The 115029-nt window shown below is 50.6% G+C and overlaps 1 protein-coding gene and 1 pseudogene across 1 annotated transcript; both read right to left on the reverse strand.

Annotated features, from left to right (window-relative positions):
* Positions 1 to 1336: 1336 nt before the first annotated feature.
* Positions 1337 to 30638, reverse strand: LOC132567831 (bactericidal permeability-increasing protein-like; annotated as a pseudogene).
* Positions 30639 to 38625: 7987 nt separating this feature from the next.
* Positions 38626 to 88804, reverse strand: LOC132591068 (bactericidal permeability-increasing protein-like). The gene is made up of 15 exons (XM_060263957.1): positions 88626 to 88804; positions 86114 to 86228; positions 75707 to 75838; positions 71386 to 71541; positions 68706 to 68769; positions 62187 to 62250; positions 58767 to 58858; positions 56769 to 56945; positions 54991 to 55050; positions 52552 to 52719; positions 51193 to 51260; positions 50897 to 50939; positions 48285 to 48348; positions 42813 to 42889; positions 38626 to 40016 (listed from the first exon to the last, which is right to left on the reverse strand). The coding sequence occupies exons 1-15, from the start codon at positions 88738 to 88740 to the stop codon at positions 39978 to 39980; spliced, it is 1434 nt and encodes a 477-aa protein (XP_060119940.1). The 5' UTR covers positions 88741 to 88804; the 3' UTR covers positions 38626 to 39977.
* Between the last annotated feature and the right edge of the window lie 26225 nt (positions 88805 to 115029).

Genomic DNA, 115029 nt, shown 5'->3' on the forward strand with positions numbered 1-115029 from the left:
CACTCCCTAAAGAAGTCTCTTGAGAGTCCCTTGGACTGCAAGAAGATCCAGTCCATCAATCCTAAGGGAAATCAACCCAGACTGTTCCCTGGAAGGTTAAATGCTGAAGCTCAAATACTTTGGCCACCCAATGAAAAGGGAGCACTCACTGGAGAAGACTCTTGAGAGTCCCTTGGACTGCAAGAAGATCCAATCAGTCAGTCCTAAGGGAGATCAACCCAGACTGTTCCCTGGAAGGTCAGATGCTGAAGCTGAAGCTCCAATACTTTGGCCACCAAATGAGAAAGGAGCACTCCCTAAAGAAGTCTCTTGAGAGTCCCTTGGACTGCAAGAAGATCCAGTCCATCAATCCTAAGGGAAATCAACCCAGACTGTTCCCTGGAAGGTTAAATGCTGAAGCTCAAATACTTTGGCCACCCAATGAAAAAAGAGCACTCCTTGGAGAAGAATCTTGAGAGTCCCTTGGACTGCTAGAAGATCAAATCAGTCAGTCCTAAGGGAAATCAACCCAGACTGTTCTCTGGAAGGTCAGATGTTGAAGCTGAAGCTCCAATACTTTGGCCACCCAATGAGAAGGGAGCACTCGCTGGAGAAGACCCTGATGCTGGGAAAGACAGAAGGCAAAAGAAGAAGGGGATGGCAAAAGAGGAGATGGCTGGACAGCATTACTGATAAGTTACTGAACTTTGGGGGTAGAGCCAGGAGACTTTCCCATTCCCTAAATAAATAAATATTCCATATAGTCAAAGCAATGGTATTCCCAGTAGTAATGTATGGCTGTGAGAGCTGGACCACAAGGAAGGCCGAGCGCAGAAGAATAGATGCTTTTGAGCTGTGGTGCTGGAGAAGACTCTTGAGAGTCCCTTGGACTGCAAGAAGATCCAATCAGCCAGTCCTAAGGGGAATCAACCCAGACTGTTCCCTGGAAGGTCAGATGCTGAAGCTGAAGCTCCAAGACTCTGGCCACCCAATGAGAAGGGAGCCCTCCCTGGAGAAGCCCCTGATGCTGGAAAAGACAGAAGGCAAAAGAAGAAGGGGACGGCAAAAGAGGAGATCGCTGGACAGCGTTACTGATGTGACTAACACGAATTTGAGCAGACTTCGGAGGATGGTGGAAGACAGGAGGGCCTGGCGTAACTTGGTCCATGGGGTCGCAAAGAGTCGAACTCGACTGTGCGACTGAACAAAGCAACACTCTGCTAAACACAACATATTCTAACGCTTTCCCCACCCCAGGGTCCGAATGCAAACCTCCCCCATCTTAAACTGTCTGCAGAAACGGCTGGAAAATCATTTGGGGAATCTCCTGTCATCCCGTAAGAAGAGCCCAGCTGGATCAGACCAATGGTCCGCCATCTATTCTAGTGTTCTGCTTCTCACATATTTGTGGGAAGCCCACAAGTAAGGGCAACGCAATTTGCCCCACAAACACCTGGCATTCCGAGATATGGGGCCTCTGAACATGGGAGACATTGTGGCTGATAACAACTGGTGTGTTGTGGGGGAGGGGCCTAATTTGACTGTTAGCATTGTAGATTGAACTTACCACATCGAGCACGAACAGGGGAGCCAGGGAGGCGTTGGGGAGGATGGCGAAGGCGCGGACGTCCACCGTCGGTGCAAGAGAGAGGCCTCCTGGAGCAATGGCCAGAGACGGTGGAGAGGAAGGCGAGACCTTGAGTTTCATGAGCATGTTGGGGTACAGTTTTTCAAGCTGGGGGGCAGAGAAAAAGATCAGCCTGTGCAGACAGCCAGTTCACACCTGGAGAGGGGGGTTCATTGGGGAGTGAAATGCAATATTTGGTGGTGGGGGGGGACCTGCCTCAGACTTTCCTGCAGCCCTGACTTCTTGAAACATTGAATGCCTGGAGCCCCCCCTTAGGGCAGGCTATTCCCGGGTTAAAACCCAGCTTTGCCCAAAGGAGGAGTGTTTTTATACTGACAGTTTATGACTCTCTATCACGGCACTGGAAACTCACCTTTTACATTACCTAACGTTCTCACAACTGTTTTGCATCGTCGCTGCCCGAAGCCTCTAAATTTGTTTCGGTGATATGAGTTTTGATGCTCCTGCTGCAATGTTTTTCTCAAAACTACTTTCGATCCGGTCATTTCTCTACAGGCGTTTCAAACTTGTATTGTAGAAGTTTTCACGCGTTTTAAAAGACTCCTCCAAAAGCCACCACGAGGTGCAGTAATTTGCATGAGAACTGACAGCACTTGAAATTTTGACATATCATTGCTTGCCTCACCTTGTAATTTAAATGGGTATTGTTTTTGCAGCGCTGACACCGTTTTCAAACAATCGTATACATTTTAACTAAGCGCTGGTATCCCAGCAACCCTCTGATCAGAGGAAAGGAAAGGTCCCCTGTGCAAGCACCAGTCGTTTCCGACTCTGGAGTGACGTTGCTTTCACAACGCTTTCACAGCAGATTTTTTACAGGGTGGTTTGCCATTGCCTTCCCTAGTCATCTACACTTTCCCCCCAGCAAGTGGGGTACTCATTTTACCAACCTCAGAAGGATGGAAGACTGAGTCAACCTCGAAGCAGTTACCTGAAAACCCAGCTTCCGCCGGGATCGAACCCAGATTGTGAGCAGAGACCTCAGACTGCAGTACTGCAGCTTTACCGCAGAATGGTGTCATCTGCATCTCTGAGGCTGTTGATGTTTTTCCCGGCAATCTTAATTCTGGCTTGTGCTTTGTCCAGGCCAGTTCTCCACGTTAACAACAACAAAAATTTAATCTTCGGTTTCAGCTGGGATGTTTTAATTACCTGAGAGGAAAGGAAAAGGAAAGGTCTCCTGTGCAAGCACCAGTCGTTTCCGACTCTGGAGTGACGTTGCTTTCACAACGTTTTCACGGCAGACTTTTTACGGGGTGGTTTGCCTTCCCCAGTCTTTACCCCCACCCAGCAAGCTGGGTACTCATTTTACCAACCTCGGAAGGATGGAAGGCTGAGTCAACCTTGGACTGGCTACCTGAACTAGCTTTCGCTTGGATAGAACTCAGGTGGTGAGCAGAGAGTTCAGATCACAGTACTGCAGTACTGCTGCTTTACCACTCTGGCCACGGGGCCGCTGTGATTAGAACCCCCCCCCCCCCCCAAAAAAAATTGAAATGCTTCCAGCAGGAAATAAAGATGTTTGGCTATGCAAAATGAGCGCAGCAAATCCACCAATGTAAAAGGAAAAGGATTAAAGCAGAACGGTGGCAGGCGATTTGAAGACTCTAAAACTCTGCTGAGCGCTTCATTATTCCCTAGGTGATCGATTCTCATAGGGTATAATGGGGAATTGATCTGGAGGTTTCGGGGGCTCTGGGGGAGCTGTTTTTTGAGGTAGAGGCGCCAAGTTTTCAGTATAGCATCTAGTGCCTGTCTCCAAAGTACCCCCCAAGTTTCAAAACGATTGAACCAGGGGGTCCAATTCTATGAGCCCCAAAAGAAGGTGCCCCTATCCTTCATTATTTCCTATGGAAGGAAGACATTTAAAAAGGTGTGCCGTCTCTTTAAATGTGATGGCCAGAACTCCCATGGAGTTCAATTATGCTTGTCACACCCTTGCTCCTGGCTCCGCCCCCAATGTCTCCTGGCTCCACCCCCAAAGTCCCCAGATATTTCTTGAATTGGACTTGGCAACCCTTGATGGTGGATGGCACAGGTGGAAGTGGAAGGACCCGCCCATCCTTTTCCCCTGAGTCGAAAGAACCCTCCCAGTTGGAAGTCATCTGCATATCGTTCAGCTTTATTACCCGTGGGTTTTTCTGCCTAAGAGCCCCGTGGCGCAGAGTGTTAAAGCTGCAGTACTGCTCTGCTCACGAGCGGAGTTCGATCCTCGGTGGAAGCTGGATTCAGGTAGGCGGTTCCAGGTTGGCTCATCCTTCCGAGGTTGGTCAAATGAGTACCAGCTTGGTGGGGGGAAAGTGTAGATGACTGGGGAAGACAATGGCAAACCACCCTGTAAAAAGTCTGCCGTGAAAGCAACATCACCCCAGAGTTGGAAATGACTGGGGCTTGCACAGGGGACCTTTCCTTTTCCTTTCTCCTGAAGAGCCCCGTGGCGCAGAGTGGTAAAGCTGCAGTACTGCAGTCCTAAGCTCTGCTCATGACCTGAGTTCGATCCCCAGCGGAAGCTGGGCTTTCAGGTAGCCAGCTCGAGGTTGACTCAGCCTTCCATCCTTCCAAGGTCGGTCAAATGAGTCCCCAGCTTGCTGGGGGGAAAGTGTAGATGACTGGGGAAGGCAATGGCAAACCACCCCGTAAAAAGTCTGCCGTGAAAACGTTGTGAAAGCATCATCATGCCAGAGTCAGAAACGACTGGTGCTTGCACAGGGGACCTTTCCTTTCCTTTCCTTTTTTGCCCAAGTCCATTCATATGGTTTCAGGGCTCCTACGCTTTCTGGCTTTCTATACGCTATGGCACTTTTTTTTTAATAGCAGGAACTCTTTTGCATATTAGGCCACACACCCCTGATGTCGCCAGTCCTCCTGGAGCTTACAATGGACCGTGCGCCAAGAGCCCTGGAAGCTCCAGGAGGATTGGCGACATCAGGGGTGTGTGGCCTAATATGCAAAGGAGTTCCTGCTACCAAAAAAGCTCTGCACTATGCAAAACTGAACTATTCAAGAAGATTTTTTTAATGCAGGCAAGAGGGAAACCCTGAACAAAACTGGTTTCATGACCTTACTTGGATAAATGATAGGGCAGCTGTGGTCAATACTACTGTGCCTGTAAACTGGCATCTGGATTCCTGTAAACTGGAACCTATTTATGTTATTTCTCTACTGCTTAACGTGCCGTGTGAATATTTATGCTGTGCTTCAGCTCCTTCTGGAGGTTCCAGACTTTTAAAACTCATCTTTGTTGACTGTACTGACTCTGCGTGTTGGGAAAATTAGCAGCAGAATAAAGCAACAGGATTAAAAAAACCCAGCAGAATAAAGATATTGATGAAGATATTGGATTTATATCCCGCCCTCCACTCCGAAGAGTCTCAGAGCGGCTCACAATCTCCTTCCCCTTCCTCCCCCACAACAGACACCCTGTGAGGTAGATGAAGATACTGGATTTATATCCCGCCCTCCACTCCAAAGAGTCTCAGAGCGGCTCACAATCTCCTTTCCCTTCCTCCCCCACAACAGACACCCTGTGAGGTAGATGAAGAGATTGGATTTATATCCTGCCCTCCACTCCGAAGAGTCTCAGAGCGGCTCACAGTCTCCTTTACCTTCCTCCCCCACAACAGACACCCTGTGAGGTAGATGAAGATATTGGATTTATATCCCACCCTCCACTCCGAAGAGTCTCAGAGTGGCTCACAGTCTCCTTTACCTTCCTCCCCCACAACAGACACCCTGTGAGGTAGGTGAAGATATTGTATTTATATCCCACCCTCCACTCCAAAGAGTCTCAGAGCGGCTCACAATCTCCTTTCCCTTCCTCCCCCACAACAGACACCCTGTGAGGTGGGTGGGGCTGGAGAGGGCTCTCCCAGCAGCTGCCCTTTCAAGGACCACCTCTGCCAGAGCTATGGCTGACCCAAGGCCATCCCAGCAGGTGCAAGTGGAGGAGTGGGGAATCAAACCCGGTTCTCCCAGATAAGAGTCCGCACACTTAACCACTACACCAAACCGGCTCTCCAGGCAGCGCATAGACCTGTGTGTTCAGTTATAAAGAAAAACTTTACTAGAAATTAAATAATGGGAAGGGTTACATTGGAATGGAAAACAATAAACAGTCTAACTGGCTTTTCCTGGTCTGAACGCCATCTTGTCTCAAACCCTTGCGATCTCAAGAACAAAAAAAAGGAACCTATGGCCACCACACCCCAAGCCCAAGACACAGTGTAACTTCTCCCTAGAATCATAGACTTGGAAGGGACCTCCAGGGTCATCTAGTCCAACCCCCTGCACAATGCAGGAAACTCACAAATCCCTCCCCCTAAATTCACAGGATCCGCACTGCTGTCAGATGGCCATCTAGCCTCTGTTTAAAAACCTCCAAAGAAGGAGAGCCCACCACCTCCCGAGCAGGAAGCCTGTTCCACTGAGGAACTGCTCTAACCGTCAGGAAGTTCTTCCTAATGTTGAGTTGGAAACTCTTTTGATTTAATTTCAATCCCTTGGTTTTGGTCTGACCTTCTGGGGCCACAGAAAACAATTTCACACCCTCCTCTAGATGACAGCCCTTCAAGGACTTGAAGATGGTGATCATATCGCCTCTCAGCTGCCTCCTCTCCAGGCTAAACATCCCCAGCTCCTTCCACCTTTCCTCATAGGACTTGGTCTCCAGACTCCTCACCATCTTCGTTGCCCTCCTCTGGACCCGTTCCAGCTTGTCTATATCCTTCTTAAAATGTGGTGCCCAAAACTGCACACAATACTCCAGGCAAGGTCTTACCAGAACAGAGTAAAGCGATATCATCACTTCATGTGATCTGGACACTATACTTCTATCCAGGCCTCGGATTCAGTGGGAGCTCACAGGAGCACAGCTCCTGAACCTTTCTGAGAGTTCCACCTCCTTCTTCCCACCTTGTCCATTCAATAATAAGTACAGCTGCATAACAATCCCTGGATGAGCTCCACCACCTTTTTTCCCCTACAAAATGACCCCTGCTTCTATCCCTCATTATCTTGTCTCCTCGTCTCCATCGTTACCCTATGAGGCTGAGAGAAAGTGTCTGATCCCCCCCCCCCCTAGCTTTGTGGTTGAGTCAGGATCTGAGATCCAGTGGCCCTAATAGAGCCCTCTACCCACAACCTCTCCCCCTGGCCAGCACCGGTTTTTCCACAATTGCCCATGTGGCATTGTGGTTAAGAGCAGCAGAGGGTCAGGTTTGATTCTGGAGGGTCAGGTTTGATTCCCCCCCCCTTCTTCCTCCACGTGAAACTAGATGGGTGCCCTTGGGCCAGTTCTCTCAGAACTCTCTCAGTGGGGAGAGGAAGGGAAGGGGAGAGTAAGCCACTCAGAGACTCCTTTGAGCAGACAACAGAAGGGTTTAAAAATCAACTCTTCTTCTGTTCTGCTCCTCACCTCTTCTCAATTTTACTAGAATTGTGCTTGCTTGTGATATTTTACAAAGTTCTATTTAGAACTGATAAAAGGAAGTAAACATATGGAGCAGAGGTCCATCGGTGGCTATTAGCCGCAGCGTATTGATGGAACTCTCTGTCTGGGGCAGTGATGTTCTGCATTCTTGGTGTTTAAGGGGGCCAAACTGGGAGGGCTTCTAGTGTCCTGGCCCCACTGATGGACCTCCTGATGGCACTTAGTCTTTATAGCCACTGTGTGACACAGAGTGTTGGACTGGATGGGCCATTGGCCTGATCCAGCATGGCTTCTCTTATGTTCTTATGTCTGGGGCAATGATGCTCTGTATTCTTGGTGCTTGGGGCGGGGGCACAGTGGGAGGACTTTTAGTGATGGACCTCCTGATGGCACTTAGTCTTTATAGCCACTGTGTGACACAGAGTGTTGGACTGGATGGGCCACCGGCCTGATCCAACATGGCTTCTCTTATGTTCTTATGTCTGGGGCAATGATGCTCTGTATTCTTGGTGCTTGGCAGGGGGGGGGGGCACAGTGGGAAGACTTTTAGTGTCCTGGCCCCACTGATGGACCTCCTGATGGCACTTCATTTTTATAGCCACTGTGTGACACAGAGTGTTGGAATGGGTGGGCCAATGGCCTGATCCAACAGGGCTTCTCTTATGTGACACAGAGTGTTGGACTAGGTGGACCATTGGCCTGATCCAACAGGGCTTCTCTTATGTTCTTATGTGACACAGAGTGTTGGACTTAATGGGCCACTGGCCTGATCCAATAGGGCGTCTCGTATGTTCTTATGTGACACAGAGTGTTGGACTGGATGGGCCACTGGCCTGATCCAACAGGGCTTCTCTTATGTTCTTATGTGACACAGAGGGTTGGACTGGATGGGCCACTGGCCTGATCCAACAGGGCTTCTCTTATGTTGTTATGTGACACAGAGTGTTGGACTGGAGGGGCCATTGGCCTGATCCAACAGGGCTTCTCTTATGTTCTTATGTGACACAGAGTGTTGGACTGGATGGGCCACTGGCCTGATCCAACAGGGCTTCTCTTATGTTCTTATGTGACACAGAGGGTTGGACTGGAGGGGCCACTGGCCTGATCCAACAGGGCTTCTCTTATGTTCTTATGTGTGACACAGAGTGTTGGACTGGAGGGGCCATTGGCCTGATCCAACAGGGCTTCTCTTATGTTCTTATGTGACACAGAGTGTTGGACTGGATGGGCCACTGGCCTGATCCAACAGGGCTTCTCTTATGTTCTTATGTGACACAGAGTGTTGGACTGGAGGGGCCATTGGCCTGATCCAACAGGGCTTCTCTTATGTTCTTATGTGACACAGAGTGTTGGACTGGAGGGGCCATTGGCCTGATCCAACAGGGCTTCTCTTATGTTCTTATGTGACACAGAGTGTTGGACTGGATGGGCCACTGGCCTGATCCAACAGGGCTTCTCTTATGTTCTTATGTGACACAGAGGGTTGGACTGGAGGGGCCACTGGCCTGATCCAACAGGGCTTCTCTTATGTTCTTATGTGTGACACAGAGTGTTGGACTGGAGAGGCCATTGGCCTGATCCAACAGCGCTTCTCTTATGTTCTTATGTGACACAGAGTGTTGGACTGGAGGGGCCACTGGCCTGATCCAACAGGGCTTCTCTTATGTTCTTATGTGACACAGAGTGCTGGACTGGAGGGGCCACTGGCCTGATCCAACAGGGCTTCTCTTATGTTCTTATGTGACACAGAGTGTTGGACTGGAGGGGCCACTGGCCTGATCCAACATGGCTTCTCTTATGTTCTTATGTGACACAGAGTGTTGGACTGGAGGGGCCACTGGCCTGATCCAACAGGGCTTCTCTTATGTTGTTATGTGACACAGAGTGTTGGACTGGAGGGGCCACTGGCCTGAACCAACTGGGGTTCTCTTATGTTCTTATGTGACACAGAGTGTTGGAATGGAGGGGCCACTGGCCTGATCCAACAGCGCTTCTCTTATGTTCTTATGTGACACAGAGTGCTGGACTGGAGGGGCCACTGGCCTGATCCAACAGGGCTTCTCTTATGTTCTTATGTGACACAGAGTGTTGGACTGGAGGGGCCACTGGCCTGATCCAACATGGCTTCTCTTATGTTCTTATGTGACACAGAGTGTTGGACTGGAGGGGCCACTGGCCTGATCCAACAGGGCTTCTCCTATGTTCTTATGTGACACAGAGTGTTGGACTGGAGGGGCCATTGGCCTGATCCAACATGGCTTCTCTTATGTTCTTATGTGACACAGAGTGTTGGACTGGAGGGGCCACTGGCCTGATCCAACATGGCTTCTCTTATGTTCTTATGTGACACAGAGTGTTGGACTGGAGGGCCATTGGCCTGATCCAACATGGCTTCTCTTATGTTCTTATGTGACACAGAGTGTTGGACTGGAGGGGCCACTGGCCTGATCCAACATGGCTTCTCTTATGTTCTTATGTGACACAGAGTGTTGGACTGGAGGGGCCACTGGCCTGATCCAACAGGGCTTCTCTTATGTTTTTATGTGACACAGAGTGTTGGACTGGAGGGGCCACTGGCCTGATCCAACATGGCTTCTCTTATGTTCTTATTTGCAACCTGAAGTTGATGATTCCAGGAAGTGGCACAATCCCTCGAGAGACTTACCTGTGGAACCAGGAATCCAAAGGAGGCCGTGTTCAGCCGGAGTTTAGACTTCTTGGGAATCTGTAGTGAGAGAAAGAGGCGTTTGGGGGCCAGACAACCGAGACTGACGTTGGGGAGAGCTTGGAACAGACTTTGAAATTTCCTGCCAACGGTCTGAGCTGTAGCCGACCCCCGAACCACCCTGGAAAGCCAAGACTCAGCAGTGGGCGTTCAAAGTAGAAATGTGTCCTCCCATTCACCACCAGGATGTTTGGCCTTTCAGAGTGATGAATGGCCTGAATTACACGCAGTTTGTCTAAGGAAGGGGCAGCAAAGTTTTGTTCAGGCTGCAGAAAAGGACACGTACACCACAGCAGATCTGGACAACAAATACCTTTACACAACGATGCTTGTTTCTTTTGGGGGCCGCTTTTGTTCTTTTTGTAAATGAAAGCCTGGACAATTTTGAGGGAGGCATGTTTGATAGAATCCTAGAGTTGGAAGGGGTCATACAGACCTGTCAAGCATTGATATTTCTCAATAATCAATCTTTTGTTCTCTAATCAAAAGTTGCTTTATTGTAAAAACTCCATAGCTTGGTCCAGGACAGAATCCTTGGAAGTAATTATGTGCACAGCATTGAATAGTTACTTATTTGAGTCACGGGTTCAATTTGAGTCACGGGTTCAAAGGCTAATAGCTAGTATCTCTTTTATGGCTAAGGCAATTTGAGTCACGGGTTCAAAGGCTAATAGCTAGTATCTCTTTTATGGCTAAGGAATGTAACCTAATAAAAACATCTCCCTTTCTCACACATTCTCTGAGAACCGATAAGACCTGTCTGTGTGAATCTGGGGTAGAAGCACTCTACACAGTTACTGCAAGGTTAACCTAAACATCCTGGGTCTAGATGGATTTATTATGCACCCTTTTGTGGGGGGGGGGGGAATAGGCCAGGATGATGTTCTGCTTTGTATCTGGCCTGCCTACTAGGTACATAGAAATAGCATGCTTGACAAGACCATCTAGTTCACCCCCCTACTTCTTGGAGGATCAGCCTAAAGCAGGGGTGGCCAAACTTGCTTAAGATAAAAGCCGCATAGAATAAACGTCAGATGTCTGAGAGCTGCAAGACATGAACATCAGATGTCTGAGAGCTGCAAGACATGAAAGTCAGATGTCTGAGAGCTGCAAGACATGAACGTCAGATGTCTGAGAGCTGCAAGATATGAACGTCAGGTGTCTGAGAGCTGCAAGATATAAATGTCAGATGTCTGAGAGCTGCAAGATATAAACGTCAGATGTCTGAGAGCTGCAAGACATGAACGTCAGATGTCTGAGAGAGGAAGGGAGGGAGGGAGAAGAAGAAGAAGAAGAAGATGATATTGGATTTATATCCCGCCCTCCACTCCGAATCTCAGAGTGGCTCACAATCTCTTTTATCTCCTCCCCCCCCCACAACAGACACCCTGTGAGGTGGGTGGGGCTGAGAGGGCTCTCACAGCAGCTGCCATTTCAAGGACAACTCCTAGGAGAGCTATGGCTGACCCAAGGCCATTCCAGCAGCTGTAAGTGTAGGAGTGGGGAATCAAACCCGGCTCTCTCAGGTAAGAGTCCACACACTTAACCACTACACCAGACTGGCTCTCTGGAGGGAGGGAGGGAATAGATGAGGGAGGAAGAGGTGGAAAAAAGCAACTGTAACTTTAAATGCATTCTCCAAGCTGCCTGCTGGCTTGGGTTGAAAAAGAGCGGGGCAATGGAGGCATTCAAGAGCTGCACAGTATCTGTGAAAGGGCCACATGTGGCTCCCGAGCCACAGTTTGGCCACCCCTGGACTAACGCATCTCCGACAAATAATCCTCCAGCCGCGTTTTGAAGACTGTCGATGAAGGAGAGCTCACCACCTTCCCAGGCAGCTGGTTCCACCTCTGAACTACTCTGGCCATAATTCCCCCCCCCCCCCCTAATATCCAGCCGGTGCCTTTCTGCTTGTAATTTGAGCCCATTGCTTCGGGTCCTATCCTCAGCTGCCAAGTGGAACAGCTCCTTGCCCTCCTCTAAACGACAGCTTTTCCAATATTGAAAGAGAGCATAAGAGAAGCCATGCTGGATCAGGCCAACGGCCCATCAAGTCCAACCCTCTGTGTCACACAGTGGCAAAAAATGTTATATACACACATACACTGTGGCTAATAGCCACTGATGGACCTCTGCTCCATATTTTTATCTAAACCCCTCTTGAAGCTGGCTATGCTTGTAGCCGCCACCAATTCCTGTGGCAGTGAATTCCACATGTTCATTACCTTTTGGGTGAAGAATTACTTCCTTTTATCCGTTTTAACCTGACTGCTCAGCAATTTCATCGAATGCCCACGAGTTCTTGTATTGTGAGAAAGGGAGAAAAGTACTTCTTTCTCTACTTTCTCCATTCCATGCATTATCTTGTAAACCTCTATCATGTCACCCCGCAGTCGACGTTTCTCCAAGCTAAAGAGTCCCAAGCATTTCAACCTTTCTTCATAGGGAAAGTGCTCCAGCCCTTTAATCATTCTAGTTGCCCTTCTCTGCACCTTCTCTAATGCTATAATATCCTTTTTGAGGTGCGGCGACCAGAACTGCACACAGCATGTCCCCCCTCCATCTCTTCTCCAGACTGAACATTCCCAAGGCCTTCAGCCTTTCCTCAAATCTTTTCTAAAGGTTGGGAAGAAATCTCCCACTTGAAGCGAGGTGGGCCTTTAAGCTTTGGCCAGTCCTGCTCACCTGGCGGCCACTCCTTACCATGTCGTCCGTGATGTCGTAGGTCAGAGCGCCCGCTTGGTAGTAGACGTAGCCGGCTGTGTTGAAGAGGTAACTGGAGACGCCAAAGTAAAGCATGCGGTCATGATCCACGGGGAAAGACAAGGCTGGTGGTGAGAAGGGAGCAGCAGAACGATGGTCGAGGGAGAAGAATTCGCCCTGAGGAGAGAGGAAGCAGAAAGAGATTAAGGAAGGTTGGGGAAGCTGTCAGAGCAGCTGAATGGCCCCCAGATTTCTATTGCCAGGGCCAGGCCTTCCAGCTGGGCGATCTTGAAATAAGAGATAGATTTTCTAAAAATTCAACACCTTAAACATTCAAGCAGAAATTCCAAAATATTAGTCAGTTTTGCTTTAGGACACCTTTTTAAAAAACTTCCTGTTGTTTTTCAATCAGGAAGTTTGGAAAAGCGCAGTCTCTACATAAGAGAGGCCATGTTGGATCAGGCCAACGGCCCATCCAGTCGAACACTCTGTGTCACATAAGAACATAAGGGAAGCCATGTTGGATCAGGCCAATGGCCCATCCAGTCCAACACTCTGTGTCACATAAGAACATAAGAGAAGCCCTGTTGGATCAGGCCAATGGCCCCTCCAGTCCAACACTCTGTGTCACATAAGAACATAAGAGAAGCCATGTTGGATCAGGCCAATGGCCCATCCAGTCCAACACTCTGTGTCACATAAGAACATAAGGGAAGCCATGTTGGATCAGGCCAATGGCCCATCCAGTCCAACACTCTGTGTCACATAAGAACATAAGGGAAGCCATGTTGGATCAGGCCAACGGCCCATCCAGTCCAACACTCCGTGTCACATAAGAACATAAGGGAAGCCATGTTGGATCAGGCCAATGGCCCATCCAGTCCAACACTCTGTGTCACATAAGAGAAGCCCTGTTGGATCAGGCCAATGGCCCATCCAGTCCAACACTCTGTGTCACATAAGAACATAAGAGAAGCCCTGTTGGATCAGGCAAATGGCCCCTCCAGTCCAACACTCTGTGTCACATAAGAACATAAGAGTAGCCATGTTGGATCAGGCCAATGGCCCATCCAGTCCAACACTCTGTGTCACATAAGAACAGAAGAGAAGCCCTTTTGGATCAGGCCAATGGCCCATCCAGTCCAACACTCTGGGTCACACAGTGGCCAAAAAAGAAACCCCAAAGCAGGTGCCATCAAGGGGCCCACCAGCAGGGCCAGAACTCCAGAAGCCCTCCCACTGTTGCCCCTCCCAAGCACCAACAATACAGAGCATCACTTTCCTCAGACAGAGATGGACTGGATGGGCCATTGGCCTGATCCAACATGGCTCCTCTTATGTTCTCTCCCCCCTTTAGGGGCCACAGGCCAGCTTTCCCCCCAACCCTGGTTTCCCCCCCTGCTTGCAGCCCTCCCAGCCTGCACACGCAGCCAGTGACTGAGCTGTTCTTTGCCTGACTCGCCTGGTGCAGCTGCTGCTGGCGTTGTCACCAAGTTTGCCTCTCTCTCCCTCTCCCCCGCAGCTTTGTCAAAGGGGCTTTTAAGAAGGTTCCTGCAGGATGCAGTGGGGGCTGTGGGTGGCAGGTCGGGTGTTCTGACTCTGAGATAATTTCCAAGGGGGGGCCTGCAAGATTTCGGGCCTCCACGGGGTTTAATCGGGCACTGCTCTGCACAGTGGCCCTGGATTTCCTCTTCCTGGTTGCCTCCCATCCAAGGAGCCTACTCCGTTCCCAAGCTCTGATGAGACCAAGCTAGCCAGGCAACAGTCAAACAAAGGTGGTTTGTCACGGTCTGTGTAGCGACCTTGAAGTCCCTTGGTGGTCTCCCATCCAAATACCGAACAGGACCAGCCCCGCTTAGCTCCCAAGATCTAATGAGATACGAACAGCCTGGCTACCCAGGGGCAGGGCTTCTACTGGACACGGATCAGGCTGTTCCACTGGAGCCCATGAGGTGGCCGCATCCAATTCAAGAAAGATCTGAGGACTTTGGAGGTGGAGCCAGGACACTTTGGGGGTGGGGCCAGGAGACATTGGGGTGGAGCCAGGAGACTTTGGACGTGGAGCCAGGAGATGTTGGAGGTGGAACTAGGAGACTTTGGGGTGGAGCCAGGAGACTTTGGACATGGAGCCAGGAGACGTTGGAGGTGGAACTAGGAGACTTTGGGGGTGGAGCCAGGAGACTTTGGACATGGAGCCAGGAGACTTTGGACGTGGAGCCAGGAGATGTTGGAGGTGGAACTAGGAGACTTTGGGGTGGAGCCAGGAGACTTTGGACATGGAGCCAGGAGACGTTGGAGGTGGAGCCAGGAGACTTTGCGGGTGGGGCCAGGAGACTTTGGAGGTGGAGCCCAGAGACTTTGGGGGTGGGGCCAGGAGACTTTGGGGGTGGAGCCAAGAAAGTTTGGGGTGGGGCCAGGAGACTTTGGGGGTGGGGCCAGGAGACATTGGGGTGGAGCTAGGGGACTTTGGGGGCGGAGCCAGGAGACTTTGAAGGTGGGGCCAGGAGACTTTGGAGGTGGAGCCAGGTGCCAGGTCATGACAAGCAGCATTGAACTCCAAAGGGAATTCTGGCCATCACATTAAAAAGAGACCACACACCTTTTAAACACCTTCATCTGGAAATCATGAAGGATAGGGGCACCTTCTTTGGGGGCTCATAGAATTGGACCCCCCGGTCCAATCGTTTTGAAACTCAGAGGGTGTTTGGAGGAGAGCCATCGGATGGTATACTGCTAATTTGGTGCCTCTACCTCAAAAAAACAGCGACCCCAAGCCCCAGATGCCTTCAGATCAATTCTCCATTATACCCTATGGGAATTGGTCTCGATAGGGAATAACGGTGTGCCCAGCAGACATTTCCCTCCCCCCCCGCCCCACTTTCTGATGTCTCTGAAGAGGGGGGAGGGCCTCCAAACCAGCGATTCCCCTGTTCCCACCTGGGGATTGGCAACCCTAGACTTCCCGCAGGAATTGCTCATCAATACTGGCTGAACTGAGCCTCCTTCCGACTCAAGGCTCAGCTGGTCTTCCTCCTTTACTTCTTTATTGAGCCCTGAAAAGTGCCAGGGGCTGCACAAAGAAGGCGGGTTCCCCACCTCTGTAAAGACGGGGCAAACCAGAAGAGCAAGATTCGAGTCCACCAGCATCCAAAAATTTCCAGGTTATAACCCTCTGGGGGTTATCAAAGAAGGCGGGGCTGGAATTCTAGCAGCAGTTCCTTTGCATATTAGGCATTCGGTAGGAAAAATCCAATGCATGGATATAGGATGGGGGAGACTTGTCTTAGCAGTAGTCTGTGCAAAAGGGATCTCGGGGTCTTAGTGGATCATACGCTGAACAGGAGTCAACAGTGTGATGCGGTGGCTAAAAAGGCAAATGCAATTTTGGCCTGTATCAACAGAAGTATTAGCGTCCAGATCACATGATGTGAAGGTATTGCTTTAGTCTGCTCTGATAAGACCTCACCTGGGGTCTTGTTTCAGTTTTGGGCACCACATTTTTAAGAAGGATATAGACAAGCTGAAACGGGTCCAGAGGAGGGTGACAAAGATGGCGAGGGGTCTGGAGACCAAGTCCTATGAGGAAAGGTTGAAGGAGCTGGGGATGTTTAGCCTGGAGAGGAGGCAGCTGAGAGGTGATAAGACAGAACTCTTGATAAGATCAATAATACCAAGCCATCTTATATGCCATTTGACTATATTTTAATGTCTTACTGTTTTATTGAGTTTATTCTTTAAATTATTAACTGTATTATCTATTGTTTATTTGTATCATGGTTTCTACCATGTCCTGTTAGCCGCCCTGAGCCTGCCTAGGCGGGGAGGGCGGGGTATAAATAAAAGTTTTATTATTATTATTATTATTATATGATCACCATCTTCAAGTCCTTGAAGGGCTGTCCTATAGAGGATGGTGTGGAATTGTTTTCTGTGGCCCCAGAAGGTAGGACCAGAACCAATGGGTTGAAATTAAATCAAAAGAGTTTCCGGTTCAACATTAGGAAGAATTTCCTGACCGTTAGAGCGATTCCTCAGTGGAATAGGCTTCCTCGGGAGGTGGTGGGCTCTCCTTCCTTGGAGGTTTTTAAACAGAGGCTAGATGGCCCTCTGACAGCAATGTGGATCCTGTGAATTTAGGGGGAGGTGTTCGTGAGTTTCCTGCATTGTGCAGGGGTTGGACTAGATGACCCTAGAAGTCCCTTCCAACTCTATGATTCTAGGTCACACCCCCTGATGTAGCCAATTCTCCAAGAGCTTACAAAAAAGACCCTTGTAAGCTCTTGGAGGATTGGCTACATCAGGGGGGTGCAGCCTAATAGGCAAAGGAGCTCCTGCTAGGATTGCACCCCTGAAAACAAGCATCTGACGAAGGGAGTTTTGACAGCCCAAAAGTTTCTATCGTGGAAATCTGGTCAATCTTTAAGGTGGTCTTGGATTCAAATGCTGCCCACCAGAACTCACTAGAGGCGGGGTGGGGGGGAAGGGAGGGGAAGAATAGGGGGAATTGCAACTCAGCAAGAAGATCCCTGTGGAGGCTACTCCAGAGAAAAGCAGGCCACGGTAGCCCTCCTCCTCACAGCCCCCTCCTCTTTCCCTACCTTCAGATCCAGATCCAGGGAATTACTTGTTGCGACGGGAGGACCAACGAGGGAGTAGTCGATCCCAGACACCCTGTCGATCTTTGCCGTGACTGCAAGACAGAAGAGGACGTCAGGGAACTGTCCCCTGGGATGTGAGACCCTGCCTTTCTCCAAATGTCTTCAGAGTGTGAAGGAGCTGCCCTCAAGGTGGTCTTAATGGTGCTACCCAGGGCTTTTTTTGGTTGAAAAAGCCCAGCAGGGATTCATTTGCATATTAAGCCACACCCTCTGCCCCCAAGCCAGCCGGAACTGCGTTCCTGCTCAGAGAAAGCCCTGGCCATTTGCACTCTTTGGCCTTAAGGATACTTTCAAGTAAACACAGAAGAAGACAGAAACAGTGGGGAGGGCGGGATATAAATAAAATGTTGATTGATTGATTGATTGATTGATTGATTGATTGATTGATTGATTGTAACAGGATCCGGGATGACCTTGGCAGGCTGGAAAACCGGGCTAAAACCAATAAAATGAATTGTAACGGGGATCAATGTAAAGTTCTGCATTTCGGCAGGGAAAATCCAATGCATGGTTATAGGACGGGGGAGACTTGTCTTAGCGGTAGTCTGTGCGGAAAGGATCTCGGGGATCTTAGTGGACCATACGCAGAACATGGGTCAACGGTGTGATGCGGTGGCTAAAAAGGCAAATTCAATTCTGGGCTGTATCCACAGAAGTCTAGTGTCCAGATCACGTGAAGCGATGGTATCGCTTTACTCTGCTCTGGTAAGACCTCACCTGGAGTCTTGTGTTCACTTTTGGGCACCACATTTTAAGAAGGATAGAGACAAGCTGGAATGGGTCCAGAGGAGGGCGACGAAGATGGGGAGGGGTCTGGAGGCCAAGTCCTATGAGGAAAGGTTGAAGGAGCTGGGCATGTTTAGCCTGGAGAGGAGGCCAGGTTGACTCAGCCTTCCATCCTTCCAAGGTCAGTCAAATGAGTCCCCAGCTTGCGGGGGGTGGGGGGGAGTGGAGATGACTGGGGAAGGCAAGGGCAAACCACCCCGTAAAAAGTCTGCTGTGAAAATGTTGTGAAAGCAACATTACCCCAGAGTTGGAAACGACTGCTGCTTGCACAGGGGACCTTTCCTTTCCTTGCCATTGCCTTACCCAGTCATCGACACTTTCCCCCCAGCAAGCTGGAGACTCATTTGACCGACCTCGGAAGGATGGAAGGCTGAGTCAACCTCAAGCCGGCTACCTGAAAACCCAGCTTCCGCCGGGGATTGAACTCAGGTTGTGAGCAGAGCTTAGGACTGCAGTACTGCAGCTTTAACACTCTGCCACCCCGTCAAAAGTCTGCCGTGAAAACGTCGTGAAAGCAACGTCACCCCAGAGTCGGAAACGACTGGTGCTTGCACAGGGGACCTTTCCTTTACCTTTATTTTATTGTTGCAAGCACTCCTGAACCTGCTTTGGCGGGGAGGGCGGGATATAAAGCCAACAAATCGAATCACGGATGCGCCTTCCTTCTGCTGGCCTCCCTCCACCTTGATCCTGCCCCTGCCTGGGATACCCCTTACCTGGAAGAGTCTGCAGGTAGGGCTCTAGTCAGGAGCTGACGGTGCTGGACACCACTTCACAGACCTGTGAGAGAGAGCAGGGAGACCATGCTGGTGAACCTCTGTCCCCCGGCAGGAGAGCAGCACCGGGAATCAATAGGTCTCTGCCCAAAGCAAACTATTTCTTCTTTACCAGTTTGGCGTAGTGGTTAAGTGCGCGGACTCTTATCTGGGAGAACCGGGTTTGATTCCCCACTCCTCCACTTGCACCTGCTGGAATGGCCTTGGGTCAGCTATAGCTCTCTTATCTGGGAGAACCAGGTTTGATTCCCCCCTCCTCCACTTGCACCTGCTGGAATGGCCTTGGGTCAGCCATAGCTCTCTTATCTGGGAGAACCGGGTTTGATTCCCCCCTCCTCCACTTGCACCTGCTGGAATGGCTTTGGGTCAGCTATAGCTCTCTTATCTGGGAGAACCAGGTTTGATTCCCCCCTCCTCCACTTGCAGCTGCTGGAATGGCCTTGGGTCAGCCAGAGCTCTCTTATCTGGGAGAACCGGGTTTGATTCCCCACTCCTCCACTTGCAGCTGCTGGAATGGCCTTGGGTCAGCCATAGCTCTCTTATCTGGGAGAACCGGGTTTGATTCCCCACTCCTCCCCTTGCAGCTGCTGGAATGGCCTTGGGTCAGCCAGAGCTCTCTTATCTGTGAGTACCGGGTTTGATTCCCCACTCCTCCACTTGCACCTGCTGGAATGGCCTTGGGTCAGCCAGAGCTCTCCTATCTGGGAGAACCGGGTTTGATTCCCCACTCCTCCACTTGCACCTGCTGGAATGGCCTTGGGTCAGTCATAGCTCTCGTAGGAGCTGTCCTTGAAAGGGCAGCTCCTGTAAGAGCCTTTTCAGCCCCACTGACCTCACTGTTGTGGGGAAAGAAGATAAAGGAGATTGGAAGCTGCTCTGAGACTTTAATTCAGGGATAAGGGCAGGGTATAAATCTACGGACTTCTTCTTCTTCACCCAAAGGGTGACTAACACATGGAATTCACTGCCACAGGAGGTGGTGGCCGCTACAAGCATAGCCAACTTCAAGAGGGGATTGGATCAACATCTGGAGCAGAGGTCCATCAATGGCTATTAGCCACAGAGTATTGTTGGAATTCTCTGCTTGGGGCAGTGATGCTCTGTATTCTTGGTGCTTGGGGGGGCACAGTGGGAGGGCTTCTAGTGTCTTGGCCCCACTGATGGACCTCCTGATGGCACCTGAGTTTGTTTTTTCAGATCATCTCGTCCACAGATAGGTGGGGAGAAAGACCAGGCTAGAAGCCGAGGCCTTGAGTTGTGTTCATGTCCTGAGAACCCCCACTGTAGAAGCCGGCCACGGTGGCAGCGGAAGTGAAGCCATGGCTCAGAGATGGAGGGACATGCTGAAGGTCCCAGATTACACCTCCGATTAAGAGACATCAGGGTGGGGTGAGTGCTTCTGAGTCCAAGTTTCAAGCATGCTATTTCTAAATGCTGGTTTCTTCCATACCTCTCTTCTCTTCCCCCCCCCTCCCTTCCTCCCTGTGGAGGCATAATAAATCCCTCTGAATCCAGGATGTTTAGTGTAACCTTGTATTAATGGTGTAAAGTGCCTCTCCCCCAGATTCACACAGCAATGTCTTATCGGCTAGCAGAGAATGTGTGAGAAATGGAGATGTCAACATTCTTCAGTCATAAAAGAGATACTAGCGAGTAGCCTTTGAACCTCCAACTCAATTTGCATCTTTATGTTATTCTTTTGAAGTTATCTGTAACCCTGCCTTTTGAAGTAGTCTATAAGATACTATTCGATACTGTGTCAATCATTACTTCCATGGAATCTGTCCTTGGAGCGAGTTATGGCGTTCCAATAAAACAAGTCTTTGATTAAAAAACAAAAGCTTGATTATTGCGAAATATCGATGCTTGACACCAAGACCCTTGGAGCTGCTGCCCCTGAGAGGAAGCCACTGTGTCCTAAACAAAGAGTACTGTTGCCAACCTCCAGGTGGGGACTGGAGATGCCCTGAGATTACAGGTGATCTGCAGATGACAGAGGTCAGTCCCCCTGAAGAAAAGGGATCTTTTGGAAAGTACCCTGTCCAGCCCCCTCCCTGACCCCAAACCTGCCCTCCCCAGAGTCCACCCCCAATTTGCTAGGAATCCCCAAACCTACAGGTGGCAACCCTAACTGAGAGCGAGGGTCTTCCTTGCCTTCAGGCAGCTTTGTACGTTCGAGCGAAACTTCTTTTTTTGGTGGGGTGGGGTTAGAATTGCCTTTACCTGCTCCTCCATAGTCTTCCTTAAGGCGGACTCGATTTGACTGTCAAAGAGATTGTACAGCCAGCTGCAGAAAGAGAGAAGAAGATGAAGAAGATATTGGATTTATATCCTGCCCTCCACTCTGAAGAGTCTCAGAGCGGCTCCTTCCTCCCCCACAACAGACACGCTGTCCTGGGGGCGGGCTGCATGACATCCAGAGGCTCCTGCCCACTCCATTTCTGGCCGGCTTACTTCGTGGGTGGTTTGATGCCACTTTGAGCCGGCCATCTGGTTTGAGCCAATAAAACCATCTTCAACTGCCTCTTAAAGACTGACAGTGCCGGGGGGGAGGCAGGCGCACCTCCCTGGGGAGGTTGCTCCGGAATCGTGGGGCTGCCACCAAAAAGGCCCTGTCTCGAATCCCCAGATGAGCCCCTTTTGATTGCTGGTGCGGTCAGGAGGGACTCTCCCTGCAATCTTGATTCCTGGGCAGAAGGCGTTCTTTCAGATACCCCAGTCCCAAGCCATGTATGGTGCCAAGAAATATCTGGGGACTTTGGGAGTGGAGCCAGGAGACTTTGGGGGTGGAGCCAGGAGACTTTACTAAGACCAACCCTGCTAAGCTTCTGAGATCTGCTGATATCCAGCTAGCCTGGGTCATCCAGGCTGGGGCCAGGTCGACATACATACCTCCATTTGCCATGAATTTTAACTTGGACTTCGGAAACGTTGGTGCTGCAATCAGAGGTGGATGCGGTGAGCTTCCCGGCAGCATCGTTGTTCAGCTTCAAGTCCACAGAGATGGAGATTCCCTCGATCCTCAGGTCAAATGAGCCACTGTCGCTTCTGTTTGGAAACAACACCGAATGAAGGATTTTCACTAGTAAAAGAGTCTTTCATCTCAGGCTCCTTTCATCTCAAAAAAATCTTCTCGAAATCCCTGGGCCAAAAGAAACCAAATTAAAAACTACTAGAGAACAGGCGTTCTCTACAAAGGCCCCCCAATGGTGGAATCAACTGCCGGAAGAGGTGCGGGCCCTACGGGATCTTAACCAGTTCCGTAGGGCCTGCAAAACTGCCCTCTTCCAGCTAGCTTTTTAGGACGGAGCTCTTGATAAGGTCAGTAACACCGGTCCATCTTACACATAATTTGATTGTATTATAGTGTCATACTGTTTTATTGGTTTCACTGTTTAAATTATTAATTATATTATATATTGTTTTAGTTGTATCATGGTTTTACCATGTCTTGTTAGCCGCCCTGAGCCTGCCTAGGCGGGAAGGGCGGGGTATAAATAAAAAGTTTATTTATTTATTTATTATCTCAGGCTCCGAGGCAGTGGAGGTCTTTGTGGTACAGAGACCCACTGCCCACATCCAAAGTTATAAAGTGGGGGTGTCGAACATGCAGTTTGGGGGCCGAATCAGAGAGCTCCTATCGGGCCCCCGAGCAACTGGTTGTCATCTGTTTCCTTCTCCCTCTCTCTTGCTTCCTTCTGCGGAACAGCTCAATTGCACAGGAGCTATAGAGCAAAATCTCCATTTTCTCCATTGGCTGAGGCTCCTCCCTTGGGGAGGAATAGCTTGCTTTGCCAGCCTCTCAATTGCACAGCAGAGCTACTGAGCCAAGCCTCTCTTCCTTCTACTGGCTGAGGCTCCCCCCCCCACAGTCCCTGGGGAAGGAAGGAAAGAGACAGAGCTTCCTTTGCCCAGTTCCCTGGATCCCATGGGAAAAATACAAAGAAAGCATCTTTAAGACCAATGAGCGCTAATGTTTTAAGCATGTTTTACGTTGTTTAAAAAAATATAGATTTGTGTTTGTGTTCTTTATAAAATTTATATTTCTGCTACCTAATCTTAAGTAGGTGCACACATGGCCTGGCCTGACATGGTCTGGCCCAAGAAGGTCCCATTTATGTCAGATCCGGCCCTCATAACAAATGAGTTCGACACCCCTGTTATAAAGTATTTGTTAAAAAGAAAATGTTTACAAGCGTATTTTTAGCACTGCACCAGACTGAGCAAGAGATTCCAAAAGAAACGGGTAAAAACACTAGTCCTCTGTCCCGTTCTCTGTACATGCCCTATCAGTTGCTGAAATACAGGACTGGCTCCCTTGCTTATGAAGTTACAAATCTCTAAAGCGTTATCTTTACCTTGAAACTTCCATCAGCTCTCCAGGACAGCACGTGGTTAAAATGGCTGCTTCCTCCAGACCTCAATTAACAATTCTGTCTCCTCTGATGAACCCAGCACCAAGAAGTCTTCCTCCTTGATGCAAGGAGTTTTAATCATATCTGTTTTCCCCACCCACCCACAAACCAGGCCAGGTCAGGTCAGAGAAGGGTTTCCTCCAGTCTCCAATTCCTTCCTTCCTGAAGTGTCTCTGGTGTTTCATTCCTCCTAATCTCTGTTCCCTGCTTGGAGAAGGAGAGGGAACTGACCCACCCATTATCTCTACTGCTAGACTTATTAGCATTTGTATGAAGGTAAGGTGGAAAGCTGCCTTTCCCCCTTCCAGCCTGTTCTCTGTCCAGAGGAGGGGGAAAACTTTTAAAACTCAGAGTGAAGGTTTTGCTCATTCCAAACCTCAAAAGGACAAATGTGTTTCTTCACACCAAGCATAAGGGCTCTCTCAGTGCATTTTGGTTAAGTGCATTTAGGCATTCTGGTAAAATTTATTCTGGTAAAGTGCAAATTCCATGAACAGAAGCAAAATAACACCAGACATTCTGATAAAGTGCAAATCCAATTAGCAGGAGCAAAATACTAGGCATTCTGGGAAAGTGTATTTTGGCATTCCGGTAAAATTCATTCTGGTAAAGCGCAAATCCCATTAACAGAAGCAAAACAATCCCAGGCGTTCTGGTAAAGTTCATTTGGAATTCTGGTAAAGTACAAATCCCATGAACAGAAGCGTGGGGATACCAGGCAGTGCAGCTGCACTAAAACACACAGAAGTCTTCAAAGATTAACAAAGCATCGGCTTTCATGGACGAGAGCCTGCTGCGGAGCTATGCCTCTCTTACGTGGCATCCACGCATCGGTGCATGATGCACTGCTGACTTCCCGCATGAAAAGAACCATCCAGTGACAGAGAAATCTGCAGCTGTGTGCAGCCGTGGCCTGAGAGCACAAAACAGCGAGATGCCAACCTATGATCAACTATTATTGTAAGCCACTTTGAACCACAAAAAAGGTGGGGTGTAAATGTTTTAATAAACAAATAAACCTGGCAGCTATGAGCCACAATGGCCTTCCCTTCACTCCCCTTTGCCTACTGAGCCGCCCTGAGTCCGCTTGCGGAGAGGGCGGGATATAAATTGAAAGTAATAAATAAATAAATTCTGGATGCTGAAAATGAAGCCGAAGGGATCATGCGAATGGCCATTCCGGGGCTGGTCACGGCAGTTAAGCAGCGAGAGTCTGACCCCACAGGGCCAATCTCATGTGCAAGAGCAGCTTCTGCCAGCAATCCTCTTGGATCAACAACCGTGAACATGAGAAAGGACAGGAAAGGAGAATGGACTTACGCCAGCCAGTTCTTCCATTGCCACTCCCCTGAGATCTCGGCAAAGGCATCGGTGATGGAGACCTTGAGACCCGTGTGCGGGATGGGTGCAATCGCTGAGCTCGGCAGCTGGAACGACTGGATTTTTAAGCTTCAAAAAAGGAGACGGGAGAAAGCGATTAGTGCGGAAAGGCAGCTCAGAAGTGCGCAAGCAGTACGGTTGCCAAGTCCAATTCAAGAAATATCTGGGGATCTCCTTTCCCTTCCTCCCACACAACAGTCACCCTGTGAGGTAAATGAAGATATTGGATTTATATCCAGCCCTCCACTCCAAAGAGTCTCAGAGCGGCTCACAATCTCCTTTCCCTTCCTCCCCCACAACAGACACCCTGTGAGGTGGGTGGGGCTGAGAGAGCTCTGACAGAAGCTGCCCTTTCAAGGACAACCTCTGCCAGAGCTATGGCTGACCCAAGGCCATGCTAGCAGGTGCAAGTGGAGGAGTGGGGAATCCAACCCGGTTCTCCCAGATAAGAGTCCGCACACTTAACCATTACACCAAACTGGCTCTTAAACTATTAAATAGTTTCTGTAGAGCAGGGGTGTCAAACTCATTTGTTAGAACGGCCAGAGCTGACATAAATGAGACCTTGTTGGGCCGGGCCATGTCGGGCTGGGCCGTGTGTGTACCTATCTAAGATCAGGTAGCAGAGAGATAAATTTTATAAAGGACACAGACAAACACAAATATATATTTTTAAAAACTTAAAACATGCTTAAAATGTCAGCATTCGTTGGTCTTAAAGGTGCTTTCTTTGTATCTCTCCCGTGTAATCTAGGGAACTGGACAAAGGAAGCCTTCCTTCCCCAAGGGCCCAGAAGGGGGAAAAGTCTCTGCCAAGACAGGCTTGTCTCAGTAGCTCTGCTGTGTGATTGAGAGAGCCTAGCAAAGCAAGCTCTCCCTCCCCACTTCCTCCCCAAGGGAGGAGCCTCAACCAGAGGAGAAGCTCTGTAGCTCCTGTGCGATTGAGCAAGCCTTGCAAAGCAAGCTGTTCTGCAGAAGGAAGCGAGAGGGAGGGAGAAAGAAGCAGATGACAGACAGCCAGTTGCTCAAGGGCCAATAAAAAAGGCCAACGCCATGCTGGGAATTATTAGGAAGGGAATTGAAAACAAATCAGCCAGTATCATAATGCCCCTGTATAAGTCGATGGTGCGGTCTCATTTGGAGTACTGTGTGCAATTCTGGTCGCCGCACCTCAAAAAAGGATATTATAGCATTGGAGAAAGTGCAGAAAAGGGCAACTAGAATGATTAAAGGGTTGGAACACTTTCCCTATGAAGAAAGGTTAAAACGCTTGGGGCTCTTTAGCTTGGAGAAACGTCGACTGCGGGGTGACATGATAGAGGTTTACAAGATTATGCACGGGATGGAGAAAGTAGAGAAAGAAGTACTTTTCTCCCTTTCTCACAATACAAGAACTCGTGGGCACTCAATGAAATTGCTGAGCAGACAGGCTAAAACGGATAAAAGGAAGTACTTCTTCACCCAAAGGGTGACTAACGTGTGGAAGAGAACTGGGTTTGATTCCCCACTCCTCCACTTGCAACTGCTGGAATGGCCTTGGGTCAGTCATAGCTATCACAGAGGTTGTCCTTGAAAGGGCAACTTCTGTGAGAGCCCTCTCAGCCCCACCCATCTCACAGGGTGTCTGTTTTGGGGGGAGAAGGTAAAGGTGATTGTGTCCGCTCTGAGATCCAGAGTATAGGGCGGGATATAAATCCAATATCTTCTTATCTGGAAGAACCGGGTGTGATTCCCCACTCCTCCACTTGCAATTGCTGGAATGGCCTTGGGTCAGCCATAGCCCTCACACTGTCCTTGAAAGGGCAGCTTCTGTGAGAGCCAGTTTGGTGCAGTGGTTATGTGCACGGACTCTTATCTGGGAGAACCGGGTTGGATTCCCCACTCCTCCACTTGCACCTGCTAGCATAGCTCTGGCAGAGGTTGTCCTTGAAAGGGCAGCTTCTGTGGGAGCCCTCTCAGCCCCACCCTTCTCACAGGGTGTCTGTTGTGGGGGGAGAAGGTAAAGGAGATTGTGTCCGCTCTGAGATCCAGAGTATAGGGCGGGATATAAATCCAATATCATCTTCTTATCTGGAAGAACCGGGTGTGATTCCCCACTCCTCCACTTGCAATTGCTGGAATGGCCTTGGGTCAGCCATAGCCCTCACACTGTCCTTGAAAGGGCAGCTTCTGTGAGAGCCAGTTTGGTGTAGTGGTTATGTGCACGGACTCTTATCTGGGAGAACCGGGTTGGATTCCCCACTCCTCCACTTGCACCTGCTAGCATAGCTCTGGCAGAGGTTGTCCTTGAAAGGGCAGCTTCTGTGAGAGCCCTCTCAGCCCCACCCTCCTCACAGGGTGTCTGTTGTGAGGGGGGGGGGGGAAGGTAAAGGAGATTGTGTCCGCTTTGAGATCCAGAGTATAGAGCAGGATATAATCCAATATCTTCTTCTTCATGAAAACTGGAGAAGACCAGATCAAAAAGTCCAAGATGTCATCCCTAAACATTTTCCATCCCGGTTCTGGACTGCTGGGCCACTTAACCAACGTCCAGTCTGTTTGGAGACCGAGTAAATAAAACAAATCCATTCTCTCTGATTCCAGCCCTTGGGGGCAGCGGGGGGGGGGGGCACTCTATCCCACCTGGCCTCAGCATGACATCCGCTGCAGCGGCCTCACCTGCAGAATTTGTAATCTATATTACCCAAGACTTTGATGTTGAAGGACCCAGAGAAATCCGGCAGCTTTATCTTCGGCAGCTCCCTCTGCAAGACGGCCACGCCCTGCTGGCAAGCTGAAGGGAAAGCAAAGAGAAAAACCGCATCAGAGGCTGACACCCTCCCAGGAGGGAACAACTGAAACCACCCTAATCCTCTGGCAGTAACAAGTCAAAAAGAAACAGCCTTGTTTTCAGACTAGGGATTCCCCATCTTTTTTAGCCTGCGGGCACCGGTGGAATTCTCACCTTTTGTGGTGCGCACGGCGGCTGCAAACGTGCTGCGGAAGGAGGTGGAGCCAGCCACAAAATGCCTGCCGCAGTTTTCTTTCTTTTTTTAACTTTTTTATTTTATTTTAATGAAACAAATACATTCTCCAAACCAGATGCAGAATCGTTAAGATAAGTGACTAAGATAATAATTGCAGCAGATCTCTGGGATATACGCAGCTTGGAATATTATCCATTACAATCATATAATTTAGCAATCACATATATCATATATATAAATTAAAGGTAAAGGTAGCCGCCTGTGCAAGCACCAGTCGTTTTAGACTCTGGGGTGATGTTGGTTTCACAACGTTTTCACGGCGGACTTTTTTACGGGGTGGTTTGCCCTTGCCTTCCCCAGTCATCTACGCTTTCCCTCCAGCAAGCTGGGGACTCCTTTGACCGACCTCGGAAGGATGGAAGGCTGAGTCAACCTGGAGCCGGCTATCTGAACCCAGCTTCTGCTGGGATCGAACTCAGGTTGTGAGCAGAGGGCTCCGACTGCAGCTTTACCACTCTGCGCCACGGGGCTCTTATGTGTGAACATATGAAGCTGCCTTATACTGAATCAGACCCTTGGTCCATCAAAGTCAGTATTGTCTTCTCAGACTGGCAGCGGCTCTCCAGAGTCTCCAGCTGAGGATTTTCACGCCTACTTGCCTGGACCCTTTTTGGAGATGCCAGGGATTGAACCTGGGACCTTCTGCTTCCCAAGCAGATGCTCTGCCCCTGAGCCACCCTCCCTCCCCTGCTCTCCAGGGTCTCCAGCTGAGGTTTTTCACACCTACTTGCCTGGACCCTTTTTAGATGGAGATGCCGGGGATTGAACCTGGGACCTTCTGCTTACCAAGCAGGTGCTCTACCACTGAGCCACCGTCCCTCCCCTATATATCTAAATTATAATCATATAATTTAACAAGGGCAACCAAATTGCTGGAAAGTCAGAACTACAATCAGCAGGGGTGGCCACCAGGGATGGCCAAGGGTAGCTCTCCAAATGTTTTTTTTTTGCCTACAACTCCCATCAGCCCCAGCCATTGGCCATGCTGGCTGGAGTTGATGGGAGTTGTAGGCAAAAAAACATCTGGAGAGCTACCGTCGGCCGCCCCTGATATAATGTAATTGCTGCGTCGATAGATCGCATCTGACAAGAATTTTAAAAGATTACACTTTGATATTTATGCATTTCAATCACCCAGGGAAGATTTTTGCGCTGCGGTCAGCGTTTCCTCGAAGCTGCAGAGTCCTGGGAGCAAATATTCTAAGATGGCAAGCTACTGCATACATTCATTCGTTCTGGGGTAGGGTTGCCAATCCCCAGGTGGGGGCAGGGGATCCCCCCGTTTGGAGGCCCTCCCCCCGCTTCAGGGTCATCAGAAAGCGGGGGGAGGGGAGGGAAATGTCTCCTGACAACTCTATTATTCCCTATGGAGATTTATTCCCATAGAAAATCATGGAGAATTGATCCGCGGGTATCTGGGGCTCTGGGGTGGGGGCTGTTTTTTGAGGTAGATGCACCAAATTTTCAGTATAGCATCTAGTGCCTCTCCCCAAAATACCCCCCAAGTTTCAAAAGGACTGGACCAGGGGGTCCAATTCTATGAGCCCCGAAAGAAGGTGCCCCTATCCTTCATGATTTCCTATGGAAGGAAGGCACTGAAAAGGTGTGCCGTCCCTTTGAATGTGATGGCCAGCACTCCCTTTGGAGTTCAATGAGGCTTGTCACAGCCTTGATCTTGGCTCCACCCCTAAAGTCTCCTGGCTCCACCCCCAAAGTCCCCAGATATTTCTTGAATTGGACTTGGCAACCCTATTCTGGGGCCATTTTTCCTGAGCTAAGACAAAAATGTGCAAGCTGGAGGCTAAAAAGCTATGAGCCAGCTCACACCAACTCAGCTTAGAGGGAACACTGTGGCAGCGTCTTTAAAAAGCTACACAACCAAACATACCTCCCGTGATCATTCAGAAACCACACTCCGCCTGCTTGCTCTTGAAAAATACCTGGCAGGCACCTGGAGAGGTAGGGGGACCCTGTTCTAGCCACCAGAGCAGATTTTTGCAGGATTTTTCCACCTTCCTTGCATTGGGTTGTCAGGTCCAATTCAAGAAATATCTGAGGACTTAGGGGGCGGAGCCAGGAGCCAGGGTGTGAGAAGCAGAATTGAACTCCACAGGGAGTTCCGGCCATCCCATTTCAAGGGACCGCGCACCTTTTAAATGCCTTCCCTCCACTGGAAACAATGAAGGGCAGGGGCACCTTCTTTGGGGGCTCATAGAATTGGACCCCCGGGCCCAATCCTTTTGAAACTTGGAGAATGTTTTGAGGAGAGGCACTGAATGCTGTGCTGAAAGTTTGGTGCCTCTACCTCAAAAAATAGCCCTCCCCCCAATCAGGCCTGTAGCCAGAAAATTCTGGGTGGAGGGTAGGGTTGCCAAATCCAATTCAAGCAGTATCTGGGTACTTTGGGCGTGGAGCCAGGAGACTTTGGGGGTGGAGCCAGGAGCAAGGGTGTGACAAACAGAACTGAACTCCAAAGGGAGTTCTGGCCCTCACATTTAAAGGGACAGCACACCTTTTAAAATGCCTTCCTTCTATAAAAAATAATGAAGGATAGGGGCACCTCCTTTTGGGGCTCATAGAATTGGGACTCCCTGGTCCAATCCTTTTGAAACTTGGGGGGGTATTTTGGGGGAGGCACTATAATGAAAATGTGGTGCCTCTACTTCAAAATACAGTCCCCCCCAGAGCCCCAGATACCCGCAGATCAATTCTCCATTATTTCCTACGGGGGTAAGTCTCCATAGCAAATAATAGAGTTCCCAGCAGACATTTCCCTCCCCTCCCCCCGCTTTCTGATGACCCTGAAGTGGGGGGAGGGTCTCCAAACCGGGGGATCCCCTGCCCCCACCTGGAGATTGGCAACCCTACGGTTGCAGCAGCTCAGGTTCAGCAAAGTGCTCTTGGCCACCAAACTCTCACTGCAACATCTCCGGAGCTCTCTCCTGCCTTGCAAATCAGTGACTGCCGGCTGAGCAGCAGAGCGGGATTAGAATACCTACCATAATTCAAGCCTGCGTCAGAGATCCTGCCCACGAATCCGGGGTCGTCGCCATCAACCAGTATCAAAGAGAGAGAGAGCAGCAGGACACCTTGGAGAGTCTTCGCTCCGGCCATCCTGAGATCTTCCAGGGTGTGGAGAGTGGGCTCTCACCTTTGCTTTTAGCCTGTGAGACTGAGCTGCAGGAGGAAGCAGGAAACCCTGAGTCCTTCCGCCAAGGGTTGCAAAACTTGGGCCTGGCATATCTCAGGGAGGGCCTGTCCCGAGACTGCTGCTTGCAACAAAGCTCCAAATTTCATTTCCGATAAGAGAATTGAGGGAGGGGCCCGGACTGCCAAGCCGATCCGCTTCTTGAGTTGGGGCGGAGAGGGGGGGGGGAGGTTTCTGGCTTTCAGGGTCAAGGGTCATTCTGAAGAAAAAGAGGCGCCGGAGCTCATGAGCACAACTCATTTGCATATGCCGCACACCCCCTGACATCCCCGGAAGGTGTACTAAATAATATCAGCTCAGCATCTACCTTAAAATGCTTCTGTTTCAAACAATTTTATTAGTAACATATGGTAATACATTTCAATTTCTTACTTCATTAATAATTACTTTTTTTTTTAATCTATCCCATATATTACTTTCTACCCACCCCTCCCCCCGTTACTTGACCCCCGCCGGTGTTATATACTTAAAATCTTAATACTAAAGGTACCCTTAATTAATAAGAACCAAAATTAATATCCTCCTCCCTCTTGTACTTAGTCATTATCAAAAATTGTCCAATGTCCTTTTATTTTCCACTCTTTTTCTACATACCTTCTGAACTTTTTCCACTCTATCTTAAATACTTCAAAATCATAGTCTCTTAAGGTTCTTGTTAACTTGTCCATTTCACTCCATGTCATAACTTCTTCAATTCAATCCCATTTCTCTGTAGGGTTGTCAAGTCCAATTCAAGAAATATCTGGGGACTTTGGGGGTGGAGCCAGGATACTTTGGGGCGGAGCCAAGAGCAAGGGTGTGACAGGCATAATTGAACTTCAAGGGAGTTCTGGCCATCACATTTAAAGGGACTGCACATCTTTTTAAATGCCTTCCTTCCATAGGAAATAATGAAGGATAGGGGCACCTTCTTTTGGGGCTCATAGAATTGGACCCCCTGGAAACCGCCCAAAACCTGTTTCCATTTGCGCCGCAAAAGCCACGGGACTTTGCGGCTCTTCTGGGTGCTCCGCGGCAATTGGTGCGAAATCCGCGCAGATTCTGCGCGGTGAAGAGGGGCGTCGCTGCCGATTAAGGTCAGTGTGAAAACGCCCTCAGTCTCAACATTTTCAGAGAGTTCTCTACCACAACTCCAAGGTTACTAGGGTTGCCAGGTCCAATTCAAGAAATAGCTGGGGATTTGGGGGGTGGAGCCAGGAGACTTTGGGGGTGGAGTCAGGAGACCTTGGGGGTGGAGCCAGGAGTAAGGGTGCAACAAGCACAATTGAACTCCAAAGGGAGTTCTGGCCATCAAAAGGGACCGCACGCCTTTTAAATGCCTTCCCTCCAGTGAAAATAATGGATAGGGGCACTTTCTTGGGGGGCTCATAGAATTGGACTCCCCAGTCCAATCTTTTGGAAACTTGGGGGGTATTTTGAGGAGAGTCACCAGATGCTATGCTGCAAATTTGGTGCCTCTACTTCAAAAAACAACCCCCCCGGAGCCCCAGATACCTGCGGATCGATTCTCCATTATACCCTATGGGAATTGATCTCCATTAGGGAATAATGGAGTTCCCAGCAGATATTGCCTTCCCTCTCCCCCACTTTCTGATGACTCTGAAGCGGGGGGAGGGCCTCCAAACTGGGAGATCCCCTGCCCTCACCTGAGGTGAGGACTGGAAACCCTATCAGCTACCACCAGTTCAGACCCCATGAACATATATTTATAGTTGGGGGGAGGGAAATGTCTGCTGGGCACTCCATTATTCCCCATGGAGACTGATTCCCATAGGGCAGGGGTGGCCAACGGTAGCAATCCAGATGTTTTTTGCCTACAACTCCCATCAGCCTCAGCGCTCAGCCATGCTGGCTGGGGCTGATGGGAGTTGTAGGCAAAAAACATCTGGAGAGCTACCGTTGGCCACCCCTGCCATAGGGTATAATGGAGAATTGATCTGTAAGAACATAAGAACATAAGAGAAGCCATGTTGGATCAGGCCAACGGCCCATCCAGTCCAACACTCTGTGTCACACAGTGGCCAAAAAAAATTACATACACACACACACACAAACACTGTGGCTAATAGCCACTGATGGACCTCTGCTCCATATTTTTATCTAAACCCCTCTTGAAGCTGGCTATGCTTGTGGCCGCCACCACCTCCTGTGGTAGTGAATTCCACATGTTAATCACCCTTTGGGTGAAGAAGGACTTCCTTTTATCCGTTTTAACCTGTCTGCTTAGCAATTTCATCGAATGCCCACGAGTTCTTGTATTGTGAGAAAGGGAGAAAAGTACTTCTTTCTCTACTTTCTCCATCCCATGCATTATCTTGTAAACCTCTCTCATGTCACCCCGCAGTCGACGTTTCTCCAAGCTAAAGAGTCCCAAGCGTTTCAACCTTTCTTCATAGGGAAAGTGCTCCAGCCCTTTAATCATTCTAGTTGCCCTTCTCTGGACTTTCTCCAATGCTATAACATCCTTTTTGAGGTGCGGTGACCAGAACTGCACACAGTACTCCAAATGAGACCGCACCATCGATATCTGTGGTATCTGGGGCTCTGGGGAGCTGTTTTTTTGTCCACGTTGAACCTCATTTGCCACGTTGACAGCCTCTTGTCCAGCCTTGTCAGATCCTTCCGGGTTTCTTTCACTGTCCTCTCTGGTTTTCACTGCCCTCAACAACTTCGTGTCATCTGCAGATCTAGCCGCTTCGCTGCTTAGTCTCAACTCCAAATAGTTAATGAACATGTTAAAAAGCGCTGGACCGAGTACTGAGGTGGTCCTAGGGTTACCAATCCCCAGGTGGGAGCAGGGGATCCCCTGGTTTGGAGGCCCCGTCCTTCCACTTCAAGGTCACCAGAAAGTCCATCATTCCATATAGAGACCGATTCCCATAGGGTATAATGGAGAATTTATCTGTGGGTATCTGGGGCTCCAGAGGGGCGATGTTTTGAGACAGAGGCACCAAAATTAAAGCATAGCATCTGTTGCCTTTCCTTAAAACACTCCGCCATGTTTCAAAAAGATTGGACCAGGGGGATCCAATTCTATGAGCCCCCAAAGAAGGTGCCCCTATCCTCCATTATTTCCTATGGAAGGAAGGCATTTAGAAGGAGTACGGTCCCTTTCAATGTGATGGCCAGAACTCCTTTTGGAGTTCAATCATGCTTGCCACACCCTTGCTCCTGGCCCCACCTGCAAAGTCTCCTGGCTCCACCCCCAAAGTCCCCAGATATTTCTTGAGTCGGACTTGGCAACGCTAGGTAGCCCAGCTTAACACCCTCCATTGTGAAAACCCCACATGGATACTCACTCTGTGTCCTACTAATTAACTAGCTTTTAACCCACCCAAGGACTTGTTCTTATCCCGTGACTGCTGAGTTTACTTAGGAGCCTTTGATGAGGAACTTTATCAGAAAACTTTCCTGAAGACTAAGTAAACAACTTCTGTTAAGTCACCCCCGTCTGCATACTTGTTCACCCCTTCAGTAAGGCAAGATCTTCCCTCACAGAATCCATGCTGGTTCTTCCTCAATAGCTTTTGTTCATCTGTGTGCCTACTAATGCTATCTTTAATAACAGATTTCACCAACGTACCTGGTATTGATGTTAGACTGACCAGCCTGTAATGTCCCAGATCTCCTCTGAAACCCTTTTTAATCTAACCAGGGTTAGATTAGCTATCTCACAGTGAAGGAAGAGGCAAAAAATGCATTCAGCTTCTCTGCCATTTCTCTATTATCTTTTAGTCATCCTTTGACCCTTTAGTCATCCAAGGGCCCCACTGCTTCCCTGGCTGGTTTTCTGCTTCTAATGTATTTGAAGAAATTTTTATTATTGGTCTTTATGCTTTCCGCAATAGGTTCCTCATAGTTCCTTTTTGCCCATCTGATCACTGACTTACATTTTATTTGCCACAGCCTGTGCTCTCTTTATTTACATCACTCAGACTAGACTACCACCACTTAAAGGAGTCCTTCTTACCTATACTACTTCCATTACTTTGTTCATTAACCATGCAAGCCTTTTTTTTGGTACCTATTGGTACCTTTCCTAACATAGCATACATTTTATCTGCGTTTCTAGGACTGTAAATTAAATAGTATCCAAGTTTCCTGAAGGCATTTGAGCCTCCTTACCTTTCCTTTCAGTTTCTTCTTCGCAAGCACCCTCATACAAGAGAAGTTACCCCTTCTGAAGTTAAATGTAAGAACATAAGAGAAGCCATGTTGGATCAGGCCAATGGCCCATCCAGTCCAACACTCTGTGTCACATAAGAACATAAGAGAAGCCCTGTTGGATCAGGCCAGTGGCCCCTCCAGTCCAACACTCTGTGTCACATAAGAACATCAGAGAAGCCCTGTTGGATCAGGCCAGTAGCCCATCCAGTCAAACACCCTGTGTCACATAAGAACATAAGAGAAGCCATGTTGGATCAGGCCAATGGCCCATCCATTCCAACACTGTGTGTCACACAGTGGCCACAAAGAAACTGAGGGGCCATCAGGAGTCCATCAGTGGGGCCAGGACACTAGAAACCCTCCCACTCTGCCCCCCCAAGCACCAAGAATACAGAGCATCACTGCCCCAGACAGAGAGTTCCATCTATACCCTGTGGCTAATAGCCACTGATGGACCTCTGCTCCATGTTTATCCAATTCCCTCTTGAAGCTGGCTAGGCTTGCAGCCATCACCACCTCCTGCAGCAATGAATCCCATGTGTTAATCACCTTTTGGGAGAAGGACTTCCTTTTATCCATTCTAAATGTGATTGTGTTGGACTTTTGGGGGGCAGCTCCCTATTTACAGGGGAAGTGATGTGTTGTCATCTAGACATGAGTTTAAATTCCAGATTTCCAGTCAGCACCTGAAGGTTGGATAACCTCTAACTTCTCCCTGACTTCCCACCGATCTCCAGTCCAGACTGCAGAGTTCAGTTCCCCTGCCTGGAGGAAATGCTAGCTTTAGAGGGGGGAGCCTATGATGTCAGACCCTCCTCCAGCCTCCATCTTCCCCAAGTGTTGCTTTCTCTCCTCATACCTCCAGGAATTCCCCCAAGTCACTGTTAGCCAGCCTGTTGTCCAGTGAGAGAGACCTGACATGTCCTTATGTTCCTTTGACCCTTTAGTCATCCAAGGTCCCCACTGCTTCCCTGGCTGGTTTTCTGCTTCTAATGTATTTGAAGAAAATTTTATTATTGGTCTTTATGCTTTTCACAATAGGTTCCTCATAGTTCCTTTTTGCCCATCTGATCACTGACTTGCATTTTATTTGCCACAGCTTGTGCTCCCTTTATTTACATCACCCAGACTACACTACCACCACTTAAAGGAGTCCTTCTTACCTATACTACGTATACTTATGTCCAGTGCTGCGACTCCCCACACTACAACAGCTCTCTTGTCTACCATGTCCGGCTTGGGAAATTCCTGGAGACTTGGAACAGTGCTGGGGAAGGGGAATTATTCAAGAGCAGGGATGTCAAAGATGTGGCCCGAGGGTCAAATCAAGCCCCTAGAAGGTTCCTATCAGGCTCTCAAACAACAACACGGGGTCCGGCCCCATGTCCTGCACAGAAAGGCCCTCTTGAATAATTCGCCTTCCCCAGCACTGTTCCATGTCTCCAGGAATTTCCCAAGTCAAAGTTAGCAACCGTACACAGCGAACAAGAGAGCTGGTGTAGTGTAGTAGTCAGTGTGGAGAGTCACAGCACACTCAGATCTTTCTCACAGGGTGACAGGCTGGCTAACACTGGCTTGGAGAATTCTTGGAGGTTATGGGGGGGAGAAAGCAAGACCCGGGGAAGATGGAGGTTAGAGGAGGAACTTTGTTGGGGTCTGACACCAGAGGCTCCCCCCTCTAAAGCTAGCATTTCCTCCAGGCAGGGGAACAGACCTCTGCAGTCTGGACTGGAGAGCGGTGGAAATTCAGGGAGAAGTTAGAGGGTATCCAACCTTCAGGTGCTGGCTGGAAATCTGGAATTTCAACCTTCCGGGGATGTCAGGGGGGTGTGGCTTATGCAAATGAGTTGTGCCAATGAGCTCTGGCATCTCTTTTTCTTCAAAACAACCCTGAAAAGTTCATATTCTGAAGGCTCTTGCGTCCTTCTGCATCACACCAAACAAAATGCCGTGATACAATTACGAAAGCCATGAAAATCAATAACCACAATTTATCCAAAAATGTTAGAAATGTAGTGATATTTTCACAAAATTTCAAACATTTTTACAAGGTTAGTAATTCGTACAAAGCCATAAAAGGCCATTCACAGCAACTGAGCACATACAATACTAAAGAGAATAAAATTCTCACGATAAAGTGCTGAGTGTAAAAAGTGCTTGTATACTAAAAGAAGAAGATATTGGATTTATATCCCACCCTCAGAGTCTCAGAGCGGCTCACAATCTCCTTTCCCTTCCTCCCCCACAACAGACACCCTGTGAGGTGGGTGGAGCTGGAGAGGACTCTCACAGCAGCTGCCCTTTCAAGGACAACTTCTGCCAGAGCTCTGGCTGACCCAAGCCCATTCCAGCAGCTGTGAGTGGAGGAGTGGGGAATCAAACCCAGTTCTCCTACATAAGAGAGCTCTGGCTGACCCAAGGCCATTCCAGCAGGTGCAAGTGGAGGAGTGGGGAATCAAACCCGGTTCTCCCAGATAAGAGTCTGCACACTTAACCACTACTCCACAGGTCCACCTGTAGAATATGAACTTTTGTCACTTTAGTATACAAGCACCTTTTGCGCTCAGCACTTTATCGTGAGAATTTTATTCTCTTTAGTATTGTTTGTGCTCAGTTGCTGTGGATGGCCTTTTATGGCTTTGTATGAATTACTAACCTTGTTGTAAAAACGTTTGAAATTTTGTGAAATGTCACTATAGTTATCAGATTCCTTGATAAATTGTGGTTATTGATTTCCATGGTTTTCGTAATTGTATCACGGCATTTTGTTTGGTTTGCTGTCTCCCCGTGATTCTCCCTTGTACATTTATTCCTTCTGCATCACAGCTTCCTTCGCTGGGCTCGCTCAATCGCACAGGAGCTACAGAGCAAAGCCTCTACTGTCTCCTTTGGCTGAGGCTCCTCCCTTGCGGAGGAAGCGGGGCGGGGGAGGCAGAGCTTGTTTTTCCAGGCTCTCTCAGTCGCACAGCGGAGCTACTGAGCCAAGCTTCTCTTCCTTCTATTGGCTGAGGCTCCTCCCCTCCTAGTCCCCTGAGGAATGAAGGAAAGAGCCAGAGCTTCCTTTGCAAAGTTCCCTGGATCCCATGGGAGAGATGCGAAGAAAGCACCTTTAAGACCAACGAGGCTAACGTTTCAAGCATGTTTTAAGTCTCTAATTGTGTTTTGTCTGTGTTCTTTGTACAATTTGTATCTCCGCTACCTGGTATTGCATTTTACGGCGCTCATGGCTGGGCCTGACAAAGTCTCATTTACATCAGATCCATCCCTCATACCAAATGAGTTTGACACCCCTTTTCAAGAGGGCCTTTCTGCGCAGGTAACTAGGGTCACACCATACAAAGCCGTTCACAAACTTACTTTCGATGAGCGGTTAGGGACTGTGGTATATGCTGCTCTCTTAGTTAACTGTAAGTAGGATCCCACTACCTAATTATTACCCCGCTTAACGTGTCTTGCTAATACTTATGTCATGCTTCGGTTCTTTCCAGCGGGTTCCAGGCTTCTGCAATCCGGGTGCATGCCGGATTATTGAATGCCAGCATTTTGTTGACTCTACCAATACCTTCTGGGTCATCTGGCCAGAGACCTTGTGAGAAAGGTGGGTTATAAACCAACAAATGAATAAAGAAAACAAACACAAGAGAAGCAAGAAAAGAGGACACTATCAAGGCCAGCCCCTTCCTCCCCCCTCCCAAACTTCACACACTCACACACACACACACACAATTTCATAGTCTTCCTTTTAATTTAACTCTTTATAAGCTGCATTATCATCTTATCCTGGGAAGGTGCATGTCCTCTTCTGTCTTCACGCAGATTTGGCATTCTTCAGGGTTAGGAACTCCTTTGCATATTAGGCCATACCCCCTGATTCAGCCAAGTCTCCTGGAGCTTACAGGGTTCTTCGTAGAGGGCCTACTGTAAGCTCCAGGAGGATTGGCGACATCAGAGGAGGAGGAGGAGGAGAAGAAGAGGAGGAGGAAGAAAAGAAAAAGAAGAGGAGGAAGAGGATGATATTAGGTTTATATCCCACCCTCCATTCTGAATCTCAGAGTCTCAGAGCGGCTCACAATCTCCTTTTACCTTCCTTCCCCCACAACAGACACCCTGTGAGATGGGTGGGGCTGAGAGAGCTCTCCCAGCAGCTGCCCTTTCAAGGACAACTCTTACAAAAGCTCTGGCTGACCCAAGGCCACTCCAGCAGCTGCAAGTGGAGGAGTGGGGGAATCAAACTCCGTTCTCCCAGATAAGAGTCCGCACACTTAACAACTACACCAAACCGGCTCTCCACGACAAACCGGCTCTCCTCTACAGGGGCCCCTCAGCTTCCATTCCCAGGCCATTGTGTTGGGAATTCAAACAGCACATCTTGAAAACGGTGAACAACTGAGATGAAGCGGCTGAGAGAGCCCACGCCCAGCCGCACAATTCCCAGAGCCAGAAATACAATCTGTTTGGAGGGGGATTGGCTTGTCTCTTCTGTCCAGCTTGCAAACACGTCTTGGCACCCAAGGGAAAACTCTCCAAACCGGAGTGGGGGGAGCTTGGCAGGGGAAAGGGGCAGGCATAGAATGCAGTGCCGGAACCCTGTGGAGACCCCCAATCGGCCAAAATCTTGGGGTACCCTTGCAAATTATCTCAAAGTCTGAGCACCCACCCCACCACCCACGGCCCCAGCTGCAGCCTGCAGCCACCTTCTCAAAAGCCCCTTGGACAAAGCTGTGGGGGAGAGGCAGAGAGAGGCAAACTTGGCAATGATGCCAGCAGCAGCTGCACCAGGCAAGTCGGGCAAAGAGCGGCCCAGTTGCTGGCTGCGTGTGCAGGCTGGGAGGGCTGCAAGCAGGGGGGAAACCAGGGGAAAGCTGGCCTGGGGCCCCTGAAGGCGTGGGGGCCCATAAACCGGTGCCTACTAGGCCTAATTGTTAATCTGGCTCTGATAGGATGCCATCAGCTAAGAACAAGGAGTCCAGGAGACGAATCCTCCAATTTAAGCCCCCAAAGCAAGCAGCAGCGGGATGGACAGACGGACGGGCTTCCTTTGGTCTTTGCAGCTCCGTTCACTGTCTTCGGTGTCTTCTCTAGCCGTAATGAACATCGGTTCCAAAGTACAAAAAATCCTGTGGGAGAGATTCAAAAGGCATGAACGTACACGAAGCTGCCGCCTTCTACTGAAGGTCCCTCAAGGTCAGCCTTGCCTACTCAGACTGGCAGCCGCTCTCCAAGGACTCAGGCAGAGAAAGGTCTTCCCCATCCCCTCCTGCTTGGTCCTTTTAACTGGAGATGCGAGGGATCGAACCTGGGACCTTCTGCATGCCAAGCACAGGCTCTACCCCTGAGCCACAGCCCCACTTCATGGCTCTCCAGGGTCTCAGGCTGAGGTCTTTCCCATCACCTCCTGCTTGGTCCTTTTAACTGGAGATGCTCATGGGCAGGTCTTTTTTTCTTTGTAGAAAAAGCCCAGCAGGAACTCAGTTGCTTATTAGGCCACACCCTCTGCTTATGGGGACCTTCCCAGGCAGAGCAGAAACTCTTCCACTGAGCCACAGCCCCCTCACCAATGTAAGTCTAACCAGGGCTTTTTTTATAGCAGGAATTCCTTTGCCTATTAGGCCACACACCCCTGAGGTAGCCAGTCTTCCAAGAGCTTGGAGGAGGCCCTGGAAGAGCAGCCCTGGAAGCTCTTGGAGGATTGGCTACCTCAGGGGTGTGTGGCCTAATAGGCAAAGGATTCCTGTGACAAAAAAAAAAAACAGCCTTGCGTCCAACAAAATGTGTCTTTAGCCAAAGCAGCCAAACAACAGGATGCCACTCATAAGACACTCTGTGTCACAGAAGAACATAAGAGAAGCCCTGTTGGATCAGGCCAATGGCCCATCCAGTCCAACACTCTGTGTCACATAAGAACATAAGAGAAGCCATGTTGGATCAGGCCAATGGCCCATCCAGTCCAACACTCTGTGTCACATAAGAACATAAGAGAAGCCATGTTGGATCAGGCCAATGGCCCATCCAGTTCAACATTCTGTGTCACACAGTGGCCAAAAAAGAAAGGAGGTTCACAAGCGGGGCTAGAAGCCCTTCCACTTTGCACCCCCCCACCCCAAGCACCAAGAATACAGAGCATCACTGCCCTAGACAGTTCCAATAATATGCTGTGACTAATAGGCTAGCCACTGATGGACCTCTGCTCCATATTTTTATCCAAACCCTTCCTGAAGCTGGCTATGCTTGTAGCCGCCACCGCCTCCTGTGGCAGTGAATTCCACATGTTAATCACCCTTTGGGTGAAGAAGTACCTCGTTTTATCCGTTCTAACCTGACTTCTCAGCAATTTCATGGAATGCCCACGAGTTCTCGTATTGGGAGAAAGGGAGAAAAGGACTTCTTTCTCTACTTTCTCCACCCCACCCATAATCTTGTAAACCTCGATCACGTCACCCCGCAGTCGACCTTTCTCCAAGTCTTTCCTGCCTTTTTCTGTGTGTGGCCAATCAAGGGGCGCCATTTTAATCTGGGTTCTCATTTGATCACAAAGCACCCAGCATATGCGTAAGCCCGGACAAGGTGTCCTGAGTAGATATTCCACAGCGCACTGGAGGGAAGCGCACGGGCTCACTGTGTAGGGCTACCAAGACTACTGTGTAGGGCTACCAAGAACCTCCCCTGATGTCGCCGTCGTGATGACATCACCCACGGATGATGTCATTGCACCAGTGACGTCACACATCGGCCGCTCTAGGTGTTTCCAGGAAAACTCTACGGTTTTCCTGGACACTCTAGCAATTTGGGAGGGGAAACTCTATGGTATAATAGGCTGTGGGGGGACTTAGCAACCCTAAGAACAGAGCAGATTCCTGAGACAGGTCAAAGCTCTTGGCTTCAAGGCTGATTTGAAAGGGTTTTTGCTGAATGTTTCCATCCCACGATGGCCGCCCGGCTCCCTCCCTTCTTGCTGTTGTCACAACCAAGGCCTTAAGCAGCAGACCCCCGTCCAATGAAAGGAGAGCCTAAACGTTACTACAAACGTTATCCTGTATCATTAACGGCAGCTGTCAGAAATTTCACCACACACAAAGCAGTTTGTCTATCTTTATCTCTGCGTAACCAAGATTATTCCCCTTCTCAAGAGGCAGTCCTCATTAAATAAAGGAGAGATAATTCAGCCCTTGGATCCGAAAATCTGGGGCGGTTAAAAAAAAATACGATCCACAGCAATTGTCGTTTCCACGATGACGGAATCTATCTGAATACAGAAGTCCATTTAATCTTCCTAACATCACTTCTCAAGACAGGGCATTTAGGCACGCAAGCGTGAAAGCCCTTCTAGACTTTGGAAGAGTTAGGAAGGACACATGGAGGAAGAGATGGAAGGACATGTGGCTCTTTAAAGGTCAAGGTCGTCCCCTGCGCAAGCCCCAGTCGTTTCCAACTCTGGGGTGATGTCGCATCACAACGTTTTCACAGCAGATTTTTTTACGGGGTGGTTTTGCTACTGCCTTCCCAGGTCATCTCCACTTTCCCCCCAGCAAGCTGGGGACTCATTTGACCGACCTCGGAAGGATGGAAGGGCTGAGTCAACCTCGAGCCAACTATCTGAACCCAGCTTCCGCCAGGTTCAAACTCAGAGAGCTCGAACTGCAGTACTGCAGCTTTACCGCTCTGCGCCACGGGGCTCTCGAAGTGGATGCAGATCGTGAATGCGGCGCTCTGCAACCCACACAGCGAGTACCACAGCTCTAACCTAATGCTTCAGTTATGGCCCATGGGGGCGAGGAGGGCTTTCTCCACATCCTCTTCTCCCACAATCCTTTGCTACGTGGCAGAGGATCCTGGAACTCACTTTGCTCACTGACCGCCAGAGGGCAGTCACTCCCTTGCAGAGCCACCCACCTTGTCTGTTATTAGTCACGTACCTGGCGGGGTTGGAGGACAGGGTTGGACAGCTGCAGGTGAGCTGGGAGCGGGAGAGGGAAGCCCTGGGCCAGTCGCTCTGGAAGACAAAAATTGCGGAAGTCACGAAGGAAGGAAGCAACAGAGCTGGGGAGGAAATCAGCATTTTGTGTCCATCCAGTGGGGCTCTCGGCACACTGCACTGCTGCTTCTTCCACACTCCTTGAACAGAAAAGCCAAATGCTGCAATCTAGATTCGTCATACAAGTTCCACATACAGATTTCCTTTTCTCTGTCTGCTATGAACAGAGGCAGAAAAGGAGAAGGAGGAGGAGGAGGAGGAGGAGAAGACGACAACGCCGACATTGGATTTATATTCTGCCCTCCTTTCAAGGGTCTCAGAGCGGCTCACAATCTCCTTTATCTTCCTCCCCCACAACAGACACCCTGTGAGGTGGGTGGGGCTGAGAGGGCTCTCACAGCAGCTGCCATTTCAAGGACAGAGTCTAAGAGCGGCTCACAATCTCCTTCCCCTTCCTCCCCCACGACAGACACCCTGTGAGGTGGGTGGGGCTGAGAGAGCTCTCCCATAAGCTGCCCTTTCAAGGACAACCTCTGCAAGAGCTATGGCTGACCCAAGGCCATTACAGAAGGTGCAAGTGGAGGAGTGGGGAATCAAACCCGGTGCTCCCAGATAAGAGTTCGCACACTTCACCACTAAACCAAACTGGCTTTTAAGAACAACTCCTGCGAGAGCTATGGCTGACCCAAGGCCATTCCAGCAGCTGCAAGCGGAGGAGTGGGGAATCAAACCTGGTTCTCCCAGATAAGAGAGCTATGGCTGACCCAAGGCCATTCCAGCAGCTGCAAGTGGAGGAGTAAAGAATCAAACCTGGTCCTCCCAGATAAGAGAGCAATGGCTGACCCAAGGCCATTCCAGCAGCTGCAAGTGGAGGAGTGGGGAATCAAACCTGGTTCTTCCAGATAAGAGAGCTCTGGCTGACCCAAGGCCATTCCAGCAGCTGCAAGTGGAGGAGTGGGAAATCAAACCCGGTTCTCCCAGATAAGAGTTCACACACTTCACCACTAAACCAAACTGGCTTTTAAGGACAACTCCTGCGAGAGCTATGACTGACCCAAGGCCATTCCAGCAGCTGCAAGCGGAGGAGTGGGGAATCAAACCCGGTTCTCCCAGATAAGAGAGCTCTGGCTGACCCAAGGCCATTCCAGCAGCTGCAAGTGGAGGAGTGGGGAATCAAACCCGGTTCTCCCAGATAAGAGAGCTCTGGCTGACCCAAGGCCATTCCAGCAGCTGCAAGTGGGGGAGTGGGGAATCAAACCCGGTTCTCCCAGATAAGAGTTCGCCCACTTCACCACTAAACCAAACTGGCTTTTAAGGACAACTCCTGCGAGAGCTATGGCTGACCCAAGGCCATTCCGGCAGCTGCAAGTGGAGGAGTGGGGAATCAAACCCGGTTCTCCCAGATAAGAGAGCTCTGGCTGACCCAAGGCCATTCCAGCAGCTGCAAGTGGAGAAGTGGGGAATCAAACCCGGTTCTCCCAGATAAGAGAGCTCTGGCTTACCCAAGGCCATTCCAGCAGGTGCAAGTGGAGGAGTGGGGAATCAAACCCGGTTCTCCCAGATAAGAGAGCTCCGGCTGACCCAAGGCCATTCCAGCAGCTTCAAGTGGAGGAGTGGGGAATCAAACCTGGGTCTCCCAGATAAGAGAGCTGAGGCTGACCCAAGGCCATTCCAGCAGCTGCAAGTGGAGGAGGGGGGAGTCAAACCCGGTTCTCCCAGATAAGAGAGCTCTGGCTGACCCAAGGCCATTCCAGCAGCTTCAAGTGGAGGAGTGGGGAATCAAACCCGATTCTCCCAGATAAGAGAGCTCCGGCTGACCCAAGACCATTCCAGCAGCTTCAAGTGGAGGAGTGGGGAATCAAACCTGGGTCTCCCAGATAAGAGAGCTGAGGCTGACCCAAGGCCATTCCAGCAGCTGCAAGTGGAGGAGTGGGGAATCACACCTGGTTTTCCCAGATAAGAGAGCTCTGGCTGACCCAAGGCCATTCCAGCAGCTGCAAGTGGAGGAGGGGGGAATCAAACCCGGTTCTCCCAGATAAGAGAGCTCCGGCTGACCCAAGACCATTCCAGCAGCTTCAAGTGGAGGAGTGGGGAATCAAACCCGGTTCTCCCAGATAAGAGAGCTCCGGCTGACCCAAGACCATTCCAGCAGCTTCAAGTGGAGGAGTGGGGAATCAAACCCGATTCTCCCAGATAAGAGAGCTCCGGCTGACCCAAGGCCATTCCAGCAGCTTCAAGTGGAGGAGTGGGGAATCAAACCCGGTTCTCCCAGATAAGAGAGCTCCGGCTGACCCAAGGCCATTCCAGCAGCTTCAAGTGGAGGAGTGGGGAATCAAACCCGGTTCTCCCAGATAAGAGAGCTCCGGCTGACCCAAGACCATTCCAGCAGCTTCAAGTGGAGGAGTGGGGAATCAAACCCGGTTCTCCCAGATAAGAGAGCTCCGGCTGACCCAAGACCATTCCAGCAGCTTCAAGTGGAGGAGTGGGGAATCAAACCCGGTTCTCCCAGATAAGAGAGCTCCGGCTGACCCAAGGCCATTCCAGCAGCTTCAAGTGGAGGAGTGGGGAATCAAACCTGGGTCTCCCAGATAAGAGAGCTGAGGCTGACCCAAGGCCATTCCAGCAGCTGCAAGTGGAGGAGTGGGGAATCACACCTGGTTCTCCCAGATAAGAGAGCTCTGGCTGACCCAAGGCCATTCCAGCAGCTGCAAGAGGAGGAGTGGGGAATCACACCTGGTTCTCCCAGATAAGAGAGCTCTGGCTGACCCAAGGCCATTCTAGCAGGTGCAGGTGGAGGAGTGGGGAATCAAGCCCGGTTCTCCCAGATAAGAGAGCTCTGGCTGACCCAAGGCCATTCCAGCAGCTGCAAGAGGAGGAGTGGGGAATCAAACCCGGTTCTCCCAGATAAGAGAGCTCTGGCTGACCCAAGCCCATTCCAGCAGGTGCAGGTGGAGGAGTGGGGAATCAAACCCGGTTCTCCCAGATAAGAGAGCTCTGGCTGACCCAAGGCCATTCCAGCAGCTGCAAGTGGAGGAGTGGGGAATCACACCTGGTTCTCCCAGATAAGAGAGCTCTGGCTGACCCAAGGCCATTCCAGCAGCTGCAAGTGGAGGAGTGGGGAATCAAACCCGGTTCTCCCAGATAAGAGCGCTCTGGCTGACCCAAGGCCATTCCAGCAGGTGCAAGTGGAGGAGGGGGGAATCAAACCCGGTTCTCCCAGATAAGAGAGCTCTGGCTGACCCAAGCCCATTCCAGCAGGTGCAGGTGGAGGAGTGGGGAATCAAACCCGGTTCTCCCAGATAAGAGAGCTCTGGCTGACCCAAGGCCATTCCAGCAGCTGCAAGAGGAGGAGTGGGGAATCAAACCCGGTTCTCCCAGATAAGAGAGCTCTGGCTGACCCAAGGCCATTCCAGCAGCTGCAAGTGGAGGAGTGGGGAATCAAACCCGGTTCTCCCAGATAAGAGCGCTCTGGCTGACCCAAGCCCATTCCAGCAGGTGCAGGTGGAGGAGTGGGGAATCAAACCCGGTTCTCCCAGATAAGAGAGCTCTGGCTGACCCAAGGCCATTCCAGCAGCTGCAAGAGGAGGAGTGGGGAATCAAACCCGGTTCTCCCAGATAAGAGAGCTCTGGCTGACCCAAGGCCATTCCAGCAGGTGCAAGTGGAGGAGTGGGGAATCAAACCCGGTTCTCCCAGATAAGAGCGCTCTGGCTGACCCAAGCCCATTCCAGCAGGTGCAGGTGGAGGAGTGGGGAATCAAACCCGGTTCTCCCAGATAAGAGAGCTCTGGCTGACCCAAGGCCATTCCAGCAGCTGCAAGAGGAGGAGTGGGGAATCAAACCCGGTTCTCCCAGATAAGAGAGCTCTGGCTGACCCAAGGCCATTCCAGCAGCTGCAAGTGGAGGAGTGGGGAATCACACCTGGTTCTCCCAGATAAGAGAGCTCTGGCTGACCCAAGGCCATTCCAGAGGGTGCAAGTGGAGGAGTGGGGAATCAAACCCGGTTCTCCCAGATAAGAGTCCGCACACTCAACCACTACACCAAACTGACACGTTCAAGCCCCTCAGTCTGGCCACGGGGAGTTGCCAGCTCTGCTCTGCTCTGATTTTGGCTCTTCTAACTGCTTTCAAACATCTGGTTATTTCTGGTGGCCTCCTCCTAACTACACCTCCCCAACATGGACAATGTAGGTAACTGGGGGTGGGGAGGGGATAAGAGGAAGTCTGGTGAACTCTCCTTCCCTGGAGGTTTTTCAACAGAGGCTAGATGGCCACCTGACAGCGATGAAGATCCTGTGAATTTAGGGGGAGGTGTTTGTGAGTTTCCTGCATTGTGCAGGGGGTTGGACTAGATGACCCTGGAGGTCCCTTCCAACTCTAGGATTCTATGAACTTCCTGACCGTTAGAGCGGTTCCTCAGTGGAACAGGCTTCCTCCTTGGGAGGTGCTGGGCTTTCCTTCCTGGGAGGTTTCTCAACAGAGATTCGATGGCCACCTGACAGCACTGAGGATCCTATGAATATAGGGGGAGGTGTTTGTGAATGTCCTGCATTGTTCAGGGGGTTGGACTAGATGACCCTGGAGATCCCTTCCAACTCTAGGATTCTATGATTCCTGACCGTTAGAGCAGTTCCTCAGTGAAACAGACTTCCTTGGGAGGTGGTGAGCTCTCCTTCCTTGGAGGTTTTTAAACAGAAGCTAGATGGCCACCTGACAGCAATGAAGATCCTGTGGATTTAGGGGGAGGTGTTTGTGAATGTCCTGCATTGTGCAGGGGGTTGGACTAGATGACCCTGGAGGTCCCTTCCAACTCTAGGATTCTATGATTCCTGACCGTTAGAGCAGTTCCTCAGTGAAACAGGCTTCCTTGGGAGGTGGTGGGCTCTCCTTCCTTGGAGGTTTTTAAACAGAAGCTAGATGGCCATCTGGCAGCAATCAAGATCCTGTGAATTTAGGGGGAAGTGTTTGTGAGTTTCCTGCGTTGTGCGGGGGGTTGGACTAGATGACCCTGGAGGTCCCTTCCAACTCTAGGATTCTATGATTCCTGACCGTTAGAGCAGTTCCTCAGTGGAACAGGCTTCCTCCTCGGGAGGTGGTGGGCTCTCCTTCCCTGGAGGTTTTTCAACAGAAGCTAGATGGCCATCTGACAGCAATGAAGATCCTGTGAATTTAGGGGGAGGTATTTGTGAGTTTCCTGCACTGTGCAAGGGGTTGGACTAGATGACCCTGAGGGGTCCCTTCCAATTCATGTCCCATTTTCCCCTCGCTGCACTGGCAGCTGCCGCCGCAATGGGGTTCCCAAAGGAAACCATTGCTGCCTTGTGGAAAAGCTCGTTCTCTGCCTTTGTGCCCCCATATGTCAAATGGGCAAAATAAAGGATTTGGGTTAGAAAGCCCTTTGCACGACAGTCCTTACCATTAATTTGAGGGACCAGGACATTGGCAGCAAAGTAGTTCGTGATAGCCTGCATCAATTGCACCTGGAGAGGAAGAAGAAATGGCCAATCGGAATGAAAGGGCTGGAAGGGGTCTGGCAAGTCATTTGCTCCTGCCCCTCCCCTTCCCTTCCCCAAAGCAAGAATTCCAACATCCCGCCCCCAAAATGTCTTTTCCTGCATGCCCAGGTCTGCTTCCAAGACAGTGAGGAGAACTCCCCACCTGGGAAAACATTCAAAGAGAAGGAATCCCCCGATATCTGGAGGTGGAATGTGCCATGGAGTTGCAGCCAACTTAGGACAACTCCATCGGGTTTTCAAGCCAAGAGACATTCAGAGGTGGTTTTGCCTTGTCTGACTCTGCATAGCAACTCTGGGCTTCCATGGTGGTCTACTTTGTGAGCTACTGGCATGAAAGTCGTGAGCTGCTGCATAAAATTAGCTTGCTCTGGGGCCATTTTTCCCCCCTGAGTTAGGACAACGACGTGTGAGCTGCAGGCTAAAAAACCGAGAGCTAGGTCACACTAAGAGCCCCGTGGCGCAGAGCGGTAAAGCTGCAGTACTGCAGTCTGAACTCTCTGCTCACGACCTGAGTTCAATCCCGGCGGAAGCTGGGTTCAGGTAGCTGGCTCGAGGTTGATTCAGTCTTCCATGTTTCTGAGGTCGGTAAAATGAGTCGCACTGCTACAGCACCAACCCCAAATCAGACTTTTCCCTGCAGCCACTGTGGCCGGACCTGCCTGTCCCGCATTGGTCTTGTCAGCCACCAGCGAGCCTGCAGCAGACGCGGACTACTGCACCCTTCTTAAATCTTCGTTCGCGAAGTCAAGCCGAGAGAGAGAGAGAGAAAATGAGTCCCCAGCTTGCTGGGGGGGGAAGCGTAGATGACTGAGAAAGGAAAGGAAAGGAAAGGAAAGGAAAGGAAAGGAAAGGAAAGGAAAGGAAAGGAAAGGAAAGGAAAGGAAAGGAAAGGAAAGGAAAGGAAAGGAAAGGAAAGGAAAGGAAAGGAAAGGAAAGATCCCCTGTGCAAGCACCAGTTGTTTCCAACTCTGGGGTGACGTTGCTTTCACAACGTTTTCACGGCAGACTTTTTTTACGGGGTGGTTTGCCCTTGCCTTCCCCAGTCCTCTACACTTTCCCCCCAGCAAGCTGGGGACTCATTTTACCGACCTCAGAAGGATATAAATCTACAGTCTTCTTCTTCTTTAGGTTAAGCTGCAGGGGTGTAGACTGGGGGTTCTGTAGGCCCCTTCCAACTTTTTCATTTAATAAACTGGACACATCCATAGAGAGCCAATCGCCTTTTGCTTCTCTCCCCTCACTTTTACACTCCCCCCTCCCCAGCAAGCTGGGTACTCATTTTACTGACCTCGGAAGGATGGAAGGCTGAGTCAACCTCGAGCCGGCTACCTGAAAGCCCCGTAAAAAAGTCTGCTATGAAAACATTGTGAAAGCAACGTCACCCCAGAGTCAGAAACGACTGGTGCTTGCCCAGGGGACGACCTTGACCTTCTTTAGCTCACGCTAACTCAGCTTAGAGGAAACACTGGATCAGACTATCCTGGGCCATCCAGGTTGGGACAAGAGACAATCAGAAGCGGTTTGCCCTTGCCTGCCTCTGCGTAGCAACGCTGGACTCTGCGTAGCAACGCTGGACTTCCATGGTGGTCTCCAATCCAAAAGCTAACCAGGGCTCCCCCTGCTTAGCTTCTGGGATCTGACATGACAGAGATCAGGCAAGCCTTGGCCTTCCAGTTTGGGGCCCAGATGTTTAGGAAGATGAAAGACCCCAAGTTGGGTAGCTCTGCCCCCTTAAGAAGTGCCCAGTGGCAGGGCCACTGCAGAAGAAGAATTGCAGATTTATACCCCGCCCTTCTCTCTGAATCAGAGACTCAGAGTGGCTCACAATCTCCTTTATCTTCCTCCTCCACAACAGACACCCTGTGAGGTAGATGAAGATATTGGATTTATATCCCGCCCTCCACTCCGAAGAGTCTCAGAGCGGCTCACAGTCTCCTTTCCCTTCCTCCCCCACAACAGACACCCTGTGAGGGAGATGAAGATATTGGATTTATATCCCGCCCTCCACTCCGAAGAGTCTCAGAGCGGCTCACGATCTCCTTTCCCGTCCTCCCCCACAACAGACACCTTGTCAGGTGGGTGGGGCTGAAAGGGTTCTCCCAGAAGCTGCCCTTTCAAGGACGACTCTGCAAGAGCTATGGCTGACCCAAGGCCATTCCAGCAGGTGCAAGTGGAGAAGAAGAAGACTGCAGATTTATACCCCACCCTTCTCCCTGAATGAGAGACTCAGAGCGGCTTACAATCTCCTATATCTTCTCCCCCCACAATAGACACCCTGTGAGGTGGGTGGGGCTGAGAGGGCTCTCACAGCAGCTGCCCTTTCAAGGACAGCCTCTGCCAGAGCTATGGCTGACCCAAGGCCATGCTAGCAGCTGCAAGTGGAGGAGTGGGGAATCAAACCCGGTTCTCCCAGATAAGAGTCCACACACTTAACCACTACACCAAACTGGCTCTCACTGGAGTCCTCCAAGGCCATGGGATCAAATATTTTCGGTAATCAAGAAGGTCTTACCGAGAAGGGACCCACGTCCGAGTGCTTCAAGGACAGCTGCAGACTGAATGAGGTAAAACAGGGTGAATGAGTTGTGTTTGGCAGGGTAACGAGGAGCCATTTACTTTGTGTGTTGGGAAACTACTACTTGTGGTAAACCCCAGAGCCCAGAGCCTGTGATTTCCCAGCCCACATTGAAAGCCTTCTGTCAGCTTGGTTCAGGGACGCCAGCAGACACAGCTGGGATCCCCCAGGAAGGTGGAAAAGGGAAATCTTTTGAGGTGAAAGTTCGAAGACCCTCTGGTGATCTGGCTCACCTGCCAACCTTCAGGGACCCGACAATCTTATTGGACTCCATAGCAGCCGTGGCCGAAATGGCGGTTGCCTGGGAAGCAGAGAGAGGCAGGCTGGGATGGCTTTCAAAGCAGTACAAAAGTCTTGTAAAATAGTTTCAGATGTGCACGTGGCACCATTTGCCAGAACTATGGAAGAGGTAGCTGAGCCCAGCGGCTGACTCTATCCCCCTTTCAGGGTCAGGCTGCAAAATCCCCCTTGGTTAAACTGTCTGCAGATTATAGAAACAGCTGTAGAATCATTTGGGGATCTCCCGTTCTCCCATAGAAGAAGAAGAAGATATTGGATTTATATCCGGCCCTCCACTCCGAAGAGTCTCAGAGCGGCTCACAATCTCCTTTCCCTTCCTCCCCCCACAACAGACACCCTGTGAGGTAGATGAAGATAGTGGATTTATATCCTGCCCTCCACTCCGAAGAGTCTCAGAGCGGCTCACAATCTCCTTTCCCTTCCTCCCCCACAACAGACACCCTGTGAGGTAGATGCAGATATTGGATTTACCAGTATATCCCGCCATCCACTCCGATGAGTCTCAGAGCGGCTCACAATCTCCTTTCCCTTCCCTCCCCCACAACAGACACCCTGTGAGGTAGATGAAGATATTGGATTTATATCCCGCCCTCCACTCCGAAGAGTCTCAGAGTGGCTCACAATCTCCTTTCCCTTCCTCCCCCACAACAGACACCCTGTGAGGTAGATGCAGATATTGGATTTATATCCCGCCCTCCACTCCAAAGAGTCTCAGAGTGGCTCACAATCTCCTTTCCCTTCCTCCCCCACAACAGACACCCTGTGAGGTAGATGAAGATATTGGATTTATATCCCGCCCTCCACTCCAAAGAGTCTAAGAGGGGCTCACAATCTCCTTTCCCTTCCTTCCCCACAACAGACACCCTGAGAGGTAGATGAAGATATTGGATTTATATCCCGCCCTCCACTCCAAAGAGTCTCAGAGCGGCTCACAATCTCCTTTCCCTTCCTTCCCCACAACAGACACCCTGAGAGGTAGATGAAGATATTGGATTTATATCCAGCCCTCCACTCCAAAGAGTCTAAGAGGGGCTCACAATCTCCTTTCCCTTCCTCCTCCACAACAGACACCCTGTGAGGTAGATGAAGATATTGGATTTATATCCCGCCCTCCACTCCAAAGAGTCTAAGAGGGGCTCACAATCTCCTTTCCCTTCCTCCCCCCAACAGACATCCTGTGAGGTAGATGAAGATATTGGATTTATATCCCGTCCTCTATTTAGCCATCGTGGCTGACAGCAACCGGGGAAGGGGGTATGAATTTGGCTGTTAGCATTGTGCATTCAACTTACCACATCGAGCACGAACAGGGGAGCCAGGGAGGAGTTGGGGAGGATGGCGAAGGCTTGGACGTCCACCGTCGGTGCAAGAGAGAGGCCTTCTGGAGCAATGGCCAGAGACGGTGGAGAGGAAGGCGAGACCTTGAGTTTCATGAGCATGTTGGGGTACAGTTTTTCAATCTGGGGAGCAGAGAACAAGATCAGCCTGTTTAAACAGCCATTTCACACCTAGAGAGGTGGGTTCTTTGGGGAGTGAAACGCTATCTTTGGAGAAGCCTGCCCCACACTTTCCTGCAGCCCTGCCTTCCTGAAACGTTGGGAGCCTGCTGGGGGACTGTTTGGGGAGGGAAAACTCGATGGTACCATCTGGTTTTCATATGGTACCATAAAGTTTTCCTCCCAGTTCGCTAGAGTGTCCGGGAAAAGAGTTTTCCTGGACGCTCCCAGAGTGGCTGGTGCGCGACATCGCCAGTGCGATGACGTCACTTCCGAGTTAATAGTAATGGGTCAATAGTAATGTACCTTCATGTTCTGTATGGGCAATGTTGTTTAGTGTATTATAAGGTGGTTGCGTGCTTGCAGGAATGCGTTAACAGTAGTAAGAGAAGTGCCTTGAGAACCATAGTTTGACTTTGCTTTGTCAAGAGTTGTTCCTCTTGCCATGTTTTATACTGTAACCAAATTGCTTGAACGCATTTTGCTTGGCTTAATTTCTCTGCGTGCTTCTCTTGGGAACTTATGAAGTAAGCTGTTTCCACTGACTTCAAGGTCAAATGCTGGGGTGGGGGGGAAGTGCAGATTAGACACCTGGGCTTGAACTAGGGTTGGACTCCAGGGGGAGCGGGAGGGGGTCTCGCCGAAACCTGGTTCCCGCTTAGGTAGGGTTGCCAAGTCCAATTTAAGAAATATCTGGGGACTTTGGGGGTGGAGCCAGGAGACTTTGGGGGTGGAGCCAGGAGACATTAGGGGTGGAGCCAAGATCAAGGCTGTGACAAGCATCATTGAACTCCAAAGGGAGTTCTGGCTATCACATTTAAAGGGACAGCACACCTTTTCAATGCCTTTCTTCCATAGGAAAAAATGAAGGATAGGGGCACCTTCTTTTGGGATTCATGGAATTGGACACCCTGGTCCAATCGTTTTGAAACTTGGGGGGTATTTTGGGGAGAGGCACTAGATGCTGTACTGAAAATTTGGTGCCTCTACCTCAAAAAACAGCCCCCCCCAGAGCCCCAGGTACTCATGGATCAATTCTCCATTATTTTCTATGGGAATAAATCTCCATAGGGAATAATAGAGTTCCCAGCAGACATTTCCCTCCCCTCCCCCCGCTTTCTGACGACCCTGAAGCAGGGGGAGGGCCTCCAAACCGGGGGATCCCCTGCCCCCAGCTGGGGATTGGCAACCCTACGCTTAGGGTTGCCAAGTCCAATTCAAGAAATATCTGGGGACTTTGGGGTGGAGCCAGAAGACTTTGGGGGCGGAGCCAGGAGACTTTGGGGGCGGAGCCAGGAGCAAGGGTGTGACAAGCATAATTGAACTCCAAGGGAGTTCTGGCCATCATAATTAAAGGGACAGCACACCTTTTGAAATGCCTTCCTTCCACAGGAAATAATGAAGGATAGGGGCACCTACTTTTGGGGCTCATAGAATTGTACCCCCTGGTCCAATCGTTTTGAAACTTGGGGGGTACTTTGGGGAGAGGCACTATATACTATACTGAAAATTTGGTGCCTCTGCCTCAAAACACAGCTCCCCCAGAGCCCCTGAAACCTCCAGATCAATTCCCCATTATAACCTATGAGAATCCATCTCCACATAGGGAGTAATGAAGTGCCCAGCAGACATTTCCTTCCCTCTCCCCCCCCCCCCTTCATTTCTGGCGACTCTGAAGCGAGGGATTGGCATCTCTGCTCAGGAGTTGCTGCCATCTTCTTCAAAGTAACACAGACACCCCATCCCAAGAGGAAGCCTTTCAACCGGAGCCTGAAGCCTCCGGAGGTGGAAAGTCACATGGTGGCTTTGGGGACGGGGCTTCCCCTGCTGGCCATCTGACTGGGGGCAGGAAGGAGCCTGGGAAAGCAGAAGAACCCCCGCTGGGACCTGGGGATTGGCAAGCCTATTCCCGCTTTTGCTTTGCCACGCTTGCCCTTGAATTGTAACGGATGGGGCGAGGGGATAGAAGGAGAGCCCCTGGGGAATGACGACAGTCTTAGCAAAGGTGGTGTACTGCCGCATGTCCTTTATGATGCCTATGGAATAAACTGCTGAATTATTTGACTGTTATTCCTTGACTCGAGGTCTTGGCATGCAATGTTTACGCACTTGGCATGCGTTATTAATGTTTATGCACAATACTTATGCAATGTTTGTGCACCTTGGCCGTGAGAAGAATTTGCTCTGGACTTTGGGAACCCAGCCCTGCACAAAGGAAGAGTAAGAAAGACTCACCTGTGGGACCAAGGATCCAAAAGAGGAAGTGTTCAGCCGCAGTTTAGACTCCCGGGGAATCTGGGGAGAGAGAAGGAAGCGTATGAGGATGGGAAGGCAGAGGCTGCTATTGGAAGAGCCCGGATCAGCCCTCAGAATTTCCTGCCAGCAGTCCAAGCTGTACTAAAACCCCAGAACCGGCATGGAAAGCAAAGACTCAGCAGTGAGACGTTCAAAGTATAGAGTCTTCTGTCCACCATCAGGATGTCTGCCCTTTGAGGCTGATAAATACTCTGAATTACAGGTACTTTGACTAGGGTTGCCAAGTTCAATTCAAGAAATATCTCGGGACTTTGGGGGTGGAGCCAGGAGACATTGGGGGCGGAGCAGGAGCAAGGGTGTGACAAACATAATTGAACTCCAAGGGAGTTCTGGCCATCACATTTAAAGGGACGGCACACCTTTTCAATGCCTTCCTTCCATAGAAAATAACGAAGGATAGGGGCACCTTCTTTTGGGGCTCATAGAATTGGACCCCCTGGTCCAATCCTTTTGAAACTTGGGAGGTATTTTGGGGAGAGGTACTAGATGCTATACTGAAAATTTGGCGCTGGGGGGGGGCGGGGTGTGCGTGCCAGATTAGGCTCTCCCCATATGATTTCAAATAGAAAAACAATTAATAGGGTTTGTAGAATCTTTCGCGCTCAAGTGCCCTGTTCTACTGGAGAAAGTTTTTCTTCCAGACGTTTCGTTCTCAGCTGCAGAGAACATCCTCAGTGGCGTTGCAGCCAGAGCAGGCGCTCTGACCTTCTTGGCTGCTGTGCATTGAGTGGGGCCAGGGCTGCTGGAGAGCTGCTATTTCTAGGCTGGAGGGGGTGTGATGAAAGGGCACATCCACAAACTAATTGCCCTTTCATCACACCCCCTCCAGCCTAGAAATAGCAGCTCTCCAGCAGCCCTGGCCCCACTCAATGCACAGCAGCCAAGAAGGTCAGAGCGCCTGCTCCGGCTGCAACGCCACTGAGGATGTTCTCCGCAGCTGAGAACGAAACGTCTGGAAGGAAAACTTTCTCCAGTAGAACACGGCACTTGAGCCCGAAAGATTCTACAAACGCTATTGATGTCATTGTGCTGGCCTGACTCATTCTCCCTCGGCAGAGCACTGTTTTTTTAAGTTGATAATTTTTTATGGCCTGCGAATGATGTTATAAATATCCATATGGCGCTTGGCAGAAAAAAGGTTCCCCATCCCTGGACTAAGCAGTAGCAATGCTTTGTTCAATAGAGCAATTAGCAGACAGCATTTATTGCCTTGCGATGCTCTCACCATCACCCTCCCATTCTGACACGTTACTGGTTTATTGGTTTCCCACGCAAATGCTATCCAGGGCAAATGTTCTTTCAGTTTGTTGACTTCACTATTCTAACTTTGTACCACTTTGCATGCTTAACCACTGCTCACCAGTTATATGTAGCTCTGCTCACTGTGCCCCATTCCATTGTCCAATGAAGGATGCAGGCATACGAAAGCTGACATTCTGAATAAAACTTGGTTTGTCTTAAAGGTGCCACTGGATCTCTACTTTGTTCTTTGTTCAAGTTGCAGAAAAGGACACGTCTGCCTCAGCAGATTTTGACATCCGATGCATGTTCACACCCAAACCCACTTTTTTGCAAATGAAAGCCTGGACGATTCGGTGGGGAAGAGTGTTTTCTAGAAGGGGAAGAAATCTCCCCCTTGAAGCAAGGTGGGCCTTTGAGCTTTGGCCAGTTCTGCTCACCTGGCGGCCACTCCTTACCATGTCATCCGTGATGTCGTAGGTCAGAGCGCCCGCTTGGTAGTAGACGTAGCCGGCTGTGTTGAAGAGGTAACTGGAGACGCCAAAGTAAAGCATGCGGTCATGATCCACGGGGAAAGACAAGGCTGGTGGTGAGAAGGGAGCAGCAGAGCGATGGTCGAGGGAGAAGAATTCACCCTGAGGAGAAAGAAGATATTGAAGATATTGGATTTCTATCCCGCCCTCCACTCCGAAGAGTCTCAGAGTGGCTCACAATCTCCTTTACCTTCCTCCCCCACAACAGACACCCTGTGAGGTGGGTGGGGCTGGAGAGGGCTCTCACAGCAGCTGCCCTTTCAAGGACAACCTCTGCCAGAGCTATGGCTGACCCAAGGCCATGCCAGCAGGTGCAAGTGGAGGAGTGGGGAATCAAACCCGGTTCTCCCAGATAAGAGTCCGCACACTTAACCACTACACCAAACTGGAAGCAGAAAGAGATTACGGAAAGAGATTACGGAAGAGAAAGAGATTACGGAAGCAGAAAGAGATTACGGAAGGTTGGGGGAAGCTGTCTGATAGGCTAAACAGCCCCTGGATTTCTGTTTCAAGGGTCAGGCCAGGCAATCTTGAAATAAGAGATAGATTTTCTAAAAATTCAACAACACCTTAAACATTCAAGCCTAAATTCCAAAGAGCCAGCTTGGTGTACTGGTGAAGAGCAGTGGACTCTAATCTGGAGAACCAGGTTCGATTCCCCCCCTCCTCCTCCACAAGCAGCCAGCTGGGTGGACTTGGGTTAGTCCTAGTTCTCTCAGAGCTGTTCCTCTCAAGAGCAGTTCTCTCAGAACTCTCTCAGCCTCACCTGCCTCACAGGGAGTCTGTTGTGGGGAGGAGGAGAAGGAGGAGACGGAGGAGGAGGAGAAGAGAAGGAGGAGAAGGAGGAGGAGAAGAAGAAGAAGGAGAAGAAGGAGGAGGAAAAGAAGGAGAAGAAGGAGGAGGAGAAGGAGAAGAAAGAGGAGAAGGAGGAGGAGAAGGAGGAGAATAAAAGGAGGAGGAGGAGGTGGGGGAGGAGAAGGAGGAGGAGAAGGAGAAGAAGGAAGAGGAAGCGATGAAGAAGAAGACCGTAGTTTTATACCCCACCCTTCTCTCTGAAACAGAGTCTCAGAGCAACTTACAATCTCCTTTATCTCCTTCCCTCACAACAGACACCCTGTGAGGTAGGTGGGACTGAGAGAGCTCTCATGAAAGCTGCCCTTTCAAGGACAACTCCTGCGAGAGCTATGGCTGACCCAAAGCCATTCCAGCCAGGGCCAGATCTAGGGGGGGCAAAGGGGGGTGCCTGCCCTGGGTGCCGACGGAGGGGGGGGCACCAAATTGAGTATGAAGTCCATTGTGTTCTATGGGACCATAAGAGAGAATTAAAAAGCATCACTTTTTAATTTTGCTTCCCCTCAACAAGCATGTAGATCCAATGCACAGCAGCCAAGAAGGTCTGAGCGCCTGCTCCGGCTGCAACGCCACTGAGGATGTTCTCCGCAGCTGAGAACGAAACGTCTGGAAGGAAAACTTTCTCCAGTAGAACACAGCACTTGATCCCGAAAGATTCTACAAACCCTAATGATGTAGATCCAGCAGCTGGAGGAGTGGGGAATCGAACCTGGTTCTCCCAGATAAGAGTCTGCACACTTCACCAAACTGGGAAGAAGAAGAAGAAGAAGAAGAAGAAGAAGAAGAAGAAGAAGAAGAAGAAGAAGAAGAAGAAGAAGAAGAAGAAGAAGAAGAAGAAGAAGAAGAAGAAGAAGAAATTGGATTTATACCCCATCCTTCGCTAACCAAAGGAGTCTCAGAGTGGCTTACAAATCTCCATTCCCTTCCTCTCCCCACAACAGGGGGAAAGGGAGGGGAAGAATAAAGGAAATTGCAACTCAATCAAGAGGACCCCCACGGAGGCTACTCAAGAGAAAAGCAGGCCATGGCAACCCACCCCTTCCTCCCCACAGCCCCCTCCTCTTTCCCTACCTTCAGATCCAGATCCAGGCAATCGCTTGTGGCAACAGGGGGACCAACGAGGGAGTAGTCGATCCCGGACACCCGGTCGATCTTTGCCGTGACTGCAAGACAGAAGAGGAAGTCAGAGGACTGTCCCCCGGGCTGTGTGGCTCTTGGTTCCCCCAAATATCTTCAGAGTGTGGCGCTAAAGAACCGAGAGGTGCTCTCAAGGTGGTCGAGTGGTCCTTCCCTCCTTGTCTTCTTTGGCCCCGAGGATAATTTCAAGGGAAAGGCCTGCTTTGTCGGAAAGATGCAAGTAATCAACTAGGCTGTTCATGCAAAACCTGCAGGAGCCTTGGGCCAAAGTCCTCTCCTCTGTGGTTTAGGCCCACTCCTGCAGCTGAAGACGGGGCCCGGGGGTCTTTTGCCTCCAAAGAACATGGCTGGGTCAGCCTGTGGGACATAACATGAAAGAGGATCTCCAAATTCTGGCTAGGAAGGAGGTTCAGAAAGGGAAGAAGAAGAAGAAGAAGAAGAAGAAGAAGAAGAAGAAGAAGAAGAAGAAGAAGAAGAAGAAGAAGAAGAAGAAGAAGAAGAAGAAGAAGAAGAAGAAGAAGAAGAAGAAGAAGAAGAAGAAGATGATGATGATGATGATGATGATGATGATGATGATGATGATGATGATGATGATGATGATGATGATGATGATGATATTGGATTTATATCCCGCCCTCCACTCCGAAGAGTCTCAGAGCGGCTCACAATCTCCTTTCCCTTCCTCCCCCACAACAGACACCCTGTGAGGTAGATGAAGATATTGGATTTATATCCCGCCCTCCACTCCAAAGAGTCTCAGAGCGGCTCACAATCTCTTTTCCCTTCCTCCCCCACAACAGACACCCTGTGAGGTAGATGAAGATATTGGATTTATATCCTGTCCTCCACTCCGAAGAGTCTCAGTGCGGCTCACAATCTCCTTTACCTTCCTCCCCCACAACAGACACCCTGTGAGGTGGGTGGGGCTGGAGAGCGCTCTCACAGCAGCTGCCCTTTCAAGGACAACCTCTGCCAGAGCTATGGCTGACCCAAGGCCATGCTAGCAGGTGCAAGTGGAGGAGTGGGGAATCAAACCCGGTTCTCCCAGATAAGAGTCCGCACACTTAACCACACTACACCAAACTGGCTCTCTATATTCTCCATAAGGTTGCCAATTCCCATGTGGGTAGCAAGGGAGCCCCTAAGGGTTCTGTGACTAAACCGGCCTCCAAAATGCTCAACAAAATTCTCATTAAAGTTTATAACAGAAACAGAAACAAACACTTAGAGCCATAAATTGTACATAAGATGAAATCATACAATATGCATGGTCCTTAGAAAGGACAAAATAGGTGAAGTTCTATAATATGCACAGTCTTTCTTGGGACCAGTACGCCTTCAAATGGTTTCAACCAAGAACTGGCAAGATAGAGTCTTCTTCACAGATCAAACTGCTGTAGAAAACATCACTTACATTGCACTTGAAGGATTGAGTTCCATTGTCAATTCTGTAATTTTTTGCATTAAGCCTGTGGAAGCTTCAGAGAAACGGAGGCAGAGAGGCGCCGCCTTCGTAGCTGTCTGCTACTGCTGGCTTTTTTTCTGCAGCAGTTTGATTCGTGAAGAAGACTCTACTTTGCCAGTTCTTGGTTGTAACCATTTGAAGGAGTACTGGTCCCAAGAAAGGCTGTGCATATTGTATGACTTCATCTTATGTACAATTGATTGCTCTAAGTGTTTGTTTATGTTTCTGTTATAAACTTTAATGAGAATTTGGTTGAGCATTTTGGAGGCCGCTTTAGTCACAGAACCCTTAGGGGCTCCCCTGCTAGTCATTTATCTGTGATTCTCTATTGTTATTGGGTTACTTAATTCCCATGTGGGAGCAGGAGATGCCTCAGTTAGGAGGCCCTCCCCCCGCTTCAGGGTCATCAGAAATGTCTTCTGGGAGCGCTAGTATTCCCTATGGAGACCAATTCCCATAGGGTATAATGAAGAATTGATCCGTGGGTATCTGGGGCTCGCGGGGGGCTGTTTTTTGAAGCAAAGGCACCACATTTGCAGCATAGCATCCGATGCCTCTCCCCAAAAGACCTTCCAAGTTTCAAAAAGATTGGCCCAGGGGGTCCGATTCTATCAGCCCCACAGAAGGTGCCCCTATCCTTCATTATTTCCAGTGGAGGGAAGGCATTTAAGAACATAAGAGAAGCCATGCTGGATCAGGTCAATGGCCCATCCAGTCTAACAATCTGGGTCACACAGTGGCCAAGATATATATACACACATATATATGTATATATATACACACACACACACACTGTGGCTAATAGCCCTGATGGACCTCTGCTCCATATTTTTATCCAATCCCCTCTTAAAGCTGGCTATGCTTGTAGCCGCCACCACTTCCTGTGGCAGTGAATTCCACATGTTAATCACCCTTTGGTGTAAAGAAGGACTTCCTTTTATCCATTTTAACCCGACTGCTCAGCAATTTCATTGAATGCCCACGAGTTCTTGTATTGTGAGAAAGGGAGAAAAGTATTTCTTTCTCTACTTTCTCCATCCCATGCATAATCTTGTAAACCTCTATCATGTCACCCCGCAGTCTCCAAGCTAAAGAGCCCCAAGCGTTTCTCCAAGCTAAAGAGCCCCAAACATTTCAGGCTTTCTTCATAGGGAAAGTGTTCCAAACCTTTAATCATTCTAGTTGCCCTTTTCTGGACTTTCTCCAATGCTATAATATCCTTTTTGAGGTGCGGCAACCAGAACTGCACACAGTACTCCAAATGAGACCGCACCATCGATTATACTGGGGCATTATGATACTGGCTGATTTGTTTTCAATTCCTTTCCTAATAATTCCCAGCATGGTGTTGGCCTTTTTTATTGCAAACGCACACTGTCTTGACATTTTCAGTGAGTTGTCTACCACGACCCCAAGACCTCTCTCTTGGTCAGTCTCTGCCAGTTCACACCCCATCAACTTGTATTTGTAGCTGGGATTCATGGCCCCAATGTGCATTACTTTGCACTTGGCCACTTTAAAAGGTGTGCAGTGGTCCCTTTCAATATGATGGCCAGAACTCCCTTTGGGGTTCAATTAGGCTTGTCACACCCTTGCTCCTGGCTCCACCCTCAATGACTCCTGGCTCCACCCAAGTCCCCAGGTATTTTTTGTATTAGACCTGGCAACTGAAGTTCTCCACAATGATCCCACTGCCAAGAACCAAAAGTGCCCTCCTCTCTCAGCAGAAGGGCAGAAGACACAGGGTCCCTCCACCTTCTCCAAGGCTACAGAAGCCAGATAGAGAGACAGGGCAGGGTGTGGAGTCCTGGTCCACCTGTCTTGCAAGGACACTCCTTCCTCCTGCTGGCCTAAGGCTTGTTCCTGTCCTTGTCTGGGATACCCCTTACCTGGCAGAGTCTGCAGATAGGGCTCTAGTTCGGAGCTGACAGAGCTGGAGACCTCTTTGCAGACCTGTGAGAGAGAGCAGGGAGAACATAAGAACATAAGAGAAGCCATGTTGGATCAGGCCAGTGGCCCATCCAGTCCAACACTCTGTGTCACATAAGAACATAAGAGAAGCCATGTTGGATCAGGCCAGTGGCCCATCCAGACCAACACTCTGTGTCACATAAGAACCTAAGAGAAGCCCTGTAGGATCAGGCCAGTGGCCCCTCCAGTCCAACACTCTGTGTCACACAGTGGCCAAAAAAACAAGTGCCATCAGGAGGTCCACCAGTGTGGTTAGAAGCCTTCCCACTGTGCCCCCCCCCCAAGCACAAGAATACAGAGCATCACTGCCCCAGACAGAGAGTTCCAACAATACACTGTGGCTAATAGCAACTGATGGACCTCTGCTCCATATAAGAACATAAGAGAAGCCATGCTGGATCAGGCCAATGGCCCATCCAGTCCAACACTCTGTGTCACATAAGAACATAAGAGAAGCCCTGTTGGATCAGGCCAGTGGCCCTCCAGTCCAACACTCTGTGTCACATAAGAACATAAGAGAAGCCATGTTGGAAACACACTGTGGCTAATAGCCACTGATGGACCTCTGCTCCATATTTTTATCTAAACCCCGCTATGCTTGTGGCCACCACCACCTCCTGTGGCAGTGAATTCCACATGTTAATCACTCTTTGGGTGAAGAAGGACTTTCTTTTATCCGTTTTAACCTGTCTGCTCAGCAATTTCATCAAATGCCCACGAGTTCTTGTATTGTGAGAAAGGGAGAAAAGTCCTTCTTTCTCTACTTTCTCCGTCCCATGCCTAATCTTGTAAACCTCTATCATGTCACCCTGCAGTCGACGTTTCTCCAAGCTAAAGAGCCCCAAGCATTTCAACCTTTCTTCACAGGGAAAGTTTTCCAACTCTTTAATCATTCCAGTTGCCCTTTTCTGCACTTTTCCAACGCTATAATATCCGTGCTGGTAAACATCTGTCTCTCTGGCAGGAGAGTGGCACCCAGCAATTCTAGGTCACTGGCCACGGTACTCAATGCAGTGGGGATCCAGGATCAGATCCAGCTTGCTTCATATGTGCCGAATCGATGGAAACCAGCAAGGCACTTTGTGGGGATATTATTAGCTGCTCGAAGTTGCCGTTTCCGTCACAAAAGAGTTAAATTGACGTTTGTACGTTTGCTTGTCTATTTTCGCTGAGAGGCAATAATCAAACTGAGTAGGATGGGTTTATCGGCTTAGGGAAGAAACAAAGAAATATGGACAGGGTTATTTTTTGTAGTCTATCCTTAATTTCCTACTAAATTTAGATGTTTATAGTATTAAATGGCATTTCCTTTTATAATATAATTGTATTGTATGGCTGTGAGAGTTGGGCCATAATGAAGGCCGAAGACAGAAGAATAGATGCTTTTGAGATGTGGCGCTGGAGAAGAATCTTGAGAGTCCTTTGGACTGAAGCTCAAATACTTTGGCCACCGAATGAGAAGGGAGCACTTGCTGTTGCTGGGAAAGACATCACCCTGCCAACAAAAGCCCATATAGTCAAAGCGATGGTATTCTCAGTAGTAATGTATGGCTGTGAGAGCTGGACCATAAGGAAGGCTGAGCGCAGAAGAACAGATGCTTTTGAGCTGTGGTGCTGGAGAAGACTCTTGAGAGTCCCTTGGACTGCAAGAAGATCCAGTCAGTCAGTCCTAATGGAAATCAACCCAGACTGTTGCCGTCCCCTTCTTCTTTTGCCTTCTGTCTTTCCCAGCATCAGGGTCTTCTCCAGGGAGTGCCCCCTTCTCATTTGGGAGCCAAAGTATTTGAGCTTCAGCATCTGTTCTTCCAGGGAACAGCCAGGGCTGATTTCCCTTTGGACTGACTGACTGGATCTTCTTGCAGTCCAAGGGATTCTCAAGAGTCTTCTCCAGCACCACAGCTCAAAAGCACGTATTCTTCTGCGCTCGGCCTTCCTTATGGTCCAACTCTCACAGCCATACATTACTACTGGGAATATCATTGCTTTGACTATATGGACTTTTGTTGACAGGGTGATGTCTTTCCCAGCATCAGGGTTTTCTCTAGTGAGTGCTCCCTTCTCATTTGGGAGCCAAAGTATTGGAGCTTCAGCTTCAGCATCTGCCCTTCCAGGGAACAGTCTGGGTTGATTTCCCTTTGGACTGACTGATTAGATCTTCTTGCAGTCCAAGGGATTCTCAAGAGTCTTCTCCAGCACCACAGCTCAAAAGCATCTATTCTTCTGCACTCAGCCTTCCTTATGGTCCAGCTCTCACAGCCATACATTACTACCGGGAATACCATCGCTTTGACTACACGGACTTTTGTTTGCAGGGTGATGTCTCTACTTTTTATTCTACTGCCCAGGTTCTCCATAGCTGTCCTCCCAAGGAGCAAACGTCTTTTAATTTCATGGCTACAGCCACCATCTGCAGTGATCTCGGATCCCAGGAATGCGAAGTCTGTCACTGCCTCCATGTCTTCCCCTTCTATTTGCCAAGGTGTGATGGGGCCAGATGCCATGAGCTTAGTTTTTTCGATGTTGAGTTTCAAGCCTACTTTTGCGCTCTCCTCTTTCCCCCTCAACAAGAGGCTCTTTAGGTCCTCTTTGCTTTGCTGTCCGCTAGATGGCACCAAATCCAGACAGTTCACCTGCAGGTGGTGTTCAAACGCTGTCTGTTTTTATTTGAGAGTCAGCGATTGTCACCAGTCTTCCCTGCGCCCTCAGACGCAGCAGCCGGTGCCAAAGAGCCATGTAGCAATTATTGCAAACAGCCGGTCTACATGTGCTGGCCCAGGCTGCCTGCCAGCCGGCTTTTATGAGGAGCAAAAGATGCCTCTGTTGGAGGCGGCCCCCTCCCTTAGAGAAAGGCCTGCCTAATCAGGGGCGTGCATTTCTGCCCCAGCTGTGCCAGCATCTTCCCAGCTAAAAGGCCTTCTTGAATTGGGGTGGGCTGGTTTGATTTGTGAGGCCCCAAACACAGCAGTGCCCATTCCATAAACTTAAAAAGATGGTCCCGTGCGCAAGCACCAATCGTTTCCAACTGAACATATGAAGCTGCCTTATACTGAAACAGACCCTTGGGCCATCAAAGTCAGACCCTTGGGCCATCGTCTTCTCAGACTGGCAGTGGCTCTCCAGGGTCTCAAGCTGAGGTTTTTCACACCTATTTGCCAGGACCCTTTTTTGGAGATGCCAGGGATTGAACCTGGGACCTTCTGCTTACCAAGCAGGTGCTCTAGCACTGAGCCACCGTCCCTCTGGGGTGACGTCACATCATGACGTTTTCACGGCAGACTTTTTACAAGGTGGTTTGCCCTTGCCTTCCCCAGTCATCTACACTCCCCCCCCCCCAGCAAGCTGGGGACTCCTTTGACCGACCTCGGAAGGATGGAAGGCTGAGTCAACCTCGGGCCGGCTACCTGAACGCAGCTTCTGCCAGAATCGAACTCAGGTCCTGAGCAGAGTTTAGGACTGCAGTACTGCAGCTTTACCTCTCTGTGCCACGGGGCTCTTTCAGTCTATAAACTTAGGGGGAGGGATTTGTGAAGTTCCTGCATTGGGCAGGGGGTTGGACTCGATGACCTTGGGCGTCCCTTCCAATTCTATGATTCTATGAACACCTGTTTCAGTGACGTGAGCAAGGAGCAAACAGACTTGTCAGCTGTGGTTGAGCAGGGAAGGGAGTTCGGAGTATGGGGCGGTTGTGGGGATTCTGGGGCCCTGGGCAAAAGTCCAAGATGGGACCCAGAATTACTGCTCGCACTTGGTCCAAGCAAAGGGCAGCTGCCCCAAGTGGGGTGGGCACAACCCCAGCCATGTCAGCAAGCAGCCAGGCCAGTGGGGGGAGCCGTCCCCATGGCAATGCATCGCTCCCCCCCCCGCCCCGTCACCTGGCCCTTTCTGGCACTCTGGGTCTTCATTCCTTCCTTGCCTGGGGGGGGGGAGTCCCTCCCCATCTCTCAGGCAGTGGCACAGCTTAGACAGCTTCACGATTGGATCAACATCTGGAGCAGAGGTCCATCAGCGGCTATGAGCCACAATCTATTGATGGAACTCTCTATCTGGGGTGGTGATGCTCTTTATTCTTGGTGCTTGTGGGGGGGGGGGAGTGGGAGAGCTTCTAGTGTCCTGGCCCCACTGATGGACTACCTGATGGCCCTTGGGTTTTTTGGCCGCTGTGTGACACAGAATGTTGGACTGGATGGGCCACTGGCCTGATCCAGCATGGCTTCTCTTATGTTCTTATGTCTGGGGCAGTGATGCTGTGTATTCTTGGTGCTTGTGGGGGGACAGTGGGAGGACTTCTAGTGTCCTGGCCCCACTGGTGGACCTCTTGATGGCACCTGGGGTTTTTTGGCCACTGTGTGACACAGAGTGTGGGACTGGATGGGTCATTGGCCTGATCCAGCATGGCTTCTCTGATGTCCTTATGTCCAGGGCAGTGATGCTCTGTATTCTTGGTGCTTGAGGGGAAGCACAAGGGAGGGCTTCTAGTGTCCCGGTCCCACTGGTGGACCTCCTGATGGCACCTGGGTTTTTTTGGGCCATTGTGTAACACAGAGCGTTGGACTGGATGGACCATTGGCCTAATCCAACATGGCTTTTCTTATGTGACACAGAGCGTTGGACTGGATGGACCATTGGCCTGATCCAACAGGGCTTCTCTTATGTTCTTATGTGACACAGAGTGTTGGACTGGACGGACCATTGGCCTGATCCAACAGGGCTTCTCTTATGTTCTTATGTGACACAGAGTGTTGGACTGGAGGGGCCATTGGCCTGATCCAACAGGGCTTCTCTTATGTTCTTATGTGACACAGAGTGTTGGACTGGAGGGGCCATTGGCCTGATCCAACAGGGCTTCTCTTATGTTCTTATGTGATACAGAGTGTTGGACTGGATGGACCATTGGCCTGATCCAACAGGGTTTCTCTTATGTTCTTATGTGACACAGAGTGTTGGGCTGGAGGGGCCATTGGCCTGACCCAACAGGGCTTCTCTTCTGTTCTTATGTGACACAGAGTGTTGGACTGGAGGGGCCACTGGCCTGATTCAACAGGGCTTCTCTTATGTTCTTATGTGACACAGAGTGTTGGACTGGATGGGCCACTGGCCTGATCCAACAGGGCTTCTCTTATGTTCTTATGTGACACAGAGTGTTGGACTGGAGGGGCCACTGGCCTGATCCAACAGGGCTTCTCTTATGTTCTTATGTGACACAGAGTGTTGGACTGGAGGGGCCACTGGCCTGATCCAACAGGGCTTCTCTTATGTTCTTATGTGACACAGAGTGTTGGACTGGATGGGCCACTGGCCTGATCCAACAGGGTTTCTCTTATGTTCTTATGTGACACAGAGTGTTGGACTGGAGGGGCCACTGGCCTGATCCAACAGGGCTTCTCTTACGCTCTTAGTGGGCAACTCTGACTGAGAGCAAGGATCTGCCTTGCTATCAGGCCGCTTTGTATGTTCATGAGAACCTTTTGAAGTTAGTATCATCATGCCCCTGTATAAATCGATGGTGCGGTCTCATTTGGAGTACTGTGTGCAGTTCTGGTCGCTGCACCTCAAAAAGGATATTATAGCATTGGAGAAAGTCCAGAGAAGGGCAACTAGAATGATTAAAGGGCTGGAGCACTTTCCCTATGAAGAAAGGTTGAAACGCTTGGGACTTTTTAGCTTGGAGAAACGTCGACTGCGGGGTGACATGATAGAGGTTTACAAGATAATGCATGGAATGGAGAAAGTAGAGAAAGAAGTACTTTTCTCCCTTTCTCACAATACAAGAACTCGTGGGCATTCGATGAAATTGCTGAGCAGACAGGTTAAAACGGATAAAAGGAAGTACTTCTTCACCCAAAGGGTGATTAACATGTGGAATTCACTGCCACAGGAGGTGGTGGCGGCCACAAGTATAGCCACCTTCAAGAGGGGTTTAGATAAAAATATGGAGCACAGGTCCATCAGTGGCTATTAGCCACAGTGTATGTGTGTATATAACATTTTTTGCCACTGTGTGACACAGAGTGTTGGACTTGATGGGCCGTTGGCCTGATCCAACATGGCTTCTCTTATGTTCTTATGTGACACAGAGTGTTGGACTGGATGGGCCATTGGCCTGATCCAACAGGGTTTCTCTTATGTTCTTATGTGACACAGAGTGTTGGGCTGGAGGGGCCATTGGCCTGACCCAACAGGGCTTCTCTTCTGTTCTTATGTGACACAGAGTGTTGGACTGGAGGGGCCACTGGCCTGATCCAACAGGGCTTCTCTTATGTTCTTATGTGACACAGAGTGTTGGACTGGATGGGCCACTGGCCTGATCCAACAGGGCTTCTCTTACGCTCTTAGTGGGCAACTCTGACTGAGAGCAAGGATCTGCCTTGCTATCAGGCCGCTTTGTATGTTCATGAGAACCTTTTGAAGTCCACCCCACCCCCCTCCATTGGCTTTACCTGGTCCTCCATGGACTTCCTGAAGGCGGACTCAATTTTGCTGGTAAAGAGATGGTACAACCAGCTGTGGAAAGACAGGAAACATAGTATGTATTGGGCGGAAGGGGGCGGTTCCAGCTCAGCAGTCCAAAGAAGGTGCCCCTCTGTCCATCAAAGTCAGTCTTGTCTACTCAGACTGGCAGGGGCTCTCCAGGGTCTCAAGCTAAGGTTTTTCACACCTATTTGCCTGGCCCCTTTTAGTTGGAGATGCCGGGGGATTGAACCTGGGCCCAAGCAGATGCTCTACCACAGAGCCACCATCCCTCCCACTCAGAGGTCATTTTGTAGAAAAAGAGGTGCTGGAGCTCATTAGCACGACTCATTTGCCTCCGCCACACAGCCCTGACCTCACCGGGAGGTGCGCTCAATGAGATCAGCTCAGCATCCGCCTTAAAAATGCTTCCGGGATGATCATCGTCATCCTAAAACCTGACTCCCATCGTACTTTTAAAATTGCGTCCTCCTATGTGGACTTCGTCCACGGGGTCGCAAAGAGTCGGACTCGACTGTGCGACTGAACAACAAAAACGCGGCCACCGTGGCACGAGGAAGATTTCCATCTCTCCGCTTTCTGTGTTTTGGTTATTCCCCCCCCTTTTTTTTTGTGGGGATAAAAATATTCGAAAGTTTTTCCGCTCTGAAGAGTTCGGCAAAATGCTCATATATTAGCATCGACATCAGCTAACAGAAATACAATCTTCTCGGGATCTGAATAGGTGTGTAGATTAGTTAATATCCCGGAGAGAATTTCTACCCTGGGTTGAGCGTACAATGGACAGGTAAAAATGTAATGAGGTAAATCCTCACTCACGGGAAAGCCACAGATACAAAGACGCTGTTCCTTAGGGATTTTACTATAACGGCCAGTGAGCACTGCCGTCGGCATTGTTTCAAAGCGCAAGGATGTGAAGGCAACTCTGAGGTTGTGGTTAGCTATTCTAACCAAGTAGGGAGACCTAAAATGATCATGCTTAAATAGTTTAAACCAAAGTGCTGACTGACATTTTAAAATTGAATGTCTGTCTAACGTGGCATCGCACTTAAATATCCCGTCTCTGAGATGTCGATTGTCTACTGAGACAGCAAGAAGGTCATCAGGAATGGAATATTTCACAAGTAAATTGTTAAAGAAGCTAAGGCGCTCTGGAACTTTAGATAACAATAAATTAAAAGCCAATTGACTGAACGAGTCAGATGTGGTCGGTCTGTTATTTTTCCAGGCTTTTAAAACAGCAAGATGTACCCATGCCCTTAGGGAAGGAAGGCCAGATTCTGCTCTCGTCAGGGCAAAAAGCTCATAGGGGGGGGGTTGAACAACGGAGCCCAGAAGCAAATCTTCGAGGAGGGAGATAAGAAAGAAAGAACACGATGAAATTTAGAGGTTTCGGAGCTCCGTTCCCGTGAGCTCCTGCCCCAAACGAGGGCCGCTACTGCTCAAAATGGACCAGGCCAAATCCAATACTTCTTCTCACAGGTCTCTCTCCTAAAAACGATAATATCATCCAAACCCAAAAGCAAAGTCAAGTCAAGTTTAAACAACTTATTAGAGGCCCTGAAGGCAGGAGACAATCAGAGTTGGTTGGCCATTGCCTGCCCTTGTGTGGCAGCCCGGGAATCCCTCAGTGGTCTCCCATCCAGATACAAACCTGGGTTGACTCTGCTTAGCTTCCAAGATCTGCGGAGATCCAGCTAGCCTGGGCCATCCAAATTTCGGCAAATAAATGGAAGAAGAAGAAGAGATTGGATTTATAACCCACCCTTTGCTAGCCAAAGGAGTCTCAGAGTGGATTACAATCTCCTTTCCCTTCCCCTCCCCACAACAGATACCCTGTGAGGCAGGTGGGGCTGAAAGAGCTCTGACAGAAACTGCTTTTGAGCAGAACAGCCTCGAGAGAACTTGTGGCTGACCCAAATAGGTCACATCAACTGGTGTATGTTGAGGGGTGGGAAATCAAGCTTGGTTCTCCCAGATAGGAATCTGTGCACTTAACCACTATGGCTGACCCGAGGCCATTCCAGCAGCTGCAAGACGAGGAGTGGGGAATCCAACTTGGTTCTCCCAGATAAGAATCTGCGCACTTCACCACTATGGCTAACCCAAGGCCATTCCAGCAGCTGCAAGCCAAGGAGTGGGGAATCAAACTTGATTCTCCCAGATAAGAATCTGCGCACTTTACCACTATGGCTGACCCAAGGCCATTCCAGCAGCTGCAAGCCAAGGAGTGGGGAATCAAACTTGGTTCTCCCAGATAAGAATCTGTGCACTTTACCACTATGGCTGACCAAAGGCCATTCCAGCAGCTGCAAGCCAAGGAGTGGGGAATCAAACTTGGTTCTCCCAGATAAGAATCTGTGCACTTAACCACTACATCAAACTGGTTCTCACAGCTTACTGTTGCCTGTCCCAGGAGGGGCTGTGGCTCTGTGGTAAAACCCGTTTGGCGTGCAAAAGTTTCCGTGTTCAATCCCCGGCATCTCCAGCTAAAGGATTTGGCAGTAGGCGATATGAGTAGCAACACTGGACTTTCTCAGTGGTCTCCCACCCAAGTCCTAAACCAGGCCCAACGTGCTTAGCTTCTGAGATCAGGTGAGATCCAGCTATCCTGGGCCATCTAAGCCAGGGCCAGGTCAACATACATACCTCCGCTTGCCATAAATGTGCACTCGGAGATTGGCGATGTGGGCACTGCACTCAGAGGTGGAAGCAGTGGGCTTCCCGGCAGAATCGTTGCCCAGCCTCAAACCCACGGAGATGGAGATTCCCTCGACCTTCAGGTCAAATGAGCCGTGGTCACTTCTGTTTGGAGACACCAAGCAACAAAGGATTTTCACGAGCAGAAGAGCAGAGCTGGCCTAGCTGGGAAAACAAGCTAGAACAATGGAAGGGTACAGGGTCACCCACGAGCGAGCCAGGGGCCTCTCCTCATTCCCAGCAGAAACGTAGAGCTGGGAGGAACCTCAGGGGTCATCTAGTCTAACCCCCTGTGCAAGGCAGGAAATTCACAACTACCCCCCTCTCCTTCCCCTGTGACCCCCAATCTAGGCCCAGATGTTCAATAGCAGGATGTAGTTACCTGGGAGTATGAAGAAGATGAAGAAGAAGATGAAGATATTGGATTTATATCCCGCCCTCCACTCTGAAGAGTCTCAGAGCGGCTCACAATCTCCTTTCCCTTCCTCCCCCACAACAGACACCCTGTGAGGTGGGTGGGGCTGAGAGGGCTCTCACAGCAGCTGCCCTTTCAAGGACAGAGTCTCAGAGTGGCTCACAATCTCCTTTCCCTTCCTCCCCCACAACAGACACCCTGTGAGGTGAGTGGGGCTGGAGAGGGCTCTCACAGCAACTGCCCTTTCAAGGACAGAGTCTCAGAGCGGCCTACAATCTCCTTTACCTTCCTCCCCCACAACAGACACCCTGTGAGGTGAGTGGGGCTGGAGAGGGCTCTCACAGCAACTGCCCTTTCAAGGACAGAGTCTCAGAGCGGCCTACAATCTCCTTTACCTTCCTCCCCCACAACAGACACCCTGTGAGGTGGGTGGGGCTGAGAGGGCTCTCACAGCAGCTGCCCTTTCAAGGACAGAGTCTCAGAGTGGCTCACAATCTCCTTTCCCTTCCTCCCCCACAACAGACACCCTGTGAGGTGAGTGGGGCTGGAGAGGGCTCTCACAGCAACTGCCCTTTCAAGGACAGAGTCTCAGAGCGGCCTACAATCTCCTTTCCCTTCCTCCCCCACAACAGACACCCTGTGAGGTGAGTGGGGCTGGAGAGGGCTCTCACAGCAACTGCCCTTTCAAGGACAGAGTCTCAGAGCGGCCTACAATCTCTTTTCCCTTCCTTCCCCACAACAGACACCCTGTGAGGTGGGTGGGGCTGAGAGGGCTCTCCCAGAAGCTGCCCTTTCAAGGACAACCTTGTATGGAGACCCATTGTGCACATGTCCAAAAGCACGAAGGACAGATTAGTCATTTGTACATTCCAAGACTGATGTCCCGCGCTGACACCTGGATAAACCTTGGTGGGTTCCCTTTGGAATCTTTAAAAAAAAAAAATGCATAAGGAACTACTTCCCAAACTCCCATCACAGAAAGACCTCTGCATTCTGCAATGGTTTTGTGGTTTTGAATATAATAATAGGGTTTAGTAGCGCTATTGAGTGTTCTGCACATAGTACTGCGTCACAACTCCCACAACAACCCTGCAGAGCAGGCCAGCGGGGTGATTCCCAAGTTGCAGGGGGGCAGCTGAGGTGTCCTGACTGGCGAGCTCATGCAGGGACAGCCTGTTCATTGGGCAGCTGCGTGCCGCTGCCTTGGGCACCAGAGGTGGAGGGGCATCAACCCGCCCAGCCACAACCCACCTGAGGGAACTGGAGCCCACCTTGGGAGGTAAAGTGCAAATACCATTAACAGGAGCAAAGTAATACAAGGAATTCTGGCAAAGTGCATTTTGCATTTTGGTGACACGTGAATCCCATTAACAGAAGCAGAGGAATGCCAGGCAGTACGACGACACTAAAATAAACAGAAGACTAACAAAGAGGGTTGGACTAGATGCCCCTTCCAACTCTATGATTCTATGATCAGCTTCCACAGACAAGAGCCCCTTGTGGAGCTATGCCTCTCAGAGGTGGCCTCCGCACACTGACGAATGGTGTGCTGCAGTAACTTCCCGCATGGAAAAGGCCATACGGCGACAGCGAAATCGGCAGCCACGTGTGGATGTGGCTGACAGCACAAGACAGAGAGATGGCAGGGAGAAGGCAGAGAAAGGAGTCCTTTTCTTCCTTTCGCACAATACGAGAACTCGTGGGCATTCAATGAAATTGCTGAGCAGTCGGGCTAGAACTGATAAAAGGAAGTACTTCTTCACCCAAAAGGTGATTAACACGTGGAATTCACTGCCACAGGAGATGGTGGCGGCTACAAGCATAGCCAGCTTCAAGAGGAGACTGGATAAACATATGGAGCAGAGGTCCATCAGCTGCTATTAGTCACAGCTTATTGTTGGAACTCTCTGTCTGGGGCAGGGTTGCTCTGTATTCTTGGTGCTTGGGGGGGCACAGTGGGAGGGCTTCTAGTGTCCTGGCCCCACTGGTGGATCTCCTGATGGCACCTGGGTTTTTTGACCACTGTGTAACACAAAGTGTTGGACTGGATGGGCCATTAGCCTGATCCAACAGGGCTTCTCTTATGTTCTTATGTGACACAGAGTGTTGGACTGGATGTGCCGTTGGCCTGATCCAACAAGGCTTCTCTTATGTTCTTATGTGACACAGAGTGTTGGACTGGATGGGCCGTTGGCCTGATCCAACAAGGCTTCTCTTATGTTCTTATGTGACACAGAGTGTTGGACTGGAGGGGCCGTTGGCCTGATCCAACAGGGCTTCTCTTATGTTCTTATGTGACACAGAGTGTTGGACTGGATGGGCAACTGGCCTGATCCAACAGGGCTTCTCTTATGTTCTTATGTGACACAGAGTGTTGGACTGGATGGGCGACTGGCCTGATCCAACAGGGCTTCTCTTATGTTCTTATGTGACACAGAGTGTTGGACTGGAGGAGCCACTGGCCTGATCCAACAGGGCTTCTCTTATGTTCTTATGTGACACAGAGTGTTGGACTGGAGGGGCCACTGGCCTGATCCAACAGGGCTTCTCTTCTGTTCTTATGTGACACAGAGTGTTGGACTGGATGGGTGACTGGCCTGATCCAACAGGGCTTCTCTTATGTTCTTATGTGACACAGAGTGTTGGACTGGATGGGCGACTGGCCTGATCCAACAGGGCTTCTGTTATGTTCTTATGTGACACAGAGTGTTGGACTGGAGGGGCCACTGGCCTGATCCAACATGCCTCTCTTATGTTCTTATGTGACACAGAGTGTTGGACTGGAAGGGCCATTGGCCTGATCCAATAGGGCTTCTCTTCTGTTCTTATGTGACACAGAGTGTTGGACTTGAGGGGCCATTGGCCTGATCCAACAGGGCTTCTCTTATGTTCTTATGTGACACAGAGTGTTGGACTGGAGGGGCCATTGGCCTGATCCAACAGGGCTTCTCTTATGTTCTTATGTGACACAGAGTGTTGGACTGGAGGGGCCATTGGCCTGATCCAACAGGGCTTCTCTTATGTTCTTATGTGACACAGAGTGTTGGACTGGAGGGGCCATTGGCCTGATCCAACAGGGCTTCTCTTATGTTCTTATGTGACACAGAGTGTTGGACTGGAGGGGCCACCGGCCGGATCCAACATGGCTTCTCTTATGTTCTTATATTAACCTATGATCCACTATTACTGTAAGCCACCTTGAACCACAAAGAAATAAATACACCTAGTGGCTATGAGCCGTGACGGCCTTCCCTCTGAATACTGGATGCTGAGGGTCAGGTCATTTTTTGTAGAAAAAGCCCAGCAGGAACTCATTTGCATCCCCTGACCACACCCCCTGACACCAAGAAGCTGAAGAAGAAGATATTGGATTTATATCCCGCCCTCCACTTCGAAGAGTCTCAGAGCGGCTCACAATCTCCTTTACCTTCCTCCCCCACAACAGACACCCTGTGAGGTGGGTGGGGCTGGAGAGGGCTCTCACAACAGCTGCCCTTTCAAGGACAACCTCTGCCAGAGCCACGGCTGACCCAAGGCCATTCCAGCAGGTGCAAGTGGAGAAGTGGGGAATCAAACCCGGTTCTCCCAGATAAGAGTCTGCACACTTAACCACTACACCAAACTGGCTCACCCCAAACCAAGCCAGCCGGAACTGCGTTCCTGCTGGGGGAGGGAACCCTGTTGAGGATGAAGCGGAAGGGATGCCAGTGGGCACCCCAGGGCCAGCCACTGCGGCCAGCTGGAAAGAGTCTGAGCCAGCGGGGCCAATCTTATGCCTGTGTGCAAGAGCAGCTTCTGCCAGCTATCTCTTTGGCTCAGCGGCTGTTCAACGGTGGGAAGTGAGCACGGACTTACAGCACCCGCTTCTTCTTCACCTTCCACTTCCCCAAGACCTCGGTGAAGGCATCGGTGACGGAGACTTTAAGGCCCACGTTCGGGACGGGCGCGATCGTCGAGCTCGGCAGCTGGAAGGACTTGATGCTCAAACTGCAGAGGGAGAGGAAGGAGAAAGTGGTCGGGATGGAAAGGCAGCTCGCAAGTGCACAAGCGGGGGCCAGGGCGGTTTGAGCAATGGCTGGGATTTGTCTTGTCTTCTCTGAGAATATTGTTGAAATATTTCATTATGGATAGGATGTCTGCGACTTTAAGGAACGCTGTAATGTGCAGTGCCTGAATAGATAATCATGTGATAACCGGATGTGTATTGTGAAGAATTCTTGAAGTTTTGTTCTCTCTTATGTTCTTATGTGACACAGAGTGTTGGACTGGATGCGCCACTGGCCTGATCCAACAGGGCTTCTCTTCTGTTCTTATGTGACACAGAGTGTTGGACTGGATGGGCCCCTGGCCTGATCAAACAGAGCTTTTCTTATGTTCTTATGTGACACAGAGTGTTGGACTGGAGGGGCCACTGGCCTGATCCAACAGGGCTTCTCTTTTGTTCTTATGTGACACAGAGTGTTGGACTGGATGGGCCAATGGCCTGATCCAACAGGGCTTCTCTTATGTGACACAGAGTGTTGGACTGGATGGGCCATTGGCCAGATCCAACAGAGCTTCTCTTATGTGACATAGAGTGTTGGACTGGATGGGCCACTGGCCTGATCCAACAGGGCTTCTCTTATGTTCTTATGTGACTCAGAGTGTTGGACTGGAGGGGCCACTGGCCTGATCCAACAGGGCTTCTCTTATGTTCTTCTGTGACACAGAGTGTTGGACTGGATGGGCCACTGGCCTGATCCAACAGGGCTTCTCTTATGTTCTTATGTGACTCAGAGTGTTGGACTGGATGGGCCACTGGCCTGATCCAACAGGGCTTCTCTTATGTTCTTATGTGACTCAGAGTGTTGGACTGGAGGGGCCACTGGCCTGATCCAACAGGGCTTCTCTTATGTTCTTATGTGACACAGAGTGTTGGACTGGAGGGGCCACTGGCCTGATCCAACAGGGCTTCTCTTATGTTGTTATGTGACACAGAGTGTTGGACTGGAGGGGCCACTGGCCTGATCCAACAGGGCTTCTCTTATGTTCTTATGTGACACAGAGTGTTGGACTGGAGGGGCCACTGGCCTGATCCAACAGGGCTTCTCTTATGTTGTTATGTGACACAGAGTGTTGGACTGGAGGGGCCACTGGCCTGATCCAACAGGGCTTCTCTTATGTTGTTATGTGACACAGAGTGTTGGACTGGAGGGGCCACTGGCCTGATCCAACATGGCTTCTCTTATGTTCTTATGTGACTCAGAGTGTTGGACTGGAGGGGCCACTGGCCTGATCCAACAGGGCTTCTCTTATGTTCTTATGTGACACAGAGTGTTGGACTGGAGGGGCCACTGGCCTGATCCAACAGGGCTTCTCTTATGTTGTTATGTGACACAGAGTGTTGGACTGGAGGGGCCACTGGCCTGATCCAACAGGGCTTCTCTTATGTTCTTATGTGACACAGAGTGTTGGACTGGAGGGGCCACTGGCCTGATCCAACAGGGCTTCTCTTATGTTGTTATGTGACACAGAGTGTTGGACTGGAGGGGCCACTGGCCTGATCCAACAGGGCTTCTCTTATGTTGTTATGTGACACAGAGTGTTGGACTGGAGGGGCCACTGGCCTGATCCAACATGGCTTCTCTTATGTTCTTATGTGACACAGAGTGTTGGACTGGAGGGGCCTTTGGCCTGATCCAACATGGCTTCTCTTATGTTCTTATGTGACACAGAGTGTTGGACTGGAGGGGCCACTGGCCTGATCCAACATGGCTTCTCTTATGTTCTTATGTGACACAGAGTGTTGGACTGGAGGGGCCACTGGCCTGATCCCACAGGGCTTCTCTTATGTTCTTATGTGACACAGAGTGTTGGACTGGAGGGGCCACTGGCCTGATCCAACAGGGCTTCTCTTATGTTGTTATGTGACACAGAGTGTTGGACTGGAGGGGCCACTGGCCTGATCCAACAGGGCTTCTCTTATGTTCTTATGTGACACAGAGTGTTGGACTGGAGGGGCCACTGGCCTGATCCAACAGGGCTTCTCTTATGTTGTTATGTGACACAGAGTGTTGGACTGGAGGGGCCACTGGCCTGATCCAACAGGGCTTCTCTTATGTTGTTATGTGACACAGAGTGTTGGACTGGAGGGGCCACTGGCCTGATCCAACATGGCTTCTCTTATGTTCTTATGTGACACAGAGTGTTGGACTGGAGGGGCCTTTGGCCTGATCCAACATGGCTTCTCTTATGTTCTTATGTGACACAGAGTGTTGGACTGGAGGGGCCACTGGCCTGATCCAACATGGCTTCTCTTCTGTTCTTATGTGACACAGAGTGTTGGACTGGAGGGGCCTTTGGCCTGATCCAACAGGGCTTCTCTTCTGTTCTTATGTGACACAGAGTGTTGGACTGGAGGGGCCACTGGCCTGATCCAACATGGCTTCTCTTATGTTCTTATGTGACACAGAGTGTTGGACTGGAGGGGCCACTGGCCTGATCCCACAGGGCTTCTCTTATGTTCTTCTGTGACACAGAGTGTTGGACTGGAGGGGCCACTGGCCTGATCCAACAGGGCTTCTCTTATGTTGTTATGTGACACAGAGTGTTGGACTGGAGGGGCCACTGGCCTGATCCAACATGGCTTCTCTTATGTTCTTATGTGACACAGAGTGTTGGACTGGAGGGGCCTTTGGCCTGATCCAACATGGCTTCTCTTATGTTCTTATGTGACACAGAGTGTTGGACTGGAGGGGCCACTGGCCTGATCCAACATGGCTTCTCTTCTGTTCTTATGTGACACAGAGTGTTGGACTGGAGGGGCCTTTGGCCTGATCTAACAGGGCTTCTCTTCTGTTCTTATGTGACACAGAGTGTTGGACTGGAGGGGCCACTGGCCTGATCCAACATGGCTTCTCTTATGTTCTTATGTGACACAGAGTGTTGGACTGGAGGGGCCACTGGCCTGATCCCACAGGGCTTCTCTTATGTTCTTCTGTGACACAGAGTGTTGGACTGGAGGGGCCACTGGCCTGATCCAACAGGGCTTCTCTTATGTTGTTATGTGACACAGAGTGTTGGACTGGAGGGGCCACTGGCCTGATCCAACATGGCTTCTCTTATGTTCTTATGTGACACAGAGTGTTGGACTGGAGGGGCCTTTGGCCTGATCCAACATGGCTTCTCTTATGTTCTTATGTGACACAGAGTGTTGGACTGGAGGGGCCACTGGCCTGATCCAACATGGCTTCTCTTATGTTCTTATGTGACACAGAGTGTTGGACTGGAGGGGCCTTTGGCCTGATCCAACATGGCTTCTCTTCTGTTCTTATGTGACACAGAGTGTTGGACTGGAGGGGCCTTTGGCCTGATCCAACAGGGCTTCTCTTCTGTTCTTATGTGACACAGAGTGTTGGACTGGAGGGGCCACTGGCCTGATCCAATATGGTTTCTCTTATGTTCTTATGTGACACAGAGTGTTGGACTGGATGGGCCACTGGCCTGATCCAACATGGGTTCTCTTCTGTTCTTATGTGACACAGAGTGTTGGACTGGAGGGGCCTTTGGCCTGATCCAACAGGGCTTCTCTTCTGTTCTTATGTGACACAGAGTGTTGGACTGGAGGGGCCACTGGCCTGATCCAATATGGTTTCTCTTATGTTCTTATGTGACACAGAGTGTTGGACTGGAGGGGCCACTGGCCTGATCCAACAGGGCTTCTCTTCTGTTCTTATGTGACACAGAGTGTTGGACTGGAGGGGCCACTGGCCTGATCCAATATGGTTTCTCTTATGTTCTTATGTGACACAGAGTGTTGGACTGGAGGGGCCACTGGCCTGATCCAACAGGGCTTCTCTTTTGTTCTTATGTGACACAGAGTGTTGGACTGGAGGGGCCTTTGGCCTGATCCAACAGGGCTTCTCTTCTGTTCTTATGTGACACAGAGTGTTGGACTGGAGGGGCCACTGGCCTGATCCAATATGGTTTCTCTTATGTTCTTATGTGACACAGAGTGTTGGACTGGATGGGCCACTGGCCTGATCCAACATGGGTTCTCTTCTGTTCTTATGTGACACAGAGTGTTGGACTGGAGGGGCCTTTGGCCTGATCCAACAGGGCTTCTCTTCTGTTCTTATGTGACACAGAGTGTTGGACTGGAGGGGCCACTGGCCTGATCCAACATGGTTTCTCTTATGTTCTTATGTGACACAGAGTGTTGGACTGGAGGGGCCACTGGCCTGATCCAACAGGGCTTCTCTTATGTTCTTATGTGACACAGAGTGTTGGACTGGAGGGGCCACTGGCCTGATCCAACAGGGCTTCTCTTCTGTTCTTATGTGACACAGAGTGTTGGACTGGAGGGGCCACTGGCCTGATCCAACATGGTTTCTCTTATGTTCTTATGTGACACAGAGTGTTGGACTGGAGGGGCCTTTGGCCTGATCCAACATGGCTTCTCTTATGTTCTTATGTGACACAGAGTGTTGGACTGGAGGGGCCACTGGCCTGATCCAACATGGCTTCTCTTATGTTCTTATGTGACACAGAGTGTTGGACTGGAGGGGCCTTTGGCCTGATCCAACATGGCTTCTCTTATGTTCTTATGTGACACAGAGTGTTGGACTGGAGGGGCCACTGGCCTGATCCAACAGGGCTTCTCTTATGTTCTTATGTGACACAGAGTGTTGGACTGGAGGGGCCACTGGCCTGATCCAACAGGGCTTCTCTTATGTTCTTATGTGACACAGAGTGTTGGACTGGAGGGGTCATTGGCCTGATCCAACAGGGCTTCTCTTATGTTCTTATGTGACACAGAGTGTTGGACTGGAGGGGCCACTGGCCTGATCCAACAGGGCTTCTCTTCTGTTCTTAAAGTGTGAGCTGGAGGCTAAATATCTGTGAGCTAGCTCCCGCTAACTCAGCTTAGAGGAAACACTGGTGGGGGTGTGTCTGTGGGTGAATGAAGAGCAGGTTGAGAGAGAGAAGCAAGGGCACCACTGCTGTACGGAGGGGGTGACTGTGAAGCATCTCTGTGGTGATCCTGTAGCTCCAGGTGGGCAGCAGAACAAAGTCTGAGTCCCCCGGTGGCACATTTAAGACCAAGAAAGTTTTATCGTGAGCTTCCGTGTGCACGCACACTTCCTCAGACAGAATGAAATGGAAACAGAAACAGCCACCTTGCATCTAGAAGAGGGGCAGTAAACCAGCAGACAGAACAACAAAGGGTTTTTTTTAGCAAATTAAAAGAATAAGTTTAGCTACATGGCTGTCAGCTGTTAGGGTTCAACTGGGGGTGGGGGACGGGATACGACAACACTAAGGAAGAAGAAAAAGATATTGGATTTATATCCTGCCCTCCACTCCGAAGAGTCTCAGACCCGCTCTCAATCCCTTTAACTTCCTCCCCCACAACAGACACCCACTCCTCCACTTGCAGCTGCTGGAATAGCCTTGGGTCAGCCATAGCTCTGGCAGAGGTTGTCCTTGAAAAGGAAGCTGCTGTGAGGTGGGTGGGGCTGAGAGGGCTCTCACAGCAGCTTCCCTTTCAAGGACAACCTCTGCCAGAGCTATGGCTGACCCAAGGCTATTCCAGCAGCTGAAAGTAGAGGAGTGGGGAATCAAACCCAATTCTCCCAGATAAGAGTCCGCACACTTAACCACTACTCCAAACTAGCTCTCAGGAGACAGACACCTTGTAAGGTGGGTGGGGCTGAGAGAGCTCTGACAGAACCTGCCCTTTCAAGGACAGCTCTGCGAGAGCTGTGGCTGACCCAAGGCCATTCCAGCAGCTGCAAGTGGAGGAGTGGGGAATCAAATCCGGATCTCCCACTTAAGAGTCCGCACACTTAACCACTACACCAGACTGGCTCTCCAGGAAGTGTGCATGCACACAAAAGCCCACACCCTGAATAAAACTTTGGCCTTGAAGGTGCCTGGCTGGACTTTGTCTGCACGGAGTGAGATCTCTCCGTCTGGGGATCATCTGCCTCTTGGTTTCCGCCCCTTTCTCTGCTTAAGCAAACATCGCTAACTGCTCCAGGCCAGGCGCTTGGTAGAAAACTGGTGTGGAGTCTGCAGGAAACCTGTTTGGAAATGATTGTTTGCTCTGGGACTTCTCTTTCCTGCCCGGTTGTTAATTATTACTTTTAGGTATGTGTGTTCTATTGTACCCTGACCTGAATAGCCCAGGCTAAGCTATTATCCTCAGACCTCAGAAGCTAAATAGGCTTGTGACTCGCAAGTCCTTGGAGGGGGTAGGGTTGCCAAGTCCAATTTAAGAAATATCTGGGGACTTTGGGGGTGGAGCCAGGAGACATTAGGGGCAGAGCCAAGATCAAGGCTGTGACAAGCATCATTGAACTCCAAAGGGAGTTCTGGCCATCACATTTAAAGGGACGGCACCCCTTTTTCAATGCCTTCCTTCCATAGGAAATAATGAAGGATAGGGGCACCTTCTTTTGGGGCTCATAGAATTGAACCCCCTGGCCCAATCGTTTTGAAACTTGGGGGATATTTTGGGGAGGGGCACTAGATGCTGCACTGAAAATTTGGTGCCTCTAACTCAAAAAACAGCCCCCCCCTCAGAGCCCCAGATACCCGTGGATCAATTCTCCTTGATTTTCTATGGGAATGAATCTCCACAGGGAATAACAGAGTTCCCAGCAGACATTCCCCTCACCTCCCCCCGCTTTCTGACGACCCTGAAGCGGGGGGAGGGCCTCCAAATCGGGGGATCCCCTGCCCCCACCTGGGGATTGGCAACCCTATGGAGGGGGGACCACCAAGGAAGTCTGGGGTTGCTAGGGTTGCCAATCCCCAGGTGGGGGCAGGGGATCCCCCGGTTTGGAGACCCTCCCCCCGCTTCAGGGTCGTCAGAAAGCAGGGGGAGGTGAGGGGAATGTCTGCTGGGGTAGAGGCACCACATTTTCAGTATAGCATCTAGTGCCTCTCCCCAAAATACCCCCCAAGTTTCAAAAAGATTGGACCAGGGGGTCCAATTCTATGAGCCCCTAAAGAAGGTGCCCCTATCCTTCATTATTTCCTATGGAAGGAAGGAATTGAAAAGGTGTGCAGAGGTCCCTTTAAATGCGATGGCCAGAACTCCCTTTGGAGTTCAATTATGCTTGTCACAGCCTTGATCCTGGCTCCACCCCTAATGTATCCTGGCTCCACCCCCAAAGTCTCCTGGCTCCACCCCCCAAAGTCTCCTGGCTCCACCCCCAAAGTCCCCAGATATTTCTTGAATTGGACTTGGAAACCCTAGGGGCTGCTACACAGAGGTAGGTGATAGGAAACCACCTCCAAGTGTCCCTGCCTTGGAAACCCCCCTGAGCTTTTTGGGAGCAGGAACTCCTTTGCATATTAGGCCATACACCCCTGATGTAGCCAATCCTCCAAGAGAAGAAGAAGGCGGTGGCGACGGCAATAGATTTATACCCTGCCCTTCCCTCAGTATCAGAATCTCAGAGAGGTTTACATTCTCCTATATCTTGTCCCCCCACAACAGACACCCTGTGGGGTGGGTGAGGAGCTCTGACAGAAGCTGCCCTTTCAAGGACAACCTCTGCGAGAGCCGTGGCTGACCCAAGGCCTTTCCAGCAGCTGCAAGTGGAGGAGCGGGGAATCAAACCTGGTTCTCCCTGAAAAGAGTCTGTACACTTAACCACTGCACCAGGGATGGCCAACGGTAGCTCTCTGGATGTGTGTGTGTGTGTGTTTTTTGCCTACAACTCCCATCAGCCCCAGCCATTGGCCATGCTGGCTGGGGCTGATGGGAGTTGTAGGCAAAAAACATCTGGAGAGCTACCGTTGGCCGCCCCTGCACTAGACCAAACTCGCTGTGACTCAGCAGCTCTTTGCTGCTCCTCCAGCACCACCACCATCACGTGTGCATTTTCTTTATTTATGAAATGTTTTAGTCATGACTCACCCGAAAAGTCTTGTGGCAAAGTCTTTCACCGCATTAGAAGTCTTTTACCACATTGAAGCCAATAAGGTGAAAAAACCAAGACCATAAAAACAAATAGGAAAGGAAAAAGGGAAAGGAAAGGTCCCCTGTGCGAGCACCACTCCTTTCCGATTCTGGGGTGACGTTGCTTTCACAACGTTTTCACTGCAGGCTTTTGACGGGGTGGTTTGCCATGGCCTTGCGGCGCCGTGGCGCAGAGTGGTAAAGCAGCAATGCTGCAGTACCGTGATCTGAACTCTCTGCTCACGACCTGAGTTCGATCCCCGGTGGAAGCTGGGTTTTCAGGTAGCTGGCCCAAGGTTGACTCAGCCTTCCCTCCTTCCAAGGTGGGTCAAATGAGTCCTCAGCTTGGTGCGGGGAAAGTGTAGATGACTGGCAAAGCACCCCGTAAAAAGTCTGCCGTGAAAACATTGTTAAAGCAATGTCACCCCAGAGTCAAAAACGACTGGCGCTTGTAGACGGGACCTTTCCTTTCCTTTCCTTTCCTTTCCTTTCCTTTCCTTTCCTTTCCTTTCCTTTCCTTTCCTTTCCTTTCCTTTCCTTTCCTTGCCATTGCCTTCCCCAGTCCTCTATACATTCCTCCCAGCAAGCTGGGTACTCATTTTACCCACCTCGGAAGGATGGAAGGCTGAGTCAACCTTGGGCCAGCTACCTGAATCCAATTTCCACTGGAATCGAACTCAGGTCATGAGCAGAGTTCAGATCACAGTACTGCAGTACTGCTGCTTTACCACTCTGCACCACGGGGCCGCTAAAAAACCAAAAAATAACAAATATCAAATATTAACTTTATTAAAGTCTGTGGCTAATTTGTAGTAATTAAGTGCGTGGACTCTCATTTGGGAGAACGGGGTTTGATTCCCCACTCCTCCGCTTGCAGTTAATGGAATGGCCCTGGGTCAGCCATAGCTCTGGCAGAGGTTGTCCTTGAAAGGGCAGCTGCTGAGAGAGCTCTCTCAGCCCCATCTACCTCACAGGGTGTCTGTTGTGGGGGAAGAAGATAAAGGAGATTGTAAGCCACTCTGAGACTACGATCCAGAGAGTAGGGCGGGGTATAAATCTACGGTCTTCTTCATGCCACTATTAAACCTGCCCAAACATGTGGTTAAAACGGATAAAAGGATAAAACGGATAAAAGGAAGTACTTCTTCACCCAAAGGGTGATTAACATGTGGAATTCACTGCCACAGGAGGTGGTGGCGGCCACAAGTATAGCCACCTTCAAGAGGGGTTTAGATAAAAATATGGAGCACAGGTCCATCAGTGGCTATTAGCCACAGTGTATGTGTGGATATAAAATTTTTTGCCACTGTGTGACACAGAGTGTTGGACTTGATGGGCCATTGGCCTGATCCAACATGGCTTCTCTTATGTTCTTATGTGGTTAACCTCCAAAAGCCAACCGAAATAATTCCGTTTTGAATGCCCCGCAGAAACTCAACAGGTCCGGCCAGCCATGGGTCTCCTCCATTTTAATTGTTCAAAAGATAAGGCTTGGTGTTAATGTTTTTTAAGACATGTTTTTCTTTTGTATGTTTTTAATCTGTAAGCCACCCTATGAAAGTGGGGAGGGGAGGTATAAATCTTGAACATAAACAAACACAATAAATCCATTTTGATCCAAGCCACAGCCTGTAGTCTCCTCTACCTGGGCTCAGTGTGAGTTTGAAGAAGATATTGGATTTATATCCCGCCCTGTTAGCCTTACAGCCCTCCACTCCGAAGAGTCTCAGAGTGGCTCACAATCTCCTTTCCCTTCCTCCCCCACAACAGACACCCTGTGAGGTAGATGAAGATATTGGATTTATATCCCTCCCTCCACTCCGAAGAGTCTCAGAGCGGCTCACAATCTCCTTTATCTTCCTCCTCCACAACAGACACCTTGTGAGGTAGATGAAGATATTGGATTTATATCCCGCCCTCCACTCCGAAGAGTCTCAGAGCGGCTCACAATCTCCTTTACCTTCCTCCCCCACAACAGACACCCTGTGAGGTAGATGAAGATATTGGATTTATATCCCGCCCTCCACTCCCAAGAGTCTCAGAGCGGCTCACAATCTCCTTTATCTCCCTCCCCCACAACAGACACCCTGTGAGGTGGGTGGGGCTGGAGAGGGCTCTCCCAGCAGCTGCCCTTTCAAGGAGAACCTCTGCCACGGCTATGGCTGACCCAAGGCCATTTCCGCAGGTGCAAGTGGAGGAGTGGGGAATCAAGCCCGGTTCTCCCAGATAAGAGTCCGCACGCTTCACCACTACACCAAACTGGCTCTCCGCTACACCGAACTGGCTCTGTTCTGTTACAGCGGCCTCACCTGTAGAAATGGTAATGGATATGACCGAAGTGCTTGACTTTGAAGGACCCAGAGAAATCGGGCAGTTTGATCCTGGCCAACTCCCTCTGCAAGGCCGCCACGCCCTCCTGGCGAGCTGAAGGGAAAGCGAGGAGAAAAACGGCGAGCGTCAGAGGTTGGCATCCTCATGTGGGGCGGGGGGGGGGGAGGGAACAGTCACCACCTTGAGCCCCTGGCAATAAAAGATACAGTCCTGTTTTTAGAGCAGGGGTTCCCAACCTTTTTGAGCCTGCTGGCACCTGTAGAATTCTGGCACAGTGTCATGCAGGGCTGCCAATCCCCAGGTGAGGCCCTCCCCCCATTTCCGAATCATAGGGAGGGACGGTGGCTCAGGGGTAGAGCATCTGCTTGGGAAGCAGAAGGTCCCAGGTTCAATCCCCGGCATCTCCAAAAAAGGGTCCAGGCATATAGGTGTGAAAAAAACCTCAGCTTGAGACCCTGGAGAGCAGGGGAGGGATGGTGGCTCAGGGGCAGAGCATCTGCTTGGGAAGCAGAAGGTCCCAGGTTCAATCCCCGGCATCTCCAACTAAAAGGGTCCAGGCAAATAGGTGAGAAAAACCTCAGCTTGAGACCCTGGAGAGCAGGGGAGGGACGGTGGCTCAGGGGCAGAGCATCTGCTCGGTAAGCAGAAGGTCCCAGGTTCAATCCCTGGCATCTCCAAAAAAGGGTCCAGGCAAATAGGCGTGAAAAACCTCAGCTTGAGACCCTGGAGAGCCGCTGCCAGTCTGAGAAGACAATACTGACTTTGATGGACCAAGGGTATGATTCGGTATAAGGCAGCTTCATATGTTCATCATCAGAAAGTGGGGCGGGGTTGTGGGGAGGGAAATATCTGCTGGGCACTCTATTATTCCCTATGGAGACCAATTCCCATGGGGTATAATAGAAAATTGATCCGTGGGTATCTGGAGCTCTAGGGGGGCTGTGTTTTGAGGTAGAGACACCAAATTTTCAGTACAGCATCTAGTGCCTCTCCTCAAACTATCCCCCCCCCCCCAAATTTCACAACAGATTGGACTGGGAGGTCCAATTCTATGAGCTGCAAAAGAAGGTGCCCCTATCCTTCATTATTTCCAACGGAGGGGAGGCGTTTAAAAGGTGTGCGGTCCCTTGAAATGTGGTACCAGAACTCCCTTCAGAGTTCAGTTGTGCCACACCCTTGCTCCTGGCTCCACCCCCCAAAGTCTCCTGGCTCCACCCCCAAAGTCCCCAGATATTCCTTGAGTTGGATTTGGCAACCCTAGTGTGATGGGCACAGCTACAACTGACAGATCCTGCCAGCAAAGGACTGCCACGGCTCACCTTCTGCTACACACTGAAGATCTTTGGGGCAGCTGCTGCCAAAGCAGTGTTTTTAAAAACCTCCACAGGCAATCCAATCTCCAATTAAATCAGAAGAAGAAGAAGAAGATATTGGATTTATATCCCGCCCTCTACTCCGAAGAGTCTCAGAGCAGCTCACAATCTCCTATACCTTCCTCACCCACAACAGACACCCTGTGAGGTGGGAGGGGCTGGAGAGGGCTCTCACAGCAGCTGCCCTTTCAAGGACAACCTCTGCCAGAGCTATGGTTGGCCCAAGGCCATTCCAGCAGATGCAAGTGGAGGAGGGGGGAATGAAACCCGGTTCTCCCAGATAAGAGAGCTATGACTGACCCAAGGCCATTCCAGCAGGTGCAAGTGGAGGAGTGGGGAATCAAACCCGGTTCTCCCAGATAAGAGAGCTCTGGCTGACCCAAGGCCATTCCAGCAGGTGCAAGTGGAGGAGTGGGGAATCAAACCCGGTTCTCCCAGATAAGAGAGCTCTGGCTGACCCAAGGCCATTCCAGCAGGTGCAAGTGGAGGAGGGGGGAATCAAACCCGGTTCTCCCAGATAAGAGAGCTCTGGCTGACCCAAGGCCATTCCAGCAGGTGCAAGTGGAGGAGTGGGGAATCAAACCCGGTTCTCCCAAATAAGAGTCCACTCACTTAACCACTACACCAAACTGGTTCTCCACACTTGTTCCTTTCCCCTTTTTAAAAACACCTGCAGGCACCAAGAAAAAGTGGTTACCATGTTGTGGACTCCCTCTTTAGTCCAAAGAGCCGGTCTGTGCAGGATCTAATGAAGATATGAACATCTGAAGCTGCCTTATACTGAATCAGACCCTCAGTCCATCAAAGTCACTATTGTCTACTCAGACCGGCAGCGGCTCTCCAGGGTTTCGAGCTGAGGTTTTTCACACCTACTTGCCTGGACCCTTTTTAGTTGGAGATGCCGGGGATTGAACCTGGGACCTTCTGCTTACCGAGCAGATGCTCTACCACTGAGCCACCATCCCTCCCAGTCCTCTCGCAAGACCTGGGCTGCAGCAGCTCAGGTCTAGCAAAGCGCTCTTAATCACCACCCAGCACAAACCTCTCCAAAGAACCCTCCTGCGGATGGAATCTGCTGGCTGCCCGTTGGGCAGTAGAGAGCGATTAGGATACCTACCATAATCCAAGCCTTTGCCCGTGATCCTGCCCACAAAGCCGGGGTTGGTGCCCTCCGCTAGCCCCAACCAAAGAGAGACCACCAGGGCAGCCTGAAGCAGGGTTCCTGGGGGCATCTTGGCAGCTTCCGGGGAGGCTGGAGAGGCAGGCGGCTGCTTTCGGACGGTCGAAATGGGAAGCGAGACTGAGTAGCAGGAGGAAGCAGGAAGCCCTAATACTGTTTCTGCGGTGGGGCTTCCCCAGGTTGCAGGCACGGGCTTTTCTCAAGATCCACCCACCCCGAGGCAATAGCCAGCAGCAAACGCAGCAGCCTCCGGGTTTTGTTTTTAAGAAGTGAATTAAGAGGCCGAAGTTGGTTTAGGGTTGCCACACCCCAGGTGGAGGCCCTCCCCCCCCCCCCAGGGTCATCAGAAAGCAGTGGGGGGGAGAAATGTCTGCTGGGCATTATTCTGTATGGAGGCCGCTCGCCAGATGTTTTCTGCCTACAACTCCCATCAGCCCCAGCCATTGGCCATGCGGCTGGGACTGATGGGAGTTGTGGGCAAAAAAACATCTGGAGAGCTACCGTTGGCCACCCCTTCCATAGGTTTTAATAGATGATTGATCTTCCGGTTTCTGAGGCCCTGGAAAAGCTGTTTTTTGGGGTAGCGGCACCAAATTTTCAGTATAGCATCCAGTGCCTCTCCCCAAAATACCCCCCAAGTTTCAAAACGATTGGACCAGGGGGTCCAATTCTGTGAGCCCCCAAAGAAGGTGCCCCTATACTTCATTATTTCCAGTGGAGGGAAGGCATTTAAAAGGCGTGCGGTCCCTTTAAATGGGATGGCCAGAACTCCCTTTGGCGTTCAATTATGCTTGTCGCAGCCTTGCTCCTGGCTCCACCCCCAAAGTCCCCAGATATTTCTTGAATATCTTGGTTCCCCAGCTGCATTCCCAAGTCCCTTATTCACGAGTCCACCTCCAAATATTGAGAATAATGTAAAAGTCCTGCACGGAGAAAGGATGCTTGCTTGGACTACCAGTTTCTGCCAGAGCATTTCTCCTGGGGGAATGCCACGTTGGAGCATTTAGCAAGAGAATGGGGCTCTGGGAAAGGAGACGGCAGAGGCCCACTTGGAGGGCGTCGTCCCCTGAAGGAGGGTATCTGAGACATGGTGGTTCAGACCTGGCTTTGGGGTGCAGAGCCTTGAAAATGATCTTCCATCTTTATCGTTGGGCTCACGAATAAGGAAAGAGGAAATGTGAATAAGGAACCGGGAACCGACTTCAGCCTCGTGGGTGTCAGGCTCACCAAGTCAAGCTGCTTCTTGAGGGTTTCTTGTTTTCGGAGGAGGGAGGGGCAGAATTGGTGGCTTCAATGCTTATTGTTGCATTGGTTTTTAATTCTTTTGAGCTCTTTTCTTCCGTTTCTGTTGTACCCCACTTATGTATATTTAGAGAAATGGTTCCCCTGGAGAAAAGCATTGCTGGGGAAGGCGGAGTCTGTAATATTGTACTTCACTGAAGTAGGGTTTCCAAGGCCAATTTAAGAATTATCTGGGGACTTTGGGGGTGGAGCCAGGAGACTGGGGGTGGAGCCAAGATCAAGGCTGTGACAAGCATCATTGAACTCCAAAGGGAGATCTGGCCATCACATTGAAAGGGACCTCACACCTTTTCAATGCCTTCCTCCCATAGGAAATAATAAAGGATAGGGGCACCTTCTTTTGGGGCTCGTAGAATTGGACCCCCTGGTCCAATCCTTTTGAAACTTGGGGGATATTTTGGGGAGAGGCACTAGATGCTGTACTGAAAATTTGGTGCCTCTACCTCAAAAAACAGGGGGCCCCCAGAGCCCCAGATACCCGTGGATCAATTCTCCATTATTTTCTATGGGAATAGATCTCCATAGGGAGTATCAGAGTTCCCAGCAGACATTTCCCTTCCCTCCTCCCGCTTTCTGATGACCCTGAAGCAGGGGGAGGGCCTCCAAACCGGGGGATCCCCTGCCCCCACCTGGGGATTGGCAACCTTACACTGAAGTCCCTTTCCTCCCCAAGTCCTCAGGCTTCACCCTAGCCAAATCTCCAGGGATTTCCCAACCTGGAGCTGGTAACCCTAAGCTTTGTGGTACCTATTTCATTATTATTACTTCTTTCTTCCTTTCTTCCTCTGTCTTTCCCTCCCTCCTCTCACCCTCTGAGACTTGCCAATCCCCAGGTCCCAGCAAGGGATCTCCCCGTTTGGCAAGCTGAATGGGGGGTGGGGTAAGCCTGCAAAAAAAAAAAAAACCTTGGGAAGGACGAAGGGAAGCAGCTCAGTCTCTTCATAGAATCCTAGAATCGGAAGGGACCTCCAGAGTCATCTAGTCCAACCCCCTGCTCAGTGCAGGGAACTCACAAGCCCCTCCCCCTCAATCCACAGGACCCTCATTGCTGTCAGAGGGCCATCTAGCCTCTGTTTAAAAACCTCCAAGGAAGGGGAGCCCGCCACCTCCCAAGGAGGAAGCCTGTTAGAATCATAGAAGAGTTGGAAAGGACCTTCAGGGTCATCTAGTCCAACCCCCTGCACAATGCAGGGAATTCACAAAGACCTCCCCCTAAATTCACAGGATCTTCATTGCTGTCAGAGGGCCATCCAGCCTCTGTTTAAAAACCTCCAAGGAAGGAGAGCCTCCTGAGGAATCATAGTGTTGGAAGGGACCTCCAGGGTCATCTAGTCCAACCCCCTGCACAATGCAGGAAACTCACAAACACCTCCCCCTAAATTCACAGGATCTTCATTGCTGTCAGAGGGCCATCTAGCCTATGTTTAAAAAACCTCCAAGGAAGGAGAGCCCGCCATCTCCCAAGGAGGAAGCCTGTTCCACTGAGGAACCTCTCTAATGGTCAGGAAGTTCTTCCTAATGTTGAGCCAGAAACTCTTTTGGTTTAATTTCAACCCACTGGTTCTGGTCCTACCTTCCGGGGTCACAGAAAACAATTCCACACCCTCCTCTCTAGGACAGCCCTTCAAGGACATGAGAAGGGTGATCCTATCACCTCTCAGCCGCCTCCTCTCCAGGCTAAACATCCCCAGCTCCTTTCAACCTTTTGTTTCTTGTTTGCAGAGTAAATTGGTGAGTAAATTGCCTCGGTGTGTGCGTGAGAGAGAGAAAGTACAGCCAGCTGCTGGGGAAATGAAGACAATTCAGGGGAACTGCACGGCTGTATTTTTATTTATTTATTTTAGGGAGTGGGAAAGTCTCCTGGCTCCACCCCCAAAGTCTCCAGGTATTTTGTGAGTTAGCCTTGGCAACCCTACGTCCTTCCGCACTGCCTCTGCTCTTGGGTGGTGCTGCAAGAACAGATTTCCAAACCGGCCTCTTTTCTGGCTGGGGAAGGCAGAAGGCATGAGAAGAAAGGGCATCTCTACCGACCTTTCGGTTTCTTTTGGGGGAGGAAGGGCAGGAAGCTGGTGGGAAGGAGAAGCGGGGGTGGGCACTGCGGGCTCTCTTGCTCCATTCCGTGGACCTCAGAGAGCAAACTGCCCCCCTCCCCCCCCCATGCTGGCCTTGCAGGGAATTTAGTTGCTCAGAAGCCAAGCCGAGAGAGAGAGAGAGAGAGAGAGAGAGAGAGAGAGAGAGAGCTGCAACCGTATTGCATCCTTCCCTTTTTCACACCAGCAGATAGAATTGCCAAGTCCAATTCAAGAAATATCTGGGGACTTTGGGGTCGGAGCCAGGAGACTTTGGGGGTGGAGCCAGGAGACATAGGGGCGGAGCCAGGAACAAGGGTGTGACAAGCATAATTGATCTCCAAGGGAGTTCTGGCCCTTACATTTAAAGGGACTGCACACCTTTTAAAATGCCTTCCTTCCATAGGAAATTATGAAGGATGGGGCACCTTCTTTTGGGGCTCATAGAATTGGACCCCCTGGTCCAATCGTTTTGAAACTTGGGGGGTACCTTGGGGAGAGGCGCTAGATACTACACTGAAAATTCAGTGCCTCTAACTCAAAAAAGAGCTCCCCCAGAGCCCCCGAAACCTCCAGATGAATTCCCCATTATACCCTACAAGAATCGATCTCCACATAGGGAATAATGAAGTGCTCAGCAGACGTTCCTCCCTCCCCCCCACCCCCTTTCTGGTGACGCTGAAGTGAGGGATTGGCCTCTCTACTCGTGAGTTGCTGCCAACTTCTTCCAAGTAACACAGACACCCCATCCCGAGAGGAAGAAGCCTTTTCAATCGGAGACTGAAGCCTCTGGAGGTGGAAAGTCACATGGTGGCTTTGGGGGCGGGGCTTCCCCCTGCTGGCCATCTGACTGGGGGCGGGAAGGAGCCTGGGAAAGCAGAAGAACTCCTGCTGGTACCTGGAGATTGGCAAGCCTACCACCAGGCTCCCAGCCTGGCAGATGTGTTTGGAAGGGGACGGGGTTCTATTCTGCAGTCATTAATTTTATGCAGGTGAAAGGTGGCAAGCCAACCAGCGAGAAGAGAAGCTGTCCCAGACTCACCCAGGAAAGTCACCAAACTCCAAGTGAGGCCTGAATACAGTTGCCAACTCCAGGTTGGGAAATCCCTGGCTATTTGGGGATGCAGCTTATGACGGGTGGAGTTTGGGGGCGGGAGGGGCATCAGCAGCAGGGTCTGATGCCACGGAGCGGAGCCCACCCTCCTCAAAAAACATTCCTTTTTTTCCCCTTACTCTCTGCTGCCTGGAGATCACCTGTAATTCCAGCAGACCTCCGGGCCTCACCTGGAGGTTGGCTACTCTGGACCTGAAGCTCTTCCAGAATTCCAGTTGGTCTCTAGATTGCAGAGACCGGATCCCCTGAAGGATGGAGTCTGGGGGGATCACATCTTCCCGGAACTGTAGGGTTGCCAATCCCCAGGTGGGGGCAGGGGATCTCCCCGGTTTGGAGGCCCTCCCTCCACTTCAGGGTCGTCAGAAAGCAGGGGCGGGGGAGGGAAATGTCTGCTGGGTGCTCCAATATTCCCTATGGCGTCCGATTCCCATAGGGTGTAATGAAGAATTCATCTGTGGGTATCTGGGGCTCGAGGGGGGCTGTTTTTTGAGGTAGAGGCACCATGTCTGCAGCATAGCATCCAGCGCCTCTCCCCAAAAGACCTTCCAAGTTTCAAAAAGACTGGCCCAGGGGATCCGATTCTATCAGCCCCCAACGAAGGCGCCCCCCTCCTTCATTATTTGCAATGGAGGGAAGGCATTTAAAAGGTGTGCAGTGGTCCCTTTCAATGCGATGGCCAGAACTCCCTTTGGAGTTCAGCCATGCTTGTCCCAACCTTTCTCTTGGCTCCACCCCCAATGTTTTCAGGCTCCACCCCAATGTTTCCAGGCTTCACCCCCAAAGTCTCCTGGCTCCACCCCCAAAGTCCCCAGATATTTCTTGAATTGGACTTGGCAACCCGACAGTGAACTCCCTCCCCAAACTGTATTCTTTCCAGGTCTCCACCCCACCCTGCACTCCTGCCGGAATTTCTGAAGCGAAGACTGGCTGTCGCCCAGCGAGGGAGAGCCAAACCTGCTGTACCTCCCCTCTGTGGTAACCGCTGCACTGCGCCCCCTCTCTTGTTTGCAGGGTAGAGTTGCCAAGTCTGGTTTGGGGCATTCCTGGGGGTTTGGAACAAAGCTGGAGAGGGAAGGGAATCCCCGCTGGGCATTTTCTCCATGGGGAGCAAGGCACCGTCGTCTGGAGATAGGGTTGCCCAGGTGGTAGGATTGCTATTAAGGAGCATGATACATCTTTTATAGCGCTGAAGTGCATAAGCCAAGTAAAATTCACAGTTCATTCAAAAAATTCAAAGTCCGTCCTCAAAAGCCCGTCCCTGAAAGACTTAGGATCATAGAATCATAGAGCTGGAAGGGTCCTCCACGGTCTTCTAGTCCAACCCCCTGCTCTCTCTCTCTCTCTCTCTCGGCTTGACTTCGCTGACGAAGATTTAAGAAAGGTGCAGTAGTCCACGTCTGCTGCAGGCTCGCTGGTAGCTGACAAGACCAATGCGGGACAGGCAGGTCCGGCCACAGTGGCTGCAGGGAAAAAGTCTGATTTGGGGTTGGTGCTGTAGCAGCGCGATTCTTCCTCAATCTCCTTTTGTCCTCAAGACCAGCTATGCGTGCGTTCTCACAGGAAGAGACAGCCTGGTGGATGGTGTGCCTCCATGCTTTGCGATCTGAGGCTAGGTCAGACCACTGGTGATGGTTGATGCGACAGGTGCCAAGGGATTTCTTCAAGGAGTCCTTGTACCTCTTCTTTGGTGCCCCTCTATTTCGATGGCCGGTGGAAAGTTCGCCATACAGGACAATCTTGGGAAGGCGGTGGTTTTCCATCCTGGAAATATGCCCTGCCCAGCGCAGCTGCATCTTCAACAGCAGTGCCTCGATGCTTGTAACCTCCGCCCGCTTGAGAACTTCAGTGTTGGTCACAAAGTCACTCCAGTGGATGTTGAGGATGGTGCGAAGGCAGCGCTGATTAAAGCGCTCAAGGAGTTGCAGGTGATGACGGTATAAAACCCACGATTCGGAACCCCCTGCACAAGACAGGAAACTCACAAACCCCTCCCCCTAAATTCACAGGATCTTCATTGCTGTAAGATGGCCATCCAGCCTCTGCAGAAAAACCTCCAAGAAAGGAGAGCCCACCACCTCCCTAGGAAGCCTGTTCCACTGAGGAACCGCTCTAACGGTCAGGAATCGTAGAGCTGGAAGGGATCTCCAGGGTCATCTAGTCCAACCCCCTGCGCAATGCAGGAAACTCACATATCCCTCCCCCTAAATTCACAGGATCCGCATTGCTGTCAGATGGCCATCTAGCCTCTGTTGGAAAACCTCCAGGGAAGGAGAGCCCACCACCTCCCAAGGAAGCCTGTTCCACTGAGGAACCGCTCTAACGGTCAGGAATCGTAGAGCTGGAAGGGATCTCCAGGGTCATCTAGTCCAACCCCCTGCGCAATGCAGGAAACTCACAAAGACTTCCCCCTAAATTCACAGTTCGAAGCCTTCATGCACCTTAATAACATTGTAAACTGTATTGATTCATTAAGTGTGTTTGTTGATGTGATTTAAACGTAGCGTTTATAGCAATGCAGGCAGTGACTTTTCAGCAGTTAAACATTGTTAGTATATTTCATTACACAGAGCCCCCTGGTGCAGAGTGGTCACACTCTTTGAGGTAGAGGCACCACGTTTGAAGCATAGCATCCTCTTCTGATGCTCTTATGAAGGCCTCGGCCTCTCTGCCCTATTAGCCCTCCAGAGGAACTGGCTGGCCTCTTTGTGAGGCAGGAGGCTGGACTGGATGGATCTCACTGGTCTGATCCAGCAGGGCTCTTCTGATGTTCTTATGAAGGCCTCGGCCTCTCTGCCTTGTTGTTGGCCCTCCAGAGGAACTGGTTGGCCACTGTGTGAGACAGGAGGCTGGACTAGATGGACCATCCCTGGTCTGACCCAGCAGGGCTCTTCTGATGTTCTTATGAAGGTCTCGGCCTCTCTGCCATGCTGTTGGCCCTCCAGAGGAACTGGTTGGCCACTGTGTGAGACAGGAGGCTGGACTAGATAGACCATCCCTGGTCTGATCCAGCAGAGCTCTTCTGATGTTCTTATGAAGGCCTCAACCTCTCTTCCCTGTGGTTGGCACTCCAGAGGAACTGGTTGGCCACTGTGTGAGAAAGGATGCTGGACTAGATGGACCATCCCTGGTCTGTTCCAAAAAGGCTCTTCTGAGGTTCTTTTCAGGGGAAGACCTCAGCCTCCATGCCCTGTTGTGGGCCCTCCTTAGGAACTGGTTGGACACTGTGTGAGAAAGGATGCTGGACTAGATGGACACTCCCTGGTCTGACCCAGCAGGACTCTTCTGATGTTCTTCTCAGGGGAAGGTCTCGGCCTCTGCCCTGTTGTTGGGCCTCCAGAGGAACTGGTTGACCACTGTGTGAGACAGGATGCTGGACTAGATGGACACTCCTTGGTCTGACCCAGCAGGACTCTTCTGATGTTCTTCTCAGGGGAAGGTCTCGGCCTCTGCCCTGTTGTTGGCCCTCCAGAGGAACTGACTGGCCACTGTGTGAGGCAAGAGGCTGGACTAGATGGACCCTTACTGGTCTGAGCCAGCAGGGCTCTTCTGATGTTCTTCTCAGAGGAAGGCCTTTGCCTCTCTGCCTTGTTGTTGGCCCTCCAGAGGAACTGGTTGGCCACTGTGTGAGACAGGATGTTGGACTAGATGAACCTTCACTGGTCTGATCCAGCAGGGCTCTTCTGATGTTCTTCTCAGGGGAAGGCTTTTGCCTCTCTGCCTTGTTGTTGGCCCTCCAGAGGAACTGGTTGGCCACTGTGTGAGACAGGAGGCTGGACTAGATGGACCATCCCTGGTCTGAGCCAGCAGAGCTCTTCTGATGTTCTTATGAAGGCCTTGGCCTCTCTGCCATGCTGTTGGCCCTCCAGAGGAACTGGTTGGCCACTGTGTGAGACAGGAGGCTGGACTAGATGGACCATCTTTGGTCTGAGCCAGCAGGGCTCTTCTGATGTTCTTATGAAGGCCTCGGCCTCTCTGCCATGCTGTTGGCCCTCCAGAAGAACAGGTTGGCCACTGTGTGAGACAGGAGGCTGGACTAGATGGACCATCCCTGGTCTGATCCAGCAGGGCTCTTCTGACATTCTCTCCAGACTCCACCCCAGAATTTTCAGGAATTTCTAGACCCAGAGTTGGCAACCTTATGACGGCACGTGATGTTGCGGCCAAGAGGCATGGCCCTCCCCACAATATTCTCCTTCAGAGTACACAAAGGGAACTTCGGCAGCAGGATCTCATCTTCAGCAGCAGAGGGAACACAAGTTTGGCACCGAAAGGCCCACGGAGGGCTGCCGAGATCATTAGCAGCTGCCTGGGAAGGGAGTGTGGGGGAGGGGGGACTGGAAACCGCTGAGGTTAAAACAACCGGCCAGTGGGGCCTCTTGCCAGCCATGGGGAATGAGATCCAGAAGAGAGAAGCATTACTCGGCCTCTTCCCCCTTGTCCCTGCAGGGGCTAACCCACCCACATCCCTTTCCCCTGGGCCACGACAGCTTGACATGAGCAAAGAAGACGACTGCAGATTTATACCCCACCCTTCTCTCTGAATCTCAGAGTGGCTCACTATCCCCTTCCTCCCCACAGCAGACACCCTGTGAGGTGGGTGGGCTGGATCTAGGGGGGCAGAGGGGGGTGCCTGCCCCGGGCGCGACTGAGGGGGTGGGCACCAAATTGGGTATGGAGTCCATTGAATTCTATGGCACCATAAGACCGAATGGAACCATAAGGGGGCACCGTTTTTGAATTCTTCCCCCCCTCCCCTCAAAAAACATGTAGATCTAGTCCTGGGTGGGCTGAGAGAGCTCTCCCAGAAACTGCCCTTTCAAGGACAGAGTCTCAGAGCGGCCTGCAATCTCCTTCCCCTTCCTCCCCCACAACAGACACCCTGTGAGGTGGGTGGGGCTGAGAGGGCTCTCACAGCAGCTGCCCTATCAAGGACAGAGTCTGAGCGGCCTACAATCTCCTTTCCCTTTCTCCCCCACAACAGACACCCTGTGAGGTGGGTGGGGCTGAGAGAGCTCTCCCAGAACCTGCCCTTTCAAGGACAACTCCTGCGAGAGCTATGGCTGACCCAAGGCCATTCCAGCAGCTGCAAGTGGAGGAGGGAGGGAATCAAACCCCGTTCTCCCAGATAAGAGTCCGCTTACTTAACTACTACACCAAAACTGGCGCTCCAAGGTACCCTCCGGCTTCTGTGGCATCACTGTGAGCAATTGTCCAAAGGGTCTTTCTATGCGTGCCAGCCAGACTTTCTTGGGCACCTCCCAGCAGGAGGGAAATCCCAAAGGGGTTATATTCCAGGAGGGCAGGGAGGGCCAAGTGTTTCCGCCCTGTTTCCAGGCCTCAGTGTAAGGGGAGGGGGAGGCGTGTGTCCAGAGACTGGTGCTTCCGGAAAGCATAAAGGGTGATGTGTAGCGCAGAAAGGGTGCCAAGCAGTGGCATCTGCTGGCAGCCAGGAAAACAGGCCGCTTCGGGAAACAGGGCAGAAACAGTATGGGGAAATAATACACCAGAGCCTTTCTGCTTTCCTTGCACAAACTCTCAGGACTGGACAAGGTACATCTGGGGAGGATTCCAGTAGAGCTTTTCTTCCCAGAAATGTTTGGCAGAATCCTGGAAGGAGGAGTCAAGAAAGAGACTGAATCTCTTTAATCTCTCTGGACCTGGCTGTGTGTGTGTGTTTGGGGGGGGGGGGACTTCTCTCTCGCACGCCATGAAAGGCATGCCTCTTGATGTGTGTCTTTGTGCATCTGAGGCTGGGTTGCCAAGTCCAGTTCAAGATAGATAGATTTATTGTCATTGTTCTCAAAAAAAGAAAATGAGAGCAACGAAATGAGGTGCTCTTCCACAAACATACCAACACATCAACACCCACAAAAGGACATATACATAAACCATTTAAATGCATCTAAAAACACATAACCATTCATAACCCTGCATTTAGCTTAACCACGGCACTTGGATAGAAGCTGCCCTTGAATCTATTTGTCTTTGCCTTCAACACTGGGGACTTTGGGGGTGGAGCCAGGAGACGTTGGGGGTGGAGCCGGGAGACTTTGGAGGTGGAGCCGGGAGACCTTGGGGGTGGAGCCAGGAGCAAGGCTGAGACAAACACCACTGAACTCCAAAGGGAGATCTGGCCATCACAGTTAAAGGGACCGCACACCTTTTAAATGCCTTCCCTCCATTGGAAATCATGAAGGCTAGGGGCGCCTTCCTTTGGGGCTCATAGAATTGGACCCCCTGGTCCAATCCTTTTGAAACTTGGAGGGTATTTTGGGGAGAGGCACTGGATGCTATGCTGCAAATTCGGTGCCTCTACCTCAAAAAACAGCTCCCCTCTGAGCAGTGCCGGATTAAACCCTGTAGAGGCCCTTAGGTAGTCAAAATCTCTTTAATCTGTCTGGACCTGGAGGGGTGTCTGTGCGTGTGGGGGGGGGGAGAACCCTCTCTCTTGCACGCCACAAAAAGCATGCCTCTTGAAGTGTGTCTTTGTGCGTCTGAAGTTGTGTCAGGAGGATAACCTTGGCCGTGGGGTTCCCACTCCCTGCGGCTGCTAAGCAGAATATTTGTTGCACTGGATTCCCCTGCGGCAGCTTAGCTCGGAGGAGAGGTCGCTTTGTAGAAAAATAGGTGGTGGAGCTCATTAGCATGACTCCTTCACATACGCTGCCCCCCCCCACCGGCCAAAAGCATCCCGACGCAAGAAAGGAGAGCCCCGGGTGAGCGAGGCCTGCTTGGGCTGGCTAGAGATCCAGCAGGCCTCGCTCACCTGGGGCTCTCTTTGGTCTCCCCTCACCCACAGTCTAAAGGCCAGCAAGCCACCCGCCCCCCAAAATCACATCAGAAGTGGAGAAAGGGTGGCGTGGGCTTCTCCAGGGGTTAATGAGGGCTGCTGGCGATGTGGCAAAGCCCCTGGTGGCTGGCTGGCTGCCCGCTCTCCTAATCCAGGGATTGTTATGCAGCTGCACCTCCTATTCAGTGGACAAGGTAGGTAGGTAGGTGGGGAGGAGGAGGGGGGATCCTCAGAAAGGTTCAGGATAGGGTTGCCAATCCCCAGGTGGGGGCAGGGGATCCCCCGGTTTGGAGACCCTTCCCCCACTTCAGGATCCTCAGAAAGCGGGGCGGGGGGAGGGAAATGTCTACTGGGAACTCTATTATTCTCTATGGAGACTGATTCCCATAGGAAATAATGGAGAATTGATCTGCGGATATCTGGGGCTCTGGGGGGGGCGCTGTGTTTTGAGGTAGATGCCCCAGATTTTCAGTATAGCATCCAATGCATCTCCCCGAAACACCCTTCAAGTTTCAAAAATATTGGACCAGGGGGTGCAATTCTATGAGCCCCCAAAGAAGGTTCACCTATCCTTCATTATTTCCTAGGGAAGGAAGGCATTCCAGAAGGTGTGCAGTCCCTTTAAATGTGATGGCCAGGACTCCCTTTGGAGTTCAATCGTGCTTGTCACACCCTTGCTCCCGACTCCGCCCCAATGTCTCCCAGATCCACCGGCCAATGTCTCCTGGCTCCACCCCCAAAGTCTCCTGGCTCCACCCCCAAAGTCCCCAGATATTTCTTGCATTGGACTTGGCAACCCTAGTTCAGGAGCGGTGCTCCTGTCAACTCCTGCTGAATTCAAGACCTGGCTTCCGCGATTTGCTGGAGTCATGCATCGGAGGGCTGGAAGGAAAAGGGGAGTTTGCAGCCTGCGCTCTCTGCCGATGTGCAAAAAGCCTGAGCAAGCTCTTCCATCGCTGCACACGTCGTAGGTAGCTGAGACCTCCAGATTGGCTCAGGCTGGCAAGAAGAGGTTCCAGAGAGAGGCTGGAAGAAGCTCTCGCCATCCAGGTAATTGATTCCTTTGGCCCAAGGATTTTCCTACTGCTGGAGCCAAATCATAAAGCCTCCAGTCACAGCCACGGATATCCCAGAGGGTCATCCCCTCCCCTATAAATCTATCTCCCCCTCCCCAAAGAGGTGGTTTCCTTAGCCACGGCGAAGCTCCATCAGAATTTAACACTTCTATTTTTAAAACTGAGTACTGTCTGCTTCTGATTATCGCCTGCAATTAAGGGGCTTGGCTTCAAGAAGTTCCAAATGTGCTCGGAGTCTGTTTTAGTTATCAGCATGCTTGCTCTCACACGTGGCAGCCTTTTCTTGTTCTGCTCCTTGGAAAAAGTACCTTTTGTGTTCCCCTTAAGATTATTGCGGTCTTGTGGGCTGCTTACTGCTATTGTTCAGTCGCACAGTCGAGTCCGACTCTTTGCGACCCCATGGACCAAGTCACGCCAGGCCCTCCTGTCTTCCACCATCCTCCGAAGTCTGCTCAAATTCATGTTAGTTACATCAGTAACGCTGTCCAGCCATCTCCTTTTTTGCCACCCCCTTCTTCTTTTGCCTTCTGTCTTTCCCAGCGTCAGGGTCTTCTCTAGTGAGTGCTCCCTTCTCATTGGGTGGCCAAAGTATTGGAGCTTCAGCTTCAGCATCTGACCTTCCAGGGAACAGTCTGGGTTGATTTCCCTTAAGACTGATTGATTGGATCTTCTTGTAGTCCAAGGGATTCTCAAGAGTCTTCTCCAGCACCACAGCTCAAAGGCGTCTATTCTTCTGCGCTTGGCCTTCCTTATGGTCCAGCTCTCACAGCCATACATTACTACTGAGAATACCATCGCTTTGTCTATATGGACTTTTGTTGACAGGGTGATGTCTTTCCCAGCATCAGGGTTTTCTCTAGTGAGTGCTCCCTTCTCATTTGGGAGCCAAAGTATTGGAGCTTCAGCTTCAGCATCTGACCTTCCAGGGAACAGTCTGGGTTGATTTCCCTTCGGACTGACTGATTGGATCTTCTTGCAGTCCAAGGGACTCTCAAGAGTCTTCTCCAGCACCACAGCTCAAAAGCATCTATTCTTCTGCGCTCCGCCTTCCTTATGGTCCAGCTCTCACAGCCATACATTACTACTGGGAATATCATCGCTTTGACTATACGGACTTTTGTTGGCAGGGTGATGTCTTTCCCAGCATCAGGGTTTTCTCTAGTGAGTGCTCCCTTCTCATTTGGGAGCCAAAGTATTGGAGCTTCAGCTTCAGCCTCTGCCCTTCCAGGGAACAGTCTGGGTTGATTTCCCTTCGGACTGACTGATTGGATCTTCTTGCAGTCCAAGGGACTCTCAAGAGTCTTCTCCAGCACCACAGCTCAAAAGCATCTATTCTTCTGCGCTCCGCCTTCCATATGGTCCAGCTCTCACAGCCATACATTACTACTGGGAATACCATAACTTTGACTATACGGACTTTTGTTGGCAGGGTGATGTCTTTCCCAGCATCAGGATCTTCTCCAGGGAGTGCTCCCTTCTCATTTGGTGGCCAAAGTATTTGAGCTTCAGCTTCAGCATCTGACCTTCCAGGGAACAGTCAGGGTTGATCTTCCTTCGGACTGACTGATTGGATCTTCTTGCAGTCCAAGGGACTCTCAAGATTCTTCTCCAGCACCACAGCTCAAAAGCATCTATTCTTCTGCGCTCGGCCTTCCTTATGGTCCAGCTCTCACAGCCATACATGACTACTGGGAATACCACTGCTTTGACTATACGGACTTTTGTTGGCAGGGTGATGCCTCTGCTTTTTATTATACTGCCCAGGTTCGCCATAGCTGTCCACCCAAGGAGCAAACGTTTTTTTAAAAGTTTTTTTTAAAAAACTTAGCAGTTTTTTTAAAAACGGTTTTCTGTTGCTGGGTGTTGCTTCGTTCGAATGCCTGCAAAGTCTCTGAAAGGGGCTGCTCGGGGTGACACAAGATCTCCCCACCACCACCACTGAAAACAACTCAGGAGGGCAAATGAAACCAATAAAACATTCAATAGCCAAAAGCTGATGGGCAGTAGGGTTAGGATAAACAAAAGGACACAGTATCTTACACAGAGTGTCATTAAAACGTGGAACCCGCGTCCAGAGCCAGTTTGGTGTAGTGGTGAAGTGTGCGGACTCTTATCTGGGAGAACCGGGTTGGATTCCCCACTCCTCCACTTGCACCTGCTGGAATGGCCTTGGGTCAGCCATAGCTCTGGCAGAGGTTGCCCTTGAAAGGGCAGCTTCTGTCAGAGCTCTCTCAGCCCCACCCACCTCACAGGGTGTCTGTTGTGGGGGAGGAAGGGAAAGGAGATTGTGAGCCGCTCTGAGACTCTTCGGAGTGGAGGGCAGGATATAAATCCAATATCTTCATCTACCTCACAGGGTGTCTGTTGTGGGGGGGGGGGAGGTAAAGGAGACAGTGGACCGCTCTGAGACTCTTCGGAGTGGAGGGCGGGATATAAATCCAATATCTTCATCTACCTCACAGGGTGTCTGTTGTGGGGGAGGAAGGGAAAGGAGATTGTGAGCCGCTCTGAGACTCTTCGGAGTGGAGGGCGGGATATAAATCCAATATCTTCATCTACCTCACAGGGTGTCTGTTGTGGGGGAGGAAGGGAAAGGAGATTGTGAGCCGCTCTGAGACTCTTCGGAGTGGAGGGCAGGATATAAATCCAATATCTTCTTCTTCTTCTTCTAGAGGTCATAGTGATCAACACAGGAACAAATAATTTCAAAAGGGGATTAGATAGATTCATGGAGGATCCAGCAGGGCTCTTCTGATAGAGTTGCCGAGTCCTCTTCTTCCCCTGGCAGGGGACATTTGCGCCCACGAGATGAATGCCGTCACCAGGAAGTGACATCATCAAAATGGCGGCACCTGTGTGCGGCCGCTCTAGGCATTTCTGGGGAAACTCTATGGTCCCCCCCCCCGACGTTTTAGCCATTTTAGAGGTTAAAAGTACCATCGAGTTTTAACTTCCCACATGGCTAGAGCCTCTGGGAAAACCATAGAGCTTTCCTGGAAACGTCTAGAGTGATCCTGCACGGGGGCGCTGCTATTTTGATGACATCACTTCCGGATGACGTCATCGCAGGGGGAGGTTTCCCCCCGCCGGCCCGATGTGGGCCGGCAGGTTGAGAACCGTCCAGGCAGGAGATTCCCCACCTGGACCGGAGGGCTGGCAGCCATATCGTCTGATGTTCTTATGAAGGCCTCGGCCTCTCTGCCCTGTTGTTGGCCCTCCAGAGGACCTGGTTGACCGGCATGTGGTTGGAAATACCTGGAGATTTTGGGGGGGCGGGGGAGGAGTCTAAGAAGGATGGGTTTGGGGAGGGGAAGGATTTCAATTGGGCCATTTTCTCCAGGTGGACTGATCTGTGTTGCCTGAAGATGAGTTGTAATAGTGGAAGATCTCCAGCCACCACCTGGAGGCTGGCAACCCTAAGATCTGAGGATGGCTGCACTCCTCCTGCCATCAACGAATTGTCTTTTCTGTGCATCTCACAGAAGCTACCACAATTCTGGCTGCCTGAAGGAAGAGGCAGAGAAACATTCCGAAGGACAATGAATGCCTAAAGCAATGTTTTTCTGTAGTCTTCTGGGAGACCTGTGCGGGGGAGACAGAGACAGTTGAGGAGGAGGAGATGAACTCATGAGGGCAGGAGGGAAACTGTGAGAAAGCCGCTGGGACCGAGGGGAAGAGGCTCCATGTCCTCAGGGCCGGGTGAGATGAGGGGGCGGGAATGTCACAAGATCTTTGCACAATAAACAATGAGCCAAAGGTTGGCTGAAATCCCCTCATCATAATATTATGAGACCCAGATGCTCATTCAATCGCTTGCTCTGGATAATTTTTTCCACTCCTTGAGCTCCGGCACTTGGAAGAGAAGACAGAAAAGGCCTGGGAGGGTCTGTGTTTGGAGCAGATGTCTTCTGGGTTAGAGCTAAAGCTTAAACTAGAGAGGCTGAAGGTTCACAGGCCCAACAGCTGGTTCTCTGGGTAGGGTTCTTATGAAGGCCCCGGCCTCTCTCGTTCTCTGAGTTCTTATGAAGGCCATGGTTGGTTCTCTGGGTTCTTATGAAGGCCATGGCTAGTTCTCTGGGTTCTTATGAAGGCCATGGCTAGTTCTCTGGGTTCTTATGAAAGCCATGGCTGGTTCTCTGGGTTCTTATGAAGGCCATGGCTGGTTCTCTGGGTTCTTATGAAGGCCATGGCTGGTTCTCTGAGTTCTTATGAAGGCCATAGCTGGTTCTCTGGGTTCTTATGAAGGCCATGGCTGGTTCTCTGGGTAGGGTTGCCAAGTCCCCTGCGGACTCTGGCAGGGGACTTCCTTCAATGATGCGATGATGTCACCCAGATGTGACGTCATCATGCCGGTGCTTGCTGTACCGGCCGCTCTAGCCATTTCTGGGAAAACTCTCTGGTTGTCCCAAATGTTCTAGCCATTTGGGAGGGGAAAACTCTATGGTACCTATTGTACCATAGAGTTTCCCCTCCCAAATCGCTAGAATGTCCGGGAAAACCATAGAGTTTTCCTGGAAATGCCTGGAGTGGCCGGCATGGGATGTCACGTCCTGGTGACGTCATTGTGCCAGCGACATTGGGGGAGTTTCCCTCCACCGGCCCAAGGTTGGGAACCTCTAGGGCGGGAGAATCCCAGCTCTGGGCATGCCAACCAAGCTATTACTTGAGACATGACAGGAAGATGCTGGTGCATTTGAAGGTCAGCTTGTTCTCTGCCATTAGTGGAAGAGCCTCTGCTTTGCATGCAGAAGGTCCGGATACTAACCGGCTCAGGTAATAGGTGAGGCAGAAGACCTTTCTTGACCTGAGACTCTGGAGAACTACTACCAGTGTGAGACAGCAAGGCTAAGTTAGAGGGGCTGAGGGGCTGGCTCACAGATTGGATTCAAATGGGAAATTCACTGCCAGAGGATGTTGTGATGGTCTCAAGAATAAACAGCTTTAAAAGGGGATGAGATGTATGGAAGATGAGCCAATCAATGGTTACTAGTCGTGGCGACTTAGAGGAACCTCCACGCTCAGAGGCATGAAGCCTCTGAATCCCAGAGCCAGGAGACAACATCAGGGGAAGGCTTCGGCCTCTGTGCCCTGTTGTTGACCTTCTGGTTGGCCCCTGTGTGAGACAGGAGGCTGGACTAGATGGACCATCACTGGCCTGATCCAGCAGGGCTCTTCTGATGTTCTTATGAAGGCCTCAGCCTCTGTGCCCTGTTGTTGGCCCTCCAGAGGAACTGGGTGGCCACTGTGTGAGACAGGAGGCTGGACTAGAGGGACCCTCACTGGTCTGATCCAGCAGGGCTCTTCTGATGTTCTTATGAAGGCCTTGGCCTCTCTTCCCTGTGGTTGGCCCTCCAGAGGAACTGGCTGGCCACTGTGTGAGACAGGAGGCTGGACTAGATGGACCCTCACTGGTTTAATCCAGCAGGGCTCTTCTGATGTTCTTATGAAGGCCTCGGCCTCTCTGCCCTGTTGCTGGCTCTCCAGAGGAACTGGCTGGCCACTGTGTGAGACAGGAGGCTGGACTAGATGGACCCTCACTGGTCTGATCCAGCAGGGCTCTTCTCATGTTCTTCTGAAGGCCTCGGCCTCTCTGCCCTGTTGTTGGCCCTCCAGAGGAACTGGCTGGCCACTGTGTGAGAGAGGATGCTGGACTAGATGGACCCTCACTGGTCTGATGCAGCAGGGCTCCTCTGTGGTTCTTCTCAGGGGAAGGCCTCGGCCTCTCTGCCCTGTTGTTGGCCCTCCAGAGGAACTGGCTGGCCATTGTGTGAGACAGGAGGCTGGACTAGATGGACCCTCACTGGTCTGATCCAGCAGGGCTCTTCTGATGTTCTTCTCAGGGGAAGGCTTCAGCATCTCTGCCCTGTGGTTGGCCCTCCAGAGGAACTGGCTGGCCACTGTGTGAGACAAGATGCTGGACTAGATGATTCCAAGATTGTTTGATTGGTAACCCTGACGGTGTTGAGCCAGGCTTCCAGTCATGGATCCCACGAGGGGGATAAGCTATGCATACTGATTTGCCTTCTCAACAGTCACAGGGTCTTCTGCAGGTGCCAATGTGCAAGTGGGCACATTCAACCGCTGCCCCTAGACATGCCTTCCTTGTTGTGGCCCCCCACTTTGTAGCATGGCTTGCCCAAGGAGGTCAGGAAGACTTCTGCTCACCTGGCTTCCCACAAACTATGTAGAACTGAATTATTCCAGAGAGCTTTTTTTCTAGGAAGGCAGTAGGTTAACACTATACAAAAGGCGTCACAAAGTTATTTGAATAAAGTATTGAGGACTGTGGCATGTACTGTTGTGGGTTGGATCCCTTGTGTCATTTGTTGTGTCATGTTACACTTTGCTTCAGATCCGTTTTTAAACTTCTGGTTGGTTCCACAACCCAAATCCTGCAGCGTTGTTTATTGACTGTGGCTTCCGGCGGATTGTATCGACCCACTCTGTGTAACCTGCCTTGAGTCCCAGGGAAGAAAGTGGGCGATGAAGAGTGTCAATCAGGGGTGGCCAACGGTAGCTCTCCAGATTTTTTTTTGCCTACAACTCCCATCAGCCCCAGCCAGCATGGCCAATGGCTGGGGCGGATGGGAGTTGTAGGCAAAAAAACATCTGGAGAGCTACCGTTGGCCACCCCTGGTGTAAATCAATCAATCCTCTGAATGCAAACCGTAGGAAGAAAAGCCACTTTGGGGTGACTCCTCCCACTCCATGACAGCTCTGTGAATCGCACCCCAGTGAGAGAAGATTATCTTTTCCTTCCCCGTTCAAAGCTTCAGTAGTTTCCAGGTCAGCCATCTGAGTTGCTGGAACCCTTGTGTCATTTTGGTGCGGCCACGTTTCGAGTACTTAAAGAACATAACATAACAGAATCCATGTTGGATCAGGCCAACGGCCCATCCAGTCCAACACTCTGTGTCACACAGTGGCAAAAAATTTTATATAGACACACACACTGTGGCTAATAGCCACTGATGGACCTCTGCTCCATATTTTTATCTAACCCCCTCTTGAAGGTGGCTATACTTGTGGCCGCCACCACCTCCTGCGGCAGTGAATTCCACATGTTAATCACCCTTTGGGTGAAGTACTTCCTTTTATCCGTTTTAACCTGGCTGCTCAGCAATTTCATCGAATGCCCACGAGTTCTTGTATTGTGAGAAAGGGAGAAAAGGACTTCTTTCTCTACTTTCTCCATCCCATGCATTATCTTGTAAACCTCTATCATGTCACCCCGCAGTCGACGTTTCTCCAAGCTAAAGAGTCTCAACCTTTCTTCATAGGGAAAGTGCTCCAGCCCTTTAATCATTCTAGCTGCCCTTTTCTGGACTATCTCCAATGCTATAATATCCTTTTTGAGGTGCGGCGACCAGAACTGCACACAGTACTCCAAATGAGACCGCTCCATCAATTTATACAGGGGCATTATGATACTGGTTGATATGTTTTCAATTCCCTTCCTAATAATTCCCAGCATGGCGTTGGCCTTTTTTATTGCAAATGCACACTGTCTTGACATTTTCAGTGAGTTATCTACCACGACTCCAAGATCTCTCTCTTGGTCAGTCTCTGCCAGTTCACACCCCATCAACTTGTATTTGTAGCTGGGATTCTTGGCCCCAATGTGCACTACTTTGCACTTGGCCACATTAAACCGCATCTGCCACATCGACGCCCACTCATCCAGCCTCAACAGATCCCTTTGGAGTTCCTCACAATCCTCTCTGGTTCTCACCACCCTGAACAATTTAGTGTCATCCGCAAACTTGGCCACCTCACTGCTCACTCCCAACTCTAAATCATTTATGAACAAGTTAAAGAGCATGGGACCCAGTACCGAGCCCTGCGGCACCCCACTGCTTACCGTCCTCCACTGCGAAGACTGCCCATTTATACTCACTCTCTGCTTCCTATTACTCTGCCAGTTTTTGATCCACAAGAGGACCTGTCCTTTTACTCCATGACTCTCAAGCTTTCTAAGGAGCCTTTGATGAGGAACTTTATCAAAAGCTTTCTGGAAGTCAAGGTAAACAACATCTATCGGGTCTCCTTTGTCCACATGTTTGTTCACCCCCTCAAAGAAATGTAACAGGTTAGTGAGGCAAGATCTTCCCTTGCAGAACCCATGCTGAGTCTTCCTCAATAACCCGTGTTCATCAATGTGCCTACTCATTCTGTCCTTGATTATGGTTTCTACCAACTTTCTTTCCAACTTTGTCCAATTCTGGTCACCACACTTCAAAAAAGATATTCTAGTATTGGAAAAAGCCCAGAAAAGGGCAACTAGAATGGTTAAAAGGTTGGGACACTTTCCCTATGAAGAAAGGTGAAAACGCTTGGGGCTCTTTAGCTTGGAGAAACGTCGACTGCGGGGTGACATGATAGAGGTTTACAAGATTATGCATGGGACAGAGAAGGCTGAGAAAGAAGCACTTTTCTCCCTTCCTCACAATATGAAAACTCGTAGACATTCAATGAAATTGCTGACAGTCAGGTTGGAACGGATAAAAGGAAGTCCTTCACCCAAAGGATGATTAACACCTGGAATTCACTGCCACAGGAGGCAGTGGCAGCTACAAGCATAGACAGCTTCAAGAGGGGATTGGATAAGCATACGGAGCAGTGGTCCATCAGTGGCTATTAGCCACAGTGTACTGTTGGAACTCTCTGTCTGGGGCAGGGATGCTCTGTATTTTTGATGCTCGGGAGGGGCAACAGTGGGAGGGCTTCTAGCGTCCTGGCCCTGCTGATGGACCTCCTGATGGCACCTGGGTTTTTGGCCACTATGTGACAGAGTGTTGAACTGGATGGGCCACAACCTGATCCAGCATGGCTTCTCTTATGTTCTTAAAATCTTCAGCATATTCATATATGGGGAGGGATGGTGGCTCAGTGGTAGAGCATTTGCTTGGTAAGCAGAAGGTCCCAGATTCAATCCCCAGCATCTCCAACTAAAAAGGGTCCAGGCAAATAGACGTGAAAAAACCTCAGCTTGAGACCCTGGAGAGCCGCTGCCAGTCTGAGTAGACAAGACTGACTTTGATGGACCGAGGGTCTGATTCAGTGTAAGGCAACTTCAATTGTTCATACCTATGTCTTCATTTGGGAGGGATGCTGACTCAGTGGTAGAGCATCTGCTTGGTAAGCAGAGGGTCCCAGGTTCAATCCCCAGCATCTCCAACTGAAAAGGGTCCAGGCAAATAGGCGTGAAAAACCTCAGCTGGAGACCCTGGAGAGCTGCTGCTAGTCTGAGTAGACAAGACTGACTTTGATGGACCAAGGGTCTGATTCAGTAGAAGGCAGTTTCATATGTTCATATATATGGGAGGGATGGTGGCTGAGTGGCAGAGCATCTGCTTGGTAAGCAGATGGTCCCAGATTCAATCCCTGGTATCTCCAACTAAAAAGGGTCCAGGCAAGTAGGCGTGAAACACCTCAGCTTGAGACCCTGGAGAGCAGGGGAAGGCCAGTGGCTCAGTGGTAGAGCATCTGCTTGTTAAGCAGAAAGTCCCAGGTTCAATCCCCGGGCATCTCCAACTAAAAAGGGTCCAGGCATGTAGGCGTGAAAAACCTCAGCTTGAGACCCTGGAGAGCCATGAATGGGGCTGTGGCTCAGTGGTAGAGCCTCTGCTTGGTAAGCAGAAGGACCCAGATTCAATCCCTGGCATCTCCAACTAAAAAGGGTCCAGGCCAATAGGCGTGAAAAGCCTCAGCTGGAGACCCTGGAGAGCCACTGCCAGTCTGAATAGACAATACTTTGATGGACCCAGGGTCTGATTCAGTAGAAGGCAGCTTCATATGTGGGAGGGACGGTGGCTCAGCGGTAGAGCATCTGCTTGGTAAGCAGAAGGACCCAGATTCAATCCCTGGCATCTCCAACTAAAAAGGGTCCAGGCCAATAGGCGTGAAAAACCTCCGCTTGAGACCCTGGAGAGCTGCTGCCAATCTGAGTAGACAATACTGACTTTGATGGACCCAGGGTCTGATTCAGTAGAAGGCAGCTTCATATGTGGGAGGGACGGTGGCTCAGCGGTAGAGCATCTGCTTGGTAAGCAGAAGGTCCCAGGTTCAATCCCCAGCATCTCCAACTAAAAAGGGTCCAGGCAAGTAGGCGTGAAAAACCTCCGCTTGAGACCCTGGAGAGCTGCTGCCAATCTGAGTAGACAATACTGACTTTGATGGACCCAGGGTCTGATTCAGTAGAAGGCAGCTTCATATGTGGGAGGGACGGTGGCTCAGCGGTAGAGCATCTGCTTGGTAAGCAGAAGGTCCCAGGTTCAATCCCCAGCATCTCCAACTAAAAAGGGTCCAGGCAAGTAGGCGTGAAAAACCTCCGCTTGAGACCCTGGAGAGCTGCTGCCAATCTGAGTAGACAATACTGACTTTGATGGACCCAGGGTCTGATTCAGTAGAAGGCAGCTTCATATGTGGGAGGGACGGTGGCTCAGCGGTAGAGCATCTGCTTGGTAAGCAGAAGGTCCCAGGTTCAATCCCCAGCATCTCCAACTAAAAAGGGTCCAGGCAAGTAGGCGTGAAAAACCTCCGCTTGAGACCCTGGAGAGCTGCTGCCAATCTGAGTAGACAATACTGACTTTGATGGACCCAGGGTCTGATTCAGTAGAAGGCAGCTTCATATGTGGGAGGGACGGTGGCTCAGCGGTAGAGCATCTGCTTGGTAAGCAGAAGGACCCAGATTCAATCCCTGGCATCTCCAACTAAAAAGGGTCCAGGCCAATAGGCGTGAAAAGCCTCAGCTGGAGACCCTGGAGAGCCGCTTCCAGTCTGAATAGACAATACTTTGATGGACCCAGGGTCTGATTCAGTAGAAGGCAGCTTCATTTGTGGGAGGGACGGTGGCTCAGCGGTAGAGCATCTGCTTGGTAAGCAGAAGGTCCCAGGTTCAATCCCCAGCATCTCCAACTCAAAAGGGTCCAGGCAAGTATGCGTGAAAAACCTCCGCTTGAGACCCTAGAGAAAGAGCCGCTGCCAGTCTGAGGAGACAAGACTGACTTGGATGGAGCCAGGGGGGTCTGATTCAGTAGAAGGCAGCTTCACATGTTCTTCATATGTTCGCATAGTGCTTCTCACCAACAGCACACAGCTTGACGCTTCCCACCTCTTGCCTACGGCAGCACAGTTGCCCCCCTCCCCCAATTCCAAATGAATTAGTTCCCCTGCCCCAAATCCAGAGCTGCATTTCAGTACTGAGACTGAGGACGATTCCTTCCCCCCCACCACCCTTTCTGATGTAACTGCAGCAGCAAGAAACACACGCAAAACTGTGGTTTTGAATTGCTGTAGTAGAGTAACAAACAACACAACTGGAGGATACAAAACAAAATTCTAAGAAACTGAACCGAGAGACAGAAGAAAAAGGAGATTCCTTTTCGCTGAAGCTGAAGGCACGTCCTCCAGCGGGGAATATGTCTTTCACTGTCCCTTGCCCTTATTTATTCTCAATGCCAAGAGAGCCACAGAATGGAACACTTGTAGTGCAATTGTGCTGTGCCGTATTGCTTATTAAAAAGAAGAAAAGAAAAAGAAAAAAGCGTATTTGGAAAAGCCTGCATCTAGCTGCCCCCTTTCTCCAAAAGTTGGGACTCGTCAGTGAAGTGCACCCGGATTTAAACAAAAAGGTTTTTAAAAACTCAAAAAGACGAAGAAGAAGATATTGGATTTATATCCCGCCATCCACTCCGAAGAGTCTCAGAGCGGCTCACAATCTCCCTTCCCTTCCTCCCCCACAACAGACACCCTGTGAGGTGGGTGGGCCTGAGAGGGCTCTCACAGCAGCTGCCCTTTCAAGGACAATCCTCTACCAGAGCTCTGGCTGACCCAAGGCCGTTCCAGCAGGTACAAGTGGAGGAGTGGGGAATCAAACCCCATTCTTCCAGATAAGACTCCTTGCACCTAAGAAGTAGAAGATATTGGATTTATATTCTGCCCTCCACTCTGAATCTTAGCATCTCAGAACAGCTCACAATGTCCTTTAACTTCCTTCCCCACAACAGACACCCTGTGAGGTGGGTGGGGCTGGAGAGGGCTCTCACAGCAGCTGTCCTTTCAAGGACAATCCTCTGCCAGAGCTCTGGCTGACCCAAGGCCGTTCCAGCAGGTACAAGTGGAGGAGTGGGGAATCAAACCCCATTCTTCCAGATAAGACTCCTTGCACCTAAGAAGTAGAAGATATTGGATTTATATTCTGCCCTCCACTCTGAATCTTAGCATCTCAGAACAGCTCACAATGTCCTTTAACTTCCTTCCCCACAACAGACACCCTGTGAGGTGGGTGGGGCTGGAGAGGGCTCTCACAGCAGCTGTCCTTTCAAGGACAATCCTCTGCCAGAGCTCTGGCTGACCCAAGGCCATTCCAGCAGGTACAAGTGGAGGAGTGGCGAATCAAACCCGGTTCTCCCAGATAAGAGTCCGCGCACTTAACCACTACGCCAAACTGGCAATCAGGAGACAGACACCTTGTAAGGTGGGTGGGGCTGAGAGAGCTCTGACAGAAGCTGCCCTTTCAAGGACAACTCCTGCGATAGCTATGGCTGACCCGAGGCAATTCCAGCAGCTGCAAGTGGAGGAGTGGGGAATCAAACCCGGCTCTCCCAGATAAGAGTCCGCGCACTTAACCACTACACCAAACTGGCTCTCCGTTAAGAATCCTTAATGGAGAGGAAGAGGAGAAGAAGGAATCCTTTTCACTGAACCTGAAGGTGTACCTCCCATTCCAGGCACAGTGAAGCGTACACCTTAGTAGCACCTTGCATAGAAATATATATATACATTCCAGGCTTTGGGGTGGGGGGGAAGCATTTTCTGAAGGGGAAACAAACAGCCCAAGATTGGAGGATGAATGTCAGATGACATCACGTGGAAGCCGAAAAGCAAGGACAAAGGCACAAGTTGGGTGTCTGAAATGGGGCAAAGGCTCCGGGAGAAAGCTGCCTCTGGTGTTCTTACTGGCTTGGAATCCCGACTACTGGTGAAGCCGACTGAGACGGGAGCTCAACGTGGCTGAAGGGACTGGACTCCAGGAAGAGTTGCGTGCCTGGAAGATGTAGCAGCTCCAGAGCCAAAATTAGACGGAGACGGATTTCGCACGAGGGCTTGTTCCCAGCTTGCGGGGGGGGGGGGGGAAGCATAGAGGACTGGGGAAGGCAAGGGTAAACCACCCCGTCAAAAGTCTGCCGTGAAAATGTTGTGAAAGCAACATCACCCCAGAGTCGGAAACGACTGGTGCTTGCACAGGGGACCTTTCCTTTCCTTACAGACTGAGCGGCCCCGTGGCGCAGAGTGGTAAAGCAGCAGTACTGCAGCACTGTGGTCTGAACTCTCTGCTCACGACCTGAGTTTGACTCCAGCGGAAGCTGGATTCAGGTAGCCAGCCCAAGGTTGACTCAGCCTTCCATGGTCGGTAAAAGGAGTCCCCAGCTTGCTGGGGGGTAAGTGTAAAAGACTGGGGAAGGCAACGGCAAACCACCCCGTAAAAAGTCTGCCGTGAAAACGTTGTGAAAGCAACGTCACCCCAGAGTTGGAAATGACTGGTGCTTGCACAGGGGACTACCTTTACCTTTAAGAGCCCCGTGGCGCAGAGTGTTAAAGCTGCAGTACTGCAGTCCTGAGCTCTGCTCACGACCTGAGTTCTATTCCAGTGGAAGCTGGATTCAGGTAGCCGGCCCAAGGTTGACTCAGCCTTCCATCCTTCCGAGGTCGGTCAAAGGAGTCCCCAGCTTGCTGGGGGGAAAGTGTAGAGGACTGGGGAAGGCAAGGGCAAACCACCTCGTCAAAAGTCTGCCGTGAAAACGTTGTGAAAGCAACGTCACCCCAGAGTCGGAAACGACTGGTGCTTGCACAGGGGACCTTTCCTTTCCTTGTTCCGGGTCCTTTTGCTCCCGGCGCTTCTCTCTGTTTTCGCACTAGCTGCCCCAGAGCTGCGAGTTGGTTCTCCCGTGGCAAGCAGAAACCGATTGGAAGAGGATGTCGCTCGCTG

The sequence above is a fragment of the Heteronotia binoei genome, chromosome 2 (assembly GCF_032191835.1).
Source record: "Heteronotia binoei isolate CCM8104 ecotype False Entrance Well chromosome 2, APGP_CSIRO_Hbin_v1, whole genome shotgun sequence".
Taxonomy (NCBI): Eukaryota; Metazoa; Chordata; class Lepidosauria; order Squamata; family Gekkonidae; genus Heteronotia; species Heteronotia binoei.

Excerpts from the sequence above, each read along its gene's own strand:
- LOC132591068 (XM_060263957.1), bottom strand. The coding sequence starts at position 88,740 with ATGCCCCCAGGAACCCTGCTTCAGGCTGCCCTGGTGGTCTCTCTTTGG. Across the intron at positions 62,251-68,705 it reads GGAAGTCCATGGAGGACCAG|GTCTGCAAAGAGGTCTCCAG; the intron begins GTAAAGCCAATG and ends TCTCTCTCACAG. Across the intron at positions 52,720-54,990 it reads TTGGATCCTTGGTCCCACAG|ATTGAAAAACTGTACCCCAA; the intron begins GTGAGTCTTTCT and ends TCTGCTCCCCAG.